Raw genomic sequence first — 144,179 nt, forward strand, 5'->3', positions numbered from 1 at the left:
ACTTCAAGTCACTTACCTTAACTGAAAAAATTTCATTGATTTGTTTTTGCATGGTTACCTTTTATTCAGGAATATGGCTTTGTTATTTTCTCTAAAATGACCTTGTCATGATTTTCCTGCTGGTGGATTAAACTTCAGCAAAAGTTACAATAATGGTACAACAGCATATCCTGTGACCCAGCACTTTCACTCCTAAGAATTTAAACAAAAACAAAAACAAAAAGAACTGTAAGATAAAAACACAAAGATAGGGGCCGGCCCAGTGGCGCAAGCGGTTAAATGCGCGCGCTCCGCTGCGGCGGCCCAGGGTTCGCTGGTTCGGCGGGCACCGACGCACTGCTCATTAAGCCACGCTGTGGCAGTGTCCCATATAAACTAGAGGAAGATGGGCACTGATGTTTAGCCCAGGGCCAGTCTTCCTCAGCAAAAAGAGGAGGATTGACGTTGGATGTTAGCTCAGGGCTGGTCTTCCTCACAAAAAAAATAAAAAAATAAATTAAAAAAAAAAAAGATAAATCTATCTGAAATATATAATAAAAAAAAAAAAAAACCTAGAAGCAACTAAACGTCCAAGTTGGAAAACTGGCTAAATAAACTGTAGAACATGTATACAATTAAGTATTATACAGCTTTTAAAAATCGTAATGTACGATGGTACTTAAGAACACAGAAAATTGTCCAGGTCAATAAATCAGATTATAAACTGGTTATTCTAGAGTTACTCCTAGATTCAGTAGCAAAAGTTGGGATTAGATAGATGTCTTACTCTGGAGACAAAAGGAAAACAGAGCCTAAAGCAAAAACTAGAAATGTTTTTGAAGGAAACTGTAAATAAAATACGTGAAACCCAAAAGACTTTTCTGTTTTCTGGTTCAAAATCAGTCTTGATACATTGTGTTCCATATTAACACCCTTCAATAGTACTGTACATTTATAAGAATAGCTTCCTCATGACCATTTGACTGTCAGATTCAGAGCTTCCGCATATTCGGCCTCTGTGCCTGTCACACCAAGGATTCAACTCAGGACCTTACCAAGCTCAGTGGGAGGGCTAGACTCTCTCAGCAGTGTGTAACCCATCACTATGTGTCAACTCACTTAAGCACTCTTGCTACCCAGCCTAAGCAGAGTGGTGAAACAAAGAACACAATACAACTCTTCCATTGCCTTCCTCTAGCCCATAGGCAAAGTTGGGATATATCCTATTCCAGAATCAAAATGATTGCGTTCTCGTGAAGCAGGAAACAGTGGACATACTATTGACTCTGCGGCTGGTTATCCTGGGCAAGGTAAAGAAGAGCAAGTCAGGTCTGAAATACCCAGCCAACACAATCCAGAATGATTTTTCGCTCATGATCCTTACAGCTGTTATCTTCCACATCTAGATGACAGAGACAGAGGATAGTAACAGACTGGTTAGTGCCTTACTTGGGCCACATGCAGAGGTAAAGATTATCTCTAGACTGCCCAGCTCATTTATATCCCTGATCCTCTTCACTTCTCTACATGTAAGATATTTGGAATTCCTTTGCCCCACTGTCCTTTTGCTGTGTTTATCAAACTAGCAATAGAGCACGGTCATTCAATGTTAACTTAATATTTTATTAAAATTCATCTTGTAGATGGTCAAATTTAAACTTATTATTTCAATTAGTTATGAGACACTAATACAGAATATAGATAGAATAAGCAGAGAGATACAATTGGAAGGTGAGTTTTTGAAGATTTTCTGGAATAAATGTTTGTAGGTTGAGGTGGGGAACCAGGTGTAGAGGATAATGATTGAGTTCTATTTGGGACACATTAAATTTGAGAGACTTGTGAAATATCCAGTTTGAGATGTCCGGCAGTAAGTTTGAAACTAGGATTTGGAGCTGGGGTTAAGATTTAGCTTTTCAGAATAGTCAGGTGCCGCTTAATGATGGGGTTGTGTTTTGAGAAGTGAGTCATTAGGGGATTTCATCATTGTGCAAACATCATAGTGTGTATTTACACAAACATAGATGGTATAGCCTATTACACACCTAGGCTATACGGTACTAATCTTATGAGACCACCATCATATATGTGGTCCGTCATTGACCAAAACACCATTAAGTGGTGCATGACTATACATCAGAATAAGTGGTGGTTGGAACCATAGGCTTCAAAGAGATAATCCAGAAAGAATACATGAAGTAAAACTAAAAAAAAAAGCCAAGGATGGCCACCAGAGCAAAAAGAACTCACACAAGGAAATGACAGGAGTGGCAAATAAGGCAAGAGAGAGCAACACCTGTAAGCCTCCTAAAGACAGAGAAGGTAGCCAAGTGTTACAAAAAGGTTTTATTTGTCTCTAAGTTCCAAAAGAGTCATCCTAGAACTCAAATTTCTGTAAATACTACAAATATTTTCATCCTAGCGTGCCTCTCCATAAAGAGGAGAAATTGCCCCTTCCATTCTGAAGTGTCTGGTGCATGACAAGAAGGTTCCTTCCAGTTTTCCTTGGGGTAGCCTACCTGTGTGTGTTGACTCTAGCTGTACTCAAACTTTAGGTCCTGTTGTAATCCTTCCTATTCCACTGTCTCCCGCTCACCTTGATGATGGACCTTGGCTGGCTGCTCCTTTTGCTTTGACTCCTCCATTCCTTGTCTAGCCCCCATCTACTCCTGTTCATACTGCCATGCCACCACACCAGATTCTGCCACTTATCTGGTTTCTATTGGCATAAAATGTTTTCAGATATCCTGTCTCTCAGTGCCAGTTATTCCGAGGCCCCAAGTGGTGGAGGCCTGAGCTATTATAGGGCTGTTTTGCTCTCTTAACTTTCTGTTTTCAATCTTTTGCTCCTTATGACCTGTAACTGGAGGCATTGGTAATAGAAGCCAGGTTGATTCACTAGCCTCAACAGATGTATATCTTCAAATATATTCCAAGACACTCTACTCAATAATGCATAAAGGGCCATCTTCCTCAAGCTGGAAGCTGAAAACCTCAACTCTGGAATTTTCTATTAGAGTGATTTGATGGATCGTGATGGGTAAAGAATTAAGACACACCTGCAATCCCCAATCTTCAAGCCCAAGCAGTATTCTACAGTGAATTGCAACACTAAATACCTGTTTAAATAGACCTGTCCGTCTAGTCTTTTCTGTCTTTTGTAAATGAGCCAGGATGCTACTATTGAGCCAATGTTTGGAGAAGAATTTGAAAGACCCTTCAGTCAGCTTGTTTCAGACCTGGATATACTGATCTCCCCAGCATCATTGACAATGTATTTAAAAGCAGTCTCTCCACATCAAGGTACCACTGTTCTTATTCCAGACCAACCCTGCACTCAGAACCTCCCTACACACCCTTTCTTTCTTGATTTATTTCTTTTTGTCATTTGGAAATGTCAGATTTTAAGATCCTTGAGAACAGATGTGAAGATGATAACTTTGTATTCTCCATAGTCAATTTCCCTATGCTTTTAACATGGAAAGCAGATAGTAATATTGGGTGGGGGACAGGGAGAGGCATAAACTCAGGGCCCTTCTCTTAGGCTTTTCCCAGGGGAACGCACAGTTCCTAGAAAATGAGGCTCCAGGGTCTAGCTGCAGTCCTTATCCATCTCTTGCCTCAACTAATTGCATCCTAATTGATCAGCTTGTCTTCACTCTTGACAGCCTCCAATCTATCCTACAAACATCTACAAAAGAATATTTTTAAAAGAAAAATATCACTCTTCACACTTCTGTCTAATAGTCTTTGATGACTTGCCTTAGCCAAAAGCTGAGTTTCTAAAATTTGCTTTATATTAAGAATGACTCAAGCCCTTTTTATTTTATTTTATGAATTAAATTAGCATACAGTAAAATCGGCACTTTTTTGGTTTATAGTTCTATGAATTTTAATACAAGTTGTGGTAGGCAGAATAGTGGCCCCCCAAAATTTACAGGCCTGAACCCCTTATCTTGCCACAGAAGAATTTCAAACTCTAGTTTTAGCCTCTCCCAAGAACCTCAACCTTAGGCATATTTCCTCAAATCTTCCATCCCCTGTAAGTGCCATCAGTGGATCACGTGTAGCAGAACCGTATGGAATTAGGATTCCTGGACCCTGTCCCAGGCCTACTGAATCTGAAACTCAGAAATCTTTATTTTAAAACAGACACCCAAGTGATTCTAATGTTAAGGAACCCAGCTCTAGTTAATCAAAACGTGGAGGGGGAGTGGTGTTCATACAGGTTGAGGGTGAATTAGAATCATTTTGGAAGCTTTATCAGAATGAGCATGGCTCCAGCTTTTTTCTGTTGTGTCACTGGAATTTGGGAGATGATTGGGGTGCATAGCTTAAGCAAGTTTCGCAGAAGGTTCTGACAATCCCAGATTTTCTCTTTGTCTGTCTCTTCCTCTCAGCTGCCAGTCCCTATTATCTACTTGAAACTGTCCACCAAATTTATATGCTTGAATCATATATCATTTCATCTATAAAGATGTCTCCATATCCACATTCCAGCAAGATTAACTGCTCTCATAACTGTACTCAAATACTTATTAGATATTTATAATACAAAATTTCACACATTGAATTATAGTCAGTGATCCTCGTGTCTCTCTTGCCTACTAGGCTATGAGTTCTTCAAGAGAAAGAGCTGTGTCTTCTTTATTTTTGTCATCTCCAGAGCTCGTTCAATAAATATATGTTGAAGTAATTAAGAATTGCATGTTTTATAAACACAACGAAACAAACACCTCAGTAACAGTAATAGGAAAGTAAGTGAGACAAGTTCTAGTGTTGCGATTTTGACTTGCTTGTCTGCAGAAAACTGTATAGCCAGATGCAAAGCAGTTCTGTTCCACATTTTCCTAAATTTTTTACTATAAACATCAGTGTATTGGTCATTACCTCCTTTAAAGGTGTCATTTCCACTACGGGAAACTTTATGATGAATTCCAATATTAGTTTCCTTGAAATTCAAAAAGAGTATTAAGAGCCAAAGGCAGTTTGTTTACTCATATTAAATGCCCCTCCTTGCAGAAAGGTTATATATCTCCACTCTCTGGAACTCAACGATGGCCAAATGACATTCTTGGGCCAATGACTATGAACAGAATTGTTAGTGTAACCCCAGAGCAGAAGCTCCAAGAGCCAGCAGATGGTAACCATGTTCTTTTTCCCTATGCCATTGCAACTATCAATGTTCTGGCTTGAGACTGCACCATCAGAAGGAAGCCTGAAACAGGACTGCAGCTGACCCATGGTGAAAATGTAGAGAGAGAAAGAAAGAAACTTTGTTTTTGTAAGCCACTTAGCACAATCTGGTATATCTTGACTGATACAAGCCTCTTGTGACATTGGACCCTTGAACAAGCATAAGCATCTTAGAATTGCCTAAGCAGGTATGACAAAAACCTGAATATGGAAACCTTAATTATTGGGCTTGCCCTAGTGAGTGTGTTTAAATTTTTGTGAGGTTTTCTGGGGTAGGGGGTGACCCTAGGGGCACCTAGAAAAGTGTGTGTGTGTGTGTTTACGGGTTCTGCTGTTATATATAGTTACTGAGGGACCTATCGGCATGTAGTGCCTGGGAGTACAGATGCTATACATCTCACAATGCGTAAGAGAGTCTCACTCAAGAATTATCTGCCCAAATGTCTGCTCTGGTGGAGAGACACTGGACCGCACAAACCACTTAAAAACCTACCGGTTAATTATATCACAAGAAGAAAAGAAAGAAAGAAGAGAGAGAGAGAGAAACATGCAAATTCAATAGTTATATGCATAATGGATATAGGAAAAATGTGTATTGGGATTTGAATTTTTATTTGAATAGATTATTGACTCTATCAGTTTGTCAAGAATATTCTTACATACTTGGCAAACCGTTGTTCAGAAAGCCATTGCATTTCTAACTTTATAGCATAGTCTTGTGTCAATTCTTTAATCAAGGGGTGAAATTTGACAACTCTTTCTCAGACATACAGTGTCTCCCTTTCCTAGGATTTTAACTTTTACTAAAGTGGGTATAAATTTATTCATTCTCAATTTTCCAGTTGTGGGTTGAATCTTTTTCAACCTCATCTAATAGATCAAACATCCTGTTACATCTCTTGGGTAATGCCTGACGTAAACTCACAGGCGAGTTGCCGTTTGCTGTCTCCTCGTTGCATCCTCTAGCATCACCGCTGAATGTGTTTCTCCTTTCCAAGTGACTCTTGTGCTTTGCGTTTGATATACGCATTTCTCAGTTGTGCCAGGGCACCGCTGTAATTTTACTGACTTTGCTGCTTTTAGCAGCACCTCCCAATTTAGTATCAACTGTGAATTTCACTGGCATGCTTCTACTCCTTTCTATTTATTTAATTAGGTATCATATTTAACTTGTGCCTTGAGGGTGGTATCTAACATGAAGTCCACACACCGTGGTGAAATTCAAGTCTCCTGAACACCAAAAAAGTAACCAAGAGAACTTTTTCTATCTTCTTCGTGGATCATCAGTATAAAGCCAGGCAGATTGGATGACTTAAAGAATTGGCTTGTCCTGAGACACAGAAAACGATCAAATAGCATCATGACAGAATCTGAAAACCTTAAGCGAATTAAATGATCTAGTGATATAAGAAACTATTTTCAAAAACATCAAAAATGTTTGAGGCCAAATCTATTTTCTCCTTCCTCTAAATCGGGATTGATTGTATATATTGTCTGAAAACATGGGCTGCATTCTGAATCCTTTATTTCATTTCTTTTTATCAAACCTGAGAAGGCTGTGTGAATGTTAATAGGTACTGAAGAAATCCTGTGATCACTGTAGCACCTTATAATGATGTGTTCCCAGGCTGCCATATCACAGTTGATTATTACTTCTTTTTCTTTGCAATCCTTCATTTAATTTCCATTTCTTACCCCGGCGTTAATATTCCTGACAACTTGAATTCATTTTAGAGTTCATGAGATGCGGTATCAAATGTTTTGCTAAAATCCAAATGTATTACATCTCCCACATTGCATTCATCCACTAATCTCGTAATTCAATAAAAAAAGCAATCAGATTTGTTTGGCATGATTTGTTCTGTGTAAACCCATGCTGCTTATCGCTCAATGGTGCTTAAATGATAAGTAGTGCTCAACGCAAATTTCCTCATCTAACTTCTCATTTTAGCTCAGAAAAGTCTATAGTGTTTTTGTTCATAGATTTTCTCCTGGCACATAGCTAGTTTCTAGGTCCTAAAATCCAAAAAGCAGAAAGATCATACTACTTTTATTATGGTACCGTTTTTCTTTTTTTGCTTTTATGTTACTCATTTTTCCCATTCATTATCCCTATGTTTTATTATTAGATTTTCATTAAATTTATCATGTGAGTAATCCCTTTATTCCTATTTTCCTGTAACATCTTTTTAGGAAAAGTGTTAGTTGATGGAGGGACAAGAAGACTATGAGAATAAAATTTATTTCAAACATCTCCATTGAGAATAAAGGGCAATGCCTTGGTTGTATTTATGCAACATCTTTATCCATATTTGTTGCATAATATAAGAAAGGTATAGTCATAATTGATCGCTTAAGCCTGAATCTCACATGTAATGGATGATAACCGTTTCATTTTAATAGATTCTTTCACTTTCACTTGACGATAAGTTAAGTACCTGTTAATGGGTTAAATTATGTCCTCCCTCCAAAAAGATACGTGAAGTCCTAACTGCAGCACCTCAGAATATGACCTTATTTGGAGATAGGGTCTTTACAAATGTAAGTTAGAATGAGGTCATTAGGGTGAGCCCCACTCCAAAATGACTGGTACCCTTCTGAAAAGGAGAAATTGGACACAGAGGCAGATGCAGAAGGAAGATAATGTGAAGACACATGGGGAAAAGAAGACCAACTATAAGCCAGGGAGAGAGGCCTGGAACAGATCCAGCTGTCAGAAGGTACCAACCCCGCCAACACCTTGATTTTGGACTTCTTTCATCTTGTACTCATCTCTACTGCCCTTTTGGAGCATCAGTGGTAGGTTGGGGTCAGGGGACCACTTGTTAGGGTGTGTACCAGCTATAGCATCTACAAAATGGGGCCTCTTAGCTTTGAAAACCTCCTAATCAGTTGGTTATTGTTGCTTGGGACCATCAAATACTAATACAATGACCCCTTCATAATGCAGTGAGGAATCCCAGTATGTACATGTACACAGCAAGTGGGCATTTGATCCATGCTTTTAATCAAGATGTCAGGATCCAGGCAGTCCAGAAGTTAAGTTGGCAGTCTGCCCTACCTTGATTTTTAGGTAAATTTTCAACATCTTCCTGCATTATGGGCCACATAGACTTACACTTAGCGATTAATTAAATTCTTCCTTTTACTGTTACAGGCATGCTTGAACTTAAACACCCATCGTACTTGAATAAAAGTATCCCTGCTTCCCACTGTCACAAGCAATCTTAAGGTCACTTATTTACCGTACTCCTTTTGCATAGAGTCTATGCACTAAATGCCAGATTATTTCAGCCTAATTGATACACCACATCATATAGTTCTCTAAGTGGTGTTAGATTCACGTGGCTTAGTCTTACTTAGTTTGAGGGCAGGGATTTTTTTTTTATAAATCTATTGTATCTTCCAAGTCTGCCTATGTGGTGGGGCACTTAATTTGGAGGCAGAAAATACTCCATCAATTGATTTTATAGTAGAGTTTAATAACAATTTGTAGAAGATTCATATTTGGGGATTTTGAGGGATTAAATCAATGAATATCCCGACATAGATCAAATTGAAATGAATAATCCAAAGTCTGTTCTAACGTGGGTGAATTAATATTCACTCAATGAATAAATCAGTGTGCAATGTATTTCTCCTTTGGGATATAAATTATCCAAATATTTATTTTCATATTTCTTCTTGTTTGGGTTTTAAAAACACTGCCTCAGGGTGTCTACATAATCACAAATTTTTGTGAAAATAAGCAAACAGTAAATTCTGGGGAAGAAGTGTTCTTTCAGTTGATTTTATTTCATAATTTCCTTGATTCTGAATTTCAGAATAAGAATGTGAAATAATTAGAATGGCAATTTTATGAGTTATTTGTAACGTTTACTATTTACACCTGCAATAAGCTCTTCATGAAACAAACAAGTAAAAATCAACAAACAATTTGGAATGTATCACATTTGGGTGAGGTATCATATATCTGAGAAAAAATTAAATATAATAATGGAATCATATCTCTTCAGATGCTGTCCTGTCAATAATAAACCAAAAGTTTACTCCATAAGGGAATGATTCTAAACAAGTCACCTTAATCTATATGTGATTAAATACCATATTTCAAGAAACAGATTTTGAAAGGAATCTCTAAGAGATTTGGAAAGTCACAGAAAAATATTCAATTTCTGCTTTAATTTAGTAAGTTCTTAGTGTTTAGACTAAAAATATGGTGAGGAGGTGGTGGAGAGATGCCCAATTTATCTTGATAGCCAAATTTCACATTAATTAGACACTGTTATTGAATCCAGCATATTCCTGTTTGGAATTTTTTTCCAAAAAAAAGTTACCTGAAATTATCACTGTCTTAAAGAGTTTAAGCATAGCTTCAATATGTTTCTGTCTTTATGATATGTTAATCAAATCTGTCAATTCAAACTGAAGAAACATATCAGTTCACTGAAGTGGCTTGTTTTAAGGGGTTGTTTTTATTTGTTGACATATATTTAAACAATGTATGTTACTTTAAAAACATCCAGTAAGCTGGTTATCTAAATGACCTTTTTTCCCTGCAACAATCATCGGAGCTTTGTAGAAATAGTGTTTATACATAATGTTCAGTTTTTTTCTTTAATAAAGCTATTAAACTATGGTATAAAATCAAGGCAAACCTATTAATAAAGAAACTACAAGTAATGTGAATTATTAGAAAGCATAAAGGTGCATTTTTTACATTTCTAATTCTAATATATAACAGAGTATCTCATGTAGTATTTTAAATAATAGTTTTAAGAATAAAAGAATCTACGTGCTTTGGAAATAGTAGTGATGGTTGCACAACATTGTGAATGTAATTAATGCCACTGAATTGTACACTTAAAATTGGTTAAAATGGCAAGTTTTGTTATATATATTTTACTACTTTTTTAAAAATAGAAAAAAATTGAAATAATTCAGTATTTAAGAATACTTTTCAGTATAAAGTAAAATATTTCTGTAGTATTAAAAGTAGGATCGGGCCGGCCCCGTGGCTTAGCTGTTAAGTGCGCACGCTCTGCTACTGGCGGCCCGGGTTCGGATCCCGGGTTCACACCGACACACCACTTCTCTGGCCATGCTGAGGTCGTGTCCCACATACAGGAACTATAAGGATGTGCAACTATGACATACAACTATCCACTGGGGCTTTTGGGGGAGAAAAAAAAAAAAGGAGGAGGATTGGCAATAGATGTTAGCTCAGAGCCAGTCTTCCTCAGCAAAAAGAGGAGGATTAGCATGAATGTTAGCTCAGGGCTGATCTTCCTCACACACAAAAAAAAAAAAAAGGAAAAAAAAAAGAAGTAGGATAGCATTTTGCAGTTTAAAAAGTAATGTCATGTGCATTATCTTTTTTTCTTCTCATTTTTTTTTCACCACAGTTTTCTTGTGCCAATTAAATTCACACTAAACTTTCTATAGGACCAATAGTTCTACTGGCTATTCAGCAAATTAAAATGTATCTAACATGTCAAAGTCCCCTTTGCAACAGTGTGATATTTTTTAAAAATTAAGATTTCTTTATAAAACAGTTTCTATCTTTTCAGTTTTATTTTCTACTTTAAAAATCATGTTTTTTGCTTCTTCTGAACCCCGTGACTTCAAGTCTACTATGTTTCAAAAGCTTTCTGGGAAACCTATTACTTTCAGAAGTCATGTCTAATAGCATAAATCACGGGGGCAGTGTTTACAACTTTCTGAAGAGTTTAATCAGTACATCTGTCTCTTTTGGGATCATTAAGCTGTATCCTTCTCCAACGGAAAAAGACAAAGTGGTACTTCAATCATTTTGATTTCTAAATGCTTAAAGACTCAAAAAAAAAAATCATGGTTTGATGTTGCTGTTGTTTAAATAGTACTTGATTTTTCAGATTTTTCTATAAAGACTATTCAAAAATGGTTAAAGAAATGTTTTAAATAAGACTGTGTTTCAGCAAAATGTGATTCATTGTTACATACATTTTTAAGTCATTAGAAATTTAAATCAAGAAAATAGCTAGTCCAGGTTACACAGAAAGGTAGGGTTTATGAATTTGCCTGTGATCACACAACATCTTGACACAATGACATTTGTTTTTTTGTTTTTTTTGTGTGAGGAAGATCAGCCCTGAGCTAACCTCTGCCAATCCTCCTTTTTTGCTGAGGAAGACCGGTTCTGGGCTAACCATCCGTGCCCATCTTCCTCTACTTTATACGGGACGCCGCCACAGCACGGCTTGACAAGCGGTGCGTCGGTGCACGCCGCAATGGAGTGCGCACACTTAACCTCTGCGCCACCGGGCCAGCCAACACAATGACATTTAGGTTTTGCATTAGCCTCAGCTTCTCCTCAAAGCCAATCAGTGATGGAAGTAGTAACATTTGTCATGCATGCATGCTGGTTGGCACATGGGAGTCACTGAAATAATGTAGACACTTCCTTTCCAAAATTTCTTCCTGATATAGTTGCTGAAGGGATTATGTGAAATAAGGTATTTAAAGTGATTAGAACATGGAACTAGAAAAAGATTTATCAGGTGTCCTGGGACCTAAGTTATCAGAAAGAGAATACTTGGGGAGTGACAGAAGGAGTGCAAAGACATTCCTCATGTCCCGTGCCTTGATCATAAATTAAATGATTAAAATGATTCAGATGATTAGAAGCAAGTCAAAAATTTAGAACATTTATCAGTTTTAGATGTGCCACCTTCCAGAGTGATCACCATAGTCCAATATTTTCAGTTTCTGGGCTTTTATTTTAGATTTAAATTTTGAGTATATTTAATTTGCTATAGTCACATAAATTTCATAGCATGTTTTCTCAAACCATAAGTATAATTTCAATACATCCAAGTGAATTAAAAATTTCGTCCCCAAAGAAACATAAATATTATTTTAGAATGGAAGTAAATAAGAATACTGGAGTCCATGTGCAAAAAAAACTCACAAACCCTACCTTGCATATGAATTCATAAACCATAGCTATTCTATATATGCTTTTAATTGAACACTCTAAAATCATCAATATTTCTATAAAGGCATCCACTACTCTAATCAAATTCTCTTCAATTATATTTTTCCATAAACCGTTTTTTAATAAATAAATCTTTCTAAATGAGTCTCATGTTAAAAAAAAAAGAAAAAAAAAGATAAGATAAAAAGAGTCAAGCCCTAAAAGTACTAGCTGAGTTCTGAGTAAATTGGGCCAAATTCTTCAGTATCATGTCCAACACTGATACCTTACGGAAACTTGGCTTTTATGCAATTCTTATTACAATTGCTCAATATGTCCATTTGCCTTCTTTAACTTCTATTATTTTTTTACCCGATTTCTATGATGTTGTTGTTGTTTTTAACGACTCTATTTTTCCCCTTCCTCATATCAAACTGCAACTGGAAAATAGCTTACTCATTTCTTATTTTTAAATTTTAGTTTTTCTCAAGATACCAAGTAAGAAACATTCACACGGCCCTCTGTAATGTTTTGTCATTATAAGCTCTGAAAATGCTGCCTGATAGACAAATTGCCTCATTTTAGAAACTCCTATGATCTGGCCAAAGGCTATAACTGTGGGTAATACATTTCTTTCCTTGTCATATAAAGATAAATTGATTCATATTTTAGAATTGTTTTTTTGAGTAACAGACATAGTTTATACATTATTCTTACCTAATAAATAGTAATCACTTGCAGATGTTAAGATCACATAGTAACAACTCGTACTAGCACCAAAAGAAATTTATTTAAAAAAATATAATCTGGTTTGGACAACACAATTAACTGTGCTACTACTCTGTAATTACCACACTTTTATTTTTTCTCTCTTATTACATAACGTTTACATGAGAGGGAATTAAATAATCTCAAAGCTTAATGTGATTACCAAATGCTTTAGTGGAATAGATGAACTTTAATATAGAATGCTTTCAGTACCATTTATGCAGAGTCAAGTGAGACTATCTCAATGGCAAACAAAAATGTTCTTCAGTAATTTCTAATCCTAGCTCCATCAATAGAACTTTTTTGTCCATGGGTAAGTCGATCAGTGTTTTCACTACAGTGTCTTCATCTGGATGGTAGGCTGAATAGCACACTCCACACCCACCCAGCCCCCTGTCCACGTCCTGATCCCGGGAACCTGTGAATGATACCTTATCTGGCAAAAGGGACTTTGAAGATGTGATTAAGTTAACTTGAGATGAGGAGAATCCTGGGTTATCTGGGTGGACCTTAAATGGAATCACAAGTGTTATTATAATAGGTAGGCAGAGGGAGATTTGACTACAGTGGAGGAAAAAAGGATGTCACCACAGAAGCTGAGATTGGAGTGATGAAGCCAGGAACCAGAAGCCAGGAATGTCAGCAGCCTCTAAAAGTAGAAGCAGCTAGGACATGATTCTCCCTTGGAACCTCCAGAAGGAACAAGCTGTACAGACACCTTGATTTTAGCCCCTTTAAACTCATTTTGGACTTCTGATCTCCAAAACTGTAAGAGGACAATTTGTGTTGCTTTAAGCTATTAAATTTGTAGTAATTTGTTACAGCATCTATGGGAAACTAGTACAATCTGTAAAATGAGGTTCAGTCAAATGACCGCCAAGATCCTTCCATGATTTGAGAAAACTGCTCTGCATTGAAGCTTTGTGGATTTTTATTTTTAAGCATTTTTTATAGGTGTAACTTAAGAAAAATTATTTTTCATTAGTTATTTGGGATGTAACATTCTTTGTTGTAATTAGTCTGTTGGGTGTTAGCATGTCATCATCAAGAGGCAGCAAACACTAGGGGAGATATTTATTTTAGTTTCTTTCACCAAGTTGAAGGAAAATGTTATATTATTAGTTATTAGATTTCTATGTTTGAGTAGCCAATTCAATTAGAAATCCAAAACACAAGAATCTTGCAGAAATCAGCTGCCAGATTTATTAATCTATCTGAAATTAAAAACACAACCAAACAAAAGTAGAATAAAAACAGAACTTTGGAAAAAAAAAAACTTCAGATACATTTCCCAAGAGTTTATAATGCGAAGTTTTGAACCCTTCTGTATTGGAAATATCCTTAATGTTGGCCAATTACTTACTTACTTCAGTGAGTCACTACCTTAAACAGCAAAATATATAGTTTGTCCTTAAATATTATATATAATTAATACTGGTTCTTCTTTTGATTCTTTATGATAACTTATAACCCAATTCTTCTCCACTGGCAAACTAAAACTAGGATTTTAAAAAGAAAAAGGAAAAAAATAAAAACAGGGAAAAAAAAAGAAAAAATCCTTAATACAATTTTCATTTAGATCATATTTTCAAGGCCCACTTTCAATTTCTCCTTCAATTTCTCCAAATATGTCAATTCTCTTTCCAATAAAACTTTTGCTGAATATTTTAAAATCTGCTTTTATTCCAAGGGCTGTAAATGGCCACATGAGCATAGTGGGGAAAAAAAAGTTCTGATTTTTAAGGCATATAGCCCATAACGGGCCTAATGATATATGATGTATATGCAGAACAATCATTGTAATCACAGGTTACATACATATGTTGAAGTTAGAATACATTTTTTGTAGGATTAAATGTGAATAGTATTGATTATGGTATGTGGCTTTCCCAATAAATGTTCAATTTAGAGACATGAGCTGTGATCTGTGTTGTGTTGGAAAATGGGTTGCCAGAAAATCGTTTTTCAACACTCTCTCTTGTGCTCTTCATGAAATGCTTTTATAGGTTTCTTTTGGCTTTGTGTTTAGGATTTTTTTTTTTTTAACAATTTGCTATAGACTCTTAAAAAAATGTTCCTCTAGGATATTGATGGATTGAACAAAATTCATATTTCTTGCTGAAATCGTTTAGCAAGTTATTCAGAGACACTGCAATACCATTTACTTATGGTTTTTTCAAGGTGAGTAGAACAACATGTCCTGCTTCCAATATTTTCTCCAAATGCAAAACAAAAACAAACAAAAACCTCTGAAACTTTAAATCTTTAAATCTTCTTTCAAACAATCCAATCACATTTACACGAGTGTCCAAAACAAGATGGTGGATGATATCAGTGCCAGCACTATGTCATACAGCAACTTCCTCATTTTCTTTGACAGTTTGTAAATAATTTTCCATTTCACCAAAAGTTACAAAAGTTTCCACAGTTTCCCTTAGCAAGCTGAAGCTTACTCTTCATTTGTCAATGTGCATAAAAGCTGCTTATAGCATAGCATGGCATAAGCTATTTTTCAAGCAATAAATGGTTCGAGTCATCTATTTTGTCCTGAAATGCTATCTGTAGTTAACTGCATTGCTTATAAATGGTCATAGTAAATTCAGCAAGAAAGAGAATATTACAGAAAAGACAGCAGCAGAAGCATTAGCATTATCTAATATTTATATATGTTATCAACATAACACAGCAGTAAAAGGTTTAAATGCATATCAATGGGTACCATGTCTAAAAATTACTATAGTACCTATTTAGTGTATTGGATATTTTTCTTAAGGAGTGCTTGCTGTATGTAGGACAGCATAATACGTGATTTAGTACAGTTAATTCTTATTGATTAAATAATGTTTTTGTGTACTGAAGGAAGTAAAAGGAGACAGATATTTTTTGCTTCATTGTGATCCCAGAATTAACTTTTAAATGAAGATCTCAAAGGACCATGACATATCATTATTTAACTGAAATGGGCCTCAAAATATTTAAACGACAGCATGATTTGTATCTAAACAGCAAGGTGGCACCAGATACATGTAATGCTACTGGCCTGTGACTCAGTTTGGAGCCAGAGTCCAAATTGTGCCCCTCATTTACAGTCATGGTGATTACTCAACTTCAGAGAGAATTACCCATTTTATGGTTATCCTCTGTGAGTCATATATAAAGCAAAACAAAACAAAAAACAGCAAATGCAATCTCTAAATACCTTTTTACAAGAGGTGCAAAAACAGTCATTTCTAACAATTAAACTGCCATTTACAGTAGATTTTTTTTTTTGTACACCTTGCAGAGACTCAGAAATGATAGGGAAAAATGCCCAAGGCAAATAGTCTCCAAGTGGATATTTACACAATGTGAATTAACTGTACCATAGATACCCAGAGAAAAGGAACATTTTCTTATACTGTTATGAAAATCAAATCAACATGATATAGCTTCATCATACTTAAAACCTGTAGGACCCCATCCCAAGCCTAAGTAAAAAGTAATCCCCAAATCCCCCCACCCATTTACCCATTATCTTCCTGTTACACAGAATAGATGTTTAGAGTACTCCCACCCACCCTCAAATAAAGTGCACAGTCCATGGCAGACCATAGAATAATGCAACAGGAAAAGCCCACTTTTTGTGTATCATTATTTAAAAATAAAATACAAACAACAAAAATCAAACAAAGATCGAAGAGAATTCAGGGATTCTCTGCATCTTGCAAAAAGAGGAGAAGCGCGAGGAGGCCCTGCTTGACTGTCCCTCATGTTAATACACATAGCCTTCATTGTAGGGGTGCGGGTTGCAGCAGCCCCCTTCTGGCATGTAGGCCATGCTCTCGTCAAAGTGAGACAGAGGCACCGTGTCCTCCTCGTTGATGTGACGTTCCATGTCTGTCTTCAGCAGTGGACGCTGATTATCTGGAAAGGCCATGGAGAAGAGTGCTTCTGGATCGCACACGAATTTGTAGACATATCTCTCTCCAGCCACCTGATGAAAACATGGAAGAGAAAAACCCATCCTTATGTATGGTGCCGGATGTTAACTAGACTTATTGTGGTGATCACTTCACAACATATACAAATATCGAATCATTATGTTGTACACCTGAACCTAATATAATGGTATATGTCAATTATTCCTCAACAACAAAAAAATCATCTTTACCATCCCTAGGTGGCGAAGGTCAGGGAAAGCAAAGAACAAAAGTGTGGTTTAATACACCAGAAAGGATGGATAACAAAAGAAAAAGCAGCCAAGTATTAGCAGATATACATAAAAGAAAAACAAAATCCTTACTTTGTGGAATAAACCATGGTTCAACGGAGGGAAATGCAAAATGTTGACTTTGAATAATAATTACACTTATTCCAGACATTGCTAAAAAGCTTAGCAGTTTGCTTGTTTTAATATGTATTATTATGTGGGGGGAAAGAAAATCAATGATTTCATGCAGGCATCTCACACTTAAACTTTGTTTTCTCTGTTTTAAAAGGTAATATTTGTAAAATAACTGAACCTTTAAGGTCTAGTGTCTTCCTCTTAATACTACATTTCTGAAACGGTAGAAAAACTAAACTTCCAAACCTTAAAAGAAACATGTGTTGTGTTTCTAATAAGACTACATTCCTGATTCACTGATTCACCAGGTGAACTGGATTTTTTTTTTTCTTTTGCAGTGTGTATTCTCATCTAAAAAAAAAGATACATAGCCTTATTTAAATGAAAGATGGATCAAGAGGACAGCATTATCCTGGGTACGTCACTTTTAAAAATGAAGGCAGGATGCAGTAGACAAGTTAAGGATGTGTGTAAAGAGTCAATGGAAGTAGAGGTGTGAAAAAGTGAAAGGAATTTAAAATACACAACGCATAGGGAGGAAATGAGAAAAAGAAATGTGACAGCTGCCTGAAATAAAGGGGCAGTAGCATAATTTATAGGGAATCACATGTCCCAAAACTTAAATTTTGAAGAGTAATGCTTCTTTAGGAAATTATACACAATTGAGTAAAACAAAAATGCGTCCCCCCACCATCACCGCTCGCCATTAACAGACAACGCTGAGGTTCTCAAAACCCCCGGGGGAAGTGAGTGTGTGAATACAATTCTTTGTATTAACTTTGACTGTAACTTTTTGTGTGTATGTAGAGTTCAGAAATTTTAGGAAGGTGAAAATTACTCAGAAACTTAGGTTCCTGGGTATCAAAAGGCACAGCTAGTTGCTTTGTGATGTGGGAGGATGGTGAGTTCATGGTTTATAAACTATGTGTCACGTTTGGGAAAAAAGGAACAACTGACAAAGAGCATTGCTGTTCTGGACTCAGATTTAGAATATTTTTTGCCCTGGATTTTTTACCCTGTAAGAGGAACCGATTAGAGAATACAAACAATCAGAAAATTCTTAGGTTTGAAAACAGTCAATACTTAGTTCTTATGAATTGGACACGTTTCTTAAACTGTCCTCAGTTCCCCTTCTTTGTGCAATGGAGACAGAAATGGCTCCTTGGGAAGCCTGTTATAGATTGAGATGGGAGTCTCTAGTACAGTGCATGGCAAACAGAGGAGCCTGGCATAAATTTATTTACTTTAGTTCTTTATAAAAAGGAAATTATGTTCATAAAGGTGAAATGGTGAAATTACCATAAAAATAAAAACAGTCAATATCATAAACAAAGCTAAGATACTAAATCCCAGTTTTTCTTTGTTCAAAGTATTTTGAGAAAAAAATAAAATAAATGTACTGCATACCTTGGAGCTTTTAATAACCTGCTTTGTTTTGTTTGGGGCTGCAGAGAAAGAGCTTTTTGCTTTAGGCTATTGGAGATTTTTTTTGTCCAACTTATTGCTATTGGTTATAATTAGAAATGATCTGATAAATCACTGTGGGGAATTAAAACGTATAACATACAATCAAGATTACAAAATCTCTTAAGGACTCTGCCTTGACTCACTGCTTCCTTCTATTTTTCTTTTGAATAAACATTTTTAGGGCTACTACTACAATTTTTGAAATATGTTAAATGCCACAGAGTTTAGAACAAGGGCTGATAACCAACCAAGGGAAATAATGTCTTCCATTATTAGTAACACAATTACTATATAGAACATGCTGTACATTAAGTATACTCAAATCGCAATGCTGAGATAGATAAAACATGAATTTTTAAGGAGACATGAATCAGAATTAAACAAAGATGTATCTTTTGAATTATGCTTTGAAAGACTAGATATTTAAATTATGAGTTAACTTTTAAAATTTCAAGGGTAATACAAAAGTACTGGAGGAAAAGGAAAAGTTACAGATTAAGCCAAAAGAAATAATGACCTATCACCATATCATCCAGAAATAATCACTGTTAAAATATTTGTATATATTTTCTAGGCATTTCTAAATTTTGAAATAGAAGTACACATATGTACTGTCTATAAGGTATAATAAACATTACTCCACTGTTTCTTACTTCTTTCATAAATACTGAAATAATCAGGTTTCTTTTACATGTTTAGATCTACTTGGTTATTTTTATTTTCTTTTCTAATCTTTCCATTTAATTTTCTTTTGCATACACCACATATACATAGTTTTAAGTTTATAAACAAGTGTGGTCATATAAACATTTTCCCATACATGTCGAAATATATTAATTCTACATCATAGTTGTTTTAAAGAGGACTGCATAATTTTCTTCTGAATGACTATACCAGAATTTACTTAAACATTAGAATGGTACATATGTTAAAAGGTAATGATGAGAAGGCAAAACATTCTAGAAAGAGGGAACAATATGAATGAAGCAATGAGGGAGTCACTGGTGTGTCAAAGAGTAGCAAGTTGAATTACTCGACACGTGAGGAAGAAGAGTAAATATGTTAAGGCTGTAAAAAGCCTTGACTGTTGTGCTAGTTACAAGTAGACTTCAATTTTTGCGTGTTTCACCATTAAATGACCTACCCTTTCTTCCATTACACAGCAACACCCCAAAAGGTCTGTCATATACAGCATTTTGCTATCCTACAGTAGCTGATAAAGAAATAGCTGCAAATAGTTTCCTTTGGCAATTACAGCCTAATAGGAGAAAATGTGGGAAACAACAATATTTTTATCTGTATTTCAACATTTATGCCATTATTTGATTATTTGATAGCATCCTGCCTTATTAATTTATTAAAATAAGAGGTAAACAAATGGGATGTGATAATTCGATAAATAAAGAGGAACATGGAAGTGGTGATACTAGTAATAAGAAGCATAAGTTTGAACACCTTTGTGAATATTTAAGACCATCCCTGACATCTGGAGATACCCTGTCAAACACTGTGTCTAAAAGCTGAGGTGTGATTAGAGATCTCACAACATTTTTTAGCAGTCTGTGAATGCTCCTTTTAATAAGGGACGTAGTGGTCAAGACACACAAGCCAAATATGCCTTGGCTTACACTGGCTTCAGGATATGAGATACATTCAGAGCCCCCACTTGTTGAAGATTTTTATTTTGCCAGGTACAATGCATGTGTCTCAAGTCCATTATTTCATTTAATAATCACAATGACTTTAAGAGGTAAGAATACCACCATTTAGTAGGAGAAGAATCTGTTCAAAAAGGTAATTCGATGAGAAGCCAGCATGCAAACCTAAATCATGACTGCATTTTCTTTTACTGTTGTGCAAGACCGCCCCGGCGCAGGGGGCTAGGGGTACCGCTGAGCACCTACTGTGCCAGCCCACTGGATGTGCCAGAATTAGGAAGATGCTGATGAAAATGAAAGGAATGGAATATATTTGAAAGGACTTGGCTGCAAATGGGAGTGGCAGATGAGAAAGAGGGAGGAATTACAAATGACCCCAGGCTTGAGATAGAGAAGACAGGAGGAGCAGGTAATAAACCATTATACATTTTGAAGGTGGGATTAAGGGAAATAGGAAGCAATTGAGAATCTAATTCAGGCTATCTTCTAAGGATCTTGGAAGTTCTAACTTCTGAGCTGGCAAACTCCAGAGCATTGATTCCTTTGGCCTAGGAAACCCAATGATGCTGTTCCCCTCTGTTCTAGTAAGTTTCATGTAACAACTGGTAGTTTTTCTTGGCATAACTATAGTGACATAAAAATATGCAGTAATCTGTAACATATATCTATGTTCAAGTCCCCCTAAATGAACAAAGGATGCATAATAAAACTGTAATGTTCACAAAGGATAGATTGTAAACTTAGTTCACAGTCAAGACAATTAGATTGAATACACATGCAAGGCTGAGGATGCAATAATAACAAACACACAAATGTTTTATCTTTATTCATTTATTCATTACCTTCCTCAAAATATTTGTATTTTGTGCTAAGTGTAATTCATTTGTTTTATCTCGCTCTTTTTTTTTAAAAGCTACTTCCAAATATTAAGGGAAGCTCATTTGAAATAAAATATATTTACCTTCATTCTACCAACAAAATAAAATCAAATACTTATTTTTAATAAGTGGTTTAGGATGTTAAGCTGTCAGGTAATGAAACCAGGTGAGAAAAAAATGTTTTTCAGAATGAGAAAAAGAAATGTTCTGAATGTTTCAAGAATCAGAACAAGAAAAAAAAAGTAAGAATTCAGTTAGTAGTGGAAGCTATAAGCAAAAGCACTTCAAAACTATATAATTGTGGAGAATGTCGCAGAATATCAACAACTTCTAGGGATATATACGTGCATATTAGTACTGAAACAATCTTTTTTTACCAAACACAGCAAAGTAGAGACTTCCAGAAAGTTGACTGCTTTGTATATGATAGTATTACACATTTGTCTATAACGCCTATGAATTTATAAATAGAAAGGCTTGTAATACCAAAACCAAGAGCTAAGCATATGTTAAAGTGAGTGAAAACTTTGCTTCAGCAATGCAATGATATGTGGCTTTCAAGGTATGACATACAGATTAATCTGCAACATTTCAATGAATTTTAATGCTGTATTAGCTGCTCACCTTTTGCATGATTCCTTTCTCATAATAATAGCGGAGCGAACGGCTAAGTTTGTCATAGTTCATAGCTGGCCTGTTTTTCTGAATGCCCCAACGCCGGGCCACCTGCCACCAAAACAGAATTACATTGTAGTAAGTAATAACTTATCAACATATTTCATAAAAATTAGTTAATTAATTAATTACTTCCTAATCCTCCAAAACATATCCGAATCAAAGACATAAGTAAAAGAGGCCAAAGCTATCATGATCTGAATTTCCTACGACCTGGTTTACTTTTTAAACTAGGCATCCAATGATCATTCTGAAAGATCACAATACAATTCTTTGTCACTATTATTTTGGATACAAAATTAAGTGGATATAAGGGAATGTGTTTACAATGGGAATGAACAGGCTGCAATTCACCAACATGAGGCAAGTTTCCCACTCTGAGATACGCTGTCTGTTTTTTCCTTCTTAGTTTTTCAGATAAAAACTATAGGTCAAGAGCAGCTTAGTGATCTCTTTGTAAAAGAGTTTTCTGAGGTTATGAAAAACCAAAGAAAAAGGATATCCTCCTTGATACTAAATAAAAGAGTGAACAAGTGGTATAGTGTGTGTAGCAAAAGAAACAGTGCACAAATTAATAATCTGAACTGCAAATAATTTTTATTGCCTGAAACAGCATCAGAATAAAATTGTAGCCAATACTAAACTGGGGAATTAAGCATTCATTTAGAGAACAGTAATTGGATGCTAAAAATAAGGAGGAAGTGGAAAAGGTCACCATGTGCATGAGTCCACAATCAAAAATATGTAAAGCAGAATGTCCACTTTGTTGCTTAGTGAAAAATCTCAGAGCTTTTTGTAATGTGGCTTTGGAGGAACAATTTATCTGGCAGAGAAAGAGTTCTTCAAGAGCTTTAAGAAACCTCCTTCCTCAACGTATATGTATCCCCCACCTCACCAGCACCCGGGGCTAGCTGAAGTGTTATACAGAAGAGTGTCGCCTGCTTGTGTTACCCTAGCTCAAGTCACGTTCTCATTAATTTCCACTTTTTATTAGTCTGAGCAGAAACTGCAGCTGGCATGCATACCTAGGCAACCCCAAGAGAGCATTATCTAATAGGGTTAGTGTTTTCCTTCGCGTCCACGAAATTCCAAGTTGTTGCTATGTCACATATACTAAAATAGAATGCTTTTCAGAGAGATCACTCTGTCTCTCTCCACTTTATTAGTAATAACCTTTCTCCGGGGTTTGTTTTTTTCTTTTAAAAATACTGATCCTTGCTATTTTCTCTCTCGCTAATTTGTATTTCCTGAATGAAGATACAATGTAATTTAGTCACATGCATCAGTATACTTTTTTAAAAGCAGATGTGATGTAATAGGGACATGACTATATATTCAAGCAGACAGTCACAGTGGCAGGTACAACTTAATTTTCCAAAGATAAACTTCATTTTAATGTATATTTTGAGCAATCATGAAACGGGAGGGTGGCAATAAGAAACGAAGTAATACCTTCTAAATAAAACATCTTTTAAAAACCTGACAATGGATATCACAAACCTGGTGGGGCCGTTAAATAAATTATTAATATCTCCTTAAAATTCAACAATAATTTCTGAATGCTTTTTCATTTATAAATGGTTCTTTGCTAGAAACTCTCCAGGATGCACCTAGAAAGTAAAATATGTGCAACAAACTTTAAGACTACACAGTGGAAGACTTTAGGAAGAGAAAGGTGATTTTTTTTTTAATACCCTAAGCAGAGTTTGACTTTTAGGATGCTAGTTAGTTCTCAGCATTGTGGTATTAGTAGACATTTTAAAACAATAAAATTTATTCTTTGAGCTGTTTCAATGTCACATTCGTCATAAAGTTGAGGGAAATGGGACATACCAATATGCCTATGAAATGCAGACAAGTTATGCAAGATGAGTAAGGTCTAGAAATCTGCTGTACAACCCTGCCTATAGTTAACAATACTGTATTGTACACTTAAAAATTTGATAAAAGGGTAGATCCCATGTTAAGTGTTCTTATCACAATAAAAAAAAAGAATGAAACAAAATTAACAGATACCTTAAATAATTTCCACCTACCAACTAAGAAAGTCCATTCAGCCCTCACATATGACCCTCAATCACCACTATATCCAGCACCACTAAAAGCCAAGGCACCATTTTCAATATGGAGTGGGTGTGATGTTGGCAATACTTCCAGTGACCTCCTTTTAATACCTCTTCAAATGAAAACTTTGGCTGTTAGTGAGGAGAGTGAAAAGATGATGGCACTATAGCATTCACCCGTATTGTCAAATGAAATAAAGAGGAAAATGTAATAGTTCAAGTATTATTCAATTTATTTTTAAAAATCATATTTGAATATGCAACAGTAGATCTGGAAACCACAATCAGGGCCTGCTTCTCAGACTTCTTGGTAACTCTTCCAGCTCAGCAAGTTTGAATATCATCAGAAGACTTCTACTCTGAGTCCTATAGATGCTTTACTATGTTAACAATTGTTTCCTGGAACAATTCCCTAGGATCCATGATTAATCCAAAAATAACATCTCATTATCTCAAATATCTCAAAAAGAGAGATGTTAAATATTATATGCTTGCTAAAGTTACCCAAACACACTGAGCAGATAATCAGCACAAGACTGCAGTCTCACTCAATATTATTTTATTTATTTATTTTTTTGTGAGGAAGATCAGCCCTGAGCTAACATCCATGCTAATCCTCCTCTTTTTGCTGAGGAACACCGGCTCTGAGCTAACATCTATTGCCAATCCTCCTCCTTTTTTTTTTCCCCAAAGCCCCAGTAGATAGTTGTATGTCATAGGTGCACATCCTTCTAGTAGCTGTATGTGGGATGCGGCCTCAGCATGGCCAGAGAAGCGGTGCGTCGGTGCGTGCCTGGGATCCGAACCCGGGCCGCCAGTAGCAGAGTGTGCACACTTAACCGCTAAGCCACGGGGCCAGCCCCACACTCAATATTATTTTAAACTGCAAGATGAAATATAAAGAAATGGAACACATGAGTAATTCCAATAAGGATGGCTTCAGAGCCACCTTTCATGAGCCGTGCTGACATAGATCCCCAAAGATCTGCTGTGTAGAAGAAGAAAGAGGGTGAGCGTGGGCCACAGAGGCTAAAAAAATTGCACAAACACTTTCCAAAGAAGAAATTTAAACATAAACAGCACAGTCGTTGCCTGATGGAAGCAACTGCAACACTGAGCAATGCAGCAATCAGAAATGAGATGTTTCATTTCGAGCAAAGGCCTTAGGAGATATTTAGTGCTTACTGCACAACTACCATTGAGTTAGTTACTATTTAGAAATGGTATACTGACTCTGATTTACCCAGCCCTTTTTTACTTTATGAGTCTGCTACAAAAAGGTGCCTACATGTTAGTTTGTGGTTTGGAACAGATATAATCATATTTCTTCCTTGCATTTAAAAATCAAAGAAATTCAAAATCTGATGGAACTTAATGGTCATCTGGTCCAGTCTTCTACTTATTCAAACTTGATCATCATAAAACTCAATAATTGCTATATAAAGAAATTAATCCCTTGCATAAGAATTTTTACTCTTCTGAATGGATCAATAATTACTGACATAATTCAGTAGTTTCCCCGTCTTAACAAATGTATGGCAGAAATAAAAAATTCTGTTTCTGCTCACTTTCTTTTAATCACAGGTAGAGGCAAATAACTGTTTGATATAAATTCCTGTTGAATGTACTCAGTTCTCGCATGAACCAACTCTTACAGGGATTATTAACATCTTTCACGAGGTGAAAATCACACATTCCCATCATGTTAAAGGGCTTTCAAATTACTTTACGTTAAGCATTTCTAGTCTCAATTTGTTAGCGCTTCACATTTTTGTGGTTCTCTCACTTACATCATTTAAGTACATCTATATAAAAATGAATTTCCTTTGACAAGCAAATTAAGTTTTAGACACACTACAAAATTCAAACACCCAAGCATTTAGCCCACACTAGACAATGGATACTTTCAAATTCTGACATTGAGCCCTCTGGTGTGTGTGTTTGGTGTTGGGCAAGCGAGATGCAAAGCTAACCCCAATACACTAGTGTGACTAGCGTATTGACACAACCTGGAGTAGATTGAATTGCGCTAAACAGCTCCTCTTATTTCATATTTCTTTTAATACACATTTGAATCAGATAATCTCTTAAATCTTAATAAGTAAAGTGCCCTTATCTTCTGGATATCAAATTAGAGCATGTTATCTGATTATAATTGAATACATGGTTTCATAGGGCAGAAAATTTAAGATGTATAGGCCCATTAGCTTAGGTTGTAGATGTCCATCTATATGAAACTAATCACTTTGGGTTTAAAAATAGCTGGATATCTTACTGAATTTTTTGACCTTCCTGAAGTATTTAGATCCTATAGCCAATATGATCAGTAATACACATGTTAGCTAAAAGTCTTCCATAGCTTTCTTGGCTAATGAAAATTAAAGCTAATTTTAATAGTAGCAGAGAAAGCATCTTTAATAAGACACAAACATCTCATATAAAAGTCACCTTTCCATAGAGGTCCTAAATGCTATTGGTGGGTTATGCTGTAATAATAATAGTAGCGTTAAGCCTAAAGGTAGTCCTGGGAAGAATAAAATTGAACTGAGAAGTTCTTCAGGAAATATTCCATTTGTATGCGCATGAGGGCCAGGGGGCGCTAAGATAGTTGAATAGTTAGTTGAAACTGTGTTCCATTTACCAATATTGTATCTATCCAGAGTCCTCTCATTTTGGTAATTTCTTAGCAACATTTTAAATTTTATCCCTACCTTCTAAGGGAGTATACACAGCCCAGCTGACTTGAAACAGATGTCACCAACAATCAAAGGAAAACAATGTTCCTACCAGGTCCATGTCTCCTAAGAAATACTTAAGGAGTGAGAATTTTCCACTGTGGCCCTTGCATGCCTTTATCCCCCACAGCTGTTTCTCCCCCAGCCCCTCTTGGACATGACTTTAGTCTCTAAATGCTCCTCTCTAACCCCCTTGACAAAATCAAGATTGTCCAAATAATAACCGCTAATTCTCAAGAACAATTCCTCCATACCCAAAACTAGTTGAACTTTGGCAGACATCTCTCTTCTCTCGCTCAAAGACCATAAAACAACCTGCCCTCCTGCTCCAACTCAGATGCTCCTTTAGAGACTTCCCAAGCCCTGCATTCTTGAATAATGATGCTCTGGCTGATTTCTTTCAACATCAATTCCGTAGGATAGCATTCAACAAGCATGCAATATATTCATTTTTTATTTTAAATGTACACATGCTTTTTCTTGCCCACCTAATTCAGAAGGTTTCCCTAAGGTTTTAAAATTTAAAAAATACGTTTTTGGCATATTCATCAAATTTATGTTTCTTTATATTATACCTGGTTTTCCTAACTACAATCTACTATACCCACCTCTTCAGGCTCAATCAGTTTAAACTCCATGCCTCGCCCAGTCCAGGCAATGAAATGAGAATTCGAAGGGTCGTCCAGAAGAGCTACCAAAAACTGCCAGAGCTGAAGTGATCCCCGCCGCTGGTATGTGGGTCCTTCCCGATACATTCCTGGCTCTTGTTTGATGTCCCCTAAGTTGAAAATTTTAAAGTTTCTGTTATTAGCAATCTTATGATATTTACATAAAATTTACATTAAATCAATCACTAAAATGGTTAAACCACAACTACTTTATGAGTTTCTATGAAATATAATGTTACCATTAAATATGGATTTAAAATAGTTAAAGGGTTGAATGTAAACCAGGAATCTGTACAAACTTGCAGACAACTATATATAACATATAAGGGTCAAAATAAACTCACACAGGTGCAGAATAAATCCACAGATGTCATTTACTCATAAAAATTTTGTATAACTATCTTTTTTTCCGTTCATTTCTTTAAAAAGCATAGCATCTAATCAGATTTCTTTGCTTTTATTTTTAATGTCATTACTCACTGCTCGAAGCAACACTGAAGAGGGAGCAATCAATTTTAAGCACTGGGCATTCTATTTGTACAAATTAAATTCTGCAAACTACAATTTGTAAATACTTCATTGACCTGTACATGACAAACTATTGCAAATTTTAATGCAAATATTTCAAAGCAAATTTAATAGCATCTTAAACTCTGAGTTAAGTAATCTGCACTTTATATAAATTAGGAAACTCTCACGGGTAATTCAGGGCGTATTGGATTACCATCATCCTGCCTTTCCTCCACACCTTCATATTGGCACTACCACTTCCTCAACTGGGAGCAAATGAAAATTCTCTCATTTTTCTTCATCTTTTGTTTGCATTTCACTCACTTGAATTTAGTTTTCTATTCTTTTTCTAAAAGTCCAATTTAAAAATGTATACACCAGAGCTTTCTATAAATTTATATTTTTAAGCAAGAAAAGTTTGTGTTACATTTACTTAGTTACATACATAGTGTAAAAATCTATTGAGTAGATGACAGCTATAAAGGTGTTAGTGTTGCAGTTCTTCTGGTTTAAATCTGGTCAGGTATCTTGGTTTTACAAAAAAAAAAAAAAAACCTTCAGTTTCATGTCTACTGATTATTTACTTCTGTCTCCAGCCAACCGTCTCAAAAATATGTGGAATTGGTCACATTGGGGATTGAATGTCTAGGGCCCTGCAAGCATATCATTGTTAATGCATGAATTTCTCTTCTCCATTAAAGAAACAATCCGGACAGAATATATTCAAGCTGATCTATTCACACTAAATTTGAAGTATAAAACAGACCAAATCACAAGCTTTTTAAAACTTTCCTTTGGTCAGTAGACAGAAACACACCTCTTAAAATAATTACAGAAAGAACACTTTAAAAACCTACACCAAATTCAGTCAACAGCTGCTAAAAATTATTATGTTGTTTTGGTCTAAGCTAGATAATATAAAAGTGTCTCTTCATATTGATTTTAATGACAGTTTTATTTCTCTCAGTTTTTCCTTCTGAGATTTACAAATTTTTTCACGGGGGTAACTGAGCAATTTGCAGAGAGAGTGAAACACTGTCATATTTTATCATCTCTAGATTGCTTCTGCCTATAAATGTGACTGATCATGCTGGCCTTAAACAATGAAAAAAGAACCCTTGGTTTTTCTTCTTGTTCTCTCTGCCTCACAAAATGTAAGACTAATACTATCTTCCAAAAAACATTTTCTTAGTATAAAATTGAGGAATATTTAAAAGTCAAAGGGAATAAATTCAATACAGCTAGCTTCCTTAAACATTAGTGTGACTTGGCCTGTTACTTTATATCACAATCTTGTCTATACTTTTGAACTATTTTTCCTCCCTATATGCCCATACTGACTATCAAGATTTCTTAAAATGTTAAACTCACTAAGAAGGAAAGAAACTGATGAAGGTCATTCTAAGAAGCAAAGGCTTTATACCTTGTCTCAAGAGAAAAGACTGTATTTTAGAATCATGACGCTCTGCTAATGGTGCTAAATAACACAGATCACACCTCTGAAACGCAAAGCTTAAAACTAACATCTATTGTAGAATAAGGCCAAAAAACTGACCCCTACTGGAGTTTAATCCTGTGACCTTGAATGAATTTAGCAATTTAAAGGAAGGCTGAAGACTCAGATCTTCCCAAGATTTATCATCCCTTCTGAGAAGAGTAGCAAAAAACCTCCAGAACAGAGTATGTAGTCTTCAAGCAACTAGAGATTGAGAATCAATCTGAGCATGCACTTTGCTGTTTAAATAATGACAATTAAAAACTTTTGAGAGCTACCAAGTCATTACAGCCATGATCCCCAAAGTTTGTGCAATCAGTTAATCAGAGGGCCCCTGCTCGTTTCCTTTTAAACAATCAAAGCAGGAACTAGCGAGACCACTCTGAAGAACCACGACGTCCAATAACTGTGCACTTGTTACCCAAGCTTCCTCGTACATGCCGACTTTTGCCATGCTTGTCAAGAAAAGAAGATTCTATCTAACTTGACACCCTTTTCTAACATCTGGGACCTTTTCACTGTAAGATCAAGTGATATTAAAAAGGTAATGCTTTTCTAACTCCATTTTAAGCAATTACAAAGTAATGCCACATTAGTAATGAACATCTTCCAGAAAAAAAAAAAAAAAAAGGACTAACAATCACTAACTCAATGGGCAGCTATGTTGTTCCTGTATTCCATAATGCATCTTTTCACGAACAATAAAAGGAAAGAGTCTGCATTAGTCATCTGTGCATCCACAGTAGCATGCTTTCCGTTCTGCTTTGTTAATTATGGGATCAGCTTTCAATAAATCTTGAACAACAAGCTGCATGTGCTCAGCACAGCAATGGAAAGGCCCCTCTTACTCTACACAAAGCTCAGCTATCTGGTTATAGCTCTAAAAACGGGATCTCTCATAGGACAAAAGAAAAAAGCTTCTTAATGGGGGAAGGAAAGAGAGAATTTATAAGAGGTAGAGTTTAGCGAGAGTTGAGTGCATCATAAACGATGTGCATAGAAATCTTTAAGTAGGGATGTTGACCATTTTCAGGAGAGGCGAGGGTGATCTCTCCACTCCCTCTTACAAAAATCAAACCTTGAAGCACAAATCAAAAACCTACCATCGAATTTCTCTGGGACAACGCAGGTGTCATCATAAAACTGCCTGGGGCCCTTTTCAAACATACAGCCTGTGGGGGGAAATGGGATATGTTTATTCATGATAGAAATGAAGCTCACAGACAATTTAAAATATAACCATTAATACAAAAACTGGGGTAGAAAAGGACTCTGCCACTTTTCAGCTCTGTGACCTTGGACACATTATTTAACCTCTGTGCCTCAGCATCCTCATCTATAAAACAAGAATGATAATAAACCGCCTACCGTATAGGATTGTGGTGAGGATTAAATGACTTATAATACGCAAGTTGAGAATAGTGCCTAGCACACAGTGATATATGAGAGTTAGCTATTTCCATTATTAGTAATCCAAGCATAGAACTCACATAGACACTGGCAACCTAGGATTCATAACATATTCTCTCCTTTTCCATTTTCTTCCAAGTTTTGTTATTCAATGAAACTAGAGGGAAATCAAAGTGAATTACTGATATTTACCTTGCATTATTGCCCTGATGAACTGAAACAGATTTGGTTTACTCCTTTACTTCCCTGGAGAAATAGTTAGCTAGGCTAACCTCATGTTTTCACCTTAATAGCCAACGCAGTTTAAAAAATTTTTTTTGAAAACTTTCCTTTTGGCTGTAACATAACTAAGTCCACAATAAAAATGCAAAATAAATCAACAACTTTTTACAATCATTTTCTCCCCCCAATATCCTTGACTGTGGACCTTCATTTAATTGCTGTTATCTTTAATCACCAGGGAGAAATTTCATACAGTTTAGTCACAGTTTTATTTCTCAAATGTATTGTTCTCTGTAGTGGGTACATAACATTAACAACAACAGGAACAATAATTACATTGTATTTGTGCAAAATTTTTGGTCTTGAATATTTTCGATTTATCAGCTCATTATACTATCCTGTGCACACAGGGATTTACTTCTATTATTACCCTTTATACAAAACAACCAATATTAGATCTAACGTAGAAGGATACATCTATTTCATCTTACTGAGGATGCATAGAATGTTTACATCAAGAACCATGCACATCCTTCCAGAAATACTTTAATGGGGATTATATCCAGATGAAATCATTTTTATTTGTTACTTTGCAGGTTTCAAAGTCCATTAGATCAAAGCTTTCTGATCACGGTTACCATAAACACATCCACAATAACAACTCCTTCTCTAGGCCTCTTACGTGAAATTCCCATTCTTAACAATAACTTGTCCAAAAATGTAAAATCCAGGATATTTAAAGGAAAACATATTTAAATCTACTTTGTTTTATTTCAAAACAATGACTTAGGTCTGTAAAGCAAAACTGAAAATTCCTCGAAGATACTTTTCAGTAGAGAGGAGTAAGGTGGGGGTAATCTATAAAGCACATGTTCTATTTCAAAAGGATGTGGTTGTTGGCAAAAAAGAACACAGAAATCCACTTTTCAGCTGTTTATACGCACATGACTCATGTTAACAACCAAATACAAGATGCATGACCTGAAAATCTTCCTTTCGCTTTAAAAAAATAAAGTTTTAAAATAATGGTTTAGGAAATATAAGTGATTTTTTCCCATAAAATATAATGATTAAGTGGCTGCATCCTTGAGATGTCTGATTATTTTGACAGGTATTTACAAGGAATTTTAATAATGGAAAACTTAACTTCTGTTCTGCTGGGATGAGCCAGGAAGCCTTCTTGCCTCATGTAAATGGAGTGGCAGCTAGGCACTTCTGAAAGAAGAAATAACACCGGTCAAAGAGAAGTCTGGGGATGAAAATGTGCTGTTTCTCAATGGACAGAGTGCAGATAGGAAAGGAAGGGAAACTGACACAAGTCTCCATGAGGGGAACTTGTCAACACATAGTTAACATTTCAGGCAGGGCCTACACAAGAAATGGAAGAATGAGAAGCATATCATGACGAACACTGCTACTCTCGAACAGGCATGTGAATTCAAAGTTTTACCCACATCAACCTCTAAAGATTGGCTCTATCTGCAACCTCACATGAACGTGATAGTGTCCCTGAAACAGTGTCATGAGTTAAAATACGTTTCAAGACATTTATGGAATGAATTTTTATATCCCACGGCATTCAAAGCAAAGACCAACAAAAGACTCATTCATAGTTTATTTCAGGAAAACTGGATAAAAATTATTAGGAAAAGACAAAATCGCCACATCTCTTAAAATTAGTTCAACATTTTAAGGTGATTGCTACTTTTCCCCCCTCGGGAAAAGCATGACTGGCTTTTCCTTTTGTTAAGCACACAGATCATATTCAAAACCAGTGAGGCTATAAAACAGAAATGCAACAATTTTATAGCAAACACTGTTATTACCCTAAGAGTGAGGCCTTGCCTATGTGGTCAAGTTAACTCATCACTGAGAAAATAAATTTGGTTAATGGTTAAACTTGAGTCATAGTGATGGCTGTGTATTTAATATGGTTAGCAGCTTAGATATGGAGAAAAGGAAAGAAATATGGATCAGGAGACAAAAGACTAAAATTCAAGTCCTTCATTTACTACTAATAAAGCTACATGACTTCAGCTAAGTCATTTTGTGTTTCAGTTTATATAAAATAAACGGTTGGGTCAGATGTTATCCAAAGTCTATTACAGTCCTAAGTTCTTTGATTCTGAATACAGAAGTTCACTCACATAACCAGAGGTTGATTCCTGGGGAAGCCAACGAAGTTTCCATTTCAGGAACCACCACTTGCAAGAGTCCTTTCTGAGGCCCTGTACCTAATTTTGTATGTGCTGTTTAATTTTCTTTTTCTTTCAGAAGTTTCCCCAAATTTTATAAGTTTTAGGTCCCATAAACCTGGGCCCAACTTTGCATATAACATATACGGGTTCTATAGGAATGTATAAATATATGATTAAGTTAATTCTATCTTCTATAGGTATTATCAAAGTTTTTTAAACAACACATACAAAAATAAATTTATAAAATATACGTGTGCTATTTAATATAAGAATATGTCCTCCTTTCCACCACTTGTAGAAAACACATAACTTCTGAACAAGTAATAATGAACATTTAAATGAGTTGGAATTTACAGGCCCTTATTTCTTCTTAACTATCCATCTATAAACTTTCATGCTATAATAGATAATTAGCACTATTTATTTGGCCCAGATGTGATTCTTTCTTGGTCTGGAATGTTCCATGTTTAAAGTCTATCAGATTTTTTAAAAGTTTGCCTGGTGATGAATGTCAATCAAAATATGAGACATCTTTTCACAGAACAAAGTTTATCTGATGTGGTTTGAGTCAAAAATCTTAAGGGCAATCCATAAGAGCAATAACATTTAAAAGTATGTAGGAATCAATAGCTTACAAGTTGAAAACAGTGTAAAACTCATTATCAGACATTTTATTATACCATGCCTTCTTTATATAAAGTATTATGTAGTATACAATTCTGACCCTACAAAAGGCAGAGTTAACCTTGTTTCCTATATCAGCATTTATGACGGGGTTGCAATGTAGTTGATCTTCTGGGTTACCAAATAATAAGCAATCCATTTTATCCTAACTTTTTAACCAATGGTACTTCAAATTAATTTTTAATGTTATTTTGATTTATTGCCAGGCCTAAGGTCCCTCAAAGCAGCTGGGCTTGGAAGGAACAGTGTTAATGACTCTGGCATCAGCTCAGCAGCTGCCTGGAGGTGAGCATTTTGTTGTACCAATGTTGACACCCTGCCACAAAATACTTTTACTGACTGCTGCCCAGCTGGAGTGTGGTTGTAAAAACAGCTGGCTGGCTCTGGAGGCAACTAGACGAAAATATATAGGCGAAACTTTATTACATGTAAGTGTGACTAAATGTAGTCTTTCCTCCCCAGGGCGAGGAGAAAAAAAGGAAGAGAGGAAATGCAAACAATTCTGAGAAACCCACTGTTCAAAGCTGAAGGAACATCTGATAGAAGTGCTCTAACATAATGCAAAACAAGCACAATCCTGGAAAACTAGACATTTGACATCAAAGATAGGATTTAAAGGATAATTTCACTAATACTCATGTATCTATTGAACTGGCTGATTTGTTGTTTCCTGTTGTACTTACTCTGTAATATTCCTCATAAATTCTATTTATTAATCTATGATATTTAAAGTACACTGATTTAAAATTCATGATAAATTAGTGACGTATAATTAGGCTAAAGCCAGAACCTCTACTACATTTCCAAAGGCCCAACTTGTGATCAAAAAAAAAAAAACAAAAAACACTGAACAGCAATTTAGAAAAAAAATATGTATACGAGAATATAATTGTGTTTTCACCAGTTCTTAATACTATTTATTACACCCCATAGTAAATAAAATTAACATCTAGCTCTTGAAATTGAGACACTTGTCTAGCCTTGTTTAAATCCAGTCTATCTTTAAAATCGGTGTCCTTTATATAGTCCAGAGAAGCATGAAAAAATATGGCTAAGAGGAGTTTATTCCCCTAAAGTAACTAAAGTCATGTTATCCTAAAGCGATATCAGTTAATTTATGACTATCAGAGTGGGTCAGACTCTAATCAAATTGTAGAAACATTTCCAAAGTGATTATTCAATCAAATGACTAACATGGTTAATTAGGAGCCATAAACATTGCTCTGAAGTTCATCAAAGTAATGACTTGCCCAGAAAAATTACTGCTAATTAAATTGCCTGCTGCTTTCATTTCTACCTTATCTAATAAAAAATCCAACCAATGAAGTTTGGCATTGCATTTTAACTTTTGCTAAATGCTCAGCTGAGATCCAAACTAGCTAAGCGGTGACTTCAAAGACAGAGGTTTTGTGGCAGGGAATGGAGGCACTGCATATGTATTCACTTAGGTTTTTTCATGGAATAAAACTTACAAAATCCAGCAATAATAATAAGCTGTAAACTAACCTAGGCACAAACGTTAAGATGAGAGCATATTTATACTGTTTATTATGTGTCCAGAGATTAAAATCTTAGGATCATTAGTACAGCACAGTGATTACAAATGTGCACCGTGTCATCTAACTTTGACCTGGTTTGAATCTCAGTTCTGATAATTTTGGGAGTATGATATTTTGTTAGTTATTTAACATCTGTAACTCTCAATCTTCACATCTGTAAAACGGGAATAATAATGGTGACAACCTTCAAAGGGCTGTTGGGTGGACCTTGGGGTAAGTTATCTGCAACATTTTGCCCAGTATCTGCAAACAGTGAGGATTCAATATATGGCATTTATTATTAATAACAGAATTTATTTATTTATGTATTTATTATTTGTGTGTGTGTGTGAGGAAGATCAGCCCTGAGCTAACATCCATGCCAATCCTCCTCTTTTCGCTGAGGAAGACCAGCTCTGAGCTAACATCTATTGCCAATCCTCCTCCTTTTTTTCCCCAAAGCCCCAATAGATAGTGGTATGTCATAGCTGCACATCCTTCTAGTTGCTGTATGTGGGACACGGCCTCAGCATGGCCGGAGAAGCGGTGCGTCAGTGCGCACCTGGGATCCGAACCCGGGCTGCCAGTACAGAGCTCGCGCACTTAACTGCTAAGCGACGGGGCCGGCCCCCAACAGAATTTATTTTTAAGTGAACCTCACAAGTATTTAAACTGAGTGAACCACGGTACTTAAAACTAGAAATAATTAGGTATCAAAATTACTGTTGTATCTTTATAGCTGTTCTTAAATCACGTATCTATTGAGATGGTTGATTTGTTGCTTAGGAGTCTTTATTCAGTAATATTCTTCACAAAGCTCCCTATTAACCTATGCTATTTAAAATATATTGATTTAAAACTCATTAGAAATTTATGATTTATAAGGTTTAAGTGAGAATCTCCATTATATTTTCAAAATATTTGGAGGTACCTCTTTTGAGCCTCTTTTTACAGTATTAGCCTCTGATATTTGGTGCTAAATGACTTTGGTTTAAAAAGTTTTACATTTAATGTGTAAATTGAATTATGTAAATTTAATTTAAGATAAAAGATTTTTTTATTATTTTGAAACATGGACCAAAGAGCTCTACAACATGACATTAGTACTGGGCCAAATCGGCTTGCAGAAACTAAACTGCCTATAATTTGTCACAGGTGAGTTCGTGGTGATGAAAGCTCATCTAATATCCTGCAAAAATTCAAAGCAGCAAAGCGCTGTTGTCATTTTAATGCACTAGTCAATGTAGGGGAAAGAAGTTAAGAACAGCAAACTAACACCCCAAACTACCTGATTTGATTAGTCTTCACCTGTAGGAACACCGGTAAAATTCCCTTTAAATTAAGATATGCAGATATGAAACTAAAAAGTTGGTTTCTCTCTTGACTTGCACTTTCAAGCTATATTAGGAAACATAATACTGATTTGGGAAGCTTTACCAGAGGTCCGACCACACAGTGCAGTTTTGAATTTGCACATATATAACACCGCTAGGTACTGCCCTGACTTGCATGTTTGCTGCCCAGTAGTACAGAATGAAGGTTCCCCTTCAGGGCATGGTTTGCCTAAAGTTTCTAGAAGCCACATCCGGCCAGATCAGAAAATATTTGCGACGATTTTCTGAAACATCCCTATAATTTGTTTGTTATCAAATACTATACAAACTTGGAAATACTTCAGACTGTAAATTCCTGTAGCAATAATAAATGTAACATAATTAAGCATTCAAGTCTCTGAGAGTAAATGAGAAATCCCAGTAAAATAGGTTTAAGTTCAATGTTGTATTTTAATGTGATTTTGCTTTCATATGAGTGTGCAATGCAAATACAGATTGACTGTACACTTCACTAATTCTTTGAGGAGGTGATGTGACAAAATCAAGTCCACCTAAACTTGTGTGTGTACATTGATGATGGTGGGAAACTTAGCACGTTAAACGTCCAGGGCGAAAATGTGTATGTGGACATACACCCAAAATTATCAGGTACTTGGTGAAAAATGCGCACACGCGTGTGTGTGTGTGTGTGTGTATTTCAATGTATACATGAGTTTAAAGAAGTTTTTCAAAAACATATATCTATTATTTAAAGAAAAATTGAATTGTACCTAGAACTAATGACACCAATCTCATTCAAGAAAGTGAGCATTATGACAGATTTTGCCCAAGTTTTATCTGTCTTAAGCTTCGTACTTTACTGTTTTATTTGTTTCTTCTCATTTCTTGGCAAATTCACAGTTTGATGCTTAAAATCCAAAGGTTTTCTAGAGTGCATAAATAACATGAGCTTTATTAAGATGTATTTAAATGCAAATGCATTCACATACATCCTATCGTAGCATCCTCTGACTCTGCATTTCTACTTGCCACATGAACAGATTTTGTGTAGCTAATAGAGAAAACTATATATATATATATATATATATATATATATATTTTTTTTTTTTTTTTGCGAGGAAGATCAGCCCTGTGCTAACATCTGCCAATCCTCCTCTTTTTTGCTGAGGAAGACTGGCACTGGGCTAACATCCGTGCCCATCTTCCTCCACTTTATATGGGACGCTGCCACAGCATGGCTTGCCAAGCGGTGCGTCAGCGCGCGCCTGGGATCCGAACCTGCGAACCCCGGGCTGCCACAGCGAAGCCACTTAACCACTTGCACCACCAGGCCGGCCCTGAGAAAACTGTATTTTATAAAGTTTTCTGAAAAGGATACTAATGGGCAAAAATGTTTTTATAACCATATGATCTCTCTATTATAGAACAAACCTAAAAGTAATTAACTCTAAAATAAGGCCCAATGTTAGTATGTCTGAATTCACAGGTGTGATGGCAAAAAAGTCGTTTTATGAAACCTGTTTGTTGTCAGTTGCAAAAGCTCTATGTGAGTTTACCATTGCCACTGAACTGCATGTAAAGAAGGCAGGAAAGTTGGACTTGGCTGAAACTTAAGAAGAGAGTGATGAATTTAGTATTGCCTCATTCACACTTAGATGAGATCTTTCTGATTAGGATTTTTAATAAATTGTGAATATATATAACATAAAATCTGCAGAGATATCTCTTCTACCACAGCTCAGATGTACTGAACTTACTGTTGATTGACTTGGAAGACAGAAAGAGACCTATGTTAGTGTTTATATGCCTAGCATAGTGTTTACAAAATCTTAAAAAAAAAAAGTATTGCACTTATCTGCATTCAGATGCTTTTAAAACTTAAAGACTACATAACATGAAGTAACAGTATAGAATTTTACCTACAAAATCACAAACTTCTCTTGTAAGCACCTGGGTTTTTTGGGGGACAGTATCTTATATAAATAATGACCAGATTCAAACAGAATTAGCTTATATGATCTAGTAGGCTCACAATTTTACAAGTGTTACAAGCCTGTGAAGGTTTTTATTAAGTTCAAGTTAAAAATAATGTTGAAGTGATAGGAAACATAAGCACAATTGTAAATTTGACTATTTATTAGATATTATTGTACTCTGACCATTAGGAAATAGGAAAGAAAATATGAGAAAAGATGCCATTAGCTTCCAAAACAGGCCACAAAAAAATTCTGAAAAGGTCAAAGTTTTAATATGGAGCTTCAATACTCAATTGTTCCCTTTCTGGAATTTACATGATTTGAAACAAATACATCACAGATTGCTTTGTCCCCTTACTTTCATCTCTCCTTGGATCACCACAATATTCAGATGATTTATTCTGCTTGCTGTGAACATGAATAATACTAGTAAGAATTTCAGTATGATTGTTTCACTATGTCAGAAACAGCGTAACAGTACAGTATCTTGTTGGCCTGGCACAAAAAAATTGTTTTAACATAAGAATCTCTCTCTTACTTTATCTTATCCCCTAGCTCCAAAAAGTATATTTGTAAATATTAGAAATAATTATGGCATCTCATTCAAGGACTAGCAATCTTTGAGGAAATATCTAGAAGTCAAGATAAAATCCTTTATTATTGCCTGGACTTCTAATACTATATTAGTAGCTTTACAAACATAATCATATTTATTCCCTACAAAAACACAAACGGATGGGAATTATTTGCCCCTTTTTATAAATGAGGAAACTGAGGACAAAAGAGGTAACAAATCATGCTCAATATGACATAGGTAGTAAATAGATATCAGGCCCAGGGTTCAGTATAATATTTCCAGTGTCAAACAAAGTGGGTGGTTTTATTTCTTAATGCTAAGAATAACAAAAACATGTGTATGAAGCAGTGAACTGTGGGGGCCCACACACTGAAAAGAAGGCTCACCAGAATGGAGAGGTCAAAGATGCTTTTCTAAACTTAAGAGAATAGTAAATAAATCACCATGACACATCCTTGTCATTCTTTCAGTTGTGTTTTGTTTTTCACATGTATTTTTGCATATCTATCTTTGTAAAATTTTCCAGACTATATTAGAAACAATTAACTAGAAAATTCATACACACACACATGCTAAAAACAATAATCATTTATTTAATCTGACAAAAATTCCTTGAAAAGGTTTCAATTAAGTTATTCATGTTAGGTAAAAATATTTTATGAAATAAAAAGTCTCTTTTTTCCTCTAAACTATTAAATAGTTAACTCACTTAAGTATAGAAATTCTTCAAGTGTAAAAAAATTCTATAAAAATATTCTAAACCTAAAAATATATATTCAATTATATACATATGTACTTTTAAAAAATAAATAATATTTACCTTCCCTCTCTTGTTCACATTCATGAAACATACACACCCTCAAGGAAAGATCCAAATATGCATCCTTGAACTGTTTCATTTAATTTCAAATCTTAGTTGCACATGTAAAAACAGTTGTATGTTCATTTCACCCTCTTGCAATAAGCGGTTCTGGGCCTAAGCACCGTGTTTATTTTCTTTAAAAAGAAACTAAGAATCCCACACTATAACAGGACGCTGTCCTCCCCTTTCTAATTCCCTTTTTTCATGCTAGTACAACTCACAAGCAGATTATCCCTCCCTTCCCCCTTTCCTGCCTGTAAAATCCAAGTTAGACAAACACTGTGTGGCTAAAATGACATATTTGAATGGAATTCAGACCAACCAGTTCCTGTTTATGTTTCTGATTTGAGAATGTTGTCTTCTCATTCACTATACATTAGGAGCACTGCAAGGCCATAAATAGTCTCGGGTTACATGCAGGCAAGACCAATGAGCATTAATCATTACTTCCAGTCAACTGGCAAAAGCAGCAGCTGATGGAACACTACACCCTTCAGCTCTGTATAAATGGACATTCCAGAGAGTAAGAGTGTATGTGTGCGTGTGTGTGTGTGTGTTTCCTTTCAGTCTCCATTTTATGAATGAAACTCCAGGCTCTATAGAGTCCATTCATGTAAGAGAAATGCTTACAGGGCTCTGCCCCTGGAGATCAATCAGTCATGGGTAAAACTGATATGATTGGTTTAAGACAGCCTTCAGCCTTCCATTACCGACTTAAAATGTAGTCTCTGTCCATTTGACCTGTGTTAATGCATAAAGAGTAAATCCAGACCGTAGTCTCAATTCTCAAATCAAATCATTGGCCAATGCCACTTACTGTAACTGTAGATTTAGAGCATATTTAAGTATTTCTTAGAAAAACTGATATAGCGGTCCAGAGTATTGTTTTGGGAGATTTGCTACTTTAGCTCAGAAATGAATGAGGAAAACCCATATGAGATATGCTAAGCAATGAAAAGCAAAGTTAAATTGTGAGGCCAATCCATGACCTCTATTATAATAACAATATCAATTAGGAAGACATCACTGTCACTTTTCACAATTGAAGCACCTAAAAATCAGAGATTAAGTGATCTACTAGTCCACAAATCACTGGCTGAGTAAAAGAAAATTATCTTTGGATGTTAGAGAAACAGATAAGATGTTAACATTCTCTGAAGGATCAATAGCTCATTCCTTTAAATTCCCAAGCGATCTTCCACTTGAATTTCTTGAAGCAATAGTTTAAAAGTAAAGAGGGGAAAAAATGAGCTGCCATGTTTCAGGAGAAAATGTGACCACAAGCAAATGATGCTTAGTGATGGAACAGGGCCAAGGCTTGGCCTTTGGGAGTGTTAAATATCAGGTACAAAAAGCCAAAGTTCATGGAACCATAATCATGACTGCACTGGAAATTACTAAAGATGGTAATGCTTAAAAATATCTACAGTTTTGGGGAGGGGAGAAAAGCTATTTATGAGCAATTATGGGAATGATTTATGAAGAGTCAGTCCTATGCTGAGCACTATCAAACATATAATAGGTTTTATCAGCCATCTGTAACTTGGTCCTTGACTCCAGAGGGAAGAAAGCACTTCTCTCTTCCAATGACTTGAAGCCATAGGGGAAAACAGTTGCAGTCAACAAGCCCTGTATACATCTCTAAAAGATTGCTCACGGGATCTTTACCGTGTCTGTAGAAGAAGGAATGAGGAGAAATACGAAAAACGCCTGGTCTTTGGTTTTAAACCTGTGAAGGATTGTTTACTATGGCATCATGACAATTTAATATTTATCTTCCAATGTCTAATGTCTGGTAAATAAAATGGTAGAGAATAAATAAAGTTCTGAGTTAAAAATAAAAAACTCTACCACATTTTAGAGTTCAAAATTGAAATACTTGACACAGCCAGGTGGAAAGATGATAAGGTATCCTATAATCTACCATCCAGAGGAAATATGGAACAGAGCAAGACCACTGAAAAGTGAACATACATTAAATTATTAATTTCAAATAACATTTTTTCAAGGCTTTAAAAAAATTCAGTATTCTTTTAGGAACTACTTATTAAGGTGGTTCAAAGATATGCAAATAAAAATGATGAAGCTGAATAGTTTCTAATGTAATATTTCATATTTTTAAAAATTATAATTTTTGATCATGGGGCCCTCCATGTTGGAAATGATGAAGTCTGCTAGTTTAGGGCAGAACTGGATGTTCAAAATAAATATCAGTAGCCTTTACTTCTACTCCCTCTGGTCTAGACAATTTTAATTAGCATTTTTCAACAGTTTCCTTATTGTAATCACTACATTCCTTGTCTTTCTTGAACAATATTTTTGGTTGTTTACTTATGTGTAACTCGATTGTTCAGAAAGGATATAAGCAAATTTATTAGAAAATATGTATGAATTTCCCTAAAATATATATATTCTCTTATAAGTAAAGAATAAGAAATAATTTTAAAAAATAATATACTCTGATGACAGAATTTCTGAGATATTACTATAGTAATAGTAATAACTACCATATAGTAATAGTTTAGAGGTAGACTACTAAGTAATTTTCGCCCTCTGAATTTTGGTTGTTTTTTTTTCATTTTGTGCAAGTTGAGTCAGTTGATTGAGGCCCTGACAAATCATCTCCAAACACATAAAGCACTATTTATTTATATTTCTGTGTGGCTGCAGAAAATAATGTTCTTCTTGCTCTGTTGTCCACTGATTTCATCCTATAACTTTCACTTTAAAGACATATTATAAGCTCTGCAAGGAGAATCCCAAGCAATGCATACTAGAAGCAGCCCCAGGAATTACTTCACTACTTACTCTACTATATGGTTAAGATGAGGACCCACCAACACAGCAAAACGCAGAACAACACTTACAACATAAAAATCTTCCTCTCGCCATTTCAGAAACCCGAGAGCATCTAACTCTCTCAACTAAAGTGCCAGCTTGGGCTTATGTGAGTACCAGATACATTTGTCAGCTCTGACAGAGGGAAGTATTCCTGGCTCTGACATATTAAACATGAGGTAAATATTTTTTCAGTACTTATTTCACCATTTCTCTTCCTATATATAATTTTTCTACATGCTAAGGACAGACAATCGTTGTCTAAATTTAAAGTTAGTCTATTGGCTTTCATCAAAGTCTCAAGGTGATACAGAAGGATATGAGGAACTTGGGAAGGAATGCTCAGACGAGGGGGTAGAAAACGTCCATCTTATTCTTCCAAAGGTAAGCTTTCCTTACACTATATATTGCAGTCCCTCATAAGCTTTCTGGTGAAAATCAGATTTAGCTGACAAAACTTTGAAAATGACTGTTAGCTTAGTTAAATTTTAAGCTTTTGAGCTATCAAGAGTTTTAACAAAGAAAGAATGAAGTCCAATAAGAAGGCTCAGACAAACTGCAATTTCATATACTCAAAGAATTTTAGAGCGGGATGGGCCATTAATTTGCTCCTTTTCCTTCTAATAATTATTCAGCCTTTTCCAGAAGAACTGCTAGGAAAAGTCACTTCCTTGACAATCTCAATTCTTGGCAATGTTTACGGTATAATTTTTAGAAGGCAATAGGGTGCATTTTAATCCTAAATATCATTTGAAGTCGTATATTTTCCTATCTCACAACAGTGAGCATCTAACAGAATAAAACTGGGGAACTATCTAATGTGAAATGTACACCCCCAAATTAGCAAGAGCACACCATAGGTCTTCATGTAGATGCTTTCATTGTCCTGGATCATGGAGAGCTTTTAAAAATCACAGAAAAATACTCAGTCCAAACATTAGAGAAAAGGATCAATAATGTATTTTAAAAACTGTGGATTAAAGTACTTATTTTGGACAATTAATTAGAAAGACCGACTGTGAACTGTGCACTAAACTAAGAACAAGAAAAACTTGGTTCTAGTTTTGGCCGTTTCACAAAATATCTGTGTAACTGATGGTAAGTTAACTTGGATAAGCCTTAGACATTTATCCGTACAACTGGGGTGTGGAGAAGGAATGTGAACTAGGTGACCTCCAAGAGCTTTCATGAGTTTTAAGATTTATAACTCTATGAAAAAACTATTTATGCCAATCTCCCAACTTAAAATAGTGCTAACAACATTTGCCACCACATAAACGTTATACACCTCCAAACTGAAAGAAGGCCTCATCAGTATCAGCAGGAGTGGCCCCAAAAAACACAATTAAAAAATACAACAACATTTTCTTCAGGACACACATGACGTCAGCTTTCTCCCCTACCCTCTACTTCTACTTCCTCCCTTCTGAAGCTCAAGGTACGTGCTTTCCCCCATTTTCTTATTTCAGCAAATTCATCATGTCCCTGAAAGTTCTCCTTTCTCCCTCTTTATTCCCAGCTCTTAGATTAAACTGCTCCACCACATGGCTGGGAGGCAACTTTGAAATTAATTAAAGTAATAGAATAGGCTCAAAGGCAAAAAAACACCTTATTAATATATTTCCCCTCCAATTAACTCGCAGGTTATGACTTTAATACACTCCAAGTGCAAAGGAACATAGCACTAACAGTGGTGGGATTGTAAGCACTGTGCAGGGATGAATCTGAAACCCACCAAGTATAATATTAATTCTCCTCCCACCTCTAAGGCAGTCCTGGACACAAACTAACAGAAAGTCAGTTAGGTTTGCAATGTATGAGACTATAACGTCATCCTTTACTAGTATTCTCTTCACTTAAGGACTGCTGTGACTAATTTGGACACTTCTTAAACTCTAAATGGGTTATTTTAAAATACACTTATTCTATCTGATTAGGAAAGCAGTACGTAAGCATTGTTAAAATACAAAAGAACTTCATAGGCAAAATAGAAATTGCCTATAATATCACCACCCACATATAGCCAGAGTATTTCTGTACTGGGTCTTATTTTGAATGAGTTATGCTTTACACAGATAAACTTTTTTCATTTTTACTCAATAGTCTCATTTCATTAAATAATTTTTAAAAACCTGACTTCTAATGGCTGCATAATATTTCTGTTATAGATAGTCATACTTATTTTACCATTCAATTACTATATATTTATAACATTTCCCTCTCTTTGTCGAACATTCCTGAGTAAAATTACCTGATCAAAGTGTATGAACATTGTGTGCTGGTATTTTCTTGAGTCAAACTTTAGTTTCATGGGCCTACCTCCTCCTAAAAACACTACCCTAAGTTATCAAAAAAAATTAAAAATGAAACAAAAGACCAACCAATCAACCAACACATACAACTCTAATAAAATATGTTGTTATGAATATCTAAAATATTTGCTTCATTGGACATTTAGAACCTGCAAAACCTCACGTGCAAGCATGAATATGAGAAAATAACCATGATTCCATGAAAATGGGGCAGCGCATAAGGCACTCCAAATGAAGCATATTCAACCCCTTTCAACCCTTTTTATATAGTCACTTGGGCATAGAGACAAGAAAGAGAAAATCATATTAGATTCAGGAAAAACCAACCAACCAACCTAAAAACCTGTGGACTGCTTTGTGTAGCACTATTAGGCTAGAGAAGAAGAAAAGGAAAACTACAACAATCGATGTAATTGGACTGTTTAGAACTTAATATCACAAGATGTAATCATGATCACACTGTACTGGTTCACCGAATTGGCCCTAAATATTTTTTTATCATTTCGGTGTCTTCTGATCCAAGGTTTTTTCTCTTCTCCCAAATAAAAATTTCTACTCTACTAACATACTATTTTGCATTTTTTTAGTTTAAATACTCAGCAATTGAAATTGCATTCCTGTAATTATAATTATAACTAATAGACCTTCCACTTCCCATGTCATAATTAATGTCAGGCTTTATTAGAGCATAATCATGCTGCCTTTTCACTTACAAAGCTTCTTTTATTTTCACAACATTTATGTTATATTGAATTAAGCAATAAAGAGTTCTAGAGGACTTCTGAAAGGACAAGCTTTGGATCATGGATGCTGAGTAAACTGACTATGACACGTTTTTTGCACTGCTTTTAAATTACATAAAATACTTTCTAGTGTGCTATTTGCTCAACATCAACAAGTGAACCAAGAAATCAATGACTCAGTGACAAATACATTAGATTTCCTAAAAAGGTTATTTAATGTACTCCCAGCAAGGATGAAAGAACTAATGACAACAAAACAAAACACCTGGAGATTAGACTTGGTGACTGCAGTGTATGACATATACAGATGTGTCAACTTAATTGCAACAATTTGGTGTCCAGTAAAATACATTTTGATACCCACAGATTAATTTTTCATAGGCCCTGGTTACACTGTTACTTCAGTTCTTTTAGACCACATTCAGAAGATACAACTTTACCATTTAACTATTCAAGCGAAACAGAACTGAATCCTACTAAGCGAAACAGAACTGAATCCTACTGGCAATATTGAAATTAGAATTCAAAGGTGTTACACAACTTCAGCAATTTGAAATATAATTTAGAAGGGAGAAAGTAACATAAATTAATAGCTTCTCGAATATTAAATAAGTATTCCCCAAGTGATTTGCAAGGTATATGGTACACTTACAAAAGAGATGCCCTATATACCTTTAAAATAGGATACTGGACTGAATGATCGTGTCCCCCAAAATTAATTGTTGAAGCCTAACACCTAATGTGATGATATTTGGAGATGAGGCCTTTGAGAGGTAATCAGGATTAGATTAGGTTACAAGCGTGGGGCCCCCATGGTGGGATTCATGTCCTTATAAGAAGAGGAAGAGAGACCAGAACTCACTCATTCTCTTTCTCTCTACCACGTGAGGACACAGTGAGAAAGTGGCCATCTGCAAACCAAGAAGAGGGCCTTCACCAGAAACTGAATCTGCTAGCACCTTGATCTTGAACTTACCAGCCTTCAGAATGGTGAGAAATAAATTCTGTGGGGTAAGCTTCCCAGTCAATGGTATTTTATTATAGCAGCCTGAGCTAAGACATGAACTATGCTTTTAGGCTAAAAGTGATTGAATCTGTACTTTTGAAGGCTGGACCGTAACTGATTCTGAAGTTCATATGACCTATGGCCCACAAATAATGCAATTAAATCTGACTACAAACCAGCTCCTATTTTTTGCCCTCATTGGAGTCTTTAAATCTCTCTCTTGTTTGGTTCACATCTTCTCAAGAAAAGTTACACATCCTCAACATTATGTCACACACAATTATTTCATATACAATATAAATATGAGGAGAAAATATGTATGTATGTGTATGTGTATATATACCACAGAATCAAGAAAATCATTTCAATGTTAATCTTACTGGGATGATACATATAAAAACATTTCTAGAACACACAAGGAAACTTTTTAAATGCAATGCTCTACAAGTCCTTTTGAACGTATTATTTGGGCTATTTTACATGATTTCCATGTAAAGTTTCTTGAAATCATGGTGACTGAAAAAAACTATGCAGCAAATTAAAATGTGGTTTGGAGAATACGAATATCAGTTAGCAGGATTTGAAATTCACCACAGAGAAAAATGAATCCGATTTATAATAAAGTCCATTGTATTGCAGGATTCTTAACTATGGATGTAAATTATGGACAAATATAAAAGGTTTTAAACTGAAACCACTGTGGTACATTTCAGGATAGTCTCTAAATTACAGGGCCTGGAGCAAGCATGCAAATAAAGGCCTTCACTCCATATGTTTAAATTTTTAAAATTAAAAACCAGCCAAACAAACTGATAAATAAATATGTTCTCTCCTCCTGTTCTTCGAATATATACCCATCATAACAACTTGGAATGCCGGGTAAAATCTAGAATGGGGGGAAATCTCTAAGATTGACACTGGAATAGGATGGTATGGAGCCAGGTTCTAGTCTTCAGACCCCAGCCCATCCCACTTCCTGCCTCTCTTCCTGTCCCTCCACCCCACATTGTGCCACTCCATGCAGGCCTCATACACAGGCATAGGGGCACATCCAAGCTCCAGGCTCATCTTCCCACAAACAGCTGACCCTCGGCCACTTTCTTGGACCTGGGGGTATACACAGGAGCAGTATGCTCTGCCTTCAGAAAACTGTGCCTGGGACACCTGCTCAGGTTCTGGAAGTGGACTCAGGGCAAACTGAGCAGGGAATTCATGGGTCCTGGGTAGCTGGTATGCTTTCTATAAGTGGAGGCATGGCCTCTGAGTGGGCAATTCCTCTTAGTCCTTTGAACTTCTTGCCCAATGAGGAGAAGTGGCCAGAGGGACACTCTCAGTTGTAGAGCTCCCTCTTGGTGAGATTTAAGGGCAGTTCATATTAAGGCAGGTAATTTTATGCAAGTTGAAAATTCAAGACCTAGAAACAATTTTCTTTCCTCAAGTAGAACTGATAGAAAAACTCAGCAGAGTTATTCCAAGAGAAGCAATGTTTCCTTCATAAAGAACGTCCATAATTTTGCATCCAAACAAAAGGAAATTACATTGTTTCCAAATATTTCCAAGTCCACAACCATCTATTGGCCAGTTACAATATTATTAATATTTTGCAAGTACATGATGCCCTTCTTATAAGCATTAGCTTTTATTTCATACTTTTTTTCAAAATGAGAAGTCTGAAAAACAGATGTCCTGATTTTGAGATTATAATAGGAGAAACTGAGTACAGATGAGTTAAGTAACTCTTCTAAAGTCTCAAGGTCAAATGTTGGCAAAGCTGGTGGTAACATTTGCAATAGATTTAAATGCTCCTTACTTTCAGGAAACCTCCCTTCTCCATCCTGATACACTACTTTTTGGGGCCTTTCTGGCTCAGTGATACCAAAGTTAAATTCTATGAATAAACCATAAATCTGTATTTTTGCTATCCCTCTCCTAATACGTAAGAATCCTTACTTTTCGGACAATTGAAATCTTGCCACAAATGAAAGAAAAAACAAACAGTTATAAGCAATAAGTGACCCAGTACAGAAGAATATTACCTTCTGTAAACATTGTCATTAAATAGCACTGCTGTAGCAAAATGGAAAGAAAGTCCAGAATCAAGAAAAGAAAGACAACGTTACTCTCTTGGGCCGAGAGCGCGCCTAATTTTACAAACTGCACTTTTTTGGACTGGTTTCATTTCTAGACACTATTTCGACTATCAGCTTACGCCAAACTGGTTTGTTAGTCTAACCCTCCATATACAGAGAAAAATTCAAAAGAGGGATAAAATCACTTAAGATCCCACAAAAAATGGTCAGGAGCCCACCCAGTCTGATGCCAACACTAATCAAAGTGACAAGCAAGTGAAAAGATGTCTTAAATGTAACTGAAGGCGTGGGCCTACCTGAATCATATGCAAAATCTCTGGGTTCCTGTTTAATCATCAGAGGAGGGGGGAAGCTTTGGCTGGCCGCACCACCAACCAGGGTGTTGTGTTCATACACTGGGTCATGGTACTCCTGCTTAAAGCCTTGAGGTGGGAAGGGGATGTTTGGCTCAGACATCTGCCGTTGGTACATAGGACGTCCTTCCCTTGGCATTGTCGGCAAAGGAGGAAAGGAATTACAGGGTTCAGAAAGCTGGCGGCGAAATCTAGGAAATAAGAGAGCATGTTTCAAATAAAATGGTAACAAGCAAAACTCTTTAAAATACTGGTATGATTTTTAACTGCTTGTTAATGAACATGATACCAACTGACCCAAAGTGTAAATCTTTATCAAAGACCAAATCTTTCCTTCCTGGGTATGTAGCACTGTGCTTTTTAATCATAATCTGACTTGTGTTCCCTCTAATTAGTCTCTTGCAGCACCATTTTGCTACATCGCAATATGTTAAAGATGTCCTTTGAGTAGTGATAGGAGAGCAGTGTACTATTTTGAGGAAATACGTACCCTAACAGTTACAATGCCTAATTCTAAATCAATTGGATCATTTACCAAATTTTCATATTGAGAGGGTCTCAAATAATTATATACAAGAAAAAAACAGGAAAAACAGACTCTCATCTCAAAGTACATCTTCTATTTTTTAATTCTGTTACCAAACTAATCAACAAACAAAAAAAAATCAACAAAATAAGAACCTACTTATTGGTTTTCCTTCCCTTACCACTAGTTACTAATGTAGCAAGAGAGGAATGACTCTCTTCTCAAATGGGCAGGAATCAAATCTTCAACAGTGTCCTAAATAACATTGTATTCTAGCGAGAAATAAAACTGGGAAATATTATTATAGAGACTGAAATCCAAGCTGGTTTTTAAAAGACCACCTTTTTACTGTCAGACAGCAACATAGAACACATTGGCTTCCAATAGCTTCAAATAAAATATCAGGTTGAATAAAAATAAGCATAAAACATACAGCAGACCTCCAAAGATGAAAATAACATGCATGCGTTGCATTGATTTGGGACAAGTCATGCTGTTAGGTCATGAGGAAGTTCTGAGGCCTTGGCAGAAGGCTGAGAGTAAGTCTCTATGCTCCTTCCTTCCTGGTTATACTGTGTAATGATTGGCTAATCACATAATCCTTCTGTTCTATGTTTCTCATCCATAATATCATTGACCCACCACAAAGATGTGGATTAATTAAAGATTTAAAAGTGCTCTAAAAATGCCCCAAGAGTGCTTAAAAATAACCTATCCAACACTTCTTTGAGCAAATATAAGCCTATTAACTCCCCCCACCAACACTAAAAGCGTTCTTGGGACTTTAATTTGGAAAGTTAACATTTAATTTTGGTACTGTTAAATGAAAATAAGGTAAAAGCTAAAGAAAGGCAATGCAATTGCTTTAGCATCTCTAAGAAGACTCCATCCTGAGATTTAACTCTAGCCTCACCGGCTGCCATGGAAAGCACTGAAATTCCACCTACACCTGCAGAAAATAAACTTAGAAACTCGGATATTGCAAAACAGTTAGGCTGACTGGCACTGCATTCATTTCCCTTCTCTTGCTTATTTCATTAGCCAAAAAAAGAAACAGAAATTATCATTAAGAACTGTCAAGGAGTGAATCAGAAAATTGTAACTTGAAGTTAAAATAAGAAACCAGCTCACTTGTGAAGCCTTAAAAGGAAGTTAATAATACTTGTACTAAAAGCTTTGTAAGGAATCAAGCCGTTTGTTTTTATGAGTTGACCTGATTCCAGCTGGTACTTGCTGAGGACCACGTATATATCAAACACACATGCTTCACAGGAAGCTACAAGTGCCATTGTTATGAGCCACTGACCAACTGTAAAGAGAAAGTGACTCAAGAAGCTTCTGGAAGAGAGTTAATGGGTAAGGAAAGCACGCTGATGAACTCTTGGATAAAGAAAAACAGCATGTAAGTGGTGGGAAACACTGAGAAAAAGAGACAGGGCTCCTGCACAGTGGGTTCAGGAAAACGTGCCAAAGGGCTGGCCCGAGGAACAGAATGAGCCTGAGGAAAGGAAGCAGGGTGCAGCCCAGCTGGCCATAAAGCATTCCCAGAGTGAGGTGGGGTGCCCAAGCTGGAGGGGGCTATTTGGGGAAAGGATCTGTTCCCAGAGCAAATTTGCCATTTATAACTGAGGGACTGTCAGTTGTTGGCTGGAGCCCTCCAAGAAATCCTCCTCAGAAACATACGGCTTCAGAGATTTTCCTGGGATTGGCCAGCTGGTACTGTCCTCACAACTCAGTAGGGGGCAGTGGGAAAAGACCCCGAGCTTCCCTCTTATGCTTCCGGGCCGGCTGTTCTCAGTCTCCAGCATTTGACTTCAAGTAGAGAAACTAAAATGGATTTGGCTAAAGCATTTCAAGTTAGGTCACCTCAGAACAGGCATACTGCTTGATCAGCAGTCAGCTTCCATAAGAAGTAACTATTCTGCCCGAAGAGCAAACGATACAATTTATGACTCTGGCACCATTTGAAGGGTGAGAGATTCAGGTATCAAGAACTCTGGGAAGTCACCAGAAGTGGACAAAATAAAACTTGCTTTCTTGTTTGTACTCTTTTTCCCTTTTAGTTCTGCACAATGTGCATCTGTTGAATGGCCCACCCTGCAATAAGATTTCTTTCATCTGTATTTACAAAACTGTTTACACAGATGCGCATACCATCATGCTCCGACAAGGTCTCAAGTCTTTGGGGTGAGGAGGGAAAGATAATAGGAAGCATTTCATAACGAAAGCACAAGAGGACTTAGTGATGGAAACAAAGGTAGAAAAGATACAACTTAGTTTCACATTGGAAAGAATGTCTTCATCTTATCCCTTCATACTAAAAACAGTGTTACTGAATTCGAGGTTGAGTCCCATTAAATAACCTATAAAAAGCAGATCTGAGTATTCCCTTATTTTGGGAAAGTTGCCAGTGGCACCTCTTCTGGTTTCCTCTGATGATCTAGAGATTCCTTTGGTTGAGTTATTTTTATAATGGTGTGTCAGAGCCAGTTTGGCCTGGCTTAATGTTAAATTTTCAGGAAGTTATTATTATTTTTTTTTTTTTTTGAGGAAGATTGGCCCTGTGCTAACATCTGTTGCCAATCTTCCTCTTTTTTCTCCCCAAAGCCCCAGTACCTAGTTGTGTACCATAATTGTAGAGTTGTAGTTCTTCTATATGGGATGCCGCCGCAGCATGGCTCGATGAGTGGTGAGTATGTCCGCACCCAGGATCCGAACCGGCGAACCCCGGGCCACCAAAGCAGAACGTACAAACTTAACTGCTCCACCACCGGGCTGGCCCCAAATTTTAAACAATTTTGACACCCAATTGTTAAACACAGCCATCACTAAGAATTAAATCATGTAAATTTATAATTTTTTAAAAATTATGTTAGAAACAAAGGCAATAAATACTCAAAACTCGTCACTTCCTATTTATTTTACTACATTTTACTCTAACTATGCTCTTGAGGTTATGTCTATTGTATCTGTATGGCAGAAATTCTATATAATAGTGTGCTACTGCACATCTCTTTCCAACTTCACATTCAGGGTTGTCACATTGATAGCTTGGAGTCCACCATGGGGGGAGTATTTACATCACAGACTCAGCAAATGCTACAGATCAGGTCTTTAGGTTTTTTTCTCCCATAGAGCCTGTTGTTAAACATTTACCAGCACACCATTGGCTCTATATAAGTACGAGGTAGAAGGGGAGGGAAGAATGCTGTATATAATCAAGCTGTGTTTTAAATTGTACTATTAAGACCTCTAGTCCTCCAATGTTCTATTTAAATACAAATCTATTCATCTCCAGGAGTCAAGAATTAGCCGCTACAGCATTCTCCCTAGCTCCACACTCTGGTTCTTGCCTTGCTCCTTTCTAAGTAACACTGACTCAGTCAGTCTCTATCTCTTTAACTTTATATTTATATTCTCAGTGTCCAGGGTCATGCCTCTACCTGGAAATATTCATCACTTGGAAAGGATGGAAAATAGTTTTAATCAAATAAGTTCTACTCTGTAAAACTATGTACAGCTAAGGCATTGAATATAAGGTAAAGAACGTAATTCCATAAGCCACCTACTAAAATTAGTCTCCTAACTTTATAGAACAAGTACACACATATGCTCATAAAAATGGGATGATCTGATTTAAAGTTTAAGTGAAGCAATTTAATTCAAGCAAAGCGAAAGGGAAATGTTCAAATGTCAGTATACAGATTAATTTTCCATTTTAGCAACCAATTTAAATGTTTATAAAGAAATGTTTATAAATGACCTTCTCCACAAATTATTTATAACTATAGATAGAGCAAGCTCTTTCCAAAAGTATTTTGCACAGATGTGCAAAATGAATACGCTCACCTTAAATCTACCATAGGTCTTAGGAATTGGTAATAGGAATTTCTTCCAAGAATGCTAAAAACAGTTTTAAAAAAAATGGTATTTGCAGTTTACCTGTGGTCCATGGGGTAGCTGCTGTCTTGTATGGACTGCGAGGGAGGGAGGTGAGCTGGGAAGGCGCGGTCAGGTTTCGGAGTGTGAGTTGAGTTTGGAGATGCATGATGCAGTGGGGACACTGGAGTGCTGGATGGTGTTGGCGGGTTGGAGGGCCTCATTCCCACTTGTGGTTTCTGATCATAGGCACTACCCAAGGAACGAAAGAAAAGAGAATATTTGTTTCTTTGCAGCAATTAAAAAAATTTTTTTTTCCAACCCAAGAGAAGAAAAAATATTTTAGGTTTAAGTCACGAGTAAGTTAGAATTTTCTGATTTTTGGTTTTTGTAATTCTAGAACATGAAATCTGCAAAATCACCATGACCTTAAACAAAAAAATAGCATAATTAATATATCATTTGGAAACAGCATATATATATATAAAACATATATTTTTACTACATATACAAATAATTTAGTATGAGGAAAATCACTGTCTCTGAGAGCATCAGCATTATTTCCGTCTATTCTTGAGATGTCTCCTTGAGCAAGTTCGATTGATTTTTTCCTAAATTATTAAATATTTCTGATATTATACTTCTCTGTGGTGGAATTTTAAGAAGGCAATGCTTTTGCCTTATTTTCATTTTTTAATGTAAAATAAATGATGCCTGGAATTAACTTCCTTACATGGGATAATAAAGATTAATGAGGCAAATTTAAATGTCTCTTATATACTTAAACTTTCTTGGAGTATAAGAATAGGTACAAAACAGTGTTCTTAATAATAATATCCTATTGTCATAGTCTAGTTTCTAAACACAATTATGAAAGAATAAAATGAGTAAGCTTATTTTTATATACATTATGAATTTAAGCTGCTTTCTTTTGTGTAGTTCACGAGAATGTGATTTAACTAATTTTTGTAATCTAAAAAATATTTTATTGAAAACAATTTTACTTAAATTTCTAAGTATAAAAGGTATTTCTAGGTTAAAAGACTATAAATACTATGCTTTTAAAATAAAAAGCATTCATCAATATAGATTGTTTCTTCAAAAAAGAAATGTTCTTTTTTAATTGACTTACGTAATAATTTATTCTGTTGCTCCATCTATACAACAGTATTACATCCAAGTGCAAAAATACTTTACAGAAGTGAAGGCGTGCATGAGGCATCAGTCTGCTCTTATGCAACAATATTCGTATTATGTTTTGTTCTATCTGTTTCCATTACCAATATTTCTGAATGAGAACTCTTCTTTTATAAAATGGTTCACCTGTCTCATTCCCACGTAAAAAGAAAAAATGATACACCTTCTGCTCTAGGATATTACTCTTTTCTCCTGCATGAAATGCTGTATTGAGTCATATTGTTTTTATAGAAATGGAAGTACCAGAATTTAATCCATATATCATTGCAGGAATTATTCGTCTCCAAAAAGAACCTCAAAATATTCAGGCAATTCTTCTACTACTAATTTTTGAATGTCAGATATGTCATATAAAACAGTAGTTAATTCATAGTCACACTTCTGATCATGCTGAAATGCAATGACTCCTATACCTATTCGGTTCACTAGTTAAAAATTCTTCGATATGTTTCAGCAACCAGAAGGATGTGCAGTTATGACATACAACTATCTACTGGGGCTTTGGGGGAAAAAAATAAATAAATTAAATTAAATTAAAAAAAAGAGGGCAAACCTCTAAAAAAAAAATTATTCGATATGTTAAATATTCTGTGAATACATAGTACTCTTAAGGAGAAAATGCAAAAATCAAAAACATTGTAAAATAAAACTCAGTTTGATCAGTATTGTTTTATCTGAACTCAGTATGTGTTAATAGTTCGCTTCTACAAGAGATCTTTTTTTATAAAAGCTTTATAGTTTCAACTGCACTGGCTCATAATTTCAGGCTCTGGTGACCTCCTGGAGAAGCAGATTATAAAAGACAGTTTGCAAGAACAAATAGTAATAGAATATCCAAGCTGTGAGACTGCATAAAGCTAAGTTTCTTGAATATTATATCTCTTGGATATAAAAAGTACATATAGTAAACATACGAGGAAATAGAAAACTCCTTTGGATCATAATGTCTCATAAACTTAAAATGTAACTTATAAAACTGCAAATATTTGTAATCATTTTTATAAGTTTTCAAACTAACTCCTTTTAAGAACTAAGTTTCTACAATAATTGAGAGTAATAATATTTAATATACAAAATCAACTTTTTCCTTATGCAATTATGTAATTTACGAAAAGTAGCAGAATGCAATTTACTGTGAAGGGTTTTTAATGAACATATATATTATCAAATTTTCCAACAAATGAACAATGTACTTTTACTGCTCCACCCTTTCTTATCAGCAGAAAGAACAACTGGCTTTTTAATAGATAATTGCCTCTGCTAAGCCTTATAAAATTCTAACTTTATTGCAATTGTCCATGAACGCATCTTATAGATCATCTGCAAAGCCTGTCAGATAACTAATGTACTGCTCAGACCTGCCAAATGTTTCATTTTTTTCTACAAACTCCATCCAAAGTGCATAATGCATTCATTCTAATGAGAACTTTCAGTAGCTGCTCATGCCAAGTAAGACCCTCTTTCCAAACTCAGGATGCATCACTACAGTAGAAAAGCAACTAACAATTTGGAAGAAAATTATTGCTTTAAAATGATTCTACAAGTGTGTGATCAGATGGTAAACGGTTCTTCAGAGTTCTGCGAAGTGCATTATTACCCAATTGGCTTGTTGTATGCTGAAGATGTAATGCTTATAAAATATGACTTGAGATTTTATATTGTTCTGGACTTTTTGCTTCAGTAAGAACAACCACCCTCTCTATATACACCTGTTTGCTTTACCTGACATTGTACAGGCACTTTTCTCCATAGCTGAATTTAAAGGGCTGTTCTTGACTGCAGGCAGAGCCGAGTTCTGAACATGGACTGTGGGGTTCTTTCTTGATTTTCAGTGGTAGGCCATGAAAAGCCACTAGAAAACAAAGTAAAAATACCCACACAAATGAAATGCAATTAGGAATTAAGTATATTAATCTGTTCTATTTCTCTTGCTTAAAACGTCACCAACATTTCATATTAACTTACGTATATAAGAAGAATCACATTTGATGAATTCCATGGAAGAAAACATTCTGGAGCATCTTCATATACTCCTTTTCTGCTTTGATTGTATAACAAAATGCATGTTTGAACTCTCTCTTATTACTTAAGTAAAGTGAATTACTTGTAATTTACTTAGCTGATATTAACAATACCAGAAGCTCAGTTTTCAGAAAGTAAGTTCTGAAAACATTTCAGAAAGATTTCCAACGACTAAAGCAGAAAAACATACAACTGAAGGTTGGAACATAATTTTAAGCATTTGTGAAAGAAAAATATCTCAAATGCATCAATAGTAATGGTTTAACGGAATGACAACTGGACTATGAGAAAAAAAATCCAGGTGCAGGTCCAGTGGTAACTGATGATACTTTAGGCAAAAAACTCAACATCTCTGACACCAATGCTCACCTATAAAATAGAGATAAAAGTACCGCCCTAACTACTTAACAGAATTTTGAAGATGAATTGTGATAAATATGTTAAAGTTGTTTGTCACATGTAATCCACCATAAAACAATTATTCTATATCAGATGATTTCTCCTTTTTCATATGACTTAATGTATGGTTATGCTTATATTCATTAATGCTTAATATAATACAAAGATCATATCATAAAATATGAAGAAATAAGTATATTTAGGGAGAAATCATAGCTTTAAAAACTAATAAATAAATAACACTATATATTTTATTCTTGTATATGAAACTGGAAAAATACATATTAGAGATCTTATCAGAATAATTGAAGTTTTAGTATAAATGGAAATTTAGTAAAAAGATATGAGAAAAATAGACGTGAGAATGGATTTTATTTTCATGTACAATATGCACAAGTATGACTAATCAAGGGATAAACACAAGAAGGACACACGTTCTGGAGATTTATTTTAACTCCTATAAAAACTTGAATTAAAACAAAATTTTAAGTCTGTATTCTATAAAGGAAGATAACAGAAACTTTGTGGTTTATGATGCCATTCAACCTTGATCACGACATTACAGCATTATAAACTTGTACTAGCTTGAATATCATACATAATGTTAATATAAGTATTTGATATCAAGAACTACGAAGCTCTAGGAAAATAAAAGCTATTTGTTTATATATACACACACTTTCGAGAGAAATGTTCAATGGCACTCAGGAGCCATCTGAAACATCATAGAAAATAAATTTTCTATGATAAAGAAAAAATAAAAAAATACAGAAATAAACAAATTTCACCCAAATTAGTTGTCTAATGAAAAATTAATAAACAATAGTAAAGTTATTTCACTGAGTGGTCTATTTCAAAGAATGTTTTTAATGTAATGTGTATTTAATATGCGTAGTCAAAGTAGAGAGTACAGGAATAGAAACAAAGGAAAAATTACATGTATCTTCATATGACAAGGGTGCACATGTTCATTGACTTTACCAAGTCAGAAAGCTATAATTTATTAACTGTCAGATGGAAGAGGCTTGAGAACCTCAAGAATCAATTATAATATGAGGATTTGTTTGGTTTCTGTTTTGAACAAACCAAGTATAAAAAAAAAACTCTTTGATAAATAAGACATTTGAATCTGGACTAAGTATTAGATATTTAAGAAATTATGGTTAATTTTGTTACATGTGATAATGAAATGGCAGTTGTACAAAAAAAGGTTTCAAGTTAGAGATTCATAAAGTATTTACAGATAAAAGAATAAAGTGTCTGGGATTTTCTTTAAAATACTCTAGAAAAAAATGATATATGGGAGATGAATCAAATTAGAAAAATGTTGATAAATGTTAAAAGCTGATTGATAGGTAGGTGGGAGTTCATTATATTCTCTTTACTTTTATCTAAGTCCTAAATTTTGCATAATGAGACATTTTTAAAATGTGAAAAAAACACAAGGATTTAAAGTAGTATTCTATAAGAAAATTCTCTCCTGCGTATATGTGTGTATGTGCTACTTTTTAGAATGACAAATATTATATGATGCAACTTTTGGAATACATTAACCATACATTTGTTGCTTTTCTTAACAAATAGTTTTCAACTATTTATTACTTCTTTGAACATATATAGCAAAATGTGTATACCCAAGTTTAGCACTTTCGATTAAGTAGTAGGGTTTACATTTTCTTAAGAAAAACCAGTAGCAACATATAAGGATCTCAATTTGTCATTCAAAGAAGTAAGCAATCATTCTACCTGGGAGATTAGATCTAATTTATGTGAATAAAACTTGATAAGACCTCAAAAGCTAATAAATGTGCAGTATGATGCAAAGTTTATCATATTTGTCAAACTATCAGGCATATCAGAGACTATCATTTCAATAATACCATATTTTAAAAGTCTTCAGGACCATGAGGTAGGAAAACATTAGTGAAGAAGAGACAAAACCATAAAAAAATAATTTACATCCGAATTAAATCTTCAGTGAAATTAAGAACTCTTCATCAAGACACTATTAAAAGAGTACAAAGTAAGATACAAACAGCAATAAGATGTTTACAATAGAAAAGATCTGACAAAGAACTTGTATTCAACATAATAAAAATTGCTACAGGGCCGGCCCTGTGGCTTAGCGGTTAAGTGCTCGCGCTCCGCTGCTGGCAGCTCGGGTTCAGATCCCGGGCGCACACCGACGCACCGCTTCTATGGCCATGCTGAGGCCGTGTCCCACATACAGCGACTGGAAGGATGTGCAGCTATGGCATACAACTATCTACTGGGGCTTTGGGGGAAAAAATAAATAAATAAAATTATAAAAAAAAAAAGTTTTAGTAAAAAAATAAATAAATAAGAATTGCTACAAATTAATAAGACAAAACAAATGACCCAAAAAAGTGGGCAAAAGACTTGAACAGGCAGTTCATAAGAGAAGATATCAAAATGGCAAAACAAATGAAAACCAAAAAAAGCATACATGAAAAGGTATTCAACATCATTAATCATCAGGAAATTGCAAATAAAACCCAATGATATTATCACTATAGACCCACAAGAATGGTTAAACTGCAGAAGATTGGCATTGCAGCATCAGAAGAAGACCCAACATAACAGGAACTTATATAGATTCTGCTGAGAGTATAAATTGATAAAAAACACACTGGGAAAATTTTGGCAGTATCTACTAAGGCTCAACATAAATCTACCTATGATCCAGTGATTACACTCTTACATCCAAGAGAAAGGACTGCATACGTTCACCAAAAGACTTGTATAAGAATGTTCATAGCCACTGTATTCATAATAGCAAAAACTGGAAAGATTCAAATGTTCATTAGCAGGAAAATGGATAAATAATTTGTGGCATATTCATAGAATATAATAGTATACAAGAATAACAAGGAACAAATTACTGATACCTGCAGAAACATAGATAGTCTCGTAGACATGAAGTTGAGTAAAAGAAGCCAAGCACCAAAAAAGTATGTAGTATATGAATTTCAAGAACAGACCAAACTAACTGATAGTGAAAGAATCCCCTTCTATTGGTGGATGGGAGTGTTAATGGCTGAGAAAGGGCACTAGTAACCTCCTACAATGCTGGAAGTATTTTATATCTTGCTCTTGGGGGTGGCTATATGAATATATACATATGTAAAATTCATCAAGCTGTACATTTAAGATTTTTGCATTATAATGAATGCACATCTCAATAAAAAGGTTAAAAAAATTTGAGGGGCATCAAGTAATGCTATACAAATTAAGATATTTTAACATATCTGGCCTCATGTTCCACAAGACATCTGAGAATATGCTTCAACTTCATAAGATAAATAATTCCAGATGGGTCAGTGAGGAATGACAAGTCTGTGGCACCATCAGGAATGGTTGCTAGCATGACAACAGCCTCCTATCAAAACGTCCACCAGTATCAACCTAGTAGCAAAAGGCATGATCCATCCTAGTGGGTACGCTGTCTGGAGCTCAAGTGCTTTCAGATTGGCCCCACGAGCTTCACGAAGTGACTTTAGAAGAAAGGACATAAGGATTCCCAAAGTGTTATCAGAGGCAAGTTGGTCCCTAAACGCCGAATCCCCAAATCAAGCCAATCATCGAATTACCCAGAGAACTTTTGAAAAAACAGGGATTCTCAAACCCCATATGTTATGGGTTGAATTGTGTCCCCCTGCCCCCAAATTCATATGTTGAGGCCCCAGTACCTCAGTATGTGGCCTTATTTGGAAGATTAGTTAAAATGAGGTCATTAAGGTGGGATGTAATCAAATATGACTGGTGTCCTGATAAAAAGAGGGAATTAGAACACAGAGACACTCACACAGGAAGAACGCCACGTGAAGATGAAGGCAGAGACCAGAGTGATGCTCTACAAGCCAAGGAATGTCAAAGATTGCCAGCAAACCCCCAGAAGCTAGGAGAGAAGCATAGAAGAGATTCTCTCTCATAGCCCTCAGAACCTTGCCAATACCTTCATCTCAGACTTCTAGCCTCCAAAACTGCGAGACAATCAATTTCTGCTTTCTAAGCCACTCAGTTTATGGCAGCCCTCGCAAAGTAATGCACCACTTCCCAAACCGATTCACTAAGGCTGGAATATAGATCAAGATTTTGTATCTTATAAAATTTTCTAAGTGATTCCCATAACTGGGCAAATTTCAAATCCACTGTCATGCTTGGCAACACCTGGATCCAGTGTGTGCTGCATTGAAATAGGTCCAGTACTTGAAAAGACTTAAAAAAATCTAACGTCTTCCTTTTCACTAGATGCCGATGCCCAAGGACTCTCATGGTTTCTCCAACTCAAAAACGTTAGGGTTCCCCTACCCTCTCCATAACACATTCAATGTGTGTGGGCCTCTTAATCACTGTGAGCCCTTGGAATTGTGATCTTTTTTTTTCTAATCATAAGCCAAATACGTAATCCAATGAATCTGAGTTGGCTAGAATTTTTTTTCTTAATCGCTGTGTGTGAGGAAAAAAGAAGCCAACCTGTAGATCTTCAACATTTTGCACAAGAACCACATGCTACTTTATTTTCCTCATTGTCACTTTCCTACTTCCTGGAGATTCTATGTCACAAAAATGACTTCTCTTATTTATTCTTAAATAAGGGTAGTATAGAGACTCCCATCGGTGAGGGCTGAGCTGAGACCACGTTGGGTATTTATTTCATCACAGGGCTGAATGTCTGAGCGTCTGCTAACAGGCAGTTTTCCAGCTCACTGGCACAGGCACAAGGAAAGCAGCACATTCATTTTGTGCAATTTGCTTTACCTTCCCACATGGAGTTGGTGCATGTAAAAGGCTGTTAAGTACTAAATTATTCCTTATCAAATCACCATCATCTGGAGTCATGATCAACACTAATTAAATTACTTTCGCTGAACATGGCTCCAGCCTGCTGCCGAGGCCGAGGCTGCTAGGTACATTTCATTTCGCTTACTGTACTGTCCTTGCCGGGTCTGGAACAGAGAGCTACAAGCATCTGCATTGTTTGTAGTTTTAATTAAAGTGAATCTTTTCTTCTTCAAGTGTATCAAATCAAGTGAGTTAACTCCTTCATTTCATTTACAAAGAAGTGATGGTTCAAAATGATATTATACCTTTATCCCCAACTTCAGACAGTTCAGATAATTTATCTGTGAAATCTGCAGGCTTCCTCAGGCATTCCTCAAACACATTTCCCTGCAAACTTTTATGACCCACAACTCCTCCGGACAATCAGATATTGAGGAGGAGAAGCAGAAAGAACACTCAAGAGATGCATCTTGCATTTTTTCTTTGATGGAGGCCTGACCTTTAAAACCACATCTTAAGGCTGACTAATGATGACTGAGTTCTAATGGTTAAATTTAAGAGCTCCAAAATACCAGGACTTCAAAAAATGCACTTCCAAAATAAACTCAACCACTTCTTAATTCAAAAGTTTACTTGGGGTTATGGTATTTGTCGTAAAGTATTTGTTAAATTAGTAATTGTTTTCATTTTGGAACTATGAATTATGAGGCATCATCTTGCTTCCATTTTCTTCCCGCCTACATTTTAGAACAGAGGCACAATGTTGTTGTCCTTCACTAGAGCATAGAAATATCCTCGGCTTTCCAGTGCAACAATGCTGGTATACAACGTCTTTGGTTGAGGGCAGACATAATAAATCACGTTTGAACACCTAAAATGTAGATGGAGATAATAAACTTAAAAATTTGCCCATAGCGGAATAATTTCCCAAACAATCATAACATTGGAGAATTTTTTTAGTCCCATTAAACTGAAAACAGACCACATTTGTTATGACTGACTGGTTCATGTTCATCCAGAGAATAAACAATGAAATCTACGAAACAAGTTTCTATTTACGTCTCTATAATGAAGATGATGTCTTGAAATTAATGTAAGATAATATGTTTAACTGTAGGTGTCGACTTAACGAACTGTGGTTGAGTTTGGAATCCTGATAAAAACACTAGCTATGATTTTTTTTTTTTTTAAATCTCAAATTTATATGGTAGTATAGGGTTCTCAAAGAATCTTCACCCACTCTGATTCTCATCATTCGAGATAAGAAGGACATTTATCATCATTCCCATTTTGCAAAATTTTTAAAAAGGCATAAAGAAGCTAAGCATCATGTCTAACTAAAGACACAGGACTAACTTATAACAGATTAAGAATTAGAGCCCTGGGCTTTTGCTGCAACTCTTGAACCCTTGAGTATATAATTCAATTTATTTTGAATAAACACACTTAGAATTTCTTTCATGCATGGGCACCACTATAGCACCGTATCAGATGTTTCTTGGTCCATTTATTCCTCCATTAATTCATTCATTTACAATGGCCCAGATACGATGCCAGGTGCTGAGAGGGAGAGGGAATATACGGAACTATAGAATGAAGATGAAGAGTAAGACACAGTCCTTACCATCAAGAGCTCATATAAAACCAACTAGAGCTTTATTTAGGTTTTTTTGTTGTTGTGAGGAAGATCAGCCCTAAGCTAACATCTGCCAATCCTTCTCTTTTTGCTGAGGAAGACTGGCCCTGGGCTAACATCCGTGCCCATCTTCCTCCACTTTATATGGGACGCCGCCACAGCATGCCTTGCCAAGCAGTTGCATCAGTGCGCGCCCGGGATCCGAACCAGCGAACCCTGGGCCGCCGGAGCGGAGCGTGAGCACTTAACCGCTTGCGCCACCGGCCAGCCCCATTATTTAGGGTTTTTAAAAAACGTTTTCTCTAATAAAGATGTGAGCCAGTATTCTTAAGTTTGATTAATTTATGTACATGCGATGCATATTTCTGTATACATGACCTTAATAATATATTCTTGGCACTGGTATCTAAACGAAAACACTTCTCGAGCATTCGTGCTAGCTTTTAGGCACTATGCCTTCTTTCATTTATTACTGTGACCAAAGGCATTTAAAAATTCACATCACTCATATTCCACTGCAAGAAAAATGTTGCTCTCCAACATCTAAAGCTTCCCCTATACTCTGATAACAAAAATGTCACAAGTGATAGGTTCCCTTCTGTATTTGGACAATGAATGTAAATACAGTGATGAGTTGTCTTGGCTCTGACCTTTCACTCTGCTTTCCTCCCAACTCTTACGATACGAGTGAAACAGAGCAGCAATTTCTGTGCGTACAGAACAATTACCCTGGGAAGAGAAACACATTTTTGATTACTACCTTTCTAATCAAAACCATGTCTTTGAATCAAATCTATAATTTTTGGAACAAAACTAGGTAGGAACACAAGGCTTTGATGAGAGTCTCCTGATTTTGGTGTTGAGATTTCTGGTCTGCTCAAAAATTCTGTTTTAGAATAGTCTACTATATGACGTTCTAGAACAGAGGCCGGCAAATTACAGCTCATTGGCCAAATCCAGTTTCCCACCTATTTTGATAAATGATGTTTTATTGGAACACTGTCCCTCCCATTCATTTAGGTATAGTCTAGGGCTACTCTGACTTACAATGGACGAGTTGTGACAGAAACTCTATGACCAAAAAGCCTGAAATATTTACTATCTGACCCTTTACACAAAAAAGTTTGCTGATCCCTATTCTAGAACATGGTCTACAATGAAAAAGGAGAAAGAAAACATCAAAGTGGATAGATGGAACAGTGATGGGTCTGGCTAAAATAATCAACAAAAGACATTTAATTTTGCTTCATTAACTCTTTGTTTACCCTCTCAAAACCAAGTGTGCAGACTTGTGTAGCCAATTTACAGGGATATACACAAACAAGGTGATGAAAAAGGACACAGAATTGAGGCTCTAAAACACTACAAATTTATGTGCTTTGAGGAATTTCAAGGCATTTATTTAGACCATGGTTAGGTTATACACGGAGAATTTTTTACACTTGTCTACAAAATATAACTGAGAAAGTCAAAACAAATCATTCTGTGGACACTAAAGTGCTTGTAAAAAAAAATTCACTTGGCCGTAGCAGGGAATTAAAAAAAAAAAAATCTGTAAAAGGGGAAAAAAGTAAATGGTATACATAAATTAGATTATTTAAGACCAGAAACAAGCATGGCATGAAAAATGCATGCAGCCTTTCATACAAATATATGTAGCTAGGAATAGACTCACTAGATGAAAAGTATTCACTTTAAGTTAATATCACTTCAATTTCAGGTGATAAATGGATGGCAATGACCTCAATTAGTACTCAGTTAAATTCCAGAAGCAAAGGGGAAGGCTTGTGTACAAATAAAGACAATAGTGTCACATGCTCCTTAAATCCATCTTCCAAGACACTCAGAAAAGCAGCACGCACTTCTGCTGCATCTGAGCCTCTCAAAGATTCTTTTCCAGTACATTTACCTCTCCCAAGCCCTCCCCACCCCCACTGTGTACACATACCACTCACAGACACACCAACATCCATTACTAAAGGGCCTAATCTCAGCTATCAGCGGAGTGCCTGTATGGGGCCATTAAACCATTTCTCTTGTTTACAGCGCCTGAAGAAAGATGTGAATTATGTCTGTGACAAAACAAGCGATAACATCTCTAAACTGCAATCAAAATGCAAACTGAAACACATATAAGGACAGGGCTCCTGATTCGAGTTTTCATGATTTTCCATTATTCGCAGCATCGGGAAATACATTCACCTATAACGTTCCCAAGACAGGAATTTAGACCACAGCACAGCAGGTTCATATTTATTTTTTTAATAATATTCTTTAAGTAGAGCAGTTATAAGAAAGATGATACAATGTTTTTAAAGGAATATCATCAGTTGGGATAGATCCCATAACTAGTTTGCCCTTTGCTGTTATTTTGGCAACATGTAAGATGCTGTTGAGCAGTAATCACAAAGGCAAAGTAAGGGAGATTCTCATCCCTTGTTATGAATCTCAGAATTTTTGAACTGAAGAAGATATTAGATATGATCAAGTTTTATGGATTGAGCTAGTGTTTGTACTCAGAAATTTTTGTGCTAAAGGAATCGTAGGTGGAAGCCTAGTAGGTAAAAAGATAAAAAAAAAAAAAAAGGAGCTCCTTTTATTACAGGAAGGCAAAGGTCATACATCTGCCTCTACCTTTGCTCCCGGAAGTAAATACTCAGCACCTGCAAGGAACTTCCTGGGCAGTTTGGAAACCAGAACTGAGTCTCAGAGGAACCACACATTTCTCAGAAGAGGGTATCAAACTTTTTTTTCTAATACCAAACTCCTATCAGTAACAGTGACGGCACACTCTATTGCAGGGATTCCTGAATGGTCTTTCCATGGGCGTACCTGAATAAAGAAGGGGATGCAGTTTGAAAAAGTCCCGGAGGTGATCCTGTACCCCAAAGCCCCATCCAGAATCGGATGTCTACAGACTTGGAAACTAGTGCTGAGGATAGAGCCAAATCAGAAGCCAGGGGTCCTCACAGCCTACAGAGTAAAGCCTTCTGATGATGGTAGAGCCTCACAAGACAGTTATTTCTTAAAAGTACACTTAATAATTCAAGTCTCTCTACATTGCAGAGTACCATTACACTAGCTTAATACAATAGAATGAACAAGTGTTCTGGGTTTGGGCCTGTCTTTCTTCTCTTCAAAAAACAGTGATACCAAGACGTGACCAACGCTCACTCATCTCAACGTCACTTGTCCACCAGTGCTGATGATCTAAACCAGAGCTTGCCAACATTTCTGTCTGGGTCACAGATTGGTTTCAAATAATTTCAAATAGCGGCGATCATTTAAAAATCAGTTTCAAGGGGCCGGCCCCGTGGCTTAGCGGTTAAGTGCTCGCGCTCTGCTGCTGACGGCCCGGGTTCGGATCCCGGGCGCGCACCGACACACCACTTCTCTGGCTATGCTGAGGCCGCGTCCCACATACAGCAACCAGAAGGATGTGCAGCTGTGACATACAACTATCTACTGGGGCTTTGGGGGGAAAAATAAATAAATAAAATCTTTAAAAATCAGTTTCAAAATCTTTTTCTGGTTTAAAAATCCAAACTTCTGGCTTCTCTGGAAAAAACACAATAACAGCAGCATTATGTCCACTTTCCAGCCTGAAAAGGACTGCAGCAATTAGTTGAGCCCATTATCAGCTGCCCCTCTGGCCAAGACCTGTGTTCCTATTTGCTACAGTTCCCATGATCCCTACCACTCCATACTCCACCATCTCTTGCACTAAATTCACTTCACTCAGTTATATCCTTGCCAAGCCAGTCTCCTATCCCTTATCTAACACATAGCTAAGAAATCATTAGTGAGTGTGTTTCCACATGTGGACATGTGTGTGTGCACACACACACACACACACACACACACCTTTTCTCCCATATCACCTCTAATTAGCAAAAATAAATATTACAAAACTCACATTACACTGTGGCTGAGATACTCAAGTACTCCTTCTCAGGCAATAAGGCATAATGGCAAAGCTGGCAGGCACTTAACATCTACCTGGTTTTAAATCTTGCCACTGGCACTTATCAGCTGTAAGACTGGGCAAGCCACTTAACCTCTCTGTGCTTCAGTTTCCTCATCTATAAAATGGGGGTGATAATAGCACCTGCCTGATGGCATTGCTGATAGGATTAAACGAGACACTACGTGTGAAGTGTGTGGTAAGTGCTCAATAATGTTAGCTATTGGTGTTGCTATTATTCAGACCTGGAATCACTGGGCATTACAGCTAGAAGAGAGCATGCAGATCATCCAGAAACATAACACAGAGTGGTTAAGAGCATGGAGACTGAATCTTGGCTTTGCTACTTACTAGCTAAATGACTGCTGGTAAACTAGGTAATTGCTATGTGATTCAGTTTCTCCGTATGTAACAAGAGGCTTATCCCAAGCCTTCCTCACCAGGTGAACTACTTTTTCTATTTCATCTTGTCCCCAATTTCACTTTAGTCAGTCAGCTACATATTAAGAGCAAAAAATTTATACCCTGACAGAAGGAAAAAGCAAACCGTGTGGTCTGGTAGAATGGGCACTGGATTAAAGTCAAGTAATCTGTACCTAGTTCCTACCCCACCCTAACTAGCTGCATGACCATGGGCAAACTGTGCAACTTCTCTGGGCTTCTGTTCCTAATCTACAAAATGAAGACATTAGACTAAGTAATCTTTCCTTGTAGCTCTAAACTTTAATGCCTGAGTGTAAGTACCTGTTTGTTGATGTCAGAGAGAAGAGAAAAATGTAAAGATTTGATACGAGAATTCAAAGGGCATGACATTCTGAGGCCACACAGAGCTCTACATACCTCAATCATAACTGAGGGCATTACTGCATTTTCGCAAACAGTGGTCTCTGATGAGCCTTAATCATCATGAAAAAGCAAAGGCGAGTGTAATCTACTATATTCAAGAAGGGAGGGTACATAATGCACATTAGCAAGGTGTACATATGGTTAACATTTTAAAACACTTGATGCTTTAAAGTGTTTCACGGACCACCTACTTTCCAGTTGATGTCGGAAAGTAATATGCTATTATATTAATAAAACAAAAAGTAGAATAAAAATACAGAAAGTTATATTCTTAATTTTAAAAGCATCAGAAGAACCATTAATTGAAAAATAAAGAGACCAAGTACAGAATGTGTTGCTTCTTTCCTCTAAATTTTAAAGCCTAATCCTGCTATCACAGTACTTTAGCAATAGTGGCACTAAATGATCCTCATCTTCACAGTCTAATTGCTGGGAAAAAGTGCCCTGGGAGGAAAACTGATTCTTCCATCTGGAAAAGGGTAAGAATAAGGAAAGGAGGCCTAATGTATGAACAATCCAAAACTAATCAGTTTTGAATTTTGCATTGGCTCCAAATCAGATCTTCCTACCCCTACTGGTCCAGTAGATGGAAAGCAGCACGACACTATTTTTTTGGAAACAAATTCTGTACGGTGAGCCCAAACATACAGTACTTCACATCCAACTGGCAGGCATAAAACCTGAACAAGCTGCAGCTATTTGAGAAACAAATCTAATAAATTGAAATGAAGTTCTGAATCAGGATGCCCACCCAAAGTCACACCTCTCAAAAATTGCTCTACTTAATAAATTACCTATGACCTTATAAATATGAAAAACATGTCTTCTGCAGAAATTGTTCCTCTTTGCTTAAATATGGATACTCTTTAAGCCCTACAGAGTTACAAAAATAAACATTACTTCTCTGCCTAGTAATTCTGTAATTTCTTTCAAATAATGGACTGCGCTATTTGGAAAAGACTGGGTGGTACCTATTATTATTCCTCGCTGAGTAGCGGCTGGAAGATCCCAATGTTACCTGCTGTTTCTCAGTCTAGCATGAAGAAGTTCTGAGGAATGCTGTGACAGATGGGCTCTGCAGAACACCCAGACACCAAGGGTGCTCTGTCCTCGCTACTGCGTAACCGTGAAGACAGGTCCTTCCCACAGGAAAAACATGTAATAGGTGGGCTTCTTCTATCCCACGTCTCTGCCTCTTCTAGCTCTCTAGAACAAACCCCAGAGTGCTACCCTCTGTAGATCATCTGTATTGATCTCTAAAAAATGGTTCAGAAAAAAGGGGTAAATATATTCTTTGAAATCCACTGATACAAAAGAGAAAGCAGACAATAGACAATAGAGAAAAATCAATGCAGATGGCAGCATCTAACGATATTTTACTTAGAAGTAATAAATGATACATGGGATTTTTAATTTTCCTTTTTTATTAAATCACAAAACAGGAGCTACCACCTAAAATTTTACATTAATTAAAATTTTACTATAGACCATAGTAACATAAAAAACAAAATTAAGATATTATTTCATTGCCAAAAAAGACCGCCAATTACTAATATGCCTGTCATCGCTTTGGAATAATAATTACTAAAAAGATCAGCAGTTTCTACGATTCCTAAGTTTCACTCACTAAGAACAAGTAGTCAAATAAATAAGTTTTTAGGAAATAAAGTATAACCATTTTCTTCAGTATTATTTTAAAAGCAATGAAATAAGTAATTAGCGATGCAAATACTTGCTTAAATGAATTTATTACTGTGGTCTTCAGAACTAGAGCAATATAATTCTAAATTTAGAATTCATCTCACATGCAACAGCATGATCTGGAAAAGTCTTTAAATAAGTCCAGAGGTAAGAGAAAAGGTTCATGGCCTACAGAGTGAATACCACCACCAAGACAACTGAAATTCCAAACTTACACACCATGCTCTCCAGTCTAATGAAATTCTATTATTGCTCATTTCTTCAAACGTTTGTGCTTTACTTGTTTTAATATTTAACCCCTGAAAAGAACTTTCAATTTTGATTTAGTGAACCTGTAATGCTTGAAAAAACTCTATTTTCTTTCAAGTTAGTGAATCCTCACTTTTGATTCATAATTTCTACATACTTTTCTTCCAGGCTGTATGTGAAAAGAGCCTGTAATTTGCATGGTCTTAAATTGACCACTTTAGTACCAAAATGATACACTGGATAAATAGGAAGCCACACTCAAATGGTTGAAGTACACCTGCAGCATTCTGATGTCACTCTCCTGGAGACATGATTGAGATCAGTTCAGCCATTATTAACCACTTGGCTCCTTGTTCAAAAAGACTCCATTGGTAGACAATCAAAGTGGAAAATATGTTCTGAATACCAGAGCTAGAAAAGTTTGCCCAAAAAAAGAAAGCCAGCTGGCTAGGGCCAAAAAAAGTACCTTTCAGTAAATGCCAATAAGACTTTGCAGGCTGCCAAAATAACAAAGATAGACTAATTACAAAGGAAACCTTGCAATTTTCCTGACAATAAACACCTTCTCAAAAAGAAATTATCTGTCACCTGGCCTCAATTGTTACAGCTGTTAATACTAGCTAGGGTAAATCCTGCAAACACGTTTTATTTAAACCAACTACTAATTTGGCACAAAATTTTTTGTTGTTGTTGTTGTTTTTTTAATTAATTAATTTATTTATTTATTTTTCCCCCAAAGCCCCAGTAGATAGTTGTATGTCATAGTTGCACATCCTTCTAGTTGCTGTATGTGGGACACAGCCTCAGCATGGCCGGAGAAGCGGTGCGTCGGTGCGCGCCCGGGATCCGAACCCGGGCCGCCAGCAGCGGAGTGCACGCACTTAACCGCCAAGCCACGGGGCTGGCCCTGGCACAAAATTTTTATAATTTCTTAAAAATGTCTTGTAATATTTAATTCAATGTATATTAGAGCAGTTTCCATGAGGAATCACCACTCTTACAGAAAAGTTTTTACCCAAAGTATTTTTCCCATCTTGAAAAACGTTCATTTAACTGTGTCAGATTAAGAATCCTCCCAAAAGGAAAAGAAAGATGCATGAGATATAAAAGTAAAGATTATGATTTGGGAGCCACATTTTTTAACCTTCAAAAAATGCCTCTATGAAGAAAACAGCTCTTATGAAGAAAAAGAAAAGATGCATCCTTGTTATACAGAAACATTTATAAATGTGCCCTATATTCTTCCCACAGCAGATAATATTGATTATGGCCAAACTTCCTTATGAAAATCCATGAGACTTTCTCAAAAAGTAAGACTCATAGCTAAGTAGCAGTGTTTGCTTCTGGAACTGGGACAACACCATCAGCACCTCTAGATGCTAATCAAGCCCTTTTGTCACTTCTTAACTATAAATATTAACTTAAAAACATCTATAACACGAGTGATATCAAAATAATGAACTATAAAAAGTCTCTACTGACACAAGCCCAGGCCTCCCCATAAAACAAGAAGTAAACAAGCGGAATGCTAAGAAGGAAAATCAACCAAGAGAGCCTTGGACAGGTTTAACCATGGCCATGAAATAAACAGTCAAGAGACACCAGGGCCGGCCCGTGCCTTAGCGGTTGAATGCGCGTGCTCCGCCGCTGGTGGCCCAGATTCGGATCCTGGACGCGCACCGACTCACCGCTTCTCCCGCCATGCTGAGGCCGCGACCCCCATACGGCAACTAGAAGGCTGTGCAACTATGACATACAACTATCTACTGGGGCTTTGGGGGGGGGGGGAAGAGACACCAAATAAGATACACTGTATAAGAACTGATTTTACTTTGCTAGTGTTGTAGGAAGCAAATGTAAACAATCAGTGTACATACAGATCAGAGTCCTGTAGCTGAAGGATATAATCTCAAGAAAACTCCTACTAGAATGAAGAGTTTTAGAATTACATTAACAGTTTGTAATTTTTATTTCCTAATATATTCACTTTTTAATAGATTGTTTCCTTTGAATATAAGCTTCTTTTTAAAAATGGGGTATATGTTAGATTAAAAATTATTCTTTTCTATGGGAACATTGTCTCTAATTTTTAATTGGCATGACAGTTGGGAGTTATGAATCACAAATGAAGCAAGTCAGATTACAGAGTTTCATAAGGAGTTTAAGAGATTACTCTCGTCCACGCTCACAGTCTTTACAACGAGCGATTCCAGAGAAGTACTTTAATCATGGATATACAACTGGCTAAATCTGATTTCTATACCCTGCAGCCCAATTTATATTGACATTTATATAAACTTACAATTATATTCGACTTAGTTGATATGATCTAGTGATATACAATTATTAGAATAGCATGTATTATACAACTATTTGTTAATTATATACACTTGTAACCTACGAAATTTTCTTAATTTTCACCCTATTTACAGTATTCCAGAAAGGCTTCTTAAATGCGTAGAAAATTATCCTTAAATTTTTATTACACTTTATAGAGTTGTTGATGTAACTTCCCAGCTGCTGGTTCAAAGGATGTCTGTTTCTTCCTTTTCTAGTCTAGAGACTCCCTGTTGCACTATCCCACAAGTGCATCCTTGAGGTTATATTATAGGAGAAAATTCCATATAGTAAGATCATTCTTATCCTTCAGGAACCAAACCCTGTCTGAAGGAAACCACGCCATCTCACCAGTTACTAAATTTGGCTCCATAGCAATAGTGTCATGGCAATATTCCAGTGTATATTTTTTACTTTGACTTGCTAACTGCAAATAAGAGGGAAATTAGATTATCACATTAAACATAAAATGTAGACCATAAGTAGGTAGCAGTGGTGTACAGGTGTTATTGGAAACAGAAAATCGCAGCACAGAGACAATAATAAATCTTTTTACTTCTCTCTTGGGCAGAGCGTTTCATGGTAACATCAAAATACATATCAAATCACACTAATCCTTGCACAATGCAAGTCTTTATGTTATTTATAATATACAGATGTACTAACTGGGAAATAAATTCTGCATTTGATTTTATTTTCACATAAATTTCACTTAAGTTTTAGAGTTACTAATCCTTGTGAGTTTTTAAAATTTAAGAGGTAAGATATATAAATGGATCTCTATTCTTAAATGAGGTGGTATATCCAAACACTCAAGTTATTCTAATGTTTAACAGCTTTCTTTTAAACTTTCAAAACTATATTTACTGCCATGTTAACCTAAGGCATCTATTTAAATTTAACCTTTTGAGACTTTTAGATGTTAACAGCATGCCCATGTGAATGAACAGATATTATAATGCCTGCTATAGATCACAGCTGACAGGGATAATCATTTTTCTATAAGAGTGATCAAAGAGGATGATACACAACGACAAAAAACAGCATTCTTTCAAGTCCCTTAATGGTCTACCAACACAACACAAGGTAGGAGACTCGTACGTAGATGGATTTCTTTTTGATATTTCCTTTTTATTTTACGTTCTTAAATATAATCCAATTCTTTAGAACACAGAGCTTGGCCACTGTCTGCTGTAACTGCAGGTGTAAGGTGACTCTTAGGTGTGTCAAATACTGTAGCCAGCTGATATATTCAGCAGCTGATATTAACACTTAAACACACAAAGAAGATTTATACAGCCCTCCTTTATCATTAACAATTCCAAGAAACTAGAAAAATATGAAGATGAAAGAGTACTCTGCTTTCCCTCCATGTGTGCAAATAGGAAAGATAAGCTTCTGAGAAACACATGGATACCACCTGCAAAACGACTGTGTGATCACAAACATAATAGGCCTGGTTTGCATTCTCCTCCTCACCCCTTTGAAGTTAATAGGAGCTTTGTAAATTGAGAGTGTGCATAGGGATAAAAATTAAGTCAGATAAAGCTTGATTCTCCTCTTCTCTTACAATGTATGCATAAATTCTTAGCCAGTGCACATTTCTTTGAATTACTACATTAGATTCCACTTATTTAATTATAAAATTTCTGATATATATGCATTATTTAGTATATATTTGTTTTAAACATGGTTAACTATGGTGTGTATATATGCTAAAACACATTTACAAAAAATATACTATACCCCTTTGGTTTTTTCTCTTTACTTTCTCTTCCACAACAACGTGGCATCTAATTTCATGCTTAGAAATTTCCAGGCTGGCCCATTTGTTCTTAGGATAAACCCCAAATATGTCTGACTGACTTCTGCTGACCCACAAAATTTGACTGACTTGGACCTATCAAACTTCATCCCCACCACTATCCAATGCACACTTCTATATCCCAACACTGCTGCTGAGGGACAGAGAATGCTCTTGCCTATTCAGGGCAATTAACGTCTGGTCTTCATCACATCTAATAGATCCTCCCTCCATCACAGGGTAAATCATACAAATCTCAAAGAGCCAACTGAGGTGTGGTAAGCACAGGTATATTGAAAATTAGGTACCAAGGAGGATTAAGTTCCACTTCTACCACTAACTACTGGGGCACTAACTACTTGTAACCTTGGGCACACTATTTTCCCCGACGACCTTAACTCTGGTACACAACTCTGTCTGAAACAGTATAGGACAAGGGTTAAGAGTGTAAATTCTGGAGTCAGATATGCAACTTGGTTGCTGTGTTACCAGAAACAACCCACTTAACTACTCTGTGTCTCAATTTTCTCACCTGAAAAAGAAAGGCGATAATTGTTCCTACTAAATAAGGTTGTTGTGAAGATCGGAGGCATTAAGGTATAAAGTGCTTAGAAGAGTGTCTAGAACACAGTGAGCACTATGCAAATATTAGCTATTATTATCCATCAAATACAGAGATATTGGGTGGATAATGTCTAGGTTCATTTCGATTCTAATATTTCATGAATCTCGGGCCTGCCCAGTGGCACAGTGGTTAAGTGTGCGCACTCTGCTGCGGCGGCCTGGGGTTTGCAGGTTTGGATCCCGCCGCACACTGACGCGCTGCTTGTCAAGCCATGCTGTGGCAGCATCCCATATAAAGTAGAGGAAGATGGGCATGGATGTCAGCTCAGAGCCAATCTTCCTCAGCAAAAAAAAAAAAAAAAAAAAGAGAGCGAGAAAGAGGGATTGGCATCAGATGTTAGCTCAGGGCTGATCTTCCTCACAAAAAAAATAAAAATAAAATAAAACTTTAAAAAAAATTTCATGAGGGGCCGGCCCGGTGGCGCAAGCGGTTGGGTGCGCGCGCTCCGCTGCGGCGGCCCGGGGTTCGCTGGTTCGGATCCCGGGCGCGCACCGACGCACTGCTTGGTAAGCCATGCTGTGGCGGCGTCCCATATAAAGTGGAGGAAGATGGGCACGGATGTTAGCCCAGGGCCGTCTTCCTCAGCAAAAAAAGAGGAGAATTGGCGGATGTTAGCTCAGGGCTGATCTCCTCACAAAAAAAAAAAAAAAAAAAAAAAAAAAATTTCATGAATCTGGACTTCTAGTTCCAGCTCATATTTCATTTTCATGAAGCCATTCTCAACAATCCCAATCTATGTTGATCTCTTACTTTGAAAAAAAAAATAAAAAACTATGGAATTTACTGTCTGTAACATTCATTTAATTTGTAGCCGTGTAGTATTTTTTTGTGTGTGTGAGGAAGATCAGCCCTGAGCTAACATCCATGTCAATCCTCCTCTTTTTGCTGAGGAATACTGGCCCTGAGCTAACATCTGTGCCGATCTTCCTCCACTTTATGTGGGACACCGCCACAGCATGGCCTGACTAGTGGTGCATTGGTACGCACCAGGGATGTGCACCTGGGCCACCAACAGCGGAGCATGCGCACTTAACTGCTGTGCCACTGGGCCAGCCCCACCATGTAGCATTTTTTATTATTAATATTATAATAGTAATGCTGTTAATAATTTTGAATGTCCTGATTCATTTTATCCTCATCCCACATCTATGGCATCCTTACTACCGTGAGCCCCTTTATAAGATGAGGAAATGGAAGTATGGAGAGATTAAATGACTTACCAAGGTCACTCAGCTAGAAGGTAGTAAATAGGGGCATTGAGCCTCACTAGGACTCCAGAACCTACACTCTTGGCTGCTGCGTTAACTCCCCACTCTACTGTATCTCAACTCTCCCAGTACATTTCCCCTTTTCTTCCAAACTTCCTAGTATGTCTTTTGCAGTCAGGGATCATGGTTTGTTTACTGGGTTTTTTTGAACATATTTTTATGCAATCAATCAAACTGTATCCTATATAAATAAATACTTAAATATTTGTCTATCTTTATCTTAGCATTATATCTATGCAAGTAATTCATACAATTTTAAAATGGAATGACTCAAAATTATGGTTTAAAAATGGTTTGGTCTGTTGAACCATTTTTTTTCTAATTGTGAGTAATGAACAATGTTTATCTTTCTGAAAGAAAGTATTTAAAGCTCTGTGCATAGACAACCTACCACACGAACTGGAAAAAGAGCAGGGTCTTCCACAAATTCCTAATGTATATGCTGCTATATCTGTAGTATTTCCTCCTTTTGGGTTGGTAATAGAGCATAATGGAAGGGAGGCTGATGTTTACTTTGTAGAGAACAGTCTATTCATTACAGCTATCTAGGGAAGATATACTACCAGCATATGGTAGGTAGCAGGAATGACATCACAAACCAAACTTTTTTACTGCTGGGTCAATCAAACACAATCGTTTTGAATTCTTTTTAACCGTACTTACTAGAATTACTATTCTGAAACTGTTACTATAGCTTATGAAATCCTCTGGCCTCAAAACAGTACATATTTAAATAGATATTGATAATGTCTTACTTCTTTAGCACTACTGAGTTATCAAATACTTACCTGTGTGCCAATATTTTGACATAGAATATTTCATTTAATCATTACATCAACCCATTTACTTTCCCCTTTTACTTATGAGGCTCAAAGAAGTTAAGTAATTTGCCCAGGATCACAAAAATGATAAATTGTGAAACTAAGATTTGAACCTAGACGTGAGAGGCTCCAAAGTCAACATGTTACCTTGTGATGTTATAGCTACTTTAAGATCTTTACTTCAGTGCTGAACAATGCTCTGATGTTAATAATTCCAGGTTTTTTAGATACAGCTAGAAACTGTTTTTCTTAAATTTAGCATGCAGAGTCCAGTTGTTGAAACTCTTAAATTCTAATTTGTTTTTTTGTGGTTGTTGATTTTCCTTGGAAGCTAAAAATACAAAAATCTCTTATCATGTAAGAATGAGTGCACTGATACTTGTGAAATGCTTTGGGTCAAACATATCTGGTCTGGTAGAAGCCCAACCACTGCTTAATAATTGATTCATTGGAGTATTAGCTATTTTATAAGGATGATCTTAGGTCATTCACAATTTAAGCAGCTAATTTACTTTTAAATGGGCTTCCAGAAGGCCATATCAAAAGTCGAATACCATTTCATCACAAGTAGTATTACAGCAAGGGTGCCATGGATTAATTTTTATTATTTAAATGAGATGATCATAAAATTAGCACCTTTCTAATATAGTTCTCATCTTGATTATTGCTATTTAACTAGTGAAATTTTTTCTTCAGGCTGAGTGAACACTATAATTATTATTGCTCTGCATTGTAAAGGTTGCATTTTAATTGAAAAATCAACACTTTTTTCCCTTTCAATGAATACATCAACTTCAAAATCAACAAAAACATTGAAGATGCAGGCAATTTTGCTAGACCCACAAATTAGGGTGCTCTTGATCAACCAGAATTCATAACCCATGATCTTAAACATAAGATGTTAACTGATCCTATAACTTGAGCCTGTATTACAAGAACCAAATATTTCCAGCTCAACTTTCTGTTTCTGAATCCCTATGGTCAAAGTGACAGTAGCTTGGAACCAACAACACTTTTGAGTTTCTTCTAACAGTATCATTGTGGATATGCACTGACCTGCGTGGTGTGATCAACAGTAAAAGGCCAAGTTGTTCTTACAACTATATGACAGTGTATGTACATACAACCTATAAATTGGTAGGTGTAAGTATAATTTCTAAGTATGGCACAAACCAACAAAACAAAAAAAACACAGAAAGGTAAGTTGATCAAAATGAACACATTTGTGATATATTATAATATGAAATGTGTATTTTATATATTTCATATATATTTGTATATATATATAGAACAAAATCTTATGTGCTTTCTATGTGCCAGATATACATATATGATGTTTTATGTGTGTGTGTGTGTATATATATATATATATACATATATACTCAAGTTACCCTAGGGGAAGGTAACATTATATTCCCTATTTTATGCGGGAGGACACTGGGGCACAATGAACTTGTTTATACAAGGTGACACACCTAGTAAAAAGCAGAGATTTGAACTCAAGTGGCTTAGGTCCAACATCTTGCTCTTATGCAGAACGCTGTACTCAGCCCCCTGAACGAATCTCATCATTTTTATATTATATGGCTTTACTGTCTATAGCATTAATACTATAAAATAGCATCAATGGATATAGAAAAGTAATATCAGATAAAATGCCAAATGTGATTTTCAATTAATTTCAGCCTAATATCAGCAAATGTTTCCAGCCTAATTATATGATGCCCAAAGATAAACAACATCCCAAACCAAAATTTAAAAATTCTCTTTTGAGAGCTTCATTATTTTGTTAAGCAAACGTTCAGGATTCCTGAAACCAAGGGCTTATGTATACATAGGACTTAACCGCACTTCTACAATTCAAAGCATAAGGATGAAGATTTTCATAGAGTAACAGGAAACTTAGAGGGCTGTCCACTCCACCCTTGCTTTCCATATATGTATTATTTTGTATATTATGTTATAAATTAGAAGAAATCTATATATAGGAAGAAACATTTTAATAATTTTTCCATTTTTCCTTCATTTATTATACTATACACACATTTATGTATGTGTACATGCATGAAGCAAAAATACTCATATGTATTTTATCCACTTGTATCGTCATAGCATTTTTTTTTTTTTTTTTTTTTTGGTGAGGGAGATCAGCCCTGAGCTAACATCCGTGCTAATCCTCCTCTTTCTGCTGAGGAAGACCGGCTCCGAGCCAACATCCATCAGCAATCCTCCTCCTTTTTTTTTTTTTCTTCCTCAAACCCCCAGTAGATAGGTGCACGTCACAGTTGCACATCCTTCTAGCTGCTGCACGCGGGACATGGCCTCAGCATGGCCGGAGAAGCGGGGCGTCGGCGCCCACCCGGGACCGAACCAGGCCGCCAGCAGCTGAGCGCGCGCACTTAACCGCTAAGCCATGGGGCCGGCCCCTCACAGCATTTTAATAAATGAGTGGTTAGCACATTTTGCTGAAACGTGTGCAACAGAAAATGTTACAAGATGCGTCTTGGTTCTGCCATTCACTACCTATGAGACAGTGGGAACTGCACTAAAAATCCTGTGTGAGCCTTGTCTGCTCTGCCAACAAGCCAGGGCCATTGTGAGAACCAAATGAGATATGAGATGTGAAAATGATTTATGAATTCTAAACTGCTAAACAAATATGAGATTAGTATTATTGTCAGTAGTTTTTATCTTTCATTCCATAGCATCTAACAATGCCTGGCACCATGAATGTTTGGTACTATGAATGTTTTTCATTATGGAAAAAAAAAGCCAACATAGGAACTAAACCAAAAGAACAAGCTGCATTTTACCAAAATAAATATGCCAAATCTTAAGATTATAAAACTGTTATTCATTTAACTATATAATTAACATGAAAATAAGAGTGATATTTTTTTCTCATTTCACAGTCACAGCGTTTGTGCCTATTTTACTATGTTTACAATCATTGAAATTTTACATCAGGAGTTTAAGAGGCATTTTAATATCAGGCCTAACAAAAAAAGGTTTTATATATTTAGAGAGACAGAGTGGTGGGGTGAGGTTTGCTGATGATTAGAATCCGACAAAAATTTTAAGACAAGTGAGAAGGAAATATTTTAAATAAAACACAGATGGAGTGATTTGTATATGTGGGTCTTCTTAGGTGTACATCACACACACATCAAATCATATGACTACCTCTAAATATACATGATAGATCTATACATTCCATAGGCACATTATCCAAACCTTCAGAAATTGCCATTTAAAAGCCAAGGGCCTAAATTTCCACTTTGATCAATGGGACAGCTCTATCACAAGACGGGATGACTGAAGTTTATTGATTAGCTGATAACCTTCTAATGCACCAGCCTTTAATCTGCTATAAAACAGTGAATGAAAGTAGAGCCTTCAGAAGGGAAAACAGGGTTTGATTATCCTAGAAGAAAATAATGTGGAGAGGCTCAGGACAGTAAAAACATCCAGAAAAACAGCGCAGTGACATCCAGTTACTTGGCTCTCCCTGCAGACCCGAGAATTGAGACAACCGCATCACCTGACATTCCAGCCCCAGTGCCAAGGACTAGAGAGTCAAATCAAATCAACATAATAAGGCTGTTGTGCCCATGAGGATGGAGAAAAACAACCTCAGACAGCAGTAAAAGTTCACTTCACAGCATGACTGCCATTTCAAAGGAAAAGCTAACACTATTGAAGGGTTTACTTCAATATTATCCACACATCTCGACAGGAATGAGCCATTTTTAACTGAATCTAGTGGCCTTGATAGTATTTGATAGAACTTTTGCTGGCAATTCTATGGCTGGAAGGAAATCTAAGAGCATCTTACGGTTTAGGACTAAATGTCAGTGCTGAAAAGTTCAGGGGCAAGAGGGAAAAGAGGGATATATATTTCTTTCTCATCAAAATTTATCCAGAATTTGGGACTGGTCTGGAGATCTTGATCATAATTAACATGGAAAAGCTAAATAAGAGTAAACTAAGAATTATACATAGATACACTAAAATTGGTAAAAGTAGATAAACAAAAGCCTGGCATAAAGATGTATCAAACTGAATTTATTCCTCATCCAACAAGTATGCATTTGTGCCAGTGAGGTAGCAGAGTTTAAAAGTACATTTTTTAACAAGAAAACTGGAGTGAGAAAAATATTTCTCACTCCAGTGTTACAAATAGAGAATTCAATAAAGAAATGGTCACTAATAAGTATAAGTATGTAGGTTCATATAATATTTAGTTGCTATTTTCTCAACACACAAGTAAAGGCATACAATCTTTCTTCTATTAAAATCAGAGAGAGCCCGATAACCATTTTGGATTTCAGTTTTTCATCTTTAAAACAAGAGTGTTGATATCATTAATCTACAAGGTCTCTTCAAGCTGCAGCTTTGGGATTTTCATGAATATTTACTACTGTTTTGGGAATTCCATCAATACTACTACTACTACTACTACTATCACTACTACTACTGCTGCTGCTGCTACTACTACTACTTACTGCTGCTGCTGCTACTGTCTCAACTGCCCAAATGCTTCTTCTCCCCCAGTGAGGAAAATACACCATGTCTGAGACATTTCTGAGGTCAAAAACTGCACATAAGCAACAGGCAAATACACAGTGTTGTCATAAATCTCTCTCAAATTCTGGATACATGAGAGAAATCTTCAAGGCAGGGATATACAAGCACCGTAACCTAGATGAGAATTGGAATAGTTCCCAAACACCAAGACTTTCCATCTAACTCTCCATAGCTATTAGTTCAAATAAGTTCACAGAACATCTTCCTTGCGACAAATCTCTATTAGAAGTTTCTCTTGGGCCGGCCCCGTGGCTTAGCGGTTAAGTACGCGCGCTCAGCTACTGGCAGCCCGGGTTCGGATCCCGGGCATGCACCGACGCACCACTTGTCCCGCCATGCTGGGGCCGCGTCCCACATACAGCAACTAGAAGGATGTGCAACTATGACATACAACTATCTACTGGGCCTTTGGGGGAAAAAATAAATAAATAAAATTATAAAAAAAAAAAAAAAAGAAGTTTCTCTTGGTCTCTCTCAATCTATCATACCTTGATGAGAAGAATTTTCAAACAATATCAATGTTCTCTATGAAGAACGTTCTTTGTTAGTGACGTAGATTTTTTTTTCAAGAGTAGTAAGTCTTGAAACCTTTATAAGGGAGATGATACTGGCTCTCAGGGAAGCGAGATCTCCAAAGACTAAGCAAGTATGAGCTGGGAATCTGAGCTACGTAATTTTAGTCATCACGTGCCTTGGTTATTTGATAATTTCATGCCCTAGGTTTCTCTCTATATAAAATGGGAGCGATATCAAGTTATTTCAGAGCATTTGTGCTAAATAGAGATTATTGAGAAATGTATTGTGAGATATGAGTATCAAATAATATTTATTAGAGAGCTCTAATCTGATAATTGAGACTTAGCTCTAATGTTACATAAATGCAAACAGCTTTGCATTATCCCTCAAAGGAAAATGAAACACAGGAAAATAAAAGCAGATATTTGCATTAGATTTCAAACAACTTAAGCCACCTGTGCATGAGTATGTTAAAAAAAAAAAAAAAAGATTCTAAATACCCAAGAAGCTATTCATTCAATGCAATTCAGTATTCACTGAATACCCACAACATGTAAATTATACAAAGATAAATAGGACATGATCCATCTTCTGCAAGCCAATTGACATAGTTTTAAAATTGAGATGTATATAGAATCTTAAAAATGAGTATGATCTCAAAAAGCAAAGTAGGTCAATATTCTGTCCATATATTAATTACCATTAGAGTACATAATTTTTATAAAGCTGTAAGATATTCTTCTTAGTCCCCAATCACAGGAATTTAGGCATAGGCTAAAGAGGTGTGAACACAAACAGCCATCCACTGGGAAATTCAGTGGCCACACCTTTCAGCAGAGTGCTTTTTGTGGAAATAAACATAAAATTAAAAAAAAGGAAAAACCTCAGCACATTTCCTTCAGAATGTAATAGATCAGCATCTGAATACACAATGATTATGCATACCCACTGACCCCTATACAATTTCACATCCTTTGACATAGGTTGAAAAAGACTTTATCTATCAGTTACATGCACTTAAGAATGCAAGTTCCATGAGAGCAGAGGTATTTTTCTTGTTTGTCCACCACTGTATCATCAGTGCCTGGATAGAGCGTGGCACATTATAGGCTCAAAACATATTTGTTGAATGAATAAAGTTTTAGAATCTTAAAAACCTACTTAGCATCCTCAGTAACAGTATACAACTGTAGACATACGTATCAATAAATAAGTTAAACTAAAATCTCATAAGTAAATTAAGAATTGTTACACTATTAACATTTATTATTCATATTTTAAATCATAAAAATGAAGATAATGGATATGGCTCACATTTGCAAGAATACAAGCACTCCAATTTTGCAAACAGAAATATGAATACAAGATTTCCCTACAAGAAGACATTACTAAAGGAACAATCACAATTCAAACTTCCTCTACGGGATCTAAAAACCACACCTAACAGGATTGTAAAGCCAAGAACTAGGAGTACCTATGAAACAAACCTCTGAATGGTTTAACAATGTGGCATCTAAAGCAAAATGAACTTCTTTGCTAAACCTTAGATTTAAATAAGATTGAAAGATTGCATACAAAACCATTACACAAAAGTACTTTTTCTTATCTTAAAGTTTAATCAGACATTGTATAAACAGGATTTTTAATCTAGCCATTCCTGATATATTGTCAATAATTGAGTCCTTGAGTTAAGATCTCCCTCAGCTACTGTCAAATGCAAGTAGTGCTTGTTGGGGTATAATTCATTAGATTTAAAAAAGCAACCACATCAAACCAACCATTTTTACTTAGTGAGACACAGCACAAACTCTCATTAGGAGAAAATTCAATAACAGACAGAAGCAAATATGCACTGTGCATCTAAAGTAGATGTTCAATGTTATAAAAGGAAAAAAAGTGGAGAAAATAAGGATAAAAATAAAAACCCATAATAACATCAAACATACAATAAATATACTTTTATGACATAAAAATTCACATCTACTAGTTTAGCTCAGATTATTTCTTCTTTATATGTGAGTTCATGAAATTTACATGTTCTATGAAATGGTGGCCCAAATATGTACTTATTGCCATGATTGCTTTGGCCTTATTTGCAAATACTAATAAATGTTGTGTTTGCTTTTTTATTCATCACTATACATAAGTCTATGTGTATATATTAAAAATACTGGAACAAAGAATATAATATTTGGTTCTGCAAATAATTTCCCACCCTCATCCTTTACCTAAACTTTCCAACAAATACTATTTGGCTCTCAGACTAATAAGTCCAGTTACTGCGTAACAATATACTTATTTAATACTGAGTAAAGTTCAACCAAAGATGGCACAGGTTACTTTTCTCAAAATAATTTGTTACTAACTATAGGCAGGGTGAGTGGAAAGTATTTGTTGACATACTTCCTTTGAGTATGTTTCTGAAGTCAATTTCTAGGATAATTTGTTATAGTAAAGGCAAAAATTAAAGAGGATAAACAAAATAGGAAAGAAAAAGCTAAAAACTTAAGTATATAATTTTAGCTTTCAGCTTAAAGGAACAACAAACACCAGTTTTGGGTTTTTTGGGTTTTTTTTTTTGGTTTTCACCTTAACATTAAGTCTGAACTATCTACCTTAGGAAGAATAAACTGGTGAAACCAAAAATTTTGAAAAGGATCTACTAGAGCAGACTTTATTAAAACTGATGTAATTTTCTTGCTATAAGTAGTCATTTATAATAATTTCTATTTACACTTTATTTCCCTATTAATTTTGTTTTTTCTAAAGTCCACTTTTAAATTCAAGTAAGCATTCACCATATTTAGACATTATCTTTTCTTCTTTTCCTTGAGTGTGGAAAAAGTGTCACAGAATCATATAATGTGGCCTGGTCCTGAGAGATTGTTTATTTCCTTGTCATTTTACCCATAAGTAAAAAAGAGTTAACAGACATGCCCAAGGTGTACGATTTAGATTTTGTTTCTTCTATTGAACTTGACAGATTCCTAGGTTTTTCTAAAACAAAATTTCTTGCAAGATGTAGCTTTTTTCCCACTAGTTTCTATTTTGATTTGAAAAACACATTCCTTGTGAAATAATCAAGCACCAAACTAAAATGTTTGCTTTGCCGAAAAGGTGGCTGCAGCGCTCTACACCGTGACAAGCATAGCACACATATTCACACCAGTGGAAGAGTAGACCACCTGATAACAAGAACCCTTACTGTATGCACTTGGAAAAGGGTGGGGCCACCAATGCTTAGTTCTCTCTGGTCAGCACTGGGAAGATTTGCAGTTTACTAGCTATCTTTCTAAACTAGAATTGATTCAAGTATGACAGGGATCTACAATCAGCAATGAGTTTCTCATAGCTAAAGGTAAGAGAAGATAAGTAGAAAATAGTCTTTGGAATTAGAAAATACAAATACAGTCAGCCCTCTGTATTCACAGTTTCTGCATCTGTGGATTCAACCAGTCGTGGATAGAAAGGTCTACGATGGTTACATCTGTAATGAACATGTACAGACAATTTTTTCTTGTCATTGTTCCCTAAATAATACAGTATAACAACTATTTACATAGCATTTACATTGTATTAGGTATTATAAGTAATCTAGAGATGACTTAAAGTATACATGAGGATGTGCGTAGGTTATATGCAAATACTATGCCATTTATATAAGGGACTTGAGCATCCTTGGACTTTGCTATCTGTGGGAGGGTCCTGGAAACAATCTCCTCATGGATACTGAGTGACAACTGTAACTATAGCAAAGACAATAAAAATTAAGAAACTATTTTAACAATATAAATTTTATATAGATTTTAATTTCCTAGTGTATTTAAATAATAAAATGATAATATATTACATATATAAAAATTTTCAGAAATTGCATCTATTACATAATGAATTGCATATGTGTATGAATAGAAGAGTCCATCGTACAACTTAGTTGCAAAAGACTGATACTGCTCTCTTTATTCTGCAAATAAGTAAATGACAGGATAGGCAAAATGTCTAACCTTGTGTTCCACGGAAGGCCTGCATTAGAATCATCTAACAGCTCGTTAGAAATTTGGGGGCCCAATTTCAGACCTAAAAAGTCAAACTCTCACAGGATAGGGAAGATGAAGCTCCATTTGAACAAGCTTCCCAAAGGATTCTTATTCATACTCAAGCGTGAATCAGACTTCCGGAGTCATAAAATTACATAGCTGGTTACTTTCAGTTAAATAATTAAAACATCCAAAATGTTTATCTATCTGAATAGGGCAACAGACAAAATCTAAAACTGATAAATCAAGAATTTGCAGCACAAGCATATTATTTAGTATGTGAGATAACTAAAAAGGAAAAAAAAAAAGGTTGCCTCTAGAGAATAGGACTGTGTGGAATAGAAAACAATCTTATTTGTGTTTCTTTCCTACTCTATGAATATATTGCTTTGATAAAATATTTAAACAGTGAAAAGTAAAAAAGGAAAAGACAAAAAACAAATCAACAAATCAAAAACAATTGAAACAACAAAAAAACATAAACAACGTAAACTTAAACCTTCAAGAACTAGCTATTGCTTAGATCAGGCAGACTCTCTCGGATGAGGAAGGCAGGAGAAAATTCATCCTTGAATCTGACTACAGTGACATGTTTAAATATGTCTCAAAAAATTTTTAAAAAGAAAACAAAACACAGCAACAAATTCATGTTCTCAAATCCCAGAAATGGAATTCCTTTTTGAATATGTGCTCTCCTTCTGGTAAAAGCCGTCAGAGAAATGAAAAGACAAAGTCTTCCTGGCCAGTTATATCCAAAAATTTAATCAGGCAAGAAAAGTTTTAAAATTAGTAATAAAAAGTAAACTTTTATAAACTACTCACTGTATGTGTAGAAAGAAACAGAATGCTGGAAGGTAGCTTAGGAGAAAGACAGAAAATTAAGAATAAGTCGAACTTTCCAATGCAGGGCAAGTATGTTCATATAAAAGAAATTATTCACTCAGAGTCTGCAAAGACCTATCTGACTTCAGTTTTTTAAGAAGCAGATTTGTAACAGTAATCTGTTAAGGTATTTTTTTTCCCCACTTGGCTACAAAAAAAGAAAGACTGAAAGTGCTATTCTTTAAAAAAAAAATTCCTAAGAAAATGGAGCGTAGCTATGACTTTTATTTACTTGAACAAAGTGTCACCCATGTAATAGTAGCTTTAAACAGTAGAGTCCCCCTACACAGGTCTGTCTTGATTATTTTCAGATGGGTCACTAGTACTGTATCACAAATTTCAGTTAAAGTATAGAAATTTGCAAACTTTTTATATTTACTTTCATAAATATATCAGAAAAGAGTCCAAGTTATTATTCTTTTAATGACATCATTCTAATTGACTTGCACTCCAGCGTACTTTTTGGAGTAGAAGAGAAAGGAGTAGAGTTACAAGGATCTATCCTGCTGGGAATTTTGTATAACCCTGGCTATACCCCTAAGAATGTCCTGGGAGATCATAAAATGTAAAGGTGAACATCAGCTATCATGTGCATCACTACAGAGGAAACAGTGAAAAGAACTAATGTAACGAAATGGAACAAACTAGCTAGAAAAATCATAACTGTAACTTTGTAATGAAGAAATCGAGAGGTTGTAGATTTAAAAAAATTAGTGATATAACTAAATTTAAAGTTTAAGATTTAAAATATAAGATTATTGATGTATTAAATTTAAAACACGTGATTTACAAAAATTCAGTTTATATACAAATTCGTATCTACTTTGGAAAGATATGGCTCATTTACATTCTAAATCCTCTTTAAATCCTCTTTTCTGAAGAGATAAAATTCTGCTTCCTCTGGACTGAAGCATATGTATCCTAAAGTAATTTCTTTTTTCAGCAGAGTATCTGAGTTCTGAAAAGATTTGTTTCTAAGAAACAAACAATTTGTTAGAGCCACGTAATTGTTTCTCTTAGCCTTCATTCATTTCCTAGGATGGGTTTGTAGGGAGTTTTTTGTTTATTTGCTTTCATTTGTTTTTAACGCCCATAAGTGCCTCAAAAGTCAGCATCCTTCAAAGTTAGCAAGCCATAGTGTCACATCATTAGATTACAGACCTGCAATTGAAATATTTTGGAAATAAAAATAAAGAATGCTCAGGAATATTTTTAGAGGGTACCCAAGTGTTACGGTTTAATCTCATTTTTCACAATTTTTGAATGCTCTGTTCACGACTCTTCTACATATATTTATACGTTACAGTCAATCATATGTTCTATAATCCTGTGCTGAGCAGAATTTTGCTGTTCCTTCTCCTAACCTACATTTACCAAAGGACTAAAGCAATAAAAGCAAAAACAGAACCATTTTATTTGATTGAAGTATGTAAGGAAATCTGATTATTCACGTTTGAAAAACTAGACCATAGAATTTATAGACAGGCCACACAAGGGGAATGGAGTTTCTTTCTATTCCTAGAGATAGGATCCCTCTGCCCCACTAAGCATTCCCAGACAAACGAGAATCAAACATTTGTAAAAGGCATTTAAGAGATAATATAACCTTTCATTTCCAATATATGGTAACCTTCTCCATCTAGAAATTCCCTATGCCCTATTCCTCTTTTTAAAAAAATCATTTCCCTCTTGTTTCATCCTCAATGAAGACTGAAATTAACTGGTCACCATCACGTGAACAATAGTCCTTTATGTTAGTGAGAATGTGAAATAAAGCACACCTCCATTTTCTTTTTATTAGACTATTTCAGAGTTATTTTTACCTTTTTTTTATAGGTTTCCTTTATAATGAGGTATTTTATTCACAAGTCCCAGAGCCATATTTGTTAAAATGAAAATATTCACTAACTGAAGTAAAATAAAATTTTAGCATTCTGAAAATGTTTGGCTAAACGTTCATGGTTTCAGCATGTTTTTCCAGAGTGAAATTATGTATATTGCTTTAAGGCATGATCATACGTTTCTACCTTAAAAAAGGAAAGGATTTTGAAAATACTTAGGAGAAAATAAGCACTAAGAAGCTGATTACAATTCTGACGACAGTTTTTCTTATTGTGCTTTTGTAACGTGCAAGGCATACTGAATATGACATGCCTCTAAGAAGTTCAGTTTTATCAACATGTATCTAAAATATTATAATATAATAAATACAAGATACAAGATGCTATAGAGTCTAACTCTGCAGGGTGAATATGGCAAAGAAAAGCTCAAGAGAGATTACAATGTGGTGAAGTTTAAGCTGAGTCTGGAGAAGGAGGTGCACCAGATTGCAAAGCAAAAATAAAAACTTTTATAGCAAAATGAACACGCACAAAGGCAAAGAAGCATCAAACAACTCGCTCTATTTGGAGAACTGAAAAATTAGAAGGGCTCACTCACAGAGAACCAGAGGGGACAGCATGCTGGGATGGCAAGAGTTAAAACTGAAATGGTAGTTAAGGCCGAGGTTATAGAACAATATTCTGTATAGCTAAAGAATTAGGACTTTGTCCTGTAGGAAGTTTAAGGAGAACATTAACAAGGTCAGATGGCTGTGTGTTAATGCCATTGCAGAGAGTGGACTGGAAGGAGGGAAAATTGAAGGCGAGAACACCAATCGAAAGGCTGATTCACAAGTTCAGTCAAGGCAGAATGGGGTGTGAACTAGGGTAATGAAATAGAGATGGAGTAGAGGCCATGAAATTAGGATATATTTGAAAGGTAGAATCAACAACTTAAGCAATTGGAAGCTAATGGTAAAGAACTGGGAGGGATTGAAAATAAATCAAAGGTTTTCAGCTTGGATGGTGCTGCCATCAACTTAGAAAGGCAACAGAAGTAAAAGAGAGATGTTGGTCACGGATAATAATGATTTCAACACTGACCTTGTTGAGTGTGAACTGTCTGTGGGGCATAATGTTGAAGATCAGGGTTGCTGTGTAAATGGTGTTTTATGCCGACACTCAGCTGAGGGCTGAGGGGGTGAATCCAGAGGGGTTTCATTTTCCTAATTTGCACAAGGACCCCAGTGGTGGATCAGGTATTATCTCTAGTGTAGGAGACACAGCAATACAGAACTGTGCTGACCACTACAGCAGCCAATAGCCACGTGTCTAGTTAAATTTAGAGTCACGAAAATTAAAAATGCATTGCTTCAGTCCCATTAGCTACATTTCAAATGCTCAATGACCAATGTGGTTAGTGGCTACAGTATCAAATGGTACAGATATAGATTATTTCCATCATCACAGAAAGTTCTATGGGACACGCTGGCATGGCCTGTGTAAATTAAGGGGAAAGGTTTGGGGACAGGACTCCAGAAAAGAGAAGGAAAGGAAGACGAGTAGAGTGAGAAGGAGTAATCAAAGGAGTAAAAAGATAAAGGAAAAATCATACCACTGTGGACCAAGAGAAGAGAGTTCAAGGAGACGAAATAGTCAAGAATACAAAAAGCTGAAAAGAAGTCAAATAAGAAAAGGAGTAAAAAATTACCTTTAGGTAGCTATTTTACACAGCATTCAGGATACTATTGGAATCATTACCAATTTCTTCAGGTGTAAAAATGACTCAATGAGACTGATTCTCCCACTCAGATGACAGGTTTAGCTTTAGAAAGAACTCAAATGCTCCACAGGAAGGGAAAAGTTGGAAATGTGACCATTCTCTTCCCATACTTGAATGAATAAGGGGGAGGCCTTTCTTAGCCATCCTCCTTAGCTGTTGCCCTTCTGGGAGTTTCTAAGAGTCTCTAACTAAGGTCTATAGCATCGCTGAATAGGTTTCTTGAAATCATATGTCTAATAATTATATTCAGACATCAAACAGCACACAAAATTCTCTTTTCAGATCAACAATCAAACTGATAGAACAGCAGTTACCAGGGGCTGGGGCAGGGAAGTGGGGAGGTATTTTCTGGTAAGTACAGAGTTTCAGTATGGGATGATGGGAAAGTTCTGGAGAGGGATAGTGTTCATGTTTGCACATCAATGTGCCACTGAACTGCACACTTAAATATGATTAAAATGATAAACTGTCTGTTGTGTATATTTTACTACAGTTTAAAAAAAATTTTTAAGTGAAGCTGAACAAAAACATGTAACATGGGAAAGAATCTGCAAGAAACCTCCTCTTACAACCCTTGACACCTGGGAAATTTAAGATACCAAACACAAAACTTAAAAACATTGCTTACAAACATCTGTTACATGAAGTAACATAGGTATTTGTATTAGATTTATGATATTAGGTCTGAAAATAGGGGTTTGGTAAGTTGTAAGGTATTAAGCATCTCTTGTTGCTGTTGATACTGCCTCCTGTGAAAATGTCAATGGTCTGGAAAAATGAAACAAGTTAGAGCTTTTAAAGGTGCTAACAGAACAAATCAGAAACAAAGTTTCCTAATCAAGATTGCATTTATACCTTTTCTTTTACTATTTGCACCTTAGGTCAATAGCTGTAATTAGCTGGTAAAATGGTAAAGCATAAATATCAGAATAAACCCCAAAGCAACTGTGTTTGTACAGGCAAAATGCTCACTCTGCAATTACAGTAGGGCGAGTATCCCATGAATCACTCTTCATGCATTTTCTGACATCAGGCCCTGGAGCAAGGCTCAGGGAAAGAAATACTGAAGGGCTCCTAAGAGAAGCCAATGGCTACTTCCATTTGTGTTAGTGCAACCAGGAAACAGAAAATGAGGCTAAAAATTAAACCAAAGCAGGTAAAAGTTCATGAATGTAAAATAATACAATAAGCCAATGAATATTTGGTCCAGAATTTTTATGTTATACAATAAATAATCTTCTATGGATTTTAACTGACTGTCTCCAGCATCCAGACTTTTCCTTGTGAACATACAGAAAAACTAGAATAAACATTTGCACATTCATGGATCACACACTGTTTCTTCTCCAAGGATATTAAGCAAAAACAGAGAACAAGACCATCTTTTAATCAAATCAGTTTTCCTTAGCTACTATTTGGAGCTCTGCTCTGATCATCAGGGATTCTGCTGATGTCACAATCTGACAAATAAAATCACCTCATGACTGTAAGCTAAAGAGGCACTGACACAATACAAGAACAGACACTGGAAGTGGAGCAAACCAAAGAGAGAGAAGGAAAGAAGGAAACAAGTAAGACAAGGAAAAATTCAAGAGATGAGTCATACTATACTTACAACTTTCAGCCTGATAGTCTGGCACAAACTGCTCATCATTGTCAGGTACCTGAGCTGAAGAAAAAAAAAAATTTTTTTAAATTAAGAGAGAAACTGCCAAGGCATAAGGAATGTCAAGTAAAAGCTTTCAAGTAAGATCTTTTTAGGCTGAGATCAAACCTACTATTATTTGCCAATGAGCTCCTATTTAAAATGGTATTAACAGCAGTACTTGGGAGGGGAAACAGAAGCGATCATTGATGTCAACTGGAAAACATATGTGTCAGAAATACAATGGTGGCAGTTGTAGTCTCTCTGAATTTCACCTGCTAGATGGAAATAAAAAACATGCAAAATAAAAGAAGCTACAGGATTTCTCTTAGCTGTAGTGTTTCTTTTTGCAAGAATAGAATCAAAGGTATTTCAATTCACCCACTGCCAATGTTTAAGCAGCCCATTTAAATTAACTACACAATTCTTTCAAATGATGTGCAGTTATCACACACATCCTTCTGCTTTTTAGAAATGTCTGCTTTTGGTATGTTCGGTCTACTGCAAATTAGACTACCATAATAAAAATGTTTGCCCTAAATTTGGCCAAAATATGCAACAAAGTTTTTTAAATGAAAGCATCGTCATTGAGATTGGTCATTTGATAAAATATTATATTTCGATGATAATGGTCATAATAATAAAAATAATAAACAACAAAAATAAACTCCATCTTCTCACGCAAAATATTTTCCTGGTGGCTATTCAGCACTAACAAAAAGAATGTCACTATTTCATCAGTCCTAATGTCAGAGGACTTCTCTATTTTTAGTAAAGGAAAAAAATATTGAATAGCCAGGACTTAATCCATTTGGCAGCAATCAAAACACACAAGTACACTTTTTCATGTCTAAAATATTTTCATCATGGTTGACTGAGACATCAAAATAACCTATTCCAAATTGACAGAATATTACGAAAACAACTTTTACATGCACACACAAATATGCACTGTGAACACACACATACAAACTACATAAAATAGAAGCTAGGTTACTTTTAATTTGGTAAAAATACCATGAGTTATCATCTTAATTAACTTTAGCTATGATCTAATTAGCTAGCGTTACTTTACCAGTATTATCTAATACTGAAACTTTTTACCTAATCAAGTCATATTAAAACAGAGGTCAATTAATTTTTAAAAAAGAGTCTATTTTGTATGGGGAATGCTTATTAAAATAATCAATCTCTATTGAAAAAGTGTTGGGTTGATAACTGAATGAGTTAAGAAAAATTCTATATAAAAAGAAATTCTACAGCCGGCCCCGTGGCTTAGTGGTTAAGTGCGTGCGCTCCACTACTGGCAGCCAGGGTTCGGATCCCAGGTGCGCACCGACGCACCGCTTCTCCGGCCATGCTGAGGCCGCGTCCCACATACAGCAACTAGAAGGATGTGCAACTATGACATACAACTCTCTACTGGGGCTTTGGGGAAAAAAAGGAGGCGAATTGGCAATAGATGTTAGCTCAGAGCCAGTCTTCCTCAGCAAAAAGAGGAGGATTAGCATGGATGTTAGCTCAGGGCTGATCTTTCTCACAAAAAAAAAAAAAAAAGAAATTCTGTGTTAAAAATTCCATATAAAAAAGAAACATAACATATATAGAATTCAAGTTTCTTTTAATCAGTTTATTCAATAGTATTTTTAAAAATAGAAATATTTGGCTGAATAAAGTTTGTTACATTATTCACAGCATAACCTTGCCTATTATCAAAATATATGCAGTTTGACATTGATTCTAACAACTTTATTCTGTACACTAATACTAAATTTTATTAAAGACAAACTCCATTCTCTGCCATCAAATGAAACCAAAAAAATTAAGAATGTTTTTCCAAATTATAACCAATGCCTATTTGATCAGCCTATACTGGAAGAAGAGGTTTTTTTTTTTCTTCATATTCCACTAACATCTGATATTAGTTACCACGGGTAACTAAAGTCATGCAAACTGCAGACCATAGTTCTGACTTACTAGCTGTGTAAACTGTGTAACATTATTTAACCTCTTTGAACTCCATTTACATATCAGTTTAACAGTGATAATACAGGCTTTTTGTAAACATTAAATGAAACAATCTAAACATAATGCCAGACACAATGCCAGATACTCAAGAAATGTTACTTATTTTCTTTCCAAATCTCCACCACCCACCCATTTTTTTCAAATCACACACAAAAAACTACTTCAATCATTACAATGTAAATTTGAAATTTTTACTTCTAATGAATTATATCGGAGACGAATAAAAACAACAGCTAAAATGTGTGCATTAGCATTCTCTTAGCTACAAACTTTTTTTTGACATTGCAGTCAGCTTGGTTTTTCTCATAGACTCACAAATTATAAGTGGAGGAGTACCCTTTAAAGTAAATCTTCATAACAAAAAAATTACAAAAATGTTTTTAATAAATAACAGCGGGTTGACAATCAAATACTTCACATTTTTTCTATCATATCCACATGTTTTGCTTTTCCTTCTAAATTAACAGCTAAACAGATATAACTATTGAGATGCAAAATTGTCAACCACAGCAATTACTATGCTTTTAAAAAGCTAGCATTTACAGGAATCTAATAAAAATGTAATATCTCATTACAGGAATAGTTAAAAATAGCTGGTAAGTAACAAAAATATATTTGTAACTGAATATGCTGGTATGAATGTCCTAAAGATCACAGACTTCTTTTTTTTCTTACTATCATAAGACAAAGTTGCAACTCCATGATCTATATCACTGCAAGTAAGGCATAAAAATCTCTGATGGATAAGTGGTGTGTGTTGCGCTATGGGCAGAAGACAAAGGCAAAACTTTAGAAGCAGAAGAAACCAAAAGTTATACCTACAAATATACACAAAATAGCTGCAAACTAACAATTTATAAAAAACAATAAGAATAAGAATATTCTTATTTAAGAATATAAGAATTGCTATAAGAATTGCTATTTCTGTTCTAACTCCTTAACATCCTGAATAAATACTTCACACTTATGCCTGAACATATTACAGAATTTTAACAAAAAACATATGACTCACTTTTTCACAGAAGCTAATCTTAAGAAACTGAATAGACCAAATGAAGCAGCATGCTACTTAAATAGACAAAGGCTTAAGTCTCCTTCTCATTTCAAGTTAGAGTAAAGGAAAGCAGTTAACGAAAAACACAAGTTGGATCTGGGCAAGGAAAATATGACACAGTATTGCCACACTCGGATCACAGATTTCCTTTTTTCCCTCAATTCACGGGAATTCTGTGAAGTAGCAAAATACAGCTGCCTGAAAATTTGCGGCAAGTCATCCCAACTCCAAAGTGGAAAATTAACAATAGAGGCCAACCTAAAAAAAAAGTGGTTCTTTACTACTATCTATTATAAACTATGCTTGGAATAATCACCTTTGGGGAAGGAAAATGTTTCCCCACACTACGTAATTAAAGAGGAAGGGGAAGAATAAGAAAGGAGAAGGAGAGAAAGCATATACCAAAAGACCAATAAAAGGCTTTCAAGAAGATGAAGCATGTGGATTTTATTGGTAATAGCTGGAGTGGCTCTATCAGTTCATTGCACATTAATAGACAAGTTGCCATCAAGTCTCAGGACTTCGGCTTTAAAAGGCTAGTATCTGCACTCTCAGCTATTTGCTTTACCTAGATTATTATCCAAAGTTGTTTTTTTCTCCTCTCTTTCTTTTTACTACATAGCAATCCATATTATGAGAAAGAAACTCATGAAAATATTAATCATGATCTAGATGTCACAGAATCACTAACCCTCATTTTTAATTTTAATATACTCGCTTAACTAACATTTCCTTGGAGTTGGGCAATTTTTAAAAAGAGTTTGCCTTTATTTTATGCTTATTTTACACTTTCAAATAAAATAATAATCATTACCTAAGAAAAGGTAAGTGTTTAAATACTTTCCAAAGTTGGCTGCAGGCAAGCAAAAACCCCCTCTTTCTTACAAACTAGGCGCCTGTTGAGTTTTCTTTTAAAGCTAGGAAAAAAGTGTAAAAATTACAAATGAAACAAATGTCAAGTATAAAAGGGGTTAATATTTAATTAAAACCAGTTCTATCCACTGTAACAATGACCTGGAGCCAAACAAGGCGGAAGATGTATGAGTCATTCTTTCTGCCCGTGAATGAGACAGCTGATCTCCTCAGCAATTCCTCCAGACAAGCAGGCAAGACTGGAGTTTTGCCTCCATTCACAAAAACACAGTCCAGCATGAGCCATGTGGCCCAACCGCAATCTTTTCATGTCACACCCTTCCAGAGAGCTAAAGCAAGTCAACTCGAACTTGCAAGATAAACACACCAACTTTATTGCTCTATCTCAAATACAGCTCAGATCCATTAAGGTCCACATTTAAATAAATGACAAGTTTACAAAATTAAATCCATATCTATTTATACATATTTAACCCATCCTGCTTTACAGGAACTTGTCACAGAAACTTGAATGTACAAAGCTAAGAGGGAAGAAAGGAAAATGGGAAAGAAAAGAGGATGGAAGGAAAGAAGGAAGAAACGAAGGTAGGAAGGAAGGGGAAAAACCATTAAAGAAATGCCTTATTTTTCTTGCCTCGTATTCAGATTTTCTCTATCCCAAGATTATAGTAGATTATTGCTGAACTTGGTGGCATTTCACTTTGAATTTACAGAGTTAGAAACAAGCTTCTCTGAAGAAATTTAAATTTTATTTTAAATAAAAGTAAAACAACAAGAAAATCAATCTTTGCACAGTGGTATTCTGTTTAATCCTAAAATGAAGCTTCAGGCCATGGAACAAAATAATCACGAGGCCACTAAGCCTGGTTTTATACCACATCCGCTTTTAACATTAAAACGATTATACCAATGTATAAGCATTAATTAATGCAGAAGTATAAACATACTTAAACATACAAGAAAGGGAACTATTTCCCCATGACAGAAACATCTTTAATACTTGATAAAGACATCCTTTCTATATACTCTGTAAGAAAGAAATCAGTAAGTTTCAGTTGTCTTTAGTCTCAAACCAGCTTCAATTCCTAACTCTCAACTGACCTATATAGTGACTTGAAAACTTACGGGTAGCTCAGAGCTGTTGTTTTCTAGCCAAATATTTTCCCCAATGCTACAGAGGGCTGACTTTATTATTATTATTATTTTAATCTGAAGATTGTACAAAGGTCAAAGGGGATAAAGTTATATTGTGAAATTCAAGAAAAGTAAACATTTCCTGCAACTGAACTAGAAAATCCCAGCGATGTATTTCAGTAACATTGATTAGAACCTCTGAAAAAACTCTCTATAGGTTACACCGAATCCAAATTTTATTTTTAACAAACTTTTGTGTTTTGCAAATAGACGCTAGATGAAAAGGCATTTATATAATCCAATGAATAATTAAAAATATAATACATTTACTCCACATATCTTTTAATCAAGTCCAAATGAGAAGTCTTTCATATTTTAGAGTATTTCATGGTACAACAAAAAGAGGGGTAGTAGTCCTCCCGTCCCCCATACGAAATGACTCTTGCTCAATTCTAAAAGATAGTATGAACTTCTGTAATCTAATGCTTAATTCTCAATTCCTTTTTTCTGTAAACCACATAAAATAATGTAGTTTTTAAAGCTTTTATTCCTTTCTGGATCACATAAAAACGAAAAAACATTTATGAGCACGTATCCAATTTATGTTCCATTTTAAAAAGAAACCGTATAATTTTTGAAAAATAAAAATGACTGCATTATGACTATTGTGTATTGTGGATGACATTATGGACAGAAAGTAACAATAGCACATATCATTTAAGGAACTTCATAATAAATGATTTTGAATATAAGTTTAGTGTCAGGCACTGAAGTGAATTGAGGAGATACAAGGACATCTCTACTTTTAAGTAAACCCGACCATTATTTGAAGGTCACATAAAACAAAAGAAAAAAAAAAATCCTGATCTGCATGAGGTAATAACTTTTGGTGCAGAAAGGTTATTCTTGGAGATAAAACTTTGACTCAAGTGTGGTGGCAGCAAGAAACTTTACTATACTACCACTGAAAAATATTTTACCCTGATGGCAGCGAATCACTGTTGACTTTTTTCCTTAGTTTTACTGTTGAAAGCGAAATGCACGCACATCTAGACTCACATAAAAAAATAAGGTTCAAAAGTGGGTTCAAAAGTTGCTATGTATTTACATTAGATACATATGAAATTTATTATTTCTCTTTAAGTGTGTTGGTAAGCTTTAATAAGCAACTTTAGAAAAGTGCAATCCTTTTTAAACTCAATTTTACATCCTTCTATTTCTGTCCCCCCACACACAAATGGGTCATTTTAACTATGAATTTCCAGGACACCATTCACTAAAGCACCACTTAAACCAGGTTGTTAAGAATAAGACATTATCCTGATGTTGATGGGATTGATATTTGAACTCATTATTTCATGGGATCAAATAATTGAAATTGCCTTTCTGTCAGTAGCAATCTAATTCAAAAGACAAAGAATCAATAAAGAATTGTACATGGCAAAATTACAATATAGAGTAGCTATGGCAAAATTTAAAATAGGCACATTCTCTAATTTTTTTTTTAGCTGCTACTGTGGTCACTGAAAACATTACCTTTTTAATTTTCTTCAGAATGAGAAGTGATTATTTGAAATTGTGGTATATATGTTAAAAACCTTTAAATTGCAATGTTAGTATTTGGAGAGTGATACTAATATAAAGTTAAATTCTTCACAAATATATTTTTGATCTCTGTTTGGAAATTAATTTTTTGGGAGAATGGCAGTATATCTTTAGTGAGGACTTCTGTGAAGTGAAAATACTAGTTCCAATCCCACCCTCAAATGGTCCTGCCTCACCTATTCCAATTTCTCCATAAACATAAAACACATTTCATAATCCATAATAATTTACCTATGACTGATCCTTATGTTGCACTTTGGGTCTAATTTATAAAAATTCTTATAGGAAAAAACCAATTAAACATGTTAGGATATATCATTTTCCAAGTATTGGGACTTTGATAAATTTTTTAAAAATATGATTTTTATATGACGCATTACAACTAACTTGATTCTCATGTCTACTAAGATTTTTAGACCTGTTTAACTTCCCAGTGGGATTCTAACTCATGGGAGAAACTTGGCCAATTGCCAATGATCTTTTTTAAAAGGGTCAAGATGCCTTAAAATTCCATGGTCACTTCTTGGCTACAAAGCATTATGAAAAGAAATATGTAAACGGTTCAGAGTCTGCCAATTTGGCAATGTTTTAATTTCTGGATGTCCAGAAGGACATAAATGGACAAATCTAGCTACGAATAAACTAGTGTAATTTTGAGATCTCTTCTTAGCTAATATTGTCCAAGACATGGGATAAGTCAAGTTAAAATGCTAATGCAAATAATGTAATTATATGTAATTGCTAAAAATAAAAATAAATGTGCAGTCTATTAACAAATAGTAAAAAAACTCTTCTCACTATTAGACTTAAAAAATCATACTAACAACTTTGTGCTTATATCATGATAGGGTAAATTCATGTAAATTATTTTGAAAAATGTTTAAATTATTCTAAAATGCAATCTTATCCATAGTTTATAAATAGGATCCCACCTGGGTCTTCAGTAAAACACTCCGAGGATTAATTCCTGAACTTATTTAAGATTATGAATTCTTTTCTAAGTAAAAGTCCATGTTCCTCCAAACACATCAGTCATTTTCTAGGTTTATTTTCTATAAAGCAAAATCTTCAGATTTGATTTACAGGTATGGTAATAACCATGGGTAAGAATATTCAGCGAAGAGTTTTGAAAGATAAACTGGGATAAATTATTCAAATCACTTATCCGAGCGACAAAGAAACAAAACAAGTCAAAAGTAAAAAACTGTATTGAAACTGATTATAAAATGGTAAGAGTCTGTCACAGATTCCACATTTTAAAATTCCAGGAACAGAGTTGCTATGCACATTCAAAATCTGCCAGCAAGTGCACTGATTTGGAATCAATGAGACTTAAACATCTCAAGAACCAACAAACCTTCCAGAACAATTAAAATAGATATTTTAAGTTATCTTGGAGAAGCGAATAAATTCCCTCATAAATGTAATCTTCTCACAACCTTCAACTTTGCAAAAGTAACAGATGAAAAGTTAATGCAAGAACCTCTGTGCAAATTTTTCTTGAAAAAGTTACATTTGAATATATGGCTTATGTTGCAATAATAAGTAACCTATTGCAATAAGTTTCATTTACAGAGACAAGCAAAATGACCTTTAAATGTAACTAAAACTTTCATTAATACTTACCTTTCATTAACATACAAATACAATCACCCTTTCAAAGGGCTACTAGGAAAGCTATTTAACTGAAGATTCATAAAGATTGCAAAAGCTCTTTGGAGAACTAGAATATCACCAAAACAAAGAAACTTATTTTACATGCTAACAGCAACTTGAGCAACTGCAACAAGACCACGGATAAAACACAGCAGTCTGCCTCAAAGTAGAACAGCAACACTTGGGTTCCACTTAAAGAGACCCTCTCTCTCCTTTCAACCACCTTAAAAATCTATTCCAAAAACTGCACGTTTCCCATATAATATAAAGACAGAAATAATACAATTACACTCAGTGCTTAATATCTACAGTTTTCTCTTTGTGTTTCCCACAAAACACATCATAGGATAAAATTAATATTTCACATTTATTATGACAAATACACAAGAAAAATTTCAAATTACGGACGCTAACAAAAGTCCCTCATCATTAGGCATTTCTCAAGTTGTATAAAGCTATACCGAAGCAATATCTCATTGTTCCTATAAAATAAAGTTTCACGCAATAAAAGATACAATAGATTGCAACACAAAATTTTATCCAATAGTAATCAAAAATCAAAACAATGCCTTCTAAATGTCTCCTTGCTATATTAAATAAATCCTAAAAAAATGACATAATAGCAAAGATCAATTTCAATAAACATCACATAATAGCAACAAATAGAAAACATTTTTAAAATCCTCAAAGCCCCCAAAGATTTGTTTTAAAGCCACCGATTTCCTATGCATTGGATACACACCTAACGTTCTGTGTTGTGAACAAGGTGGAAAGAAGACACTTGCACTTAAATCTTGAAGCATCCCGTCCTGATGAACCCAGAGAAACTAATTTCTGCCATCAGAAAAGTCCTCCACCAGAACACCAAATAATGATATGCGCTGCTCTAAAGGAAACAGCAAGCCGGGTTCTGGCTCTAGGAGGTCTCTCGAGGTACAATAATATAAACCTGATCAATTGCAATTAAAATCTGAACAGAGGCTTAGAACTTGAAGTCTTGGTGCATTAGTTCTTGCCAAAAGCAGATGTGATTGTGAGCTGGAAGCAATTTCTCCTGGTAATTTGTGATGATACTGGGTAGTGCAGCCCCAGATTCCCCAAAGACAAACTCATCAGAGGCTCTAATGTATGCATGACACATGAGGTGGCTCTTTTAGAGCTCAATTAATTGGGCTGAACATTAAGACAGCAAGTTCAGGACTTTTTTTTTTCTCTTCTAGAGTTGCTTTTCCCCTCCCTTTAAAGCAATTTTTTTTGCCTTACCTTCTGCAAGCCATGTTTCCTGTAATTGACTTAGATCTTGAAAGAGTTCTAAAAAACAAGTCAAAGACATAAACAAAAGATTTGCAAACCTTTAGGCTCCATTAAATGGAAATGTTTGTCATGAAATTGGTATTAAATATCAACTTAATTTGGGGAGGGGGGTCAACATAAAAAGAAAATAGGGTTCATAACTTAATTATCTCAACAATCCTGCCCGTTCTGATGGCTATTAAGCAACACTTCTTTAAGAAATTGTTTTAGTCAACTAAATAATAAAGTCAATATCTGTTTTTTTTCCCCTGTTTAACAAATAGCTCAGTACATAAGCTCAGGGATAGCAGACACACATATACTAGGATTCACAAAAAGGCTGAGGTGAAGGTGTGTCTATCCATGGAAACCTTTCTTAAATATATTCAACTCTTGCTAAAATAGTAGTAGAGGAAAGATTAAAAAGACTGAAAAATAGTTTATTTATATCTTCTGAATCTTATGTACAAGATGTAACAATACATGGTATAATACTCAAAGTACTGTATATTTTCAGGTTCAATGCCTCAAAACTAAAAGGGACAACTTTTAAATACAAGATTTTAGAGAAAAAATTCCACTATAGGTAGACAAAAGGTTTACAAAAGTCAGAGAGAGAATGCCCTGGTACCTGTTTATTATCAAGTCCAAAAGTGTGTGTTCTGTCATAGTGGGGAGGGAGAGGGGTGTCTAGTAAGTACGAAGATTTGAGGAAGTTTCAGAATTCAATATACCTAATCTAAAGGGCAAACTGAGCCTTGATAATTAAATCTAAGTATATTAAGTTTATTATGAATGCTCCCATATGGCTGGAATAATTTATAATACATTGACCTCCTACCAACAGTTCATAAAAAGAATCTGCAACCTAATTTCCCAAATAGGTATTATAATTATTAATTAGGCTTTAATTATGATTCGGTGAATACTTTAAGGCCTGTAAAAAAAATATTAGGACCTCACGATGTAGTCATCAAAATCATCCATGAAAAATTTGATAATAGTGTATAGTTTTAGTGTCAGAGGGATGGGAAATCAAACAATCACTTATATTGTTTAACTTCTAATAAAGTAGAAAGGAGAAATTAAGCAGTGTACATAGCTGCTTATTTGTTCCACTGTGTTGGATATTTTTAAGTTGTTACCTTAGTGTTTGGGATTAGTTATATGCCATATAGACAAGGGTATTTAAACACAAAAGAATGATTAAAAGAAGGATGTCAACTGTTAAGTTTTTATTTCCTCCTTTCATTAGTTTCTGACAGGGCCATAAAATATCCTCCAATGCAAACCGTCACAATATGTTAACTGCTCCAAGTAAAAGTCTTAGTTAGATGCAGTAATTTGAAAGTTTATTATTTTCAAGCTAAGACTGAAGTACTCCTCTTCTTTAGCAGGGTGGAGAGTATAGGTAGAGGGGGAATTCAGCCCAAAATCAAACCTCACCTTCTGAATCATGAGCCAGATCTCTGTTAATGAATTTTCTTTTCCTGACATTTGTTGGTTTCTCGTTACAATTTCTCCCACGCTGATTCTACAAAAGGAAAGATAAAATCCTTTAGAAAAATGTAAACCTTAGATGTCACAAACAAAAAAACGCATGCATACATAGTCTACTGAATCCTCTTTCTAAATAGAAAAATAAAAGTCCAGAGTATCAACTCGAATATTCATTTTCTGCGTTCATTTGACAGTGAAAGCTTATGCTGAGAATTCAACAGCCAGGGAGAGTTGCTTCCCAGTGCCGATCGTAACACACTATTATTTATCAGTCATATATTCATGGTATCTCAGCATCAAAACAACATTAAGCAATTGCACTTAAAGTCGTTTTTAGGCTGGATCAAAGCTAGATTAAAATACAGTGAATTTTATTCTCTGATACCTCCCTCCAAAAAAAAACAACCAAAAAGAGAGTGGTGAAATAAAAAATAGAAGAGGGAAAATGAGAAAAAAAATAAAGAAACAAAAACAGCCCTTGTAAACAAAAAGTGTCAGCATTTGTCTCAACTCCATTCTTTTCAATGTGGCAGACAAACCCAGCCAAAAACTTTGAGTGCAGCAGCTGCTGCTGCCCTCCATCTCCTCTTCCACTCATCTTGGGCACTTTAATCAGAAAAAGGGGTCTTAAAAACAAAACTATGCCTTATCCAAATCACTGAAAGGTAAGCTCATTTTGAAGATTGGGCTTCTAGAAGCAGAGTCGCCCTACAGTGGCAACAAAGCAGATAAAGTATCTGCAATCCCAACCCCCTTGCCCCCCTCCCTTCTCATTCTCTTCCTCCCCCCCTCCCCCTTCGGAGTCAAGTTTATAAACAGCAACTTTCGAACTGATCACTCACATTGGTGACCATGTAAGGCACTTGCTGGTCATAAAATCCATCCATTCTGCTGCTCTTCGCAAATCCCAGCTCAGTATTTTATATTTCGAGCATTTAGCTGGAGATTTCCTCGGGATCTGGGCTTCTATCAACCTAGAGGGGAACAAGATGGCTTTTAGGCTAAAAAAAAAAAATCATGAATGAAGCTCTTGAATTTGCATAGCTAATTACCCTCCGACGGTCCCATTCACAAAAATAACCCTCCCTACACCGCCTCCTTCACCTGGATCCAAAGAGAGCCAAGAGAGTTCACAATTTACATATTTTCGGCAGTAGCAAAAATCCGAACAAGAGGCGATGTATTTATTTACACTCTCGATGTTTCCCTGCGCGGTCGATGTACCCCGGGCAGCTCTGATTCGCAAACGTGTGCAAAACTAGCAATGGCGATCAACGAGACTTGCTTTGCACCTAACGGGACTAAAGAGACGGAGACACCTCTTTCATAAGGATAGTTTTTGCAACCCACAACCATGCAATTATCTGGAGAGACACAAAAAGTTGTTGGAGAGACCCACCTGAAGGCCACGCTAGGCGAACGGCTGCAAAAAATTCCCTCTAAATTTAATAAAAACATTAATTATTGCCCAGCACTTCCCCTTGGAAGCCGAAAGCGCCTCTGACAGAGCTCAATTCGGTGGTTTTTCCTCTACTTCTCCTCCAGGGGCCTCCAATCCAAACTGATGGATCGCTGCCTCCCATTGGCTCCGCGTCTCTTTCACAAGATCAGATTTCGGGCTGTCAATCAGGCGGCTTGCTGCCCCTTCTCCTGGATCTCCCGCGCCCCTCTGCCCAAAGCGGGTGCTCCGCTGCCTGGAAATGCCACAGAAGAAATCGACTGCCTTCCTAACCCACTGCTTACTGTTAAGGCGCCCGGGGAGACTGAAGCCATGTGCATCGAGTCGCCAGTTCTCCTTACTGGTGTGTCTGGTCCACTATTGGGCTGATTTCCTAAAGCACTTTTGTTCGGCTCAGGTATAGACTTTGAAGTGCGATCCACTAAGCCTGTGCCTCCTTACTCCCCCGCCTCCCCTCCCTCAGGATCTGCAGCCCCCCTACTTTTAACCTAAGGGGCACGCCTCGATCTATAGCCTCGTTCCCACCAAGCTTTTGGCTCAAGTTCTTTTCCCGTTTTTCAACACTCACCACCACCATTATGGTCAAAAACTTTTTTTTTTAACGGCCATCCTCAAGTAAAACAAGATCCTATCTTTCACGGGACAGTAAAATAAAAAATCCATGGGGAAAGCACCTGGGAGAAGCAGAGGAATTGCTTGTTAGGAGGGGCTGCGTTGGGAGGGAAAATGGGAGGACTACAGAGCAATTGAGGTGAGAAAAACTATAAAAATCAAATCCGTCCCACGTGGGACAGGGTGCTTGCAGTCCACTGTAGAGGTGGGGAGGAGCAGGGAGGGAATGGAGTGGCTCGGATATCCTAGGGACCCGCAGGTTTCCTGAGCTTTTGTTATGTATACACGGAGGCAGAGGGTGTCACTTACTGTACTCGAGGCTTTCACTTCCTCTCCAGCTTTTAAACCTCCAGAGTCCGGAGTTGGGAGCGAGCGGGGAGGGGGCTCGGGTTTCAGGGACAATGACTGGGACATTAAAAAGTGAGGGCTGCAACTCTGAAACCACTTGCCCTGACCCTTCTATGGGGCTTGGAGCTGTAGTCACTTAAGAAGCCTCAGCTCAACAGGGGATGGGAGGCCGCAGGGATGGGACCAGGGACTCAGCGGTGTTGAAATTCACTTGTGATCCTGGTGACGACCAGTGCGCGAGACCAAAGGACGTTTCCGGCAGCTGTTGCACTCGTTGGGAAACGTGCTGCAGTTCTCAATTTCTATTTGAAAGTTTCCTTCCTTAAATGGAACGTTGAGGAGACGCAGGAGTGTGAGCGCACAAAACTCAATTCCGGATCCATGTAGGGAACCATGAGCGAACAGATCTACGTCAAAAGAAATTTTTTAAATAAATAAAAAACTTATTACTGGGGAAACACCCAATTACTGTGGACAGTAAGGACACACACTGCGCATTCCCTGAAACTACTAAATCAGAGTAGCCGGTGCTAACGCGCGCACCTACAAGCATTTTGAGCGGGAACTGCACTTTAACCCCGGCCAGAGAGTGGTTCCGAGCGCAGCCTGGGCCTGGAGGCTAGGATTGTGAGGTTCTGGGTACTTTCTGAGGGTGCAGTCAGGCGGTGAGCCAATAGCAAGGGTGTCCCGCCGCCCAGCACTCCCGGGATAACCCAGCCCCAGTAATCTGAGCAACAGTTTCCAAAGACCTTCTCTGCGGCCGGAGCCTGACGGGTATCCAGGGCAACCGGGAGGGGGCGGAGCTTCGGGTTAGGTCCCCGCGAGGTTCTCGCCGCAGCCAATAACGTACCGTATATTCCCAGCCCATTGTTGTTTATTGCTGACCCCGCAGCGCTCCGCTAGGAGATTGGCCGTTTGGGGAAGGGGGCGGAGCCTCTCCCGCTCAGCAGCCACCTTTCGGCTCCATTCACAAAATTCCGGCCTTTCTTGGTCACGTGGTTGGGGGCGTGGAGGGGCAGGGGAAATGACACAACAAAGGCCCAAGTTTCCCAAACCACAAAACTTTTTTCTGCCTCGCTACCGCCTCTGTGTCCCGTCCCTGAACAAATAGTAGACGAGGAAAAGGAGCCTTAGGACTGGGAGCAACAACAAGAAGGAGGGGAAAAATGTTCGAAATTAAAGGAAGGCTCACAGGGGGATAATTCTACAGTGCACTGCATACGAGAAAAGCTGCGAAAGAGGAAAGGCAGAGAATTAAGGACAGTGGGAGAAAGCCTAGGACAGACGAGTAGCTTTCGCTTGCTGCTTCAAGTCATTGCTTTTACCAGTGCAAATAGTTCGATCGTAGATGGAGTTCAGTTTTCTCACTTAACATTCTGTAATTTTCATTTCTACCTTTGATTTATCCCACAGTTTCTTGTTAACTTTTTAAAGCTTCTTTCAGGAATGTTGCACGTTTTCGCTGGCTGATAGTTTTAGTTTCCATTTCCCAAGTCCTCACTTTTTCACAGCCCCCCCCGACAAGCACCCCCTTTCTCCGGAGCAGCGCTGGACTGGCGAGCAGAAACTCGGCGGGCTATTCCTCTGAGTTTACTACGTATTGCGGGGGCTCCATATTTCCCTTTTGGAGTCTTGAAACGAGCTCAGCTTTTAACTATTTGATCTTAACAGTAATTGAAAATGATGCTGTGTGAATAAGCAGTCAGTCTCGCTACAGCTCAGTTTTGTTGAAACAGCATAAAATTTTGAGATAAATGTGTCCCTCTAGCAAGTGAGCTATTGCACCATGCTCCATTCTTTCTTCCACTTTCTCTTCTGTCTTTTTTGTGCTGTGATACTTAGTGAGACACTAGCTTTTAGTTTGGCTGCTGTTTATCTTCTGTGCTTGGCTCTGGGAGAAACCAATAGACCTAGTGGCAGAAGACATTGCAAGGGCTGAAAATTAATTTTTCAGAAAATGTTACCATTGTGGAAAATGTGTACAGAGGCAGCTGTTCTGGCCCCAGAGAGGAACATCAAAAGTTGCACAAAGTTTCCACTACTTTTGAAAGTGAGTCTTTAAAAAATCAGCTTAGTAAATGCCAGTCCTTCTTGAATGGAAAATTTCATTTTGGCAGGATTTCAGGCATAGAATGGCAGATCAGAGGCCAAGAGGCTTTGACATTTATTTACTTGTATTTTGAAATCCCATTTGGGTTTTGAAATAAGAGCTAGCGAGAGAAAGCACCCCCCCCCCCCAAAATCCATTTCTGAGTTTGGAAAGGTTTTAACTTGCATATAAAGCTATTTAAATCTTTATAGTTCCTTTGCTGTTATATAATAAAGTAAAATAATACTCATTAGTGGCTTTTCTGCAGTTTACTTATTATAACATTCTACTGAAAATGAATGATGTTAAATAAAGCAAGTTTCTAAAAGCAGCAAAAAAAGGAAATAAACTAAAATGGCACTGCTTGTTTTAAATGGTTAATATGATTAAAATTTGTTCAAATTAGGTTGATTATTAAGTAAAATAGTAACTTTTATAATTTGTTTTTTAAAAATACTATGTAAAGCAAATTGTTAATGGCCTAGTTTGCACAGAGCTACATCAAACAGACAAGAAAAAGATAGAGTATTAAATAGACAAATAGGCACAGGAAATGAACAGGTGACTATAATTCCAAAGGAAAACTTAGAGGCCTGACAGAATGGTAAAAGATAATCAGTGGCTCCCTGTGAGAGGAAGGCAAAGCCTAGGAAGAAGGTCAGAGTATCAAGGAAACTGACACTGTGTAGAAAGCACTGGCTTCCACTGTCAACCCTGCCATTGTCATCTAGGGCTATGCAAACTCCCCAAGTAGAGGAAACGCAAACATGTGATACAAAAATTCTTAACTGCACTAGAAGTCAGGACATTATACCTTTAAAAAATAAAGAACATTTTTATCCCATCAAGTTGGAAAAAATTTTCTAACATCCAGGGATGTCGGTGTTGGGATAAAGGCACTTACGTATATTGCTTGTTGGAATGTGACTTTCTGAAAGCTTTTTAAAGTAAGTTTATAATATCTACTAGACCCTAAAGTGTACAATATCTGTTAGACCCTAAAACTGGACCCAATACTCCTGATTTGGGAAATTCATTCTATAAAAATAAAAGCAACGTGCATAAAAACATTTATTGAAATATTATTTATAGAGGGCAAAATTTAGAAGCAACTTCAATACCCACCAATGAGGGAATGGTTTTAACACAGTATGACAGTTTCATACTTTGGAATTCCATTCTGGTTATGTAGCTGTTAAAAAGCATGCTCTGGAGCCAGCCCCGATGGCCTAGCGGTTAAAGTTTGGGGCACTCCACTTTGGCAGCCCAGGCCCAGTTCCTGGGAGCAGAACCATACCACTCATCTGTCAGTAGCCATGCTGTGGTGGTGGCTCACACAGAAGAACCAGAAGAACTTACAAGTATATACAACCATGTACTAGGGCTTTGAGGAAGAAAAAGAAGAAAAAAGGAGGAAAGATTGGCAACAAATGTTAGCTTAGGGCGAATCTTCCCCTGCAAAAAGAAAAAGAAAGAAAAAAGTATGCTACGTCCTTGGTTCTCAAATTTCAGATCTCATTAGAAACACCTTGTTAAAAATTCATTTCTGAGTGGATCCGTAAAGTTTCTGATTCAGTAGGCCTGGGCTGGGGCCCAGGAAGCACATCACATGGAAATTCTGTTGCAGATTTTGTTGTAGCTGGTCTATGAATCTTTCTTCAGAAACCCTGGGTTGGACTTCAACCAAAAGTTCAAAGGGAGGGCTGCAATGTGTACTAGTGCAAACATGTTTTGCTTGACCCACATAATATTGACCCTCATGGGGAATTCATTGTTAATATTTAAAATTCAGATTTCCAGTATTGCTTGACAAATCAGAGATTATAATAACACTGAGCCCAAATTCCCACATGGCAACCATTGGTTGGAGCTAAATACTACTACCCCTTGTAAAGGAGCATGTGCTCTCAATTTTGCCATGGTCTACACTCTTCCTCAATCCCTGCTTTTCTTGTTTATGTTACCCACCTAACCCCTGTAAGCATTTGCATGTGTCAACCCTGATTTACATGTGACATAGCATGTTAAGTAAAAAATCAAGACACAAATATAGAGTATCATATATCGTGTTTTTGTTCAAAAGAAAAACTAGTGTACATAAAGGTATGTGTATGTATATATACATACAGATAAATGTCTTTATACATATATACCAGTGTTTCTCAACATTTTCCCTATGCCCTGTAAGGAGAATTTTTGGACATTTTTTTCTTAATTACCTTCCTCCCATTTTTTTTTTCCTAATTGCCCTCCTCCCATTAAATTTTACTACCACAGATATATTACATATCTATTTATATCACAAACCATTGTAATACCTAACATCCATCCCTCCAAGAACCAATTTTCAACACTTGGGGGCAATATCACCCCCATTGAGAATGTGTAATATACACCTATACTTTTTTTTTCTTTTTACAGATGCTATATTTGCCTAGAAATATTGATTTTTTAATCATCAAAAAGAAGGATATACATTCATCTTTTATTATTAGTTATGTATACCTCTAGTAGGTCTGATTGTAAGTATAAGTAAAAGATAAATTTTTCTTCTACTACTTGGAATGGTTTGTTACAACATGCATGTATCATAGTCATATTTTTTGATCCCTTAAAGGAATGAACAAATTAGAGTTAGTTTCGCAAGAACTACAGAAATTTTCATTTATAGAACAGGCATATATCTAAGTAGTCATGGGTCTTAATTTTTTAGTAATACATAAAGTTTGGAATAACTGAGAAGCAAGGAACAAAACACAAATCCTTTACCTTCCTTTATTTTTATTTTTGATTTTTTGGTGAGCAAGATCGGCCCTGAGCTAACATCTGTTGCCAATCTTCCGCTTTTTGCTTGAGGAAGATGGTCCCTGAGCTAACATCTGTGCCAGTCTCCCTCTACGTTGTATGTGGGGCGCTGCCACAGCATGGCTTAATGAGCAGTGTGTAGGTCTGCACCAGGATCGAAACCCACGGACCGTGGGCCACTGAAGCAGAGCACGCGAACTTAACCACTACACCACTGGGCCAGCCCCTCCTTTACCTTCCTTTAGAAAGAGGACCGCTTGCATTTCTTTTAGAATTGAAGGCATGGCATTGGTAACTTTAAAATAAACAGTAAAACATCAGCAGAACTCACCCATGTCCACTCTTACAGTTGTTTTCTGGACCACAGTGAGAGATGCAGGTGTGGTTGCTATGCTTTCCTCAAATGTAAAAGACAGGTTAGTAACAAAGGCAAAAAAGAATTCTAAAAGTCCATTTTAGAAGTGGAATTTTATTCTCCTGGACACAACTTGATTTAGAATGATCTAAATCACTAACAATAAAGTTAACCTTTTATGTGTATTAGACATTGGGAGGAATGATATTTCCAGGCTGGCTTCCTAAAGTACCTCCTCTGGGAGGTCGTCCTGGAAATAGTTTGTTTTCCCCAGTTCTGAAACCCAAACTTGCATTAGGAAAACTTCTCGTGGGCTCTCAAAGTTGGCAATTTTCCGTAATTCTAAATTCTGTGTAAATGTTTATTACTGTCCTTCATTCAATAAACTCCTCAGTACCCAGATTATAATTCTGTTCTTAGCCATTGGCACATGCAAGTTCTCTAAGGCTTGTTGTTCGATGAATGAATCAGTGAACGGATAGCGTGCTTCTGAATTGACTTCCTCTACAATTATAAAAAAATTTCTAATATTAACCTAAGCAATGTTGTGGGCAATGACTGTTCTGAAAACAAACAAATAAAAAATTGCTAGATAGCTGAAAAGGGCTGACTACCCAAGTACAGATGGCTTTTAAATAAAAGTTTGCTCTTAAAATGATTGTTGAAATGAAAATTAAAAGCTGCCCTGAGCTAAATATATTTCTCCTACATGTAGGTTTATTTCTTTTCTTTTTTTGACACAGAAAAACATTCTTTGTGATTTCTAAGGAAGTGATACTTATGTGATCAACAGCAAAGTATCTGAAGTATATAATTCAGAATCATAGCTTTTACCAATGAGACCTTTCTTTCTCTTTTTTTTTAATTTTATTAAATGAAGTATTTGTCCTAGGTGCCCTTGAGATCTCTTATGAAAGAAATGCCCTGACTTTCTTATTTTTAATCAACAGCTGTGTTGAACTCACTCATAGGAAAAAAAACCCATTGTAGTGGAAAGAGGATTTGGCATCAGACAGTCATGGATTTGGATGCTGGCTCCAATGCAGGCCAAATTACTTCATCTCTCTGAGTCTCAGTTTCCACATCTGTATAATGGAGATAAAACCTATTTTCCAAAAATGCTCTGTGGAAGAAATGAGCTAATGTATTTAACTGCCTAGCAGAGTTGACACTCCATAAAAGTTTCCTTTCTTGTCCGTTGGAGCTTTCCTCTAACATAAGACAATAGATGTCTTCTCTGAGGGTCAGTCCGCATTGGCCTGATGCCATACAGCTATCCCAATGACCTTCTGGATGATTTTGAGGACTGTTCTTGACACTTGCGCACAGTCAGCCTGACTTCCTGCCCACATTTAAACAATTTTTAGCTTCACATCCATGTGGAGGCCAATTCCTGGTTTCCAATATTTAATCCTCTGGGTCAGGGGATTAACACACAGACTCCTCTCCCTGGTCTCTGGTGGTCAGCTGACTTGATGCCTGACAAAACACACCAGTTTTCTTGCAGTTTAGATCTCCTTACTATGTTCAAAAAGTCTAGCATAGTAGTTGAAGGAGAGAGAAAATGTTGCTTGATGACAACGCACAACAGAGGAATTAGTCTCAAGAAAATAAAACAGAACAGTGGTCTAAAACAGTAGTTTCTGAAAAGGGGGCAAAAGAATGGCCTCCTGTCCATCACTTCCTTAAAACCTAGAAAGTCTTCACTGAGGGAGGGTCACCAATGATACTTAAGTCAGCTTCTTGGTATTTGAAGAACAATGTGTCTTTGAACTTTGTAATAGTGATTGCACTTCTTTGTGATCTTCCTGAATTCCCTTTTATAGTTAAAATGTTCCTTTTGTCCTGAATTTCTTCTCAAGTTTAAAAATAGCTGTTTGACTACAGGCATTTCATGTGAGCACATCAAAGAAAGCTACAAATCTTCTTTGTATCTGTATGACACACTCTAAATAAAACTCAGGTTTTTATTCTTGGTTCACTTTTATATTCTAAACTGAAAACACTCCCTGTTTCTATCATGTCAAATAATGTCAACACTCATTAGTTTATCAAATATATTTTAGAGTAACATAATCCACCCAGAAAATACTTTATTTATAAATGAGAGTCTTACCTTTGTTAGGAAAGATTTGTATCTGACACTCTTGACATCATTTGAGTCAATAAAGGAAAACATTATCAGAAAGGTATTCAGGAAGCAGAACCCCATTGTTTTAGGTATGCGTATGGATGAGACCTAAAAATAATCTTTGCATTTAGACTTAAATATATTCTTTTCTATACATACACACATTCTCACACCCACTCCTACTGAAATCTACTCAGAATTCTTAAAATAATAAGTGTTATCAGTTAAAGTAGAGGAAAAGGCCATGACATTTATTATAAATAGCTCTTGTTATTTGACGCATTCATGAGGTAATGGGAGATATCAGTGTTTGGATCTGGATAATTCGATTTTACAGCAGGAAGAGGCATCAATAGCTCAACTAGTTTGCTATCAATGCCATAACTGCTTTTCTTATTTTCCAACACATAGAGCCATACTTAATAAAAGCTTGTCAATTCTTACTGAAGCCTTCAGTATCTGACCACTGATCAAGAACACTCTAGATCATTGTCTCTCAAACTATCTGCAATGAAAGACCTGCGTTAGTTATCTATCACTGAGTTACCCCCAAATTTAGCAGCTTAAATCAACACACATTTATTATCTCACAATTTCTGTGACTCAAGAATCTAGGAGCAACTTAGTTGAGTGCTTCTGGCTCAAGGTCTTTCTTGAGGCTATAGTCAAGCTGTGGGCTAGAGCTGAAGTCATCTGCTTCAGCTCCAAGTGCCCTCAAATTTGCTTCCAAGTGCTCTCATGTGGTGGTTGGCAGTCTCAGTTCCTTATGATTATGGGCCATATAGGTCAGTTTTTCCCCATGTGGGTTTTTCTGTAGGGCTGCTGCTGACATGGCTTCCCAGTGCAAATAATCCGAGAGAGAGAGAGCCCAAGAGGGAGGCCACAGTCTTTTACAACCTAATCTTGGGAGTGACGAACCATCAATTCTGTCATATGCTATTGGTCAGGCAGACCAATACAATGTGAGAAAGGGATGGCACACAGGTGTGAATACCAGGAGTCTGGGATCATTGGGGGCCATCTTAGAGGCTGATTATAAGAACATATTTCTTTTTAAAATGTTCAATACATCACAGATTGAACGGATTTATTTACCATTTCAATTAATGCAAAATGGCTTCCACAGTTAGACTAAGGCTCCAGGAGAAGAGGAACTTTATTTTATTCCTGTTGTATTCTTTCACACTCTATTTTTAAAGCTGCTAAAACAAAGTGTTATAGACTAAATGTTTGTGTTCCCCCTAAAATTCTCATGTTGAAATCTTAACCCCCAATGTGATGGTATTGGGAGATGAGGCCTTTGGGGGGTAATTAGAGTTAGATTAGGTCCTGAGAGTGGGACCCTCATGATGGGTTTAGTGGCCTTATAACAGGAAGAGAGAGGGATCTCTCTCTCTGTCTCTCTCCCTTCTCCCTCCGTCCCCTCCTGTCTTCCTCTCCCTCTGTCTCTCCACGTGCATGCCATGTAAGTACACAGTGAAAAGCCAAGCCAGGAAGAGAGCTCTCACCAGAACATGAGCATGCTGGCACCCTAACCTTGGATTTCCAATCTTCAGAACCATGAGAAAATAAATTTCAGTTGTTCAAACCACCCAGTCTGTGATATTTTGTTATGGCAGCCCGAGCAGACTGAGATGTAATCAGGGGTCCACCACGACCGGTTTGAACTGACCCCAACTTATCAACAGAGTGATTAAGAGTTGTTTTTCAGAAGCGGTAAGCAAAAAAATGTGCAAGTCACAAAGCCGGAGCACGTGCAGAGGAGAAAGTCTTGACCTGGAATGACACCAGAACCAAAGATTCTCCCCACAGCGGAGCCAAAGGACCAGGACACAACCAGAACTTGAAAGTTGGACTGTTATCAGAAGTGAGGGGTTCCATTGTCCAGGAAGATCAGGTGTTAAAACCCTTTCTACACTTTACCATAAATGTTTAAAACCTTACCATAAATGTGTAAAGCCCACAGATCGAAACCTGCCCTGTCAGCGTTTCTGCGTACCAGCTTGTTCTCCCTAACCTCAACCTCTTAAATTCCGCCCGAAACCCTGAACTGGGGAGACAGATTTGAGAGCTTTTGCCTCCTGTCTCCCTGCAGGTCATCAACCTCGCAATACAGCTTTTTCCTTTTCTCAAAAGCTGATACTGTTATAATTGGCTTTTTATGCACATCAGACAGAGAACCTCAATTTTGTGTGGTAAGAGACACAAAGGAAATCCAGAACTTCAAGTTATAATATTATTTAGAGATTTAACCTTTCAGGATTGGGATATGTTTAGTAGTAACTAAACTGAATCCCTTCTGCTGAAGTTTAAACTTATTTTCTCAGATTAAATTCTCTATTCAGCATTCATCATCCCAGGGTACCAGGCATTGTGTTATAGTAGGAATACACAGATAATATAGCACCCTCCCCCACCAAATGAAAAGCATAAACTAGAAGTAGAGATATAATAACAGCAAAATACCCTTTTAGAGGGGCCTTTCATGTCTCCCCCCGGTGTTTCCCCTAACTCACTCTCTAGCATATTAATCTGCTTTATTTTCATCATAGGATTTAGCTTGTATAAAATTTTCCTACTGCTTACATATATGCCCCTGGTTTTTGTTTGTTTCCTGACCCCTCCTCCCTCCTCCTTCCCCCAATGCAAAATGTAAGCTCCAGGAAAGTAGAGTGGATCCTGGTGGTCTTGTTCATTATTTTATTTACAAGCCTGCCTAGAACTGGACTTGGCTCAAACTAAGCATTCACCAAATACACATTGAATGAATTCCGTTAACTAGAGGTATATTTAAGGCAAGATGGACTCTATTACTCATTTCTATAAATCTTGTCTCAGACTGTCCCTGACAAGGCCTTAAATTCTACTTTTTTCATTTATGCTTTCCCTTAAGGTCTTGCCTTTCAATGTCTTGATCATTGTTTTGTTCCTCCACTGAGTCCTCTTCTCCCAGCTTTTTAAGTTGTGGAGCCACAGCATGAGCACAATATTCTTGTGTCTGTTCAGTGATTCTGCTTTCATCATTTACATTACCTAATTTAGTTTGGAACTAAGTGATGTCAATGAGAGTTTTGCATGAATAAGGACTGCAAATGAATCTGTTTAAATTAAATGGAAATTAAAGAGACATCTTCAAGGACATTTGTTCTAAAAATTGATCTGCTTTGCAATTAGTCTCATGTAAAATTATTTTTCAGTAGTCATGGAAATCACAGGTAGCCTGCTAACCCAAGATTAGTAAAGTAGACCATTTCTTTGGAATTTATAAAAACTTGGGTGGGAAAATTTTTTTCTTAATTAGAATTTTTTTGTTAATTTTTAACTGTTCATTTGTGAAATGTAGAGAGTGAAGGATGGCTGGGTAAAAACATTGAGTTCTGCTCTGTGCTAAGCTATGCACTGGGCACTTTATATACTGCATGAAGCCTCTCACTGGATCTTCAGAACAATACTGCAACAGCAGTATTAGTGTTCCATTTTACAGTTGAGAAAACCGATATTCCAAAAAAAAAGTGAAAGGGTTTACCCCAAGTCGTAGAGCCAGCAAGTAGAGGAACAGAGCTGCAAACTTCAGCTGATTTGACTCCCGTGACCTTCAAGACCGTGAATAATTGGTTAAGTCTGATTTCGAGCACTTTCTAATGTGTAGTCTGACCAACAATGGTTACACAATAAACACACCAGAGTTTCCCAGTTTGTCTTGAGAGAAGGAGAGAAGTATCTTCGAATACTAATAAATATTATCTGGAAAAGAAAAAGTTGTGGGGTAGGTTTGAAAGTTTGAGAAATGCTGAGTTGAACACGTTAAATCAATTCAAAAAGATAGGATGTGCAAACTTCTAACCATGAAATAAATGTCATGGGGACGTAATGTACAGCATAGGGAATATAGGCAACAATATTGTAATAACTTTTGTAAGGTGACAGATGGTTACTACTGTTATCAGAGTGATCATCTTGTAATGTATATAAATGTATGTTGTACAACTGAAAATAATACAATATTGCATGTCAACTACACTTCAATAAAAAAATAAAATCAATTTAAAATTAAACAAAACAAATAACCCTTTGGGCACTTATCAGAGCCTTTAATATGCTGAAGTTCCCTGTGAATTAAATCTCAGTGGAGGTGTTTTAGTGCCTCCTAGAGGTGGGGATCATGGGGGGCAGGGTTGAGACAGAGCAAACTAAACTTCCCAAAAGTATCTGATCATCTAATATTTTTCCCCCAGTAGAGCATCTTGTAGGACTAAAGCTCTATGGATGAAAGTTTCTGAAATACTTGTGTAAATTATTAGAGCAAAATCAAAGCAGCAATTTTGAAGGAGTTTACCACCAGGGCTGCTAATTATACTGGTTCAGTATCATCACCTGGACATAAAAGACGCTGTTTTCTAAGAAAAGGTTATAATAGGAATAGTAGAAAATTGATATCAAGTAAGATTGATGAAATGATAATTAGAAGGCCCTCTCTCTCCGCCTTTTATCCCATCTCCACTTTTGTTTTTTCTTCTGTTGTGCCCTAAGTCTGTCAGTCTGTCAGGCACCTAGAGCTTAATAAGCCCACTCAGGAAAATGGAGAAACTGTTTCTCACTTAGAATACCAGAGAGTATCCTTTGTAGAGATTTGGTGGTTCTTGAGTAGCTCATCAGGTTGCTCAGATTTGGGATTGATAAAACTTCAAAAAACTATTTAAGGGTCAACATAAAACTAATAGCTCTTTATTTTGCCAGATAAGAACACAAATACAACAAGAAAGGTGGTTGAAAGGGGGAGACGGGGGGGCGGGGAGTGAGGGGGTGAATAGTAGGGGGGAGGGGGCTACTTACCTTTGACTATCAAATTACTTTATAAAAAAAGAATGCATTTTAACAAAAAATTTAAAAAGATATAAAGACCATATACTTAGAATAAATCCTATAAGTTAAACGTTATAACCTCATAACACCTCTGTATTATGTATGTACGTACGTGTGATGTAGGTGTTTCACTTTGTTTTACACTTGTGTCTTAGTCTGTTCAGGCTGCTATAACAAACTACCATAGACCGGGTAGCTTATAAACAATAGAAATTTGTTTCTCACAGTTCTAGAGGATGGAAGTCTGAGATTGAGGTACCAACACGGTCAGGTTCTGGTGAAAGCCCTTTTCTGGCTTACAGATGGCCTTCTCCTTGTATCCCTAGCCGGAGAGCAGAGGCAGGAAGCAAGCATTCTGATGACTTTCATAAGGGCATTAAACCTATTCATGAGAGCTTTACCCTCATGACCTCTTCTAATCCTAATTACCTCCCAAAAGCCCTACCTCCTAAAACCATCACGTTGGTGTGTAGGGTTTCAACATATGAATGGGGGTCGGGGGGTGGCGCACAAACATTCAGCCTATAACAATTTGTGAAAGGGTTTTTCTATACAGGCACTTGATTGTGGGCCAGAATCGGGAAACTACTATTCTCATCTGAATCTCCAAACCAAAGTAGGAGCCTACAATCTCTTATTTGAAGCCCTTGTTATTTTTCAGAGTATAGAAAAGAAGTCTACATCTCAAAATACCGCATATTGCATAATACTCAAAGGGAGTGGGACCCTGGAATCTGACATAGTAATGTTTCTATAATAAAACATGGATGTTCACAAAAAAAATCAAATAACTGTAGATTATAACAAGGCCTGACATCAGTGCAGATCAGGTGCAACATCTAAACTACCTTTTAGTTTTCGGAGCATTTTCAGATGTATGTCATCCATCCCTCCCCACAAGAAACCCTGCTCTCCATTAAATTAATGAGGCCTAGTAAAATAATTTGCTTGATTTCAGTTCTATGCTTTGTGAAATTGACCTCAGCTATGATTTGTTGTGTCTACAAGCACTTTTTCTCTTATGATTCTGAATATGGGGTTTAGCCGTAATAAGTGATATTTGCCTGAGAAGGAAGATTCTTATTTCTTAATTCCTTTTGGTTAGGAAGAGATAATGAAATGCTGGGGAATAAGAAGGATGCTAAATGATAAGCAGGTAACTCTTAGGGAAAATTATTTCCACTACTAAACTTAAGGATGTTTGACTGTGAACTTGGTTAATGAGAGGCAGTATAGCACAGCGGTTAAGAACATGGCTGTAGTTTGACTTCTGTGGGCTCTGAATGCATTTGCTTTCTGGGCTCCTTCCTCATTAAAAATTAATAATAATAAATATATATATAATTATATTATATTTTGAGAATGTGTTGGCATAAGGAACCATTATTATATATTCAATATTATTATATCCATTATATTTATAATTTATTCAATATTACATTCATTTTGTATTCAATATGATTATATTCATTTTTTGCTTCTGATTTTAAAAGAAATTCAAACTGAAACATTTTTGTGGCTCCCTGAAATATGGTGAGCCCTTGGCACTGTGTCTTTGTGCCTGAGGGAGAAGTCAGCCCTGGTGAAAAACACAGATTCCGGAGCCAGACTGCCTCGGTGGAAATCCTAGCTTCTCTACTTAGCCGTTCTGTGACCTTAGGCAGGTTACTTTACTTTTCTGTGCCTTCATTCACTCTTCTGCAAAGTGGGGACAATGAAATACCTACATCACAGGGTTGACAAAAGGATAAAAGGAATTAGCTTTTGTTGAGCACTTAAGTCAATGCTTGGTACGTTCACTTTCTCCCAGGTTACACAAATTTTATTTTATCATTTAAAAAAATCTGATATTGCAGCTGAAATTTTTCTGAATAGAAACAAGCTTCTCCTTGCCTAGGAAGACAAATAATAGGTAAAGAAAATATGTTGCATTCAGCTGAGAGAACATGGAAGATGAGGTGACATTGAGAAGCATAAATTCCTGGGGCTAGATTGCCTGATTCCAAAATATGCTTCTGTCACTCAATAGGTGTGTGATTTGGGGCAGGGGGTATAATCTAAGCCCTGTTTCCACATTTTTGAAATGTAGATAATAATAGCACCCAGTTTACAAGGTTATTGTTGGTTTAAATGACTATTTACAGGATATACTTAATAATGGTGGCTACCTAACATCAACAATTACTTTTATTTCTTCTTAACTTTCTACTAGCTGTTTTACACTTTAGTTCTCCCTTATTACTGCCATCTTTTCTTGGAATCCAGAAGTGTTGGCCTCACAGTTCCAACTCTATGGAGTGACAGCTGTAGTTGGGGATACTGCAGTTGTCTCCTAGTCTTCCCTTGATCCAAAGTGTGTAGGCAGCTATGAAACTTGTACACTAAGGAAATCCTACAATATAAATACAAGTTTTTTTATCGTTAAAAAATTATCTTTCGCTCCATTTTCTCACTAATCTCCACAAAGACAAATACTTTCTTAATTTGTATTATGAATTTAGCCCTTACCAAAAAGAAAGGAGGGGGTAGGGAGAAAAATGAGGATGTGGGAGAGAAATGCAAAGTGTAACTTTCAATTACATTTGCTTTATTATGTAAATCATTGGTTCTAAAGAAGAATCTCAGATAAACTACCGTTACCAAGAATGAATGAAACGACATTTAAATTCAAGCTAACATAATATTGGCTTAATTTTTCAGGACAATATAATATTTTAGAACAAAAATACAAATGAAAGCCCATAAAAGTATGAGGATCTGTAAAGGGCTGAGCCCTTCTTGTCTGGGTCTAAGGATAGGACCGCTTAAATGCTCCATAATTCTCTCTCATTCCCTTCTATTCTCCTACATTTTAAGGATGAAAGAGCGTAGGACATATATGTGTAGTTGTTATTCATAATCTCCTTCTAATAGTTGGCTTGTGTTCAACAAGAGTCTCTAATTCAATGAAGTGGCATATCTTTAAGGGAAGAATAACAAAGAAGGGAAATTTGCATTTCCTGTTTGGTAAAGTGAATATAATATATAGTATTTAGGAAGTGGCTGTTAATCTTGTCAGGAGGTAGTTTATATACTATTACAAAAGATTTGCTTTCCAACTGAAGTCATATATATGGGCATAATTTTGGGGTCTATAAAGGAAAGAGTTGAGAATTTTAAATCACAGATTAAAAACATGGGTATTTTGGGGTAAGTCTGTATGCGTATATATAAATATATAAATATAAATACTTTTTTTTTAAATATAAGGGAGAGAAAATATATATAACATATTTGTCTATTCATATAAGGTTTCCTATAATTTGGCTGCCTAACTTATTTTCTGTGAGTTAAGGAAATCAAAGATATGATTTCTTTCATGTTTAGATGTTAAAATTTTCATAGACATTTCATAAGACAGGTTGCATCCCCCCACACAGTATTATCTATTTGTCTTAGTTATTTGTCTTATTGTTTCTTTATGGAGTGGGCCAAAACTTACTTTATTGGCTAAATATTCTTACACTCCAGTAAGTACAAAGTGTAGCCAGAAAGTTTTACTGAGAGAATTAATCCATCTGACTTTATCCATTTTCATCAAATGAAAGATAAATGGCTTAAGATTCTTTACATTCCAGACTTAACAATGCCTACTCCATAACTTTGTGGAACTCACTTAATAATGTCTCTGCTTCAGTTTTCCTAACTATAAAATGGAATTAGTACCTGTCTTTCTGCTTTCTTTCCTACCCTCAAATCCTGTGGACAAATCTGAGTATTTAGAGTTCAAGTGAATGTCTTTGTTTTGGTCTCATTAAAGTATTGCAAACAATTCCTATTGGTAAAGGCTTATGTGCAAAAAATACATACGTGCATTGTAATTATAAAGTTATTAAACTGATTTCTAGCAAATATTCCAGATCTTTAAATTCAAAAGAATGCTGGCACTTTGATATTCTGGGTCTTTGGTTAGCAGTGGTTAACGTGTCTAACAATGCCTCTAGAAAGGGTGTTTCTTTAAGAAAATCATAAATAAGGCACATATACATTCCTTATATTTAGAGAATTGAATACAATTAATAGACTAACGGGTGATGCTTATTTAAAAGACACTGCCATTGCCTAAAAACACTTTCAGATCTCATCCTTTGTAGCTGGCATCAATGCTGGGAGCATATTCTTGTTGAATAATTTTAATATAAGAGAGTCTTTGAGTGTGGATTTTCTTTGAAACAACTTAAACCATTTGGAGGGCATCTTGTGAATAAAATGAAGTGACTAATGTTGCTTTTGTTCAAATACTGGTGTGAGTTTAATGTAGCAGTACTGAGACTCATTTTGTTGTATAACTCAAATGGACGCTGAAGACAATGAGAAAAGGGAATTCTTAAATTGTTAGCTGATGAGAGAATCACTACAGTGACTCCTTTAACTGGCAATACTAATTTATGAATGGCAGTGAAGACGGCAGTTCTTAGGATATCCGGCTAAAGCCCAGAAATAAAGTATTTGGGAAAATTATCATTATAATTGAAAATTCAAGCTTTGGAATCTCTCATTACAATCTTTTTAATTTATAGGTGATACCACTGAAAATCAGAGAAGTTAAGCAATTTAAACAAATTCACAGAGTTAAGGTCAGAAATTGGGACTAGAATCAGGATACTTGACACAGTAGAATATTTCTCCCCTCACTACATCATGAATGGTGACAGGTTCACTGGCTGTCTCTCGAAATAACTAAGCTTTGTAAGCGCAAATCTCTCAAACTATAGTGACGTTCACAGATAAGTGCTAAAGAATGCTGTATGTTTTTTTATTTTAGATTTCATCCCTTAGTTTGTAAAAAGAAATTTCAGAGCTTTGAATTTTTCTGTGCCATTGAAAAATTATAGAGAATTTTTACCTACAGTTATCTATTCTAACACACTATAACACTATTTTCGCTCTATTGGAACATATATGCATATTTGATAAATATAGTTTGAACTTTGCCTTTTGACCTTTATAGCAGAGGAAAATAATTCTAATTTAAGTATTCGAAATTGTTTTTAGTTCATTTTCAAAGGAATTTGTGTTGCTCAATACTTGCTGCCGTTATAATTTTCAGTTCCTAAACTCATGAGCAAGAAATGTCACATTATCTTTCTTGTCATTAAATCGAATTGAATCTAATTCCAAGCTTCTTCTCGCTTGGCTGGTAAGAAATCCAACTTCAGTCATTTTGGCAACATCCATCTGTCTTTCCTAGGACCACATAGGAATCCAGGAGTTTTGCGGGATGACTCGAAAATGGGAGAAGGCCTCAGTTCTTCAATCAAGTGGGACTCTAATGACATGCTCAATATCCAAGCCCACTTCTTCTTGAAGATATGCAGTGCCAGTCAAAGGAATCTTTGTCAAGTCCTAAAAGGCAGGCTGGAGGTTACTCAACCAACCTCCAGGTTCATCTGTACTCTTAGGGGTCAGCAAGGACTAAGGCATGGATCCCTATTAGTCACGGGTCCAGTAGCCGTCCACCCTTTCCTAGATAAGACAGTCTTCCTCCTCTACTTGATGCTTCTGTCCCCCCTGCAACTTCCCCCATTCCTCTGCCTCTCTCTCCAGCCTCCAGCATAACCCATCAACAAACTGAGGCTTTTGAAAACAAAAGCTGGGAAGGGAGTTTATCTTCCGATAACAAAAGGAGCACAAATTCTGGCTGCTTTTTGGAATGAGGAAGGGAATGGAAGAGAGATATCAAAGTAAAAATAGCTCTTGTTTTTCTGATCCTTCCATAGCAGTGAAAATCATACATGAATTAGTATTTCAATAAATTAGCCTGTCAGATGCTCTACACTTAGGACCATCATGAACTTACTGTATTTTGATCATTATGGATATTGGTATATAAAAATAATGGCTAAGCACAATTCTTTATTATCACAACATCCTATTATCAGAGAGGACCCTGGAGCTGATACAGTACCAATTCATCATTTTATAGGAGATGAAATTAAGAAGCAGAATGGGACATCCTCATTCTTACCATCACATACTTCGGCAAATTAGTATTAATTACTAACCCAGCATTCTTTGTATTAGAAAAATTCAAACACTTTTCCTTATGAATAGAAATAAATGATTCTAATGAAAGTCAAAGAAAATTTTAAAGCACTAACATTGTCAAAATTGACAATAGTTTCAGAGTAACTTACACATAGTCCTTGCCTGATAGACACATGAACCCTAGTTACAATCAGTCAGTAAAACATTGAATAATTATATAGAAATAAACAACTTATTTTCATTACAAATTACTTCAAATTAGAACAGTCTTCCTGCCTTTCCACCCCACCTTATAGAGACAGCAGAAAATCAAAATGTTTAGACAAGAATAAATTAATTTTTTGTGTTTCCTCTTTAATGATGTAATGATGGTTTGGGGGGCTCATTTTCCTGTGGGATCTCCCTTACCTGTTCTCTACCCATGGCAACTTGGGGCAAGTAACACATCTGATGGGTCATCTCCTTCAGAACTCCTGGAAAAAAGAGAGAACCAGCAGTTATTAAACTGTATGAGGCAAAAGAAAAACAAAGTCAGGATTGTTAGGCCCATTTTGACATGAAATTTATAACAAAACTGGGCAAAGGGTTTTTGATAGCCAATTGAAATAGTTATTATAAAATAACTGAGAGTTAGAGAGAATTCAGTATTGAATCTTTATTTGTTTATTTATTTATTTATTTTTCCCCCAAAGCCCCAGTAGATAGTTGTATGTCATAGCTGCACATCCTTCCAGTTGCTGTATGTGGGACACGGCCTCAGCATGGCCGGAGAAGTGGTGCGTCGGTGCACGCCTGGGATCCGAACCCGGGCTGCCAGTAGCAGAGCGCGGGCACTTAACCACTAAGCCACCGGGCCAGCCCAGTATCGAATCTTTACATTTGCTGCAATAATACACTTTAAGCAACACTTTGTCTTTAATTTGCAGACTCAAGGTCTTAGGTATGACCCTTGTACAACAGGTACTAATTGTATATTAATTTCCAAGAAAAAAAATTAAACAGTTAATTAAGCTATAAATTCTCCTTATTATTTTGAGCTTCTAAAACTGTTCCATCTTGTATATAAGGGGCTTGAAAGGAATATAAGATTTGACCATTCCAGTATTATTAACAAAATGTTTAGCTAAATGAATGTTATAGATCTTATTAAGTATGATGGCAAAGTAATAAACTTTTTGAAATAAGATTGCATAATATAGCCTAACAAAGTGTTCTTATATAGTATTTTGCTTAGACTCTAGGCGATCACTGGCAATCACTCAGGGAGGCAAAGACTTGATAAATTAATAAATGTTGAATATTTTGTTTAATGATGTAATTTTCACATGGAAGTCAATTTAAACGTGTAAAATATTCTGCAGTGTATTTATATAAACATACTTCATGAAGTTTCCTTTAAGGAAGGGTTTACTGAAACTGATTTTGGGCAACACGCATCAGTGTCAACCAGGGTAAATGTTAAAAATTCAGATCTTAAGCAATTATCTCAAGAATTTGATCACTGCAGATTAAAAATTATACCTTTTCATTCTGTTTGGTGCAAATAGGAAACAAAATCCAAATCTCTTAATATTTTTAAACATAGTTTTACTCATTTAAATTGCTAGCATGAATGAAATCATTCTATGTAATTTTCCACACCAGTAGAACTATGAGTAATAAAGAATAATTAGTATAGGCCAGTCACATAAACATTTTGTCAAGTATGAAGACAAAATTGAACATATATTTTTTCCAGTTTCATAATGGAGATATAGAAACCAAATTTCTATATTGGTTAATTTTCTCTTATTTTCTTATGAGTTGCACTTGTTACAAGGAATATCTAGAATAGTATCTTTAGAAATGAACTATTTTGACATATATTTATATTTCAAATATTAAATAGAAATTTAAAAATAATAAAAACTAATTATAAAGACACATATGGCAGGTAGATCATTGTTCTCAGTTCTTCACATCTCTCCTATGCATCCATGTACTTTGCCATGTGACTTGGGAGTTGCCCCCATTAGAAGCACTGATATTGGACTTGGCCAGATTACCTCCTTTGGCCAACGGAATGTGGGTAAAAATGATAGTGTGACAGTTCAGTCTATTTCTTGAGGTCCAGTGACATACCAAGAAAAAATACAGGCCCCAGTAGTTGCTGTCCCTTTAGCTCTGCCCCGGAAAGAAGACACATGAAGAAAACCTGAATTCACCTGTCAGTCTGTAGCCAAGCCCAGCTGAACTGCAGCCTAAACAGAACTCAATGGAATTCAGCTGAAGCACAGTCCATGCCTGCCTCCTAAGCATGAGGATCAATGCTTCTTGTCGTATGCCAGTGGAACTTTGCGATTGTTTATGATACAGCACTGTTGAAGCAATAGAACAAGCTTATACAATACACTTACACAAAAGCAAAAAATAAATATACGAATTCATGATAAAATAAACGTATAAATTATTTGGGCAGAGATTAGTCCAACATACTTCTCAAGCCAGTGTCATCCTTAACTGTATAATTTGGGTTAGTCATTGTGGTTCTCAGATTTCTCAACTGTAGTGCTGGTGTTGGATGGGATGATTTCTAAGGTCCACATACATTCAACAAAGCACGAACGCCTTCGCATTCCAAGAAAATCAAAAGTGTCAAAAGATAAATATTTCTTAAATTAGTTGTCTCTAGAAAACCATTATTGCAAGTTACTTGTACTATCATTTATTCATTCACTGGTTACTTTAGAACAACCATCTTGAGTCCAGAATTTATGCCAAGCACCCATGAGGGATGAAGAGGAAGAGATGATGTGTTTTTTTTTTTTTTCGGTAAGAAATAAAAAGCCTAATATGGGACATAATACAAAAAAGAAAAATCTAAGTGTTATAAGAGTGTTACTAACTAAGGGCTTTAAGAAGGTAATCTCTTCCAGCTGGAGAGATTAGGAAAAGCTCTAGGGAGGAAGTGGCGTTCAAGCTGGATCTTGGTGGACGTGATTTCAACGGGAAGAAATTTAAAGTCATTTGTTGACTGAAGGAAGGGCATTGAAGCAGGGCAGAACTAGTTATTTGAAATGATGAGTTTTTCTCTTTCAGTGGGATGTACTATGTCAGGGACAGGGTAGAGATATGGCAGAAAAGAGGTAGGGACCATATTTTCGAGGGTTTTAATTTCTATGTTCAGGAGCTTAGAATTTATCATGTAGAGAATGATTAACAACTAAAAGATTTTGAAAAGAAGAGTATCTAATGCGTGCTTTAGAAAGATCCAACTGGTAATATGCAGGGAGAAAAGAGGTAAGGAAGACTCAAGGGAAGTTGGAGGCAATTTTGAATGAACCTGAGCTAGGGTGGGTGGGAGAGGTAGTGAGCATTTTAAATACAAAGCCCAGCAATGTGCATTTATTTTCTTCCATAGAGATAGCAATTGATACGATAAAATGATGGAGTTACTAGAGAGTGACTTTAAGCTACTGCTAGACAATAAGAAAACAGCATTGAAAAAAGGAAATTCAAATATTTAAGTAATGTTTTTCAAACTTTAATGTGCATAACAATCACCTGGGTTTCTTGTGAAAAATAAAGATTTCTGGGCCTCAACCCTAGAGATCTTGAAAGAGCTGGTGCTGGGAGAGACCCAGGACTTGTATTTTAACAAGTTCCTCAAGTGATAATGATGCAGGTGGTTTGCAAATCATTCTTTGACACTGGTTGGAAAATACAATATAAAAGGAAACATTTATTGCCCACTTTCCGTACGCAGACACTTGGCTAAATGTATGCATACAGTATCTCATTTCACCCTCATCATAAGCCTAAGATGTAGCTATTAATATTATTCTCCAACTTACAGAAAGCCAAGAATTAGAGGGTTCCACAGCACTTTGAAAGGCATAGAGCTAATAAGTGATGAATTCAGGATATGAATCCAAGACTGTCTGACTTCAGAACTCACGTTAGAGAAGTTCATGATGTTAAAGACTGTAGCTTTTGTCTTTCTTCTCATACTTTCTCTTTTCAAAACTTTCAACTGATTGGGATCAGTGCCACATATAACAAGATTGTCTGATTAAATTTACTCCAGTGAAAAATTTCATTCCTAAGTAGAGAAAGACCAGCTGGAACATAATCAGTCATCATAGTGGGATGCCCTAGATATGAAGATGCCCATCCTACCAAGAATAATGCATATGCACATAGCAGTAATTCTAAAGTAAATATAGAAAATTTCTACAGCATGTGTTATTATAACTATTTAAGCAGAAACACAAGAACTTTAAAGTGGGACATTATCATTGCCTTGAACATTTTTCCCTCACTCTCTTAAAATTGACATCTCAAAATAAATTCATGATCTTAAAGCCTAAGTGTTAATTGTCTAAATGAATGGTTCACGATAAAACATACTAAAAGTCTGATATGACTTTATTCTTTTTAACTATGTCTTGGCTTAAACTACTATTTTTTTTTAGATGAAGGGCCAGTCATTTATCTACATTTTCTATAATAATGGAAGCAGTAGTAGATTTTGTTGCTTCAAGAAAAGGAAATGAATTAAATATGTTATGGGTCCTATTCAAAGGCCAATCAACCGAATACATATATTAATTCTCCCCACTTCGAGCAATAGGCCTAAAGAGGGGAGCATTATAGCTTTTTTCTCCTAAAACTTAAGAAGAAATGAGCACAGAGTTTCCAGAGTTGGAGCAGCAGTTGATATCTGTCATCAGTTGTAATTTTCCTTTTTTAAATCCAACAACTGTTCATCGTTATGTTATTTGTTGTCTAAGATAGTGACTGAGGAAAAGGTGGTGGTAGCATCTTGTCACTTGAAACTGATAATGGAGTTTTTATTTGCTTTTCTTATCAGTGATAATTTTTCATGTAGTAACATTTCTCCCTTGCTCCTCAAAGTGAAGATGATAGCATTAGAAAGAGTTCCTTTTAATTTCAGACTTGGTAATCGACGTCAATTTATGAAGTTTTTATTATTTTTTTCTAAGCCTTTTAGAGGTGGCTTTTATTTAAAGTTTATTCAGAAGCGATTGTGTCCCAGACACTATGGTAAACTATATGCAGGGCACCTCTGGGTACTGATTTCTCTGCTTGTCTTTCCATTTGTATCCAGCTTTCTGTGTATCTTCTTGTAGCATCAAGGAACTTATTAACCCTTAAAGAATTAGGGAAAAACAAAAAGCCTACTCAGGACCATGAGTAGAAAGTTTGATACAAGATAAAAAATATATATTGAAAAATACATCAAATGAGAGTTGCAGAATTTCTTTCTTTCTTTCTTTCTTTTTATTTATTTATTCATTTATTCATTTATTTATTTATTTATTTATTTTGTTTATTTATTTTTCCCCCAAAGCCCCAGTAGATAGTTGTAGGTCATAGCTGCACATCCTTCTAGTTGCTGTATGTGGGATGCGGCCTCAGCACGGCCGGAGAAGCAGTGCGTCGGTGTGCGCCCAGGATCCAAACCCAGGCCACCAGTAGCGGAGCTCGCTCACTTAACAGCTAAGGCACTGGGCCGGCCCCCAGAATTTCTTTAAAAGAATCATTCATGACAAATGTGGGACATTTGGCCCTGACAGAAGATACAACGAATAACCCTTCAAAGTCCTATAGCTACACGTGTCCTCTGGTCTACACTTCAGGATAAACTTTTTGATTGCCTGATAATGGGGATAGACCCTGGCAGGAATGGAAAATTGAGAAGAGAGTGACAGAATTATTTACTTAGGATATGATTATTTACTGGGAAACCAAAGAGATTCAACTGAAATTGTTTAAAACCAATACATAAATACAAAAAGTGGATATAAAATAAATACATCTAAATCAATAATATTCTTACATTGAATCACAAAAATACTTTAGAATAAAAGGACTATCCCACTCCTAATAAAAACAAAAAAGTAAAATACCCAGTAATAAACCTAAAAAAATGGACAGAACTTATATGAAAAATCTATAGAAAATTTGTATCTTTTTATACAAGTTTGCATAAATGAAGAGATAACAGATGTGAATACTCAATATTGCAAAGATGTTGATCCATTCCAAGTGAATCTATAAATTTAGCACAGTTCCACTCAATATCCCAATTAGATTTTTCTTATAAGAATAAAGAAATAAGAATACTTCCAAAATTTTTTCTTAAGAAGAGTATTTGAGGTAAAATTCTAAATGTATTTTATATTATTAATTAATACAATGTGGCATGATCACAAGAATTAATAAGCAGATATTTGGAATGTAAGAGAAAATCTAGAAATACAACCTAACATATATAATAACTCAATATAATGAAGTAGTGCTTGAATTCGGAGGAAATATAATTAAATATTTGATATTAAGATAATCCGCTAATCAATTATAAAAACATACATCAATAGTTCCCAATCTCATACTTTACCCCAAAATAAATTAAAACCAGATTAAATAAAATTTAAATCAGTGATACTATTTTCTATAAATCAGATTTGACAAATTGTTTTTACTTTTTACAATGATGACAAATATGAATTGGTTGAAAAATTTGAACAAGGAATTTGTCAACATGTACCAAAAGCTTTAAAACACATACATGGACTAACAATTAATTTTTAAGAATTCATGTTAAGAAAAAAAATAGGACAAGTGTGAAAATATTTATGTATAAGAATTTAGTGTATTTTTTAATAGAGGAAAGTTAGAACTGACTAAATGGTCAACAGTCATGGATTTATTTGATAAATCTTAACACGGCCATGCCACGGAATATTATGCAATGATTTAGAAAGATGATTGGAATGTTTATTCAATCCTGTTTATTCAATGTACCAACATTTTCACGTGTATGTAAATATAAATTTTAAAACATTTACAAATACGCATATCTTGAAGGAAATACATAGAAAGTTTAATAGTGCTTATATTTTGGCTGTATACTAGTAATTTTCCCTTTTTTATTCTGCTGCTTTGAATTTTCTTATTTTCAAAAATATAGTCTACTTTTAAAATTAAAAGAACAAAAAATATTATTTCTGTCTTGAAAATGAAGCAGATGAAAAATTAGGAAAATAAGTACTCTCTCATGCAAGCTAAAATTTCATTTCCACTCTCATGGCCTTGCCACCCTTACCAATCTTGCAAGAATGAATTCTCAAGTTACTGGTACCAGGACTCATTCACTGAGTTGTAAAGACCATTCGGTATCTCAGGGTAACACAGAGGAAGTAGAGGCCATTTGACTTGAAGTATCTTAGGAAATTCTATTAACTATATTATGCCCATTTGCCATGGGAGTTAGACGATACCTTTGCACAAGACAAACTTAGAGGAAACATTCAAAAAGATTTTTAAAACCTCACTCTATAATATCCTCTCCAGTCTCTTCCAAATTTAACTTTCTTTACTCATAATCCACAGATCAAAAGGGCAAATGAAAAATTTTCTGATGTTTATCACATCACAGGCACTAACTTCTTTTTGATATGCCATGCCAGTCACTCGGACATCCCATGCCATGCATTTCAAATCCTAGACACCTTGATCAGAAGGTAGCGATCGTGTACAAAATCTCTGCAGCCAGTATATCGGGATTGAAATTCTGGCTTTGCCTCTTAACCGGTTGTTCAACCTTTAGTACCTCAAGCATCAGTTTTCTCATTTGCAGATTGAGGATCTGGATTCTACATGAATTTTTCTAATTTTTAACGCTAACTCAAGTTTCTTATGTGAACACCGTGTTGTTTAAACCTAGTACGTATACACGTGGGTCTGGTCCATAGGCCTCCACTTTATTAACCTCTTGGGACCTCCAATATAAACCTGTCAACTCCTTGGTTCGGCATAAGAAAGCTGTCTTTGATCTGTCTATGTCTTTCCTCATGTACTTCTTCAACCTCCTAGGCTGCTTTCAGCTCTTCATACATAGCACACACCTCAAAGCCTGTGCACATTATCTCCTTCTGTGTATAATTCCATTCTGACTCTGCTTCCTTCCTGAACAGCTCTTCTCATACAAAACCCAGGACTACCTTACCCAGGAAGCATTTCCAACCATTGCCTTAGTCTATCTAGATTCTCTTCCTAGATTTTCCCAGAGCAACATGGTTATTGCTCCATCATAGCACTGAGCAAATTATGTACTAGTTGTAAATTTGTCTTTCTACACTAAAATGCAAACTCTCTGAAGACAGGCACTGTGTCTAATACTCTAAGTTTCTAGCACAATTCCTTGCCCCAAATAGATGTCAATAAATTTCTAGTCTTTCTGGCCCTTCACAACTAGAAATGATGAAAAAATTCACATTTAAGTGTTAATTTCTCCCAAGTCTGAAGTGCTGCTCATTTTCTGATATTTATATTTATTGTGGGTCCCCTACCTTGTATCAATGTATAACACTAATGGCCAAATTCTTGTCACTTTATTACATTATTTCTTCAAGGCCAACTATTCCCTGCTCTACATATTTTGTTACCCTGAAGACACACAAAACATGAAGGATTCTGAATTTTTTATCATGGGCATTTTGTTTGCATATTTGCCTTCTTCCTCTTTTTGCTCTCTGGTAGGCTGACTGTGAAAATGTACAGGACCTAAAGTGAAAACGATAGAAGAGGAGCCACTGTTAAGCAATATGGGTAATTTATAAATTGGATAAATTGTTCTGATTATTTGATAATTGGCTACTTAAGACTACTAAATTCAGAACAAATATTTGCAGTGTTATAAACTGCTTAAGTTTCTATTGGTAAAGACATTGCTCAGTCATTTAGGTATAAACTCCAGAATGAAGACCTATAAACAATTCTCTAATTTAAGACTAAATTAATTATTCCTTTCGGATGTTCACAAGAGACATGGAATGAATCAAAGGGACAAGTAACTAAAACATAAAATATGCTTATGTTTTAACACAATAGCAGCCCGAGTCTGGAAAGCCTGGGATCCTTCTTCAGTTTCATTATGGTCCACCTCCTTGTCTGGCCCCCAGCACCACAGCAAGCCTGCCCCATCAGTTTGCCATAACCTCAAAGGCCTACTAGGAGAGTTTCTCAATATGTGGTCCAGTCTATCTTATCAAAATAACCTGGACAGGTGTATTAAAAATACAGATTCTTTGGCACTATTCTAAATCTACCAAATCATTTTTTGGACATTATGAGTAGAGAATCTTCACTCTTTCACCAGCATTCCAGATGGTTCTTACTTAAATGAGAGTCTGAGAATGATTGCTAGAGATGAAGAAAAAAAATGCTGAGCAGTGCTACATAATTGTTGTAAAGATGATAGAAAATAAAAAATAACATCAGTTGCACAAATCAAATCATAGGCTATAATTTTATTTGTTTCTTGACAATAAAAAACATCTCAAATATTTTATTAACTGATTTAAAAACACAGAGAGAGAGTCTTGCAATAAAGAGCTTTATCGTTTCCTCATCAGATTGTGCTCCTACTTGCGTTTTTTTCTTTTCACTCAATCCTCAGGGTAGAATTTTAAAAATCTGTTCTTTTAGCTTAAAAAATAATTAACGTGTAATACTCCTATTATTTTTTTCCCAGTTTAAAAAAGTCTCTCTCGACCTCACTTATTCCTCAAATTACGACTTGTTTCCCTTCCTTCTCTTTACAGCAATACTCCATCAAAGATTTGTCTATACTTTTAAAAACCTCCCTCTGCCTATTCTTTCTTCAATTCATCCTAATTCTCCACCAGAATGCTCTTATCCAGGTCACAAATGACTTCCATGTTGCTAAAACTAATTGTCCATTCCCAGTTCTTATTGCATTTGACCTGTCAGAGATTTGACAGATGTATTTAAACACAGTGTGTTGAAGCACTTTTTTCTCTTGACTTCCAGGATACTGCACTCTCCTGGCCTTCTTATTTCCTTACAGTCTTCTTCCTCTCAAGTTCCTTCTTATTGATCCTCCTCAGCTCCTTGATCTCTAAATTTTGTGGTAATTTCCAGTTTGGTCCTTAGATTTTTTTTCTGTTGATACATAAGCTCTAGATGGTCTTATCCAAGCTCAAGGCTTTGAATACTACCTATATGTCCTCCGAATATTCCAAAATTCATATTTACGATTAGGTCCTTTGCCTTGATCACCTGACTCATACATTCAATTGATGACTTGAAGCTTCTCTTGGATGTCCATTAGCCATATTCAGTGAACAGGCCTCAAACTGAGCTCTGTATATCCATCACCCCCAAACCTTCTCTCATAGCTTTTCCCCATCTTTGTAGATGGCAGATCCATCTTGCCAGATACTTTGAAGACATTCTTGTTGTTTTTTCTTCTTTCTCACACCTTACATCTATTCCATCAGAAAATCCTCTTGGCTCTTTCTTCAAATGTATCATATTCTGACCACTTCTTATCACTTCTACTGCTTCCACTCCAGTTCAGGCCTCCATCTTCTCCCTTGAAGTAGAGCAACAGTCCCTTAACTCTTTGCCATGGACTGAATGTTTGTGTCCTCCCAAATTCATATGTTGAAACCTAGTGCTCAGTGTGACGGTATTAGGAGGTGGGGTCTTTGGGATGCGCTTGGTCTTGCTAGGTCATGAGGGTGGAGCCCTTATGATGGAAATAGTGCTCTTATAAAAGATAGAATACAGAGATCCCTAGTCCCTTCCACCATGTGAAGATACAACTAGAAGTCTGTAGTCTCCAACCCAGAAGAGGGCTCTCATCAGAACCTGACAATGCTGGCACCCTGATCTTAGCCTTCCAGACTCTAAAACTGTAGGCAATACATTTTTGTTTATAAGCCACCCAGTTTATGATATTTCGTTATAGTAGCCCAGTAAGACAAAGACACTCTTCTTGCTTATGCCCTTATTCCCCTAAAACCATTCCTAATGCAGCAGCAAGAATAATTCTTTTAAAATGCAAGTCATCACTCCTCTGCCCAAAACTTTCCAATAGCTTTCCATCTCACCCAGAGAGACAAAAAGTCATTACAGTGGCCTATAAGATCTTAAATGACATATTAATCATCAATGGCTGTATAACAACTTACCCCCATACTAAGTGGATTAACACAACAAGCATTTATATATCATAGTTTCTGTAGGTCAGGAATCTGGGTGCAACTTAGCTGGTTCCTTTGGCTCAGGGTCTCTTAGAAAGCTGTAATTAAGGTGTCGGGTGGTACTGCCGTCTTATAGGAAGGATCCACTGTGGAAGATCCACTTCCAGTCTCACTCACATGGTTGTTGGCAAGTTTCAGTTCCTTGCTGACTGCTGGATGGAGGCCTCTCTCAGTTCTTGCCATGGGCCTCTCCTTAGGTCAGTTCACAACTTGACAGCTGGCTTCCATCAGATAGAGCAAGCAAGAAAGTAAGAGGAGGCAAGCAAATTCGGAACCAGTCTTGTAACCTAATCTTAGAAGTGATATCCTATGATTTTTTCTGCACTGTCTTCACTAGAGGTAAGTCACTAGGTCTGGCCCACACTAAAGAGCTGAGTGTTAAACAAGAGCATGAATACCAGGAGGTGGGCAATATTGGGAGCCAGCCTAAAGGCTGCCCGCCACAAATGAACTGCACCTTTTCCATTACACATCTGACTTTCTCTCTTGCAATTTTCCCCTTGATCACTCTGCTTCAATTACATTGGCTCCTGTGCTGTTCCACGTGTGAGCTATACTCTCTCAGGCCATCTGGGTTAAATACATGAAGAGATTTTTGATTTTTAAAAGTTGCATCCAAGTCCTAAGAAGTTGTGTGGAGCAACAAGAATGGTAGTCATCTCATATCAACCTCACAGGAACCTGTTGTCCTGAAATCAGTAGCATGTTTGAATCTTGCTGCTAAGAGTGGGCTATGTGATGTATTACCATGAATTTATAGCACTGTGCATTGATGGAAAGTATCTCAGGAACCACACGGAGATGGCTTTGTGAACTACAGGATTCTCTCGACCAGTTAAAATTTTAGGCAGGTAAGAAGTGAATCTCAATGATCCCAGAGCTTGTTCATTAGTTAAGGGAAGAAGGTCACGGTGGCTGCAATGCTCAAAATGATCAGAAGAGAAATGCTATGTAAAAAGTCAAAGTACAAATTCAGATGGAAAACAAAAAACATAAGGCTAAACATAAAAAATAAAACAAGAGGAAAACAAAACTACTATAAGAATTAACCAGATTGAGCTACAAAGGAACTTGAAGCAAAGATTATAGACAACCTGGAAAGTCTTTATAAATGAAGTGAAAAGTTAGTATGATAGCATAGGGGTAAAATATTTCATTATTATAGAAGCAAGACCAAAGATGTGGACCTAAATTGTAACTGTAAAAAAATATACATCATTAATCTGTTTTGATGGAACAGTGATAGGAGGTAAGAAAGTCTAAAGGACAAAAATATTATAAGAACTCCATTTTGATAAAATATTTGCCTTTGTTCCACCATATCTTTTCTTAGTAACTCCTTATAAAGGTTGGCTGTGTTAGCACACACTCCTTCGACAAAGATCAGGCTTTGTGGGTTTCCAGTGAACTTTATAGATACTTCATAAATATTAAATAATTAATTTCAACTCGGCAAACAATGACAGGATCTTCAATAACAGCACTATATTTTCCTGACCAGTACATTATCTACAGATAAACAGATTTTTAAAAAAAAATGATGGAATAGTATGTTTAATATTTAGAGCATTTCTTTTTCACTAATTTACTATCTCCCACAAAATGTTTATAGCTCATTTAATGTGAAATCATATTGTCTACTTAAATATTAAGGTAAAATTTGAGTTTTATAATTACTAGTAAGTATCAAAAACTAAGAAAGACTATTTAAAAAGAATTAATTTTACCATATTAATAAAAGTTCTAAGACCTTTTAAAATTCTTATTCTGTAAGAAGTTTATTATAAGTTAGATTACTAAGGCAAACATTCCCAATTGCTATATAAATATAGCATAATATATAGTGCATAAATAGTAAGGCTTTTAAAATTATATATTAATAGGAAAGGGTCATGGTTTTGATTAAATGTATCTAATACTAGCTAATCATATTCAGAGTTCTCTTTACCTAACATTGTTTACCTGACATTTAAAAATTAAATAGGAAGAAATGCATCTAAGTCTACGCTTCACATTTGAAATTGATAGTTTATATTTGGTATAAAAGGGATAAAATTTATAGTCCTGAGTGACAATTTTATGTAACAAGGCATGAGAATGTAAAATTCCATTCAAATTCCTTTCTTATCACTATTCATGAAAACAGCATTTCTCAGCTGGGAAAGCTAACAGTGATATTACATGGTGACATTATTTCAGAAGAGTTGTCTACGATGCAGAATATCTAATTTTTTCACACGTGAGTAAGGACTATGTAAAACTTAGCATTTAATTTGCATTCTATATGCAATATTTAAAGGGCAAGGTTAAGTATTTTTTGAAATATTATGATAACCTAAAATTAATTTAAAAACAAGAATTTCATATTTATGTATCTTTTTTCTACAAAGACTTTCCAAGTAGATTTTCCAAAAAGAATAGTAGATCTTGATATACTAAAGATACAAACATGATTATTGCTGCTTTAGTCAAAAGGAAACTGGAGCATGGCATCGCATAAATGATTTTTCTAAGGCAACCCAAAGAAAGTATAGGAGTAGAGGAATCAGAAGATAGCCACAGCCTCAGTATTCCTCATTTTAGCGCTTGATGCTTTTCTTTAAATATTAAAACAGCCAAAAACATCATGTGCAAGGAACGAAGCTGTTAACTACACTGTTTCCACAACCTTAAAGAATCACAGTGGATGCAAGACTATGCAATTTAATCCCCTGTCTTTATGGGCAAGGAAACTTAAATCTAGAGGGATTGTGACTTGCCCAAGGCCATAGAGTATGTTAATAGCACAGACAAGGCTGGAACTCAGGTGTCCTTTATTCCCTGTATAGTGCTGTGCCCACCATGATTAAAGTGAAAGAATTTAATCGGGTTCCCAGATACTTTGATCCTTCATGTCATTAGATTAATGACACAAGCGGTTTCATTACAATAGATTTTGCCCTTAATATGTTTCAAATATAAGCTGCACATGAGACATTGTTTTCACTTGACTTTTATACTTGAGGCAACATAATTTTAATAATATTTTTTACTTAATTCAGAAATAAAGATAAAATGTTTGCTACTCCTTACATCTGATTTTCCACTTTTTATTTTTTAACAAAAATAGCCACTAACGCTTGTATTCCTGCATCTTAGCCATCTACAGCAGATGTCAGCAAACATTTTCTGTAAAGGGCCAGAGAGTAAATATTTTTGTAACTACTCAGTTCTGGTGTAACTGTCAGTGTTTGTAGCACCAAAGCAGCCATGGACAATATGCAAGTGAATGGAAGCAGCTGTGTGCCAATGAATTTTTATTTATAAAAACAGGCAATTGGCTCATGGGCTATAGTTTGTCAACCCTGATCTAAAGCATGTTGATTGCAGAATGAAGGACCAAGATGATGGGACACTGTGGCATTTCGGTTCAGGAATATTTCAGTTCTGTAATAGAATCACCATCCAAGTCTGAGAGGTCTAGGTTCTCTAAGTGATATCTATAGACCTAGTGAGTTGGCATTCCTTTTTAAAAATAAAACTTATTTTAACCTTTCTCAGATTTTGTGTTTTTTAAAGTTATCTTAGTGTTATTATTGGCATCATTGTTTTTTTTAAGGAGAGAAAACTGAAGAATTAGACAACATATAGGGTTTAAATAGAACATTATATGCTTTCTTAACTTAAACACAAATATTTCCAGACCTTTGACCCTCACACCCCTTTATCTCATTGCTCATCTTAGCCTCTTCAGAATCCCAATGAAATGCCAATAAAAGAATTTAAAAAGATATAAACCCACAAGGCTTTGGAGAACTGGAGGAGACAAATTGGTGGACAGAATTCTAAGCACATGTTTGGAAGATGGGAAGCCAAGGCATGGTGGTGACTCACCTAGATTAGTGGAGGAAGCTAAGCGTAAAGTGCCTGCAGAGGAGGGCATGGATGAGAAATGGACTAATCCAAACATCAAATTGCAAAATTTGGGGGAGACTCAGCACTTGAAGCCACCAGGTAACAAGGAAGTTAAGATGTGAGGCGTGGGAATGAAGATAGGAATATTCGTTTAAAGTTTGTATGTAAAATGTGTAGTTGCCTCCTTCCCAACCCCGAGATCCCCAGCTCTCTCATAGCCCCGCATCCCTTCAATGCCTCCATAATTAGTAGGGACTGGAAATTTGCTCTGTAGAAACTGAGCCAGAGAAGCTCAGGGCTCAGGGACACCCAGTCCAAGGGGGAGCTGGAGAGAGAAATGGAACAGAAAGCAAAGAGATCAAGTTACACTCAGCACAGTGAATTTCAGATCCTCTAGGCTTCTCTTCCTACCTTGCTCCTAGAACACCAGCCATAAAGCCTGAGAAGACTTCTCTTGAGAAACTAATAGTCCTAGAGAAAAAAATAGAAAACCAAAAAACACTATATATTGACGTGTGAGGGTCTCAATTACCCAACTTAAGTACTCAAACCTCTTTCTCCCTGTCTTTCCTCTCCAACCTTTCCTCCCACTCTCCACAGCCCCTATCAGCTTTTCAGCATCTTATTATTAGATGTGATCTATCTGCTAAGGATCACCAGTTATTGTAAGAAAGCCTCTGGCATAAAATAAATAGACATCAAATGAAAAATTAAAAACAGGGGCTGGCCCAGTGGCATAGTGGTTAAGTTCACACACTCCACTTCGGCAGCCCAGAGTTCACAGGTTTGGATCGCCGGCGCGGACCTATGCATCATTTATCAAGCCATGCTGTGGCAGGCATCCCACATAAAATACAGGAAGATGGGCACAGATTTTAGATCAGGGCCAATCTTCCTCAGCAAAAAAAAAAGGAGGATTGGCAACAGATGTTAGCTCAGGGCTAATCTTACTCACCAAAAAAATTAAAAAAATAAAAAATAAAAACAAAAAACAAACTTCCAAAATAGGAACCTAGAGGAAACAGACTCAACACAGGAAGTAAATGGCAACTTACGTTTAATATCATCAGAGAGATGAGAATATTTATTACATCTTTAAAATGGGAACAGAATACTATTATCCAGAAACTGATAGACTAAACAGAAATCGCTTAAAATTAAAAATATGACAGTGAACATAAATCAAGTGTAGGAAGATAAAAAGAGAAAAATCTCATAAATTAGAACAAAGAGACAAACAAGTGAAAAACAAAGAAAAAAATAAACTCAGAGGATTGATCCTAAATGACCAACATCCAACAAATAGTTTCCAGAAGAAAGAAGAAAAAAGAGAAGGAGATACATTATCAAAGAAGCAATCAAAGAAATTTTTTTGAGAAATTATTGATTTTTTTTAAAGAAATCCATAAAGTAACTTTCTAGCCTCTACTATTTTTATACATAAAGAATGATAGCAATAGAGATCAGAAAATGTGATACTATGAAATTTAGAGCAATTTTAAAACCTTGACAATAGAAGTGAATTATGTATAATAAAGGAGAGGCTAATTTTGATCTATTCTGCTTTAGTCAGATTATAAATAGGAATAATGTGTTCTGTATTGGGTGCTATACTTTCAAAGGGATAGATAGTCCAAGGGATGGAGTAATGAAATGGGTCATGGGCAATTTCCTGGATCAGTTATTTATTGCTGGGTAACAAACCACACCAAAACTTTGTGGTTTCAAACAACAATCATTTCATTTGCTCATGATTCTGGAGGTCAGCAACCGTGAGCTGGGCTCAGCTGGGCATTTCTTCTGCTGATCTAATCTGAGGTAGTTCATGCAGCTGTAGTCATCTGGTGGCTAGATTGGGACTGAATGACTCCTTTATGTGTCTGAAGTTGATGGTGGCTGACAGCTGAGCCATTCTCCTCCTCAGGGAGAGTAGCCCGGGCTTCTTCATATGGATGTCTCAGATTCCAAGAAAGTGAGAGTGGAAACAACAAGGCCTCTTGAGGGTGAGACTCAAAACTCTCATAACGTCACTTCTGCCATATTCTCTTGGTCAAAGCTGGTCGGAAGATAAACCCAGATCAAAGTGGTGGAGAAACTGTATCCTCCTCTTCTGTGACAAGCTGCAAAGGCATGCACATACAGGGATGGGAAGAATCTGTAACCATTATTTTGCAATCTATTATGTTTACTGGAAACTATGTCACATGAGGAATGGTTGAAAAATTAGGCATGATTAGCCTGCAGTATAGTACAAGAGCTATGGTAATTATTTTTGGATATCTGAAGTGTTATAATGTGGGGAGGATGTTACATTTCCTTTTTATGGACCCTATGGGTCAAATAAAATATGAATACAGAAGTTTCAGAGAGCCAATTTCTGCTCAATACAAGGAAGAATTGTTTAAAAATTGTAAAATGTTCTATCACAGGAAGGCTTCAGGTGTATGTCAAACCACGGTTTAGGACGTGGCAGAAAGGATTTGTGTATAGAATGACACGGCTCCACGGCTTTTAACGTCTCTTCCAATGCTGGATCCTCATGGGACTTTTAATTTGTAGGGACTATAAGAGAGTATTCAGGACTAGATATTATATTTGGGAGTGGCCTGCGAATAAATGACTCACTGCAACAAGTTTATAAATAGAGAGAAGAGCAAAAGAGAGGAAGAACAGAACTGTGGGTGATACTGCAACTCCAGGGGAGGAAAAAAAGCAGTGCCAAACACAGGAGAAGAAGAGGAAAGGAAAACAAATATCAGAATCACTAATTTAACATAGTACCTCACCTCAGCATGTAAAATTTTGTGCTGTATTCAGAATACCTATTTCATCTTACTCCTCTCTGATACATAAATCTTTTTTATCTGAAATTCCTATTTGCGAAGTTATTACTCGGTTTCAGAGTTTTTCAGGCTCAAATGGCTCCCTCCCCACGGAGTTTTCCATCTATAATAGCAATCTAACTAGTATATCTTTCCTGGGAGGATAAATTACTACAGCTGTGGGTTTAAAATCTATGGTTACCTTCCAACCTCCTGCATTTTTAACTGAGTTTATATTCAGACTCCTCAGAGAGAGAAATACGACTAAACAATCAGGAGAAGGTTGCATTACCTAATCCAATTGTACATTAGCGGCAGGATAAAGACAGACTCTAGGCCCAAGAAGCAAGGTAGACAATTTCTTGGAGACTCTTCTGTCTCCTGCTTCCCTATTTAGCTCTTACCTGGGACTGACTCTAGTATGAGAACGGTGAAAGTTATTGATAGAGAGATATCCACATTTTTATGAATCCCTCCCTACTCACATAGTAACAAGACTTTGGTATTATAAATTTAGTAGAATGGAAGACTGCAGAAAGAATAAAAATGAAATTGTCAATAAAAGATTAATTATAAGGGGGGCCGGCCCGGTGGCGCAAGCGGTTAAGTGCGCGCGCTCCGCTGCGGAGGCCCGGGGTTCGCTGGTTCGGATCCCGGGCGCGCACCGACGCACTGCTTGGTAAGCCATGCTGTGGCGGCGTCCCATATAAAGTGGAGGAAGATAGGCACAGATGTTAGCCCAGGGCCGTCTTCCTCAGCAAAAAAAGAGGAGGATTGGCGGATGTTAGCTCAGGGCTGATCTCCTCACAAAAAAAAAAAAAAAAAAAAAAAGATTAATTATAAGGAAGCATTTTCAAATGAAATCATGAAACCTGCAGGTGAATTAGGTCAATCTCAAAGAGATGAACGTAGTATAAGCAGGAAACATTATGAGCAAACAAGGTCTGAATGAGATTCCTTCCACAATCAGATTTTGCATTGGATATCCTTTGATGTGTGCGGCTCACTTTCCTGAGGCAGGTTAAGCGAGGAGGAGGGAATTAATTGCTGGAGCTGGGGAAGAATTGTTGGCTTAGTCCATGCATTGCTCCAGCTTTGCTGGAGACTAGACCGTGACTGAGCAATGTATATGAATGCCCAGTGTTTTCCCACCTGGAAATCCCCTGGCTGGCACAATAGGCACTAATTTCCTTGAGGAATTTCTAGTAATGCAGAGGTATGTCCTAATACACACTCTACGAATATTTTCCTGTATTTTCCAAACTGGACAATCTGTCTAAGGAATTCACATTCTCCCTTCCAAATTCTTGTGGATTCTTATTATGGCAATCTTTTATGCCAGGTAATCCATGCAGTGTTCTTTTCCCTTAGCTTTCTGAATGAATTTGGAAATCTATATATATGAAACAAATTTTATTTATATATATTTTATATTATATATAACACATTTATTATATATATGTATATAAGTTGACATAGAAGTATAAATATATACCCATATATATTTCCAAATATATATACAAATAATTATTTCTAATTTCTTTTCCTACATCTTATGAGTTTTTGAAAAATCAAAATATGTTTTTTAGGATTCTTTAAGCGGAGTTTCCTTCCTGGCTGCTGTTGGTGTTGGCGTTTGTCCTCAGTTACCAATAATCAAAATGCCCAACATTTTATTTATATTCACAA

General features: G+C 36.1%; 1 protein-coding gene across 3 annotated transcripts; it reads right to left on the bottom strand.

Moving 5' to 3' along the window:
• Window positions 1–13,957: 13,957 nt before the first annotated feature.
• Window positions 13,958–105,701, bottom strand: ETV1 (ETS variant transcription factor 1). Of its 3 annotated transcripts, XM_058526464.1 has the most exons (15): window positions 105,407–105,701; window positions 105,112–105,308; window positions 104,850–104,981; window positions 103,954–104,041; window positions 102,478–102,525; window positions 92,835–92,888; window positions 56,839–56,968; window positions 53,983–54,171; window positions 49,458–49,705; window positions 32,151–32,218; window position 31,434; window positions 30,475–30,543; window positions 27,307–27,476; window positions 21,850–21,951; window positions 13,958–16,871 (listed from the first exon to the last, which is right to left on the bottom strand). In XM_058526464.1, the coding sequence occupies exons 3-15, from the start codon at window positions 104,892–104,894 to the stop codon at window positions 16,650–16,652; spliced, it is 1,434 nt and encodes a 477-aa protein (XP_058382447.1). In that variant the 5' UTR covers window positions 104,895–104,981; window positions 105,112–105,308; window positions 105,407–105,701; the 3' UTR covers window positions 13,958–16,649. The 3 variants fall into 3 exon arrangements, with proteins under 3 accessions (XP_058382447.1, XP_058382455.1, XP_058382464.1); XM_058526472.1 differs by lacking the exons at window positions 104,850–104,981; window positions 105,112–105,308; window positions 105,407–105,701 and adding an exon at window positions 104,519–104,687; XM_058526481.1 differs by lacking the exons at window positions 102,478–102,525; window positions 103,954–104,041; window positions 104,850–104,981; window positions 105,112–105,308; window positions 105,407–105,701 and adding an exon at window positions 101,957–102,463.
• Window positions 105,702–144,179: the final 38,478 nt, after the last annotated feature.

The sequence above is a fragment of the Diceros bicornis genome, chromosome 3, assembly GCF_020826845.1.
Source record: "Diceros bicornis minor isolate mBicDic1 chromosome 3, mDicBic1.mat.cur, whole genome shotgun sequence".
Lineage (NCBI taxonomy): Eukaryota > Metazoa > Chordata > Mammalia > Perissodactyla > Rhinocerotidae > Diceros > Diceros bicornis.

Coding starts and splice junctions, on each gene's coding strand:
- ETV1 (XM_058526472.1), bottom strand. CDS start 104,605: ATGAGTGGAAGAGGAGATGGAGGGCAGCAGCAGCTGCTGCACTCAAAG. Junction 32,219..49,457: donor AGATTTTGCATATGATTCAG/GTAGGCCCACGC, acceptor TTCTTCTTTCAG/AAGTGCCTAGCTGCCACTCC. Junction 16,872..21,849: donor AGAAAGGAATCATGCAAAAG/GTGAGCAGCTAA, acceptor TGTTTTCATCAG/GTGGCTGGAGAGAGATATGT.